The sequence below is a fragment of the Arachis ipaensis genome, chromosome B2 (assembly GCF_059453495.1).
Source record: "Arachis ipaensis isolate K30076 ecotype BB chromosome B2, ASM5945349v1, whole genome shotgun sequence".
In the NCBI taxonomy this organism is placed as follows: domain Eukaryota; kingdom Viridiplantae; phylum Streptophyta; class Magnoliopsida; order Fabales; family Fabaceae; genus Arachis; species Arachis ipaensis.
Window position 1 is genome coordinate 124,234,994 of NC_142437.1, and position 117,411 is coordinate 124,352,404.

At 29.3% G+C, this 117,411-nt stretch overlaps 8 protein-coding genes and 4 pseudogenes across 8 annotated transcripts in view; 8 read left to right on the plus strand and 4 right to left on the minus strand.

Annotated features, from left to right (window-relative positions):
* LOC107626403 (IQ calmodulin-binding motif family protein) overlaps positions 1 to 1,644 on the minus strand; it is a 4,185-nt gene extending 2,541 nt beyond the window's left edge. The window contains exons 1-4 of the mRNA XM_016329276.3: positions 1,346 to 1,644; positions 1,090 to 1,198; positions 490 to 555; positions 199 to 287 (exon numbers count right to left, since the gene is read on the minus strand). Of these exons, the coding sequence (XP_016184762.1) occupies positions 199 to 287; positions 490 to 555; positions 1,090 to 1,198; positions 1,346 to 1,548 (467 nt within the window). The 5' untranslated portion in view covers positions 1,549 to 1,644. The remainder of the gene's footprint in view (positions 1 to 198; positions 288 to 489; positions 556 to 1,089; positions 1,199 to 1,345) is intronic.
* Positions 1,645 to 10,706: 9,062 nt separating this feature from the next.
* LOC107628620 (large ribosomal subunit protein P2) lies at positions 10,707 to 17,963 on the plus strand. The gene is made up of 5 exons (XM_088504312.1): positions 10,707 to 10,903; positions 16,249 to 16,514; positions 16,696 to 16,787; positions 17,428 to 17,666; positions 17,761 to 17,963. Exons 3-5 carry the CDS (start codon positions 16,700 to 16,702, stop codon positions 17,785 to 17,787), a joined length of 354 nt encoding a protein of 117 aa, XP_088360438.1. The 5' UTR covers positions 10,707 to 10,903; positions 16,249 to 16,514; positions 16,696 to 16,699; the 3' UTR covers positions 17,788 to 17,963.
* A 632-nt stretch (positions 17,964 to 18,595) lies between these two features.
* Positions 18,596 to 22,176, minus strand: LOC107626404 (monodehydroascorbate reductase). Its single transcript, XM_016329279.3, has 10 exons — positions 21,869 to 22,176; positions 21,205 to 21,276; positions 20,711 to 20,762; positions 20,530 to 20,610; positions 20,269 to 20,387; positions 19,952 to 20,171; positions 19,738 to 19,856; positions 19,520 to 19,645; positions 19,248 to 19,388; positions 18,596 to 19,088 (listed from the first exon to the last, which is right to left on the minus strand). The coding sequence occupies exons 1-10, from the start codon at positions 21,914 to 21,916 to the stop codon at positions 18,765 to 18,767; spliced, it is 1,302 nt and encodes a 433-aa protein (XP_016184765.1). The 5' UTR covers positions 21,917 to 22,176; the 3' UTR covers positions 18,596 to 18,764.
* Positions 22,177 to 35,074: 12,898 nt separating this feature from the next.
* LOC107626405 (serine/threonine-protein kinase KIPK2-like) lies at positions 35,075 to 39,931 on the plus strand. Its single transcript, XM_016329280.3, has 3 exons — positions 35,075 to 35,316; positions 36,532 to 38,467; positions 38,897 to 39,931. Exons 2-3 carry the CDS (start codon positions 36,735 to 36,737, stop codon positions 39,747 to 39,749), a joined length of 2,586 nt encoding a protein of 861 aa, XP_016184766.1. The 5' UTR covers positions 35,075 to 35,316; positions 36,532 to 36,734; the 3' UTR covers positions 39,750 to 39,931.
* Positions 39,932 to 40,888: 957 nt separating this feature from the next.
* Positions 40,889 to 43,863, plus strand: LOC107626406 (tyrosine-protein phosphatase RLPH2). Its single transcript, XM_016329281.3, has 4 exons — positions 40,889 to 41,503; positions 42,622 to 42,689; positions 42,806 to 42,985; positions 43,528 to 43,863. Exons 1-4 carry the CDS (start codon positions 40,942 to 40,944, stop codon positions 43,693 to 43,695), a joined length of 978 nt encoding a protein of 325 aa, XP_016184767.1. The 5' UTR covers positions 40,889 to 40,941; the 3' UTR covers positions 43,696 to 43,863.
* A 6,522-nt stretch (positions 43,864 to 50,385) lies between these two features.
* On the plus strand, positions 50,386 to 55,991 carry LOC107641123 (uncharacterized). Its single transcript, XM_088504329.1, has 5 exons — positions 50,386 to 51,879; positions 52,203 to 53,707; positions 53,915 to 54,842; positions 54,922 to 55,008; positions 55,110 to 55,991. The coding sequence occupies exons 1-5, from the start codon at positions 50,386 to 50,388 to the stop codon at positions 55,968 to 55,970; spliced, it is 4,875 nt and encodes a 1,624-aa protein (XP_088360455.1). The 3' UTR covers positions 55,971 to 55,991.
* Positions 55,992 to 56,299: 308 nt separating this feature from the next.
* On the plus strand, positions 56,300 to 58,076 carry LOC148575499 (uncharacterized; annotated as a pseudogene).
* A 1,739-nt stretch (positions 58,077 to 59,815) lies between these two features.
* LOC107628056 (1,4-alpha-glucan-branching enzyme 1, chloroplastic/amyloplastic) lies at positions 59,816 to 65,729 on the plus strand. Its single transcript, XM_088504330.1, is given in 22 exon segments — positions 59,816 to 59,951; positions 60,341 to 60,617; positions 60,706 to 60,804; positions 60,892 to 60,934; positions 61,132 to 61,191; positions 61,280 to 61,360; positions 61,469 to 61,585; positions 61,754 to 61,837; positions 62,136 to 62,257; positions 62,701 to 62,820; positions 62,953 to 63,082; positions 63,176 to 63,286; positions 63,382 to 63,510; positions 63,591 to 63,694; positions 63,786 to 63,930; positions 64,027 to 64,174; positions 64,289 to 64,389; positions 64,476 to 64,553; positions 64,673 to 64,828; positions 64,917 to 64,991; positions 65,420 to 65,426; positions 65,429 to 65,729. Coding segments are annotated over 21 exon segments (2,100 nt in total). The 5' UTR covers positions 59,816 to 59,951; positions 60,341 to 60,504; the 3' UTR covers positions 65,506 to 65,729.
* A 21,413-nt stretch (positions 65,730 to 87,142) lies between these two features.
* On the plus strand, positions 87,143 to 91,750 carry LOC107626407 (uncharacterized). Its single transcript, XM_088504314.1, has 3 exons — positions 87,143 to 88,074; positions 89,513 to 89,717; positions 90,657 to 91,750. Exons 1-3 carry the CDS (start codon positions 87,262 to 87,264, stop codon positions 91,166 to 91,168), a joined length of 1,530 nt encoding a protein of 509 aa, XP_088360440.1. The 5' UTR covers positions 87,143 to 87,261; the 3' UTR covers positions 91,169 to 91,750.
* A 1,993-nt stretch (positions 91,751 to 93,743) lies between these two features.
* On the minus strand, positions 93,744 to 94,457 carry LOC148575500 (uncharacterized; annotated as a pseudogene).
* Positions 94,458 to 101,593: 7,136 nt separating this feature from the next.
* Positions 101,594 to 102,342, plus strand: LOC107626408 (dehydration-responsive element-binding protein 1B pseudogene; annotated as a pseudogene).
* A 5,451-nt stretch (positions 102,343 to 107,793) lies between these two features.
* On the minus strand, positions 107,794 to 108,377 carry LOC107628622 (ethylene-responsive transcription factor ERF024 pseudogene; annotated as a pseudogene).
* Between the last annotated feature and the right edge of the window lie 9,034 nt (positions 108,378 to 117,411).

Genomic DNA, 117,411 nt, shown 5'->3' on the forward strand with positions numbered 1-117,411 from the left:
TCACCCATTATGAACAGCATTAGCAATTAAATTTTTTTTTTTTAAATGTCATCTTCACACATTCCAAGTCAAAGTCACACACAAACCAACCCACTATGGTTTCAGCCAAATCTCAGAGAAAAAGTAAAGGGCTTTCCTTGAAGAGATAAAAATAAATTGGCAAAAAAAAAAAAGGTAAATTAAATAAATAAGTCTCACCAATAGAAGAATGGCTGACCAGAATCCGTTTTACACCATTCTTCATAATAGTAATGCAAGTTGTGTCCATAACGATGGCGTGGATCAATCTACAGTTCAAATAATTAACACTAGTTAATTAATTAATTAGAATTAAGAAATATACTAATAAGAGCATGTTGGTCAAACAAACTTAAGTAACACAGAATTATCAATTAAATAAATAAATAAATAACTACTACAACCACTACACCCTACTATAACAACAATAAAATAAAATAAAATAAATTGGGAGAGTATTGCATAACTCACAGCTTCAATCCAATGCTGAAAAGCCAACTTTTGAGCTTGGGCGTCTAAGGACAAACCTTTACCCACCTGTCAAAAGAAAACAAAGAAAAAAGGGTCCATATTTTTCTTCAGAATCAAGCTCAAAACTTGGTCCTTCAATTCATTTTTCCAAAACCATAATCAATAATCAATCATAAATATCCGTATAGCATGGTATATATACCGTACAACTCCAAGTATTCATATACACACATCTCATCACTATTGAGTACTATTGATCATGTTAGTGTTACATTATAGTATTGGAAAGTTTTCAAATGTACTGTCGTAGCGGTATTACAGTGATTTTTAACCGTTGATCTTAATTATATATATATTATATATATTTTTTATAATTAAGATCAACGTTTAAAAATCAGTGAAACACCGGTACGACTGTACACTTGAAAATTTTTCCTGTAGTATTATACACATATATACATATACATAAAACATAATCACGTAACAGAAACAAAACACAGTATGTTAAATACGGCAAAAAAATGAAACAAAACAAACACTTAATCAAAGGCTTCATTTTTCAGACTCAGTTTCAGAGAGAGAAGAGTGTTGAATGAAAACCTTGGAAGCGTTGAGACGAACACGGCTCCAGCGAGAAACAGCGCTTTCAGGCAAATTGAAGAACGAAATCGTGCTATGATTTAGCCGCACAAAATCTATCGCTTGCCACCTTTAAAAAGTTCAAACACAAATAATAATAATTAAAATAAAAAATTTGATTTTTTTTTTTCTTTTTTATAAGGTTTGAGAATGAGTTGCATGAAGGAATGAAAAAATTGAAAATTGATAGATTGAGGTTGAGGAGGCGCCAGCGCACCAGAGCTCTTCGGCGACGACGGCGGAATCGGCCAAGCGGCGGCGAGTACGGTAGCTGCGGTAAATCTTCTGGACTCTGAGAGCAGCGCGTGAAGGCGCGTGAGGATCGACATTGGGAGAGAGTTGCGAGTAATCGGAGGAGGACGTTAATCGAAAATCTCCGAAGGAGAATGGTTCAAAAGCAGAGAGCGTATCAACCTCCATTATTCTCTGAAATTATTATTACTATTATTATGAGTCTGTTTGAGAGAAAGAGAGAGAGTGTGATGTAGAAATGAAAATAAATGAATGAATGTGAAGAAGAAAAAGATTCACGTGGCAGTTATATATTATTTGCTGTTTGGGGGTTACACATTACTTAATTTTATCCATTTTCCTATTTTCTTTTTTTCTTACAACGCGCTTTTACCTTCTTACTATTATCTCTTCTTCCACCAGCCGCTTCTATCTTTCTTTAACTTTTTTTTTTTAAAGAAAAAATAAATTTGTCAAAGGATAACAGATAACAGTAAATATATTAGTTTTGCTAAAAAAAAAGAAATATTTCTTTACGTTAAACTATAAATTAAAAAAATCAATTAAACAAAATCTTAACAAGTAAAAAAATATATATAAAAAGCTATTGTTTTTAAATAGCATCACAAAATGTTACAATTTTTTTTTTCACTATATCTCTCAACTTGATAAATTAAGAACTAATTCATCGCACATCTGAATTTTAAGATAGTATTTGGTGGAGGGAGACTGAGAGACAGAGAAAGAGACATGAATTGAAATAAATCTCAGTATTCTATTTGGTACAAAATGGAAGACAGAAATTGAAACAAAAATAAAACTCTAATTTAATTTGCACAAAGGGTAAAATTGGAATTAATTAATTGAAATAAAAGTATTTTAGATATAAAATGTTATTAAAGTTTCATCTCCATCTCTAAAAATTTCAATCCCCTGTATCCCTACTTTTTGAAGGTACTGAAATACTGAAATTTTAGAGACAGAGACAGAAATTTTAGTACCAGTCTCTGAACTAACAAACACGATACTGAATCTCAGTCTCTCAGTCTCTATCTCAGTACCTCAAAACAAACGGCTACCTAAGAGTGTCAATGATTTGCTGCATGTAAAAGACAGAATTTGAGTTCTCAACACTTACTTAAACGAACCAATTAGCTGATTACTCGACCAACCTAAATTAGTTACAAAATGTTACAATTAGATTGGACGAATTACAGCTCAACAAATTATAATTAAAATCGTTATGTATCGTTTTCAAAAAGTTCAAAGAAGATTAGAAAAGTAGAAGATAAGAGAAATTCAAACATTTAGTTTATTTTGTATCATGATTAATTAGGAAAAGATTCTCCACATGCGTCCATACATGATGAGTAAATAGTAAATACATAACAAATGTTTTTTTTTTAAATTATTGGGCAGCCATATTTAATTTGTTACCATCAATTATAAACAATTGTTCAATTTTAATTGTATCCTTAGTTATCCATCACTTGGGGGTATATAATATGCACTAGTTTCAATTTTAATAATATGACTGCATCCTTGGTTTTTCTAAATTTTTATGTGATGTACTTAGCATTTAAATATACAAATACATCATTACCTTTATACTTGTATATAGTAGATTGAATTATTAAAATTTGAATAATTTTTGTTGAAAATTATTAGTGTTATTTCACAAATAGTAGCACTAAGACAAATACATGACACTAGCTAGTAGCATATTCTCACACCAGGAACTTGACGGTATTATTATATTATATGCTACTCCTCCAAATATGATAGTTGAATTTTAATGTATATCTAATATAATTATTACTAATTAATAATATAAACAAAAAAATAAATTAGTAAATACTTTGATAATAATAATAATAATAATAATAATAATAATAATAATAATAATAATAATAATAATAATAACGTTAGACAAAGACAAAAAGTACACAACTATCACTTTGTCCCATTTTCAACAACCATCTTTGAATTTTATGTTTATTTATAATTTACTACTTTTTTTGGGCATAATTATAAGTATCTTACTTTCATGCACCATATATAATTTGTGATGATAACACTATGAAAGGATGTTGACCTAATAATTAAACAAAAACCATCTCAATTAATTATTAAAACCGCCATACTAAATTCTTATGAGCCATAAGATATATATATATATATATATATATATATATATATATATATATATATATATATATATATATATATATATATATATATATATATATATAATGCATTTTAGTATATTTATATTATATATCTATTTTAGAAAATATTGATAAAATTAAAATAATTATTTTTATTATTTAATAATATTTAATAAAATATTATTAAATTAAGTATTATCAAAATATAAAAAAATATAACTTTAATTATAACAATATATATATATATATATATATAAACAAATAATATCATGTACAACAACAATATTTATTTCCAAAGATTATGGTTCAATGATAGAGGACAACTCACTGCCTTTGAAACCAATATTTGGCTGCCCTATTAATACTTTGGTCCGACTTTACTAAACATAAATCACCGTGAATGCAGATCGAATTGGATCAGATTGGATCGAATAGAATATGGTCAAAATTTTAATTTGATTTACACTAAAATTATTAGATTATATCAGATTTAATATCCGTAGTTTTTAAATTTGGATTTGATCCAATTTTCAAATGTATGAATTGAATTGGATATTAGATATATCCGTAAAAATATAAAAAAATTTAAAAATTTATTTTTATTAAAAAATATCAATAAATTTTATTTTTTCTATTTTTTTAATATATTTATTTTTAAAATAATATTAAATATATTTGTTTAAATAATAAATTAAAATAATACAACATATATGATAATTATTAGTTGAAATAAAACATAAAAAAATATTTATTTATTTATTTTTTTATTTTTTGAGATACGCGAATTATATACGAATACCTACACAAAATCTACAGTCTAATCGAATCCAATCCAATAATTTTACCGATCGAATTTATATCCACAATTTTCGAACTAAATTTAAATAAACACCACAAATATACGGATCAAATCCGATCCATAAACACCTAACATAAATACTATATACTTTCTTTCTTTTGTCATACACTAAATTGACTGAGAAATAATGTCTATTGAATGCGTCCCAACCTTATCCCCCACAGTGTTCCCATTATTTGTTTTCTGTCCATTTTATTGAGACAACTCACCATTAAAATTTAATTTTAACGAGTATGTCGGTTTGCTAAATATTTGTTTTTATACCATCATCTAGTCTTTTAATCAAGAAATTAGGAATTAAATTTATATTTTGAATATAAAGGTCAAGAATACCATGTGATCAGTTGTTTGTCCTTAAGTGAATAATTCATGGTAAAAAAATAAAAATCACTATATATATTTGACGATTAATATTTCACATTCGTTAACCTTTTTCCATAATAATAATAATAATAATAATAATAATAATAAATATCAAGAATCTTTAACATACATATTTAATATTTTAAAAATGTATTAAAATATCATAAATTTAAATTTTTAGTGAAATATTTCTTTGTTAACCAAAACCCTATTTGATCATAGACTATGGTATATGCCATATATAATTTCTATGTTAATTTAGTGGTATATCACAAGTTCCATACATTAGGAAGATTTTCAAGTGTATCGTCATATCGGTGTATCAATAATTTTTAACTGTTGATCTTAATTATATATATTATATACATTTTTTATAATTAATATCAACAGTAAAAAATAACTGAAATACGTACATTTAAAAATTTTCCCATACATTTACACTCAATATTAATATACGTACTATAAGGTACACTATACAATGTAACACGTGAATTCCGTGGTTATAGTCAAATTATTTGTGCTGCGTTTTTCTTACCATTAATTTCCCATTAATTACGTTGCACCTTCTTCGTTAGTTCTTCCTCAATTAAAAGACAAAAATAATAAAGGAAATTATATGGTACAGATCTAAATCTGTACAGATTTAAAGATTTATTTACTTAAACCACACTTTTTAAAGTCACACTTTTCACTTAAAACCGTAGCTCTTCACAAAGAAAAGCGTCACCTAATGGAAAAAAGTAAATTAGAAGATTTAAGAGAAGAAATAATTAAGTTATCAAAATTAATAGATCAAAAATTAATGATTTTAACTAATGTTAACTGTAATGACACCGAATTCTTAAAATCAATACAAAATGATTTTTCTCAAAATCTTTATTTTACTATAAGCTTTATTGAAGGACTTCAAAAACCTGAAAAAACTTATTTTTCACACGGAATTTCTAAGAAATGTTATCATGGAAATAATTCCCCACATCTTTATCATACTTTTAACCCACAATTAAATTCTATAGTAGATATGCTTGAAGAAATACTAGTATCCATAAAATTTCAAAGAAATAAGGAAAAAGAAAATCCAAAAGAAGAAAAATTTCAAAATATAATCAACATAACAGATTTAAAAGTAAAACCACCACTAAAATTATGAATATTGAAGAAAAATTAGAAGAAGTTACAATGCTTTTTAAACAATTAAAAATGACTCAAGAAAATAATATTATGGAACAGGGATTTCAGATAGAAGAAGAAATAGTAAATTCTGAAAATATAGAAAATGAAGAACACATCCTAGATTATTCAAGTGACGAAGAACCAGCAATTCCAATACAAGTAAAAAATGAAGCTGGAACATCTAGAGATAATCAATCTCAATTTAAATGGGAAACAGGTTTTGATAATTATGCTTTTAAAAAGGGGTTTATAAATAAAGATTCAAAATATACAAAAATACCATCAAAATACGTTCCTAAAATCCAGGAAATGGAAGGAGAAAGAATGCTCGATTTAGACTGTAAAACGAATGAAAAAGAAATTTTCGAAAACTGGTTGAATTCCTTCTTATTAGAAGCCTTTACTAATCCAAAACTTAATGAATTATCTGGAAGAGACATTTGGAATTACATAGGGTTTCATACTAAAGGAGCTATAAGAGATTATATGACATCAATAGAAAACCAAATAATAGAAGAATTAGCAACAAAAATAACAGCTTATGATAAGATATTATATATAATGATGATTCTATATAAAGAATTTTTTGGAAAAAATATTATAGATCATAAACAAGAAGTCTATAATAAAGAATATCAAGAAGCAAAAAACCATTTAGCTAACATTCACATATATGATCTATGTAATGTGGAGTCTTATATATGTGAATATAGAATACATTATTACAAATTAAAAGAAGAAGATAAAAATCATTATCTTAATATGTATATAACAAAACTTCCATATCCTGCTAACGAATTTATTATGGGAAGATTTATAAGAGAAATAAATAGAGGAACAATTGAAAATAATTTTGGTGGAGCAACCTCTGCAATAAGAGAGGAAATAAAAGAACGTTGTATGCAAGAAGCAACTCAAAAAAGATTTGCAAATATAATTAGAATTTGCTGTCAGGATAATGAAGAGATACCTCAAAAATATGGTCTTAATAAAAATTTTCAAAGAAAAAGAAAATATCAATTTAGAAAAAGAAAATACTATCCAAACTGGAGAAAAAAGAGGTATTTTAGAAAAAGAAATAACAATAAAAATAAGAGACAAAAAAGTGATTATTGCCCAAATAAAAAAGAAAATTGTAAGTGTTGGTATTGTCAAGAAGAAGGACACTATGCAAACGAATGTCCGAAAAAGAAGGATAAAAAGGATCTTACTAAACAAATAGAAATCGCTAAGTCTTGTTTCATGGAACCTTTAGAAGAATCTGATGATAACTTAGACTATATTTTTGAATATGTCTCGGAAACAGACTCAGAGACTGAGTAATAATGCTACATTTATTACTATAAAAATAACAGAAAAATTTATAAATGCTTTCATAGATTCTGGAGCAACACAATGCTTTGCTAGTTCAAATATAAAACTTGATTGGAAAAAATTAAAGAAACCATTAAGAGTTAGAATAGCTGAAAAATCAATACATAAAATTGACCAAAAAGCAGAGATGGTTGAAATTTTTATTCAAAATTATAGGTTCATTGTTCCATCTATATACATGTTAGATTCTGGAATGGATTTTATTATAGGAAATAACTTTTTAAAGCTATATCATCCATTCATTCAAGAACTAACATATATAGTTTTAAAAGCTCCACACGATTCTTCAATAAATCAAAAATCAAAACGTATAAAAATACCGACTACTACTATAGATAAGATCTTAAAATTTAAAATATTTTCTATATTGGAGACATGTTATTTAAATTTATACTTTCAAATAAATATCCCAAAAAATAATCTTGAAATAAAGATAGAAGAACTTTTGAATGAAATTTGTGCTGAAAATCCTTTAGATATTAAAAATACAAATAACGAATTAGTAAGCATTAAATTAAAAGATCCGACAAAAGAGATAAATGTTCCAAATAAAATCCCTTATTCCGCAAGAGATAGAGAAGAGTTTTCATTAGAATGTAGAGATCTTTTGAAAAAAGGAATTATAAGATTAAGTAAAAGTCCTCATGCGGCTCCAGCCTTTTATGTCGAAAACAATAATGAAATTAAAAGGGGAAAACGAAGAATGGTTATTAACTATAAGAAGATGAATGAAGTAACTATTGGTGATGCTCATAAACTTCCAAGAAAAGATTCAATTTTAGAAAAAATCAAAGGAGCCACTTGGTTTTCATCTCTTGATGCAAAATCAGGATATTGGCAACTTCGTTTAGACGAAGAAACAAAGAAATTAACTGCTTTTACTTGTCCAATAAAAGAATCAACAAGTGTGTTGCTCTATGAATGGAATGTATTGCCATTCGGATTAAAACAAGCTCCAGGTATTTATCAAAGATTTATGGAAGAAAATCTAAAAGAGTTAAATGAATTTGTTTTAGTGTACATTGATGATATACTAATTTTTACAAAACAGGATAGAGAAGATCATCTTCAAAAATTATTAATAGTTTTAGAAAGATGTAAAGAAAAAGGATTAATTCTTAGCAAAAAGAAAGCAAGAATAGCAAAACAAGAAATAGAGTTTCTTGGATTAATTCTATCCACTCAAGGAAAGCTAAAACTTCAGCCAAATGTCCTAGAAAAGGTAAATTTATTTCCTAATAAAATAGAAGATAGAAAACAATTACAAAGATTTTTAGGGTGTATAAATTATATTTCTGATCAAGGATTCTTAAAAAATATAACAGAATACACTAAAAGCTTATTTCCAAAAATAAGTACTAAAAAAGAATGGAAATGGGATGAAAAAGATAGTATGCAAATTCAAAAAATTAAAGAATTATGTGAAAAATTTCCAGAACTTTATATTCCAGAAGAAAATGACTACTTAATAGTAGAAACAGATGCTTCAGACATAACCTGGTCAGGATGTCTAAAAGCTAAGAAAGCTATAAAAAGTTTGGAGCAAGGAAAAGAATCACTAGATTCTAAAAATTCCCCAAAGGAATTACTTTGCAGGTATATTTCAGGGACTTTTACTCCAACAGAACAGAGATATACCACTCATGAAAAGGAAACTCTAGCAGCAATTAAATCTCTTAAGAAATGGAAAATTGATTTACTACCCAGAGAATTTACATTAAGGACAGATTCAAGCTACCTAACAGGTTTCATACGATATAATTTAAAAGTTGATTATAATCATGGACGATTGGTAAGATGGCAATTATTTTTGTTACAATATCCAATAAAAATTGAATATATTAAGGGTGACAAAAATGTTATTGCAGATACATTAACAAGAGAATGGAGTTCGTCTACAACGCATTAGATCAAGAAATTCAGAAATACGAACAAGAACTCGAAAAATGCAAACATTGTCAGCAAATAAGGACACAGATCCAATCCCTCAAGAAGGCCGTCGAAGCAATGAAATCAACACAACAACCAAAACCATCAGAGCTCAGCCAGCTAAGCGTGGTGGACAAATCAGGTGAAGAAACAATTCCAGAAAATAAAACAATTGCTGAAATTATCAAAAAATCTACCCAAGATAAAAAATATTATGTAATTTATAATGGCCCCATGAAAGGAGTATATGATGCCTGGGAAAAAGCAGCACCATTTACACATCAATCAAGGATAATTCATAAAGGAGGGTTTTTAACACTGGAAGAAGCAAAGGAATCTTTCAGGGAATATGAAGCTCTTCATCCAGAGCAGACCCTAAAAAGAGCAGATAAAGCTCCAATTCAAACCCAGAGAACAGGGATAATAAGAAACATTCCTACAAGGGCTGAAATCAAAGAAAAGAAAAGGGTCTGTAGATCAAATCTCAGAGAAACCCTTAATATAGTCCTGAACTGGACTGAAGAAAAAAGAGCAATTTTAGGATATTATCCTATTGCCAAAGAACAGCTAACAAAGCTGGTTATATTTCCAGATGCATCCCCATCGGACACCTATCAGTTTTTCCAGTATGGATTAATTGATACAATTTTAATTTTTAATGATCTAAAAATTATTAGTGAGTTTCCTGCAGGATTCGTTGATGCAGTGAAGAGATTTAAAAAATATGATTGACAACGTAAATCCAAGAGATATATCCCTAAAATTTACGAACAGTCAACCTATTTTTAATGAAGAAGAAGAATGCTTGGTTCCAGCACACCAAGTAATATTCATGTCCGTCTTCCCAGGAAATTTTCAACCAATTGATCAAGTTCAAGATTTAACAATCTACAGTCATGAAGGAAGGCTAGCTAGCACACTAGCAAGGGTCTTCGAAAGAACTCAAAAGATAACAAGGGAATCTCACACAAGAATTAATTATAAAAGCAGAAATACTTTGCTTGTGTCTAGTAAAAGGAATGAAATTGAAGAAAGAGAGATGAGACTCTTAGTGGAATTTGAATCAGCATTCTACAACTTGTCTGGACTCTTAGAAAAGCTCCCTGAAGGGATAAAGAGGAATCTCTGCTATCTGATAAAAGAGAGAGAAGACCACAAGTGCCAGCTATGCGTCTCAGAGTTATCTGAAGAAAGCAATAATAAAACGGAATCAACTCACATGATAAAGGAAGAAGACAACGCATCTGAAGGACACATAATGAAAGAGGAAGACAGCACATCTGAAGCATCTCTCAACATTATTGCATAGTGATGTAAGCGCTTAGGTCATAGAGCACCAACAATGTAGCTGGTGCAAGATAATAAACAATGACGTAAGCAATGACGTCATAAGAAGGGTAAGGATGGAAATTGTCCATCAGACCCAACCATTATAAATAGGTTGCTTAGGCAATTGTAGAAGGCATCAGAAAATAGAAAGCAGGAGGCAAAGAGTACTCAAATGCTAGGAGAGCAAGGAGGAAGCTGCCGAGGCGATTCTATAATCTGAAGAAGAATTCCCATTAGGGAAAAATAGTTCTAAAACTCCCCTCTGGAGTTAGTATTTACAATCTCCCCTCTGGAGATAAAAACACCTTATGTAAAATATATTAAATAAAGGAAGTTTTTCTCCAGAAAGGTATGTATTCATTCTAGTCTTTCAATTATGAATTATTTAGAAAGTTTAGAATTAACAGAAGAATCTGATTATTATAGATTAACTGCTTTATTAGATAATGAAAAACAGGCTGTTTTAAAAACAGAATTAAATCTCAAATCAAACGAAAATTTTAATAAACAAAACCTTTTAAAAGAAGTTTTTAATAGAAAAAATATAATATACTATGGAAAAATTCAACTTGAAGCCCCTATAAAGATAAAATCTGCCAATGGAGAACTTGAAATAGCTTTGATAAATGATGAAGAATTAAGTAAACAAATTGAGAAAATTAAGGATCAACAAAAAAGATCTAAAATTGGATGGATTCATATTAGTACTATACAAGTTTTAATCAAATCTACATATATGAAAGGAATTAATTCACCAATAAGCTTAGCAATCTGTGACAAAAGAATTACTGATGACCCAATAGATCAAATAATTGGAATTGTTCATGGAAACTTGGCAAACGTAAATGTTAAATTTAATGCCCATCTGGGATATGCTATACCTTTATCAACTGAAAATCTTGGAAGATCTATAAGTCTGGCTTATAAATTTCACAGAAAGAATCTAATGGAACAAGATGATGAACCATTTTCAATTACATATGCAATAAATTATGCTTTAACAAATAGCCATCATAGTATAATATTTAAAAACAGAGAAAGAATTTATGTCGATGAATTATTTCAGAAAATTGTAAAAACAGAAATACCAAAATATAAAGCTATTGAAAACCCAGTTCTATTATTAAAAGAACCGTCAGGAAAATTAGTTTCATCGAATTTTCAAATTAGAGAATCTAAAATTAATAGCCCTTTAAGTCTATCTAAGTTGAAGATTAAAGAAGAAAATTCTGAAATAAAAGAATTAACAAAAAAGGTCGAAAAATTAAATGAAACCCTAAACACTAAATTATGACAATAAATAAAGAAGAAATATATGTAACTTATCAAGACAAGAAACAAGAGCTCTTTGAAAGAGAAAATCGTTTGAATTATTTACAGTTTTCTGAAATAAATCAAAGAGCATTTGAAGCTCTAAAAATAATCTATGACAAGTTAAAAAGAGAAGTTGAAGAGCTAGAAAAATTAATAGAATCTCTAGAAAATAATGATGAATCAATGATAGAGTTTGCAGAAATTTTAAAATAAATAATGAAGCATAAAAAGATTGAAAAACCAGAAAATAAAATAAAAAGAAAAAGGGCAGAAAAATTAAAAAGTAAAATAAAAGAGTATAAAAGGGAATTAAATAACCTTCAGATCGAAATTGATGACCTTATAATAAAAAGGATAGAAGTAAGAATAAATATAAACAAGTTGGAATTAAACTTAAAAAATTTATAAATGCCTGGAAAATCATATTATGACTTAAAAGAATTAAAACTGTTAAAAGAAAAAATGGAAAATGAAGTTGAAAAATTAAGAAGGTATTTAGAAACAACAGAAAGTGTAGAAATAAAAGAAGTTTTTGAGGATTTAAGAAATTATATTAAAGAAAAAGACAAACAGATAAAAGATTTTATATACAATAATCCATGCAAAAAAGAATATTATAAACTAAAACAAGATTGAAAACTATAAAAATGAAATTACAATATACAAAGACTAGTAAAAAGGATTGCAAAATTGCAAATTGCAAAATTGGTATCAGAGCCTAGTTAACGATTAAGGGTAACACTTTCTCTTTAAGCAACACTTTTAGTGATACACTTTTAAACCAAATAAAAACAAAAATCTGTAAATCTGTACCAAAGTGCATCTGTATACTAGATGGACCCAAATAATAATATTGCAGTAATACTCTAGCATTCTAATCATTTTCTTAAACATCTTTTAAAAAATTATTACAAAAAGAGAAAAGAAATAAAAAGCATCTTTGTAAATATAAGTAACATATAAATATTTGTTTCTCAATTTATTTTTTATATAAAATCATTTTAAATATTTTATAAATATTAGAAAATCATATATATCATTTTTCTAGAAAGAATTAAACAAGTGGCCACGTGAAATTTATTTATTTCAATGGTTATTTGTTTGGACTTAGGGAGTGTTGTTTGCTTTTCAAGTCTTCAATTTCATGGTCAAAAACGTGTAACAATTTTTGGTACACTAAAATCGTTAATTTGATATTTTTTATAAAAATTATATAAAACTTAAGATTTAATATACTTATTATATAATTATTAAATATAAAAATTTAAAATTTTTATTAATAATAATTTTAATATATATCATAATTAAATCCTTTTTTATTTTCATAATTGGAATATTATTGTTTTTATTTTCAATCATCTATCCTGATCCATTATATTTTCTGGCCACACATTTGGTCATTAAGAAAGGAGAGTAGGTTTGTTTATTCATAGCTTTCGTTGACCAAGAAAAACAATAATAATGACCGGATTATTAGAGGGAGTAATAGTAAATTTCTTTTAAATTTCTCCAATTGAGAGCAACCTAAGTCATGTTGTGAATAAAACAAAAAAATAAAGTATATGTGTCCTTTAATTTTTAGATGTCTATGTCATTACAGCACATCAAACACAATATTTAATTAAGGCCCCACAATGTTAATTTTAATTTCCAGCAAAAAATTATTTATCATACCTACTGCTGGATAAGTCCTGTGAATTCTGAGATCTTTTTATTCAACTTTTTTAAATTTTTAATGGATAAAAATTTAAATATATATTTTATTTTTAAAATGTCAAAAAAATAAAACATTTAAAATTTAATTTATTTAAAAAATAATAAGAATATAATTAATTAAAAGAATAATTTAGAATCACTAATTATTTCTCTCTTTTTTTTTGGTAATCAAACGTCTGAAAAATCTAATAAGATTTAAGGTTGTAATTACTTTTGGAATTGAAATTGAGATTGAATATTATAATTAAATTTTCAGTTTTGGATTACAAAATTTTAATTTTTTAAATATTTCCAAAAAAATAAAAATATATAAAACTAAAATTTTTAAAAATAAAAATTAAAATTTTAATAATATATTTTTTTAAATATTTTTATTTAATTATTCAAATTCTAAATTTATTCTTTCATCTTTATATTTTTCTTAAATCAGACGTATACTAAAATATAACTTAATATAATATATTTTACATTAAATATAATATAAAATTTATTTTAATCTCTGTGTTTCATCAATCTCGATTTTTTAATCACTATGTCTCAGAGTAACAAGATGCCCTTGCAATAAAACAAAAAAAGAAAAAAACAAGATAAATAATTCACTAAGTCATATCACATCTTCAAAACAAAAGCAATTTCACAAAAATAATGGGGACTCTTTGGTTAGTGATGTGATGATCAATTGTAACTTAACTGAATTATATATCTATAATCAATAATCAATAATATTAGAAATTTGAATAATATCGTTGCTAATTTAAGACTTTTTTTACTAAATGTATATGAATTATACAATTTTATTTTTGAAAACATTAATTTAGAAATAATAATGCATTAAAAAATGTTCAATGATCAATGATAGATACATAAATAAAATAAATAAACAACTAAGAACGAAAAAGTATATGCTAAAGTTATGCAAATTGAGAGATCAGAAATTCAGAATATAGCCCAAATTTATGAATTTAACAAAGATAGTGTATTAATGTATAATTATTAATTAATAAAAATGCATAGAAAAAATGGGCTTAAGTAAGACAAGGACGTGGCTATAACAGACAAATAAGAGAAAGAAAAGAGCCCTAAAAAATTAAAGACTTCAAATTTTTTTTAAATATATATTATAATAATGATGTGCATTACATGTTAGATAGTGACCTTAAGCAAAATCAGAAACCACTAATGTCTACTATCAGCTTTCAATTCAATCAAATTAGTTTTGTGATCTGAACGTTTCTAATAATAATCCATCACAACATCGTTAGATTACCGTTTCTTCATGCAATCTAGCAGTTTAAAGTGCCACAATAATATATATTAATCAATCAATGTATAAAAAGAAAATAATTACCAAATCAATTATTTATATATAATGTATTTAAATATAATTATATAAATAATATATATAATAATTAATTTGATGATTGATTTTTAATATAAATATAATATTTAATTTTGACACATATATAATTCAGTGCTTATTACATTCTTTTCTAAAAATATATCAGCTTCCTAATCGTAAGATTTTTATCCCAATTTATATATTAAAAAATATTAAATATACACAAAAATCAATCATTATATATATATGTAATTTAATTCATTTTAATGTATAATTTATTTTTCAGTACAAATTTTAATATATATATCTAATTTAGTTGTAAAAATTAAAGAATCAGTATTTTCTCATTTGCAATCATGTACTAAATAAGTTAGGTAGTAAATTTCAAAAGTAACTCCGAATTCATTTCATATTATTATATATTTTATTATTTCAAACTATTTCATCAACACAACTATTTTTTTATTATTTTTCACAGTATTTTTCTATCTGACAAGATACTAATAACTAATTATTCACAAATCTGAGTTTCACTAAAAATTTATTGCTAACTAATAGATTTGTTGCATTAATTTTAATTAGTTACCCAATTGTAGTGCCATTCCTAGTTTTGTTCTAAATATAAGAAGGGAGATAGGTCAAAATCAGAGTTGTTGCAATCAATTAATTAATTAGTGCAACTTGCAAGAGTAGTAAACCAGTAATAATAAGTCAACATACCAAAGGACTTAAACTTTATTGGGTAATATATTTAGATACACACTTAAAATTTAAAAAGCTTATCATTATTGTTATTCCGTACAAGGACATTAGATATATATTTATTAAAATATCAACACTCGTGTTTTGAATTTTGAGTATTTGACATGGCCAACACACTAGTCGTGTGAATGTGTAAATTATCAAAAACATTAGTAGATTAGTGATAGATTTGGAGATTAATCACTTGTTAGTAACATTTTAATACGAATATAAGAGGGTGCATGTGATCACTTGTATACTTTTCTACCATGTAAGAATTCATGATAATTATTAGAAAATAAAGAAAAAATTAAGAAAATGAAAAACCTTAATTAATAAAATGGCATAAAAGACAGTATTAATTAGCAAGTAATTAGTTTCATTCTAACTATATTTATTAACTAATATACTAATTTTAGATTTTAATATTTTATTCCTAATTAAAATACCAACTCAAAATTTATGGTTTAGGAACCAACGTAATATTTATTATTTTAACTAATCTTAATTGGTTACTAATTAGTAATTACATCTCTATTTTCTTTTTCTTTTTTTTTTTTGGTTTTTTGGTCAACAATATCTAGGAATTATCCTGAGGATTTGAAGAAGGCCCGTTCAGAATACAAGAGATATCATAATGGGCCCAGACTTGGTCAAATTGGCCCAATAAGAAGCCCATGAATAACTTCTAAATTCATTTTAATTATCTTTTCTGTTCCTAATAAAACGAACCCTAGTGCAACTACCAAAAACTATTGCTACGTAGAGTGACGTAAGAGAAACAGGAACAGAATCTGTGTTACATTGAGTTTCAAGTTTGAACTCGTCATTAGAATCTTCGCCATCGCAGGTTCTTATTCTTCTTTTCCCTTCTCCGTGGTTAATTTTGGCCATTGCTGAAATATTGTTACACTAAATAAATTAAATAGAAGTTGTATAGTAGTTATAGTGTTTGAGCTAGGTAATGTTATATAATTGTTGTTAACGATTTTTTGTTTAATTTAATTTGATGTGGGATTTTTGACTGACAGGAAAATGAAGGTGATTGCTGCATATTTGCTTGCTGTTCTTGGAGGCAACAAAAACCCTTCTGCTAAAGACATCAAGGGCATCCTTGGCTCTGGTTCCATTCTCCTATCTCTATCACTATAAATTCATAATATTACTTCCATTAAAAAAAAAAAAATCATCCCTATTGTTAAAGTTTTTTCATTTCAATGGATTGATTGCAATATAAGCTGTTTTGTGATTTCATTTCATTTGATTCATGTAGCTTACTCTGTCATATTCATTGTTGTTGTTTAATGGTTTAATTACTCTATTGGTCCTTGTAGTTTCACTAAATTTTTAATTAGGTTCTTATATATATATATTTTTTCAGTTGAATCCCAATATCATATTAGATTTTGTAACTAAGTTCTTATTGTGATAAAAAATATTCAAATTAACGGAATATTCTGTTAAACTATACAGAATATTCTAGGCATACTCGTATTGCAGGTATTTAATTACAAAATCTGATATAGTTAATTAATGTTAATGTTTAATGGAATATGCATTGTTGTTTAATTAATGTTAATAGTTATTGCATGCAATATGGGGTGAAATAGTAGGCTAGTAGTCAATTGTCATTAAAAAAAATTAATTTGTCACTTGAATTTAATTTACATGCAGGATTTAACTATTTCACATAGATATCTGATCATATATTATCATTTCATCAAAATTTAACTTTCATTTTTCATAATTTTGGTAATATGCAGTTGGAGCAGAAGCAGAGGATAATATGATTGAATTGTTGATGTCTCAGCTGAAGGGGAAGGATATAACTGAGGTTATTGCTGCCGGCAGGGAACAGTTAGCCTCTGTGCCTTCCGGTGGTGGTGGTGGTGTCGCTGTTGCCGCTGCTCCCACCGGAGGAGGAGGTGCTGCTGCTGCTGCTCCGGCAGCTGCTCCAGCTAAGAAAGAAGAAAAGGTGGAGGAAAAAGAGGAATCCGATGATGTAAGTTTCTAGTTTCCAACAGCTACATCTCTGTTGTTTCATTCTATATTATAGTCTCTGATCCTTCATCTTAATTTCTTTTTTAATAATGCAGGATATGGGTTTCAGTCTCTTCGATTAATGGCATTTTTCCAGAACATATATTCTCAATTTACTCTAGAGCTGCTGCTTAGTTTATCATAGTTCTATTCTAAATAAGTAATGTAGATTGTAGTGCGTACTAATTCCAATCTTGTCTTAATTTAGTTTCTTCATGCTATGGAGTTACGTTTTGATAATTGAGAAAGGAGTTTATTGGTTATTACCTTTTTTGCCATAGATATGTCTTGTGTGTTTTTGGGTAGGAGAGACACAAAAAAAAAAGTAAAAAGAAAACGATGCTCCATGACAATCTTAAAAAGCAATAAGAACCTAAGATGGCACTAACTAATAAGGTTTAATTATTCTGTCGATTCCTATAATTTTTATTGAATTTTTAATTAAGTCTTCGTACTTTTTTTCCTTTTCAATTGAGTCTTTATACCATATTAGAATTAACAAAATATTTTGTTAAACAAAATAAATATGTCTAACACTAAACTGAATATTCTGTATAATTTAACAAAATATTCTATTAATTTTATATTTTTTTATGATAGAGTTTCAGTTACAAAATTTGATATGATATAAGGTCTTAATTGAAAATCTGGTGGAATTATAGAACCGAATAGAATAAGTAAACCAACTAATAATTCAGGGGAATGTTTCACATGCAGATGCTCTTTGATACCTAGTTTTAAACATAGGAACCAAAATCCCCATGCAAACATTCTCAAGAATGGCCCCACAATCAGCAAACAGCACGTTCTTAAAACTAAATTCGTTTTCAGTTTTGTTTTAGAGGGGGATAATTCTAACATAGATGTACATATCAAGTACTGTAAACATAAATAATAACACAGAAACAAGGGATATCCATTACAATCTCATAAGAAATCAAATAAAAACATAAAAAGGTTCCTCTATGACACAATCGCATAAACCCAAAGTAAAATGAAGTCAATACAGAAACTTATTCTATGCAATCACCCTTGAGTTGTATCATTCGAAACAAAAGCTCTATATTTTACTAGCAAAGGAAAGACCTTCACTTGCAAGTTGGTCCACATCCTGAACTGGAGGTTGGACCCTTGCTACTTTGGCAATAGCCTGGTTCTCCTCAGGGGTTCCACTTTCCAAAAAGGCGCCGACGACTTTCCCATCTTTAATCCAGTATGACCCAAACTTGGGCTTAGATGATTCCGGGCTGCTGTCTCCAAATAGCACGGTGTCACCTACGTTGTCACCATAGAATTGCCAAGACAGTTCAAACGAGCGCGAATAGAAGTATGGAAGGTAATCATACTCCTCAATCGTTTTTCCTTCCTCGGCAGCTTTGATGGCCTACATGTTACTCAAAATGAGACAGTATAGGCAAGAATAGTTCATGAAAAAAACAAATGTCCATTTGGGTACTGATCTACTGAGTAGCTTTGGAAACCAACACATGTTTTAAAAATTGATGCCACAGTGATCAAACCTTTTTGGGAAGAAGTTTCTCACCTTCACAGCTTGTTCAGCTGATTTGCGAGAATGATCGACATGTTCAACTCTTCTCAGCTCATTGTATAATTTCAAGGGGAAAGTAGCAACATCACCAACAGCGTATACATTAGGAACACTGGTCTTGAAGAAGGCATCCGTCTGTAGCGACAATAAAAAAAAGACATTATCACCAACAATGAAAGATTCATCCGTCATTTTTTATACTACAATCATTTCTCAAATGATATTTTATTCAATATCAATTAAGAAATTGATTTGGTATGACTAACCTTGATTCCACCTTTTTCTTCTTCAACCTGTCCCTTGAATAAGGTTGTCTGTGGCCTTCCTCCAACGCCAACAACAACTATATCAGCTTCTAGGACCCTGCCATCCTTTAGTTTGACTTCTTTCACCTGAATGGTGGATTGAAATCATGTCAAGCTTGATTTGAAATTTAAAAGGAAATCCCATCAGTAACATATTGAGATTAAGAGTTCAATCATACCTCTCCATCAGAATTGGCAGTGAATCCAACAGCAACTGTTCCTTTAACAATATTCACCCCCTTCTTTGCATAGTATCCCTCGTAGAAAGCAGCTATGCCAGATGTAAAAAGTCTTGGCACTGCAACATCGGATTATAAAACCCTTCTTTAAAAACATATAAAGAAAAATAAAACGGGATGGCGTGAAAAGAAAAAGTTATAACTATCCACTTACTACACCAAGGTTCTGGGTAGACCATAGTAACATCAAGATTGTTGAGTTTCAACACTGCACTAAGCTCCAGACCAATGTATCCACCTCCAACAACCACAGCTTTGCCATTCTTCTTTGCTTTAATTGCTTCGTATAGTTTATCAGCATCATCAACTTCTCTCAAGTAGAAGATATTTTTGGCATCAGCTCCTTGAACACCAAAATCACTCAACCTTATAACCTGCAAACAAATACGAAGTATTAGTAAGACAAACAAAAAAAATGAAAAAATGAGTACAATGCATGACATATCCTTTAATATCCTTGAGGATCCTTACAGTTGAGCCAGTTGCAATCAACAAAATCTGGTAACTGAATGTTTCTCCTCCTGCACTTGTCAGAGATTTTGCAGCAAGGTCTGCTTTCACTATTTCTGTGCTAAGAATCAACTCTATACCTGCAATCAAACATTTAAATTTGCATCGGAAAATCATTGTTAAGGACCATTTTTCTAGTTTACTCTTGTTTTCACTTAGCATGAGAGTCCAGCTATCCTTAAAACTATCCAATAATTGTGCTGAACCAAACGTAAGAATCACCTTTCTCATTGTACCACTCAGGAAGCAATCTTTCTCCTCCACTTCCAACACAAACATGGAAACCAGGGAGTCTAGCAGGGGCTGCAAAATCCAATTGTCACATCAAGATAATTATAGCATATCAAGCAACGAGGGAGGGAGGGAGAGAGAATATGAACATATAAAAAGCATCACAACTTACACTCAGGAAAAAGGTAAGCCTTGCTTAGTGCAGGACGTTCATAAGGTGCTACCTACAAAAAGAAAAATAAGGGAACATGTATTAGAAATAACTGCATTCGGTTCAAGTGACAAACTCAATACAAAATTTGAAGACAAAATGTGTAGAAAGCACTTAAGGAAGGATATACTAGAAAATAATATGTATATTGCTTCCTTCAGCATTTGTCATAATTCAAAAGAAAAATTGCAACTTCTAGTAAATTTGTTTTGTAAGTTAAAAGGAAAATCATTTCTATTAGAACATATAAAACCACAAGGAATAGGTAATATTTAACTCCTGACTTAGAGATCCATGATGTATCAATTTACAAAATGTCTAACGAAAAAAGAAATATGTATATATTCCACAAACATTTCATACATCTAAAAAAAAAAAAAATCGCAAATGAGAAAATCACACTATTCTAAACATCGATGTATGATATGCAATGTGCAGTTGAAAACATAAGATACCGCTTCTTTGGATATGATTGCCAGCTCCCCAGGCTTAAGTCCCTGTTTAGCAAATTCCCTTGCTGCATAACCCTGCAATTACGAAATGATATCAACTCCACAACCCAAAAACCGAAAATAAAACGGAATTCAATTGAAAATAAATTATCTAGCACTTTTTTCTTTTTCTCTTTTTGCGTTTTACCAAATTTCTCAGGGGAAAGTAGTGAAATAATAGTGCTGAACTACTCGCACTAAGTTTTGATAGCCATGCCTAAATTTCGAGCTGATGCAGCTAACAATTCCATAACAAAATTATCTCACTTAGTAGATTAAAACAACAGACATAAGAAGAATCTTTTTCAGAAAAAAGATCCACACTGATTTCAAAAGTTTCATCACATCACATCATATCACATCTCATCCAATCTCAACAGTTCTAATGAGCAAAAACATCTAATAAAGCATAAAGTGAATTCACTACTTCGCTATATCCGTAATCACTAAGCACTGCATATAGATATTAAGTTCATCGTAATTCTAGAATCTTCTTCTTCCGATTCAAATCAGTAAAAGTGTAAAACTCAGATTCAAGCTCAAATTACACAGATCAGCTAAAATTCCAACACGAGTCGACAACTACAATTAAGAACCAAGAATAGTAGATTGAAGAAATGGAACTTACAGCAGCAACACCTCCACCGAGGATAACGTACTTGAAGGTCTTCGCCATTGTGGATCTCTACAGTTTCAGATTTTCTGTTCGTTTTTTTCTTTCTTTCTTTTTCGCCTTCTCAGCGATGATAAGCGGAAATGTGATTGGTCATTCGTATTATATATTGGGTTCGGAGGAGGGTAGTTTGGGAATTCACAGAGTGTGAAAAGAATCGAGCTGACGTGGCACCATTCGTTGGCCGTTGGTATTAACCACCACGGGGAACCGCAGGGGAGGCCTTCACCGTGGCACTATCCAATTCAATAAATAAATAAATTAATTAATTAATTTAATTCTCTATTCATATAGAATCCTTTCCTTTCCATATTGGTCTAGAATTTTGGGGAAATTAGATATAATTTTATAATTATTTTAAATAATGAATATCAAAAGTTATTATTAATAACAATGAATAAGCTAGTGCAGGGAACAGCTTTCCGCATGTCATAACGTCCAGGTTCATTCACTCACACTAAAACAAATATTATTAACAATAAAAAAAAAAGAGAGAGAGAGAAAGAAAAAATGGTTTATGAATGGGTCCATTATTATTGTCATTTTGTGTCGTAAGCTGCATTAATATTTTGATTTAACATGGTGACTTGGTTATATAAGAAATTTTGTATCCTCATTGTATTCCATTGAGCCATGTTAAATGGAAAATGGTCAAGGGAATGTGTATTAGACTGAAACTTCTACAAGGTCAGAAAAGTTGACTTTCTTGACGTGTCATCCGTGATCACAATGCTTTCTTCTCCTCCTTTTAATAATATTCAATCATTATACATACAAAAAATCAGTAACTAATTAATCATCATATAAAAAACATATATTTGATATTTCATGAACAAATTTATTATATTATTATAATAAATTTGATTATTAGCATGTTATTGGTTATATTATTTTATTATATATGATAAGTTTGATTGTTTTAGTAAAAATAGATAAATTAATGTGTAATTATTTTTGAAGTGATGATAATAATTTACAAATATTTGGAAATTTTTTTTTTTTTGTAATACAAATATTTGGATTTAATATACTATTCAGGTCAACCTTTTTTCGGTTTCAGTTTTTGGGCCCTTTTTGGAAATTGGGCCCCTTTCAATAGTTAAGATAGTCTTTCGCCGTTTTTTGGACCAAGAATCTTATTGGGCCAGCACAGGCTATCGGAGTCCACAAATAAGTAATCTATTTCAATTTGTCCAAAAACTCAAGCCCATAAAATTATTTCCAAAAACTATCAACTTAAAAAATATTATCAATCAAAGATGTGGCTAGTTGCCATAAAGAACAAAAATCAACGGATTAATTGATTACCGGCCAAAAAATTAATAATAAAAAAAACTCATGATTCATTTCATGTCTCTTCATCGGATACAATATGTCAATTCAACACACAATGTACACTAATGTCTAATCTAAACGAACCATGGAAAAAGAATATGATTAGATTGAAGAACTAATCCATCTTACTCCATAACAGTTTTTTAACTGTTTCTCTTTTGATTTTTCTGAACAGGAGAAATAAAGCAGGAGAAGTTTAAGAATAAACGAAAGTGCTCCAATGATACTAAAAAGTAAAAACATACTAATTAAAAACCTTATCATTTCATATATGCTTGGTAGCAGTCTCTTGCCTCTTCTCAATATATCTTTTTTGATAAATTAGATTTTTTTTAGACAATGAAAATAATACTAAACTAAAATAAATTAGTAGAATCTAATCAATAAAGTAGAGACATTAACCAATTTGAGTTGTTGTAATGGTTAACTCATTAGTTCATTTAAGTAAATATCAAGAGTTCGAATTTCGCTTTGTACATGTAACAGCTCATTGACAATTTTATTTAAATCCTTAAACGGAGATATCGTGAAAAACCAAAATAAAAAACCAACATTTTTTAAGCAACTTCATTTAACTTCCATAAGTTTCTTGATAAATTAGATTGTATTATGCAGAATAATTCGACTAATTTGGCTTAAAAGTTTATAAATAATCAATAATAATTTTTTGGATAAATTATAATTTTTTGTCCTTAATATTTATAATTTTTTTTAAAATTAAATAGTTCTAACGTTTAATTTCATTCAATTTTAATTTGTCTCTAGCATTTCTGATTAATTCAATTTTATCCTTAACGTTTTCTATTTGTTTCAAAATTATCCTAAAATGTTTTTAATTTTGTTCTTAACATTTTAGATTGAATTAACGTTGAGAGATAATTTTAATGCAAATTAAAAATGTTTAGAACAAAATTAAATACAATTAAATGTTAAAAATATTTTTAAAAAAAATTACAAACGTTAGGAATAAAAAAAGTATATTTTACTCTAATTATTTTTCTATTTTAAAAATTTAAATTTAAGATCATGGAGAAAAAAAAGTCTTAAGTTTATATCTTTTTAAGATTTTAAATATTTTTATTTTTAATTTCAGTAGAATACCTATATAATAACCGCCGCAAATATTGAAAGTATATGTAAGATTAATTATTATTGACTTTGTCGGTGGCTCCATCCTCCATGGCATGCAGTCCATGCTTAGGCATCACTCGAAAGAATGGTAGCTTTCTTAAACTAAACACCAAAAATTGTTGTGCACACTTGTCTTCACCTTATTTTTCTTTTATGTTACTATCTTCTTTTTTTAAGAGATTCATTAATTGTTTATAAATCAAGGTTATTGATATACTCATATCTAACATTATTATTCTCTTAGTGTGACACACGCCATTTTTTTTAAGAAAAGAAATCCACTCATTATTCTTTCATCATTAAACAATGTTTCATATGATATCTATGTATATGTACATCCAATATTTGGAGGACATTTTCTTTTCTTTCATTAGAATATGTGTTTGGCTTCTTTACAATACACATACATACACACGCTTCATCATCATAACTTTATTAATTATGTTGGAATCATATCAAATTTCTGGTGCTCAAAGTAAATTATATATAATTTTAGAAAGAGTAACATTATTTGTGATAAAGGTTGACTTGCCATTATTATTTTCATCCTTTCTGAAAATGTGAATAGTAAGAAAATATTAGGTTTAATTATTTTGTTAGTTTTTATTTTTTTAATTATATTTTTATATTATTTTTAATTTTGTAATTAAGTTTTTTTTATATTAAAAATGTTAAAATTAATATAATATTTCTTCTAAAATATATGCGGTCAAATATTTAATTAGATTTTTAATTATTTTTAATTTATAAAAAAATATTCAGTTAATTCTAATATTTTTTATACTAGAAAAAATCTAATTATAAAATTAAAAACAGATTCGGAACCCAATTGAAAAAAAAATATAAAGACTTAATTATAAATTTAGTAAACTTATAAGGACCAACATAATAATTTGAGAGTTAATTTTTTCGGTTAATATCAATTAATTTTTAAAAATTTTTAATTTTACATTTTAAATCCTAATCCTAAAATTTTCAAAAAAAAAAGATTAAAAATAATTTTATAATAAAAATGGCTAATATATATTAGCTATTAAAAGGTATTTTCCTATACTAATTCTAATTATTAGAGGATATAACAATGTAAAATAAAATAATTGTCCTATGATCAATGACATAACAATATTTCATATAAAATTATAAATAAAATTAAAAAATATCACCCTATTCTTATATAGAAGATTTTTATTTTGGGTTGCCCACGGTATCCCCCAACCCGACAGGCCAAGGACTAATCTGTCGCGGATTGGAACTCAATTTAAGGGTCTGCCGCTGACCAATGGGTTGCTGCATGCACAAAGCGGGATTCGAAGCCCCGACACTTGCTTAAGCGGACGAGTGAGCTGACCACTCGACCAACCCAAGTTGGTTATTCTTATATAGAAGATAATTCACTTAAATGTTCTATATATATATAGAATGGCCTAACTAAAATCATAATAATTATGTTTGGCAGCATAATTTATGTTTGTGTGACAATGAATGAGACATGCACTCATAGATGTAGAATGGAGGACCACAAACCCTAGTTACATTTTCAATTGGGTCAGATATGTGGTCACACTGTGACCAGGAGAACTAAAAGCTTCATAGCTAAAAAGAGTGGCAAATGGTCACAAAGTTAGGCATAGTTGCTTTCCAAAGTTGAACAAGTTATAGTCCTTGTTTTTTTTTTGGAGGGGGTTGAAGAAGCATATATATATATGGTTGCTTTCTAATTTCTAAGTGTTTATTTGTACCTTCTTCTTTCCTTGGCTTTAAAGAGAAGCCCCCCATACACATCCTTTTCCAAAAAAGTTAGGTTCACACCCATGTGAACTTCCATTGTGGACATCCTTTACTAGAAATCCATGATGTTTTTTTTTTTAATATTAGGTTGTTTGATTTGATTTGATTTCACCATTCTTCTCAATTTTTTACATTGGTTAGTTGATCCCTTTTTGTTCAAGGAAATTTGTCTCATTTGATTATATTATTATCTCTCTAATAACCATTGAGATTTTATTCAATTTATGATGGTCTAGAATTGTTCATGTCAATCAATATGTAAATAAGTGTAAAATAAATTGGTAAATTGTACATTGTTATTTTAATGTATTTTAATTTGGTTTCTAGTGTGATACACTATATGCTCATTGAATTTCATGAAGCTGTATTTGGTTTTGAGAACAGATAAAATAAGACATTATGAATAAGATATAAACGATAAAGATACAAAAATTAGTGTTCTTATATTTTGTTTGGTGATAAATTAGAATAAATTATGAATATGTAATTTATTTTATTTTTTATTTAAAAATTAAAAAATATATAATAATAATAAAAAATGAACAAAAAATAAATAAAAAATAAATTATGTCTTGTATACTATTTTTATTTTTTTCTATAAATATAAAATATACTAATTTAATATCTGTAGACATAATATTGTTATTTATATCTCATCTGCGTAAATACGATTTTAAATTTTTGTATTCTTATTTCAAAATTCAGTATCTATAAATAAATGCAGTCTCACCAACTTAAAAAAAAAATCATAAAAAAGATTAATCATACTAGCTAGTTAGTTATGTTAAATGGAATAAGTATTATATATAACAAAAGATATAAGCATAAGTTTAGTACGGCCAACATGAAAATGTTTCGATTGATAAGTAATTATATGTTAATTGATCGAATAAGAAATGATAAGATGAAAGAAAAAGGATAAAAATGACGTTTATATATTGTTAAAAAGATTTTGATGAGATTGTGCTAAGTGATTGACAAATCAAGAGAAAATCAGAAGAACATTATTTGGTCAAGTGGGTAAATCACATAGGAGATATATATAGTCCAATAATTAGATATAAGAGAAAACTTAAGAAGATTCTAAATGATTCCACAAGGAAAAATCTAGGCGTAAATGACCTAACTTGCAACATGATTGGCATGGTGGATGAGATATTTCATTCTACAACTATATTAAGTTTATATTAAAATTAATTATTAAAATATATATTAAAATAAAAAAAATTATTATACATAATTTTATATAAAAATATATAATAATTAATTTGGCGATTAATTTTTTAGCGTATACATAATATTTAGGTTTATTCATATATTATCATAAATTTAGGGTAAATGATATGCTTAGTCACATCTACTTTTTATGTTTTATTTTTTAATTATTTAATCTAAATTCAAATCTAAAAAAAATCATTTCTTAGTGTGTAATGCATAAATAATATTTAATGTACTTTAAAGCTATACAATCTTAATTAAAAATCTTGATATTTTTACTTTATTTACTAATTAATAACAAATAATGGGTAGCTAGCTAGCTCGGTTGAGAAGTTGATATAGAGGATCTAACTTATTTAATAAAATATTAATTTTTCTTTAGAAAGGAAAAGGCTTAGTCAAACTCTTACAAAGACAAACAAGAAAAAATTTTCATTCCAATAAATTGGCGACGGAAAAACTGCCACTATATATTAAAGGTTCACCAATATTCATTTACTATTTTGAATTTTGACCACCTACATGTGCCAACTTCTTTAATCTTTATTTCTCAAATATTGTATATGTAATTAAATAAGAATTCTCTATCGTTTAGTAGAAATTATATACAAAATTAAAAGTTGTACTATTAATTAAGTTTTAGAATTTGTTAAAAAGAATTAAGAGATCAGAACTTTATTCTCTATGGTAACATTTATTTTGAGGTACTGAAATAGAGACCGAGAGATTGAGACTCAATATCATGTTTGTTGGTTCAGAGACTGGTACTAAAATTTCTATCTATGTCTCCAAAATTTCAGTATTTCAATATCTCCAAAAAATGGGGACACAGGGGACTAAAATTTTTAGAAATAGAGACAGAAATTTTAATAACATTTTATATCTAAAATACCTTCATTTCAATTAGTTCATTCCAATTTTATTCTTTGTACAAAATAAATTAGAATTTCATTCTTATTTCAATTTCTGTCTCCTACTTTGCACCAAACAGAATACTAAGATTTATTTCAATATTTGTCTCTTAGTCTCTGTCTCTTAATCTCAATCTTTCCGTCTCTATCTCTCCACCAAACGCTACATATAAGTTAGTTAGTAATGTGAACCTTACTATTCTATTCATATATAAATATATAAGAAGGTGGCTATTTTTTATTTTTTCTTAAAATGATTTTTTTTTTCATTTTTTAGTGTAAAACTAATTAACTTCACACTTAATTAATTTCACACTTTATAATTATGTCAACATTGAACTTTAAGAGTGATTAAAAGATTAATAAATGATTCACACATAAAGGATTTGAAATCTCTACATATAGGGACTATTGTATTCTTCTAAAATGGTAAAGTGAGAATCCTCCCTCCTACCTTTGAATTATTTTCCCTCTAAATAAATGAAATTAATTTATTACATGCCCTCATTGTCTTGTTTTGGGTCCATTTATCTATCAATATCTACCATCCGGTACCAAAAAAATTGTTATTACCTACTCTCACCACACATGTGTATGCATAAATTGTGGAGATTTATGGTTTGTGGTACAAAATAAATGGCAAAATAAAAAATAAAAAATGGAAAATAAAATAGATTCATTACCGACACAATATGATTACAGTCACAATTATTTTTATTAAATTGTCTTCTTCCGGGGAGTTTCTTCCTTCCATCTTTTAGATCTAATTAGTGCATCAAAAAAAATGATGGTTTCTTTTAATAATTTTGTGATACTTTAAAATAAATGTATACTACTTAAAATTTACTAATAGCAGTTTTTATTGTGACAGTAATAATAAGAAATGAACTTACATTCTATAGAATATAAATGAGCCTATGTAAATGAGCCTATATCAATAATAAAAAAAAAATACAAAACAGTTTTTAATATTTATTCTTAAAATTAAATATTTTAATTTTTAGATTTTAAAACATACAAACAGTTTTTAATATTTATTTTTGTTGAACAATACAGTTTTTTCTAATTTAATTCGAAGAATGAAATACAGAATATTTTCCAAAAAAAATAAAAAATATCAAAATAATATTTAAAATTTTTTAAAATTTTAAAATAATTATTTTAACTAAACAAATCAAATTGATAAAAAAACTGTATTGTCTATAAAAATAAATATTAAAAATTATTTTATGTATTTTAAAAGTAAAAAAAAAACTAAAATATTTCATATATAAAAAATGTCAGAGATTGATTTAAGCAATTGTTCCAAAAAAATAAATAAATATTATATATATATATATATATATATATATATATATAAACCCAGCTGTTAATTAGAATAATGTGGTGAAAGAGATTTATCATACTCATATGAACTGTGAACAAGTTGAAAAAGCATGGGACCAACATCAATAAAGTGTCGCTGTTCAAATTTTATGATATCTGACATATTCGCATAAACAATAATAATAAACAGTAAATCATACACATCCACTTTATTATATATATTTTTCAAATATAATAAAATTGGAAAAGATTTAAGTAAAAGAATTGAAATTGAAATTTAAAAAAAAATTAGAAAAATACTTGTCTAATATTATCAAACTTAAAAAGTGTGAAAGTTACCATGTTCAATAATCCAAATTGGATTTCGCTTTCATAATTCGTTGATGAAAACTCATATTATAGGAGCCATACGAGTACTCCTTTTTGTGGGGTCACTAACTATCACCCTGCAATAATGTGCCAATTCAACAAAAATACAAAAACCATAAATCCAGTGATAAATTCTGGTCACTGCAATTTCAACTTTCAAATGAATTTCAAGATCAATAACTATTTCGGTAAATTATAATTTTATAATATTTATAAACTAATTTAATGGTTTTTTTTTTACAAAATATAGAAAATATATATTAATGTTGTATAACTTAGATAATAATGAAAATATTATAGAAGTATATCTTTGGTGATAGGGAGATTTAAATTTGCGATTTGTTAGGTGAGTATGGAGAGACTATATCATTTGAGTTATAATTTATTGTCTATAGAAATATATGCTTTATTTCATCATAACAGAGAACTTTAATAAACTTACATCTTTACCGTATAATTCACACTCTACTATACAGATTGAAGTGGTATAGAGAGAAAAAATAAATTTTTTTTATAGTTATTTTTAATTATTTTATTGTTATTCAAAATGTGAGTCCTACTTTTTTCAATATCTCTTTCATCCCATAAAAAAAAAGATTTATAAACTTACATCTTTACCTTATAATTCCCCTTATTTTATTAATGAATACAAAGTTACTAAAAGTATAGCTCAAATCTTCCTATTATTTTGTACAAACATGTTTAATAATTGTTCAAAATGTTTTTTTATATATTATAATTTACTTGTTAGGTCAACTTGGCACATCATCAGGTGAGAATTAATTAAGATTGCCACTAATATAATATTATTAAAAGAATTTTAAGTGTACCTGCTAAAACACTAATATTTTAATAGTTTTAATTATTGATTTCAATTATAATATATATTATATTAGTTAAAATTAACAGTTAAAATTATTAAAATATTAGTATTACTAGTATATTTAAAATTTTCCAATATTATAATTCCATATTAACACATCAATTTTACTTCAATATATGTTTAGTATATAAGAGTTATTTTTTCTTAGTTCAGACTGTTTTAATTTGGTCCGTCTATATATATTTCACACCTTTTTATATTCATGTAAAATCTCAAAGCAATAAGTATAATTTTATAATAATAATTTTTGAACTTACAGGTGCTACAAGATAAGATTAATTAATTTATTTATTAATTGACAAACTACCTCGTAAATCATCAATAAATATGAGCATTTGTGTTTCTTTCTTGTCGTCAAATTATAAGTATTAATAATTAATAGAATAAAATAATAAAAATTTACATTTTAAATTAGTCTTTAAAAAAATATTAATAAAGTCTTCTACAAAATTAAACATAAATAAATTACGTTTAAATTAAGATTTTTTATTTTAATTATACGAATTAATCTAAAAGTAAAGTGTTTATGTTTATTATTTTTAAAAATTTTATTAATATTTTTTTAGAGACTAATTTATTCAAAATATAAATTTTTAAAAATTTATTTATTATTTTATTCTAATTAATAATAGCGTTACTCAAATAATGAACTAATTCTCTCGGCTCCACTAGACAATTTTTTTTTCTTATAAATATTAATTTAATTAGGAGTATTTATTTGAAGATTATAATGTTGCAATTATCATCATAGGTTGAACCTGTTTTATTTGCTCACGAGTTTAATTCAGAATAAAATAATTAATTTATCATCATCATATATATATATATATATGAAATGCAAAATAAAAAAGGTACGTACACCATATTAATTTTCTTCAGGACAATAATTGAATGAGTGAATTTGTAAGTTAGATATTCTTAAATGTTGTCCAATGAATAGGGGGAAAAAAGGGGTGTTTATATAATTTATTTATCATTCAAATATTTATCTTATTAATATTATTTTATTGATATAGAAATTGGAAATATACTTATACTCTACACGTACACAATCATATACAAATTCAAGTTATTTACAGTTTGTCCCCAATTAATAAGCTATATTATTATTAAATATGATTTTTTATTATATAATAATTTTTTTGTAATTTTTTTGTTTCACTTATAAAAAATATATTAACAATTTAAAAAATAATTTCCATAATCTAGGTATCTCTCTCAGCTGAAATTCAACATTTAGTTAAATCAAGCCAGCACAAATTAAAGTTACAAATTTGTATTCAATAAATAATTTATATATGTTTTTTTTTTTTTGAAATTTATTTTAGGGCTGTGCATGATTGAGTACAAAAAATATATGTAAATTATTTATTAATGGAGGAAGTGATTGGTTGGTGGACATTGAAGTTGTCTCTTATTTGGGATTCATTGTTTCAATCAATGATCATGGCCATTATTATACCAACGCAAGTTTCAGAAATTTATTAGGTATACATCACATGATGACCATAGTACTTTCACTCAATTTCAAAAAAATAATTATACTCCCATCTTCCGAGTTCCTATATTCAAAATTGAAATAATATATATTCTTAATTTCTTTTTCCTTTTTCTTATTTTTTAAATGTATATAACTATATATACTACTTATTGGAAAAATTTTAAGTGTATCGAAAATACCGGTGTTTCAATTATTTTAATCGTTGATTTCAATTAATATATATTATATATTTTTTATAATTCAGATCAACAGTTAAAACAACTAGAATATCGGTATTTTCGGTACACTTAAAACTCTTCCCTACTTATTAACTTCTACTATCATTTTGATAAAAATATTAAATAATTAACTAATTATAAATTAGGCATGTATTATTTTTAAAATATAATGATAATATATAATTTTTTTTGAAAATAAAATAAGCCAAATAATATTATTTAAACATTTTTGGAATATAATTATATATTTGCAAATTCAACTATCAAGAAATCAAAATTTGCCTATAGAAAATCAGATATGCTATCTAACCTCATAAGTGAGCTAATCCTGTTTGGTAATTAATTTAAAGTCTTGCTAATAAATATGATAAGAAACTTTGAAAAGATTTTAAGAAAAATGTTTTTATTCATACACTTCAAAGAAAATTTTGTAGACAATGTATAAAAAACTAATATAACAAATCAATTTCAAATTTTATAAAAATGATATAATTAATATATACATATATATATATATATATATATATATATATATATATATATATATATATCAAAATATCCTAATTAATTCATCTATTCGATGAAAAAAAAATTCAAAATTTATATAAAATATTATTCAATAATATAAGGCTAACATGATTTACATCTAACATCAACAAAGTCCTATCTTTTAAAAAATAACATTTAATATTACAAGACATAATGGATGGTGAAATTTTAGATCATACCAACAACTATAAATAAATAAACCTTCTTGGCTCTTTTCATTTATCAGAATGCATAAAATGATATTATATATTTATATCACATCTAACATACTTAAATAAATAAATAAATAATAGAGCATTGGATGCTATATGATATGATGAGACGAAATACATTTTAATATTTTCAACTATATATATATATATAGTTGTTATTTAAAATAGGAATGCAAATCTTAGATCGCCAATTTTTTCAAGCTAAGGTTAAATTATTTATTGCAAAGCGACAAAAGTCGACCAAGAACACTAAAATTATTGTAAGTACTATTTAACCAGCCAAAACATATCATGTCATGAATTTTTTTTTTAAAAATTTATTTTCATACATGAAAATGAAAATTTCAAATAAAAATCAAAACCTTTTTTTTTTATATATATTATTATATTATATTTTGTCTTTAATCACAACACATTCACATGAGAGTGCAGATAATGTTTATTAATATATAGTTTTTGTTTTGTTTATTTTTCATGTTCCACCAAAAATATCACATTCACATGGAGGGTGTACCAAAAAATTTCTACTACACTTTTTCCTTCATATATTGTGGTTATAATTGGGTTTTATTTATGAGTATGTTTGGTTTATACTTGCTAAATTATTAGTTAGTTTAATGGTGAAAATATATATTTTTTAATTTATGGTTTGAATTTAAAAATGATGTAAAAATACAACTTAAGATTATTATTTTATTAAATATAGTAAACGAATTATATTCAATTTAATTTACATTATTTGAATCATGATTTGCCTCATGAACTCTTAAATGATCATACACTAAAGTTTTGATCTTATTATTAGTAGATTATTCACTATTTTTTTAAAAATCTTTAATAGTAATTAATCTTCTTAACTCTTAAATATTTGATGAGTTTGAAAATATTTATTTACTATAACTGGGATAAATTTTTTGGAATAAACTTGTATATTAATCACTAACATAGTAACATATCGGAACTCTTCATTATTATTTATTTTTGGTTTAATTACTCTATTGGTCCTATAGTTTCGTAAAATTTTCAATTAGGTCTTTATATTTTTTTTTTCTTTTAATTGAGTCCTTGCACTAAATTTTTTTTTAATTGGGTCCTTACACTTTTTTTTCCTTTTATTTAGGTCCTTATACCAATTCATTTTTTTTAGTTGGGTCCCTATAAAATTAAGCCAATTACTATTAAGAGAGACTTAATTGAAAAAAAAAATAGTGCAGGAACTCAATTAAAAAGAAAAAAAGTATAGGGACCTAAATGAAATTTTACGAAACTATAGGGACCAACAGAGTAATTAAACCTTTATTTTTTTCTAAAAAAAATTGAATACTATTAATAGTTTGTCAAAGAAAGTCCAACAAGAATACATGGATTAAATACATTTGTTGAAGTTACCTAAAGTAATAATTTATTCAATAAATATACGACAAAGTATTAAAAACTTCAAAATCAAAATCTTGCATATTTAACACTTTCTATTTTTATAATTCAAATATAACAGTGCAAGTAAGGTAAATATAAATTTCTATTTTTTCAAATTTGCAGTAAAAATTTTGAAATAAAAATTTGGTGGGTCCCAATTTGTACAAAATAATCAGTGCCAGTGCTGAAAGCCTGAAAGCCAAGCAGAGAAGCCAGAGGGAAAAAAAATCATAAAAATAAAAAATAAAATATAATAATAATACAATTTTTTTATTAATTTTTCAAAAGACAAAAAATAAAAAATGAATAATGCATCTTCTCTTCTGCATCTTCTTCTTCCTCTTCTCTCTCTCTCTCTCTCGCTCTAAATCCGAGCTTCCTCCACGTTAGGGTTTTCTTCTCATCTCTCTTATCCTCACTTCCTTCTTCTTCTTCTTCTTCAACTTTGGTTCCGTCATTTTCAACTTTCCAGAACCTTCGTTTTCAAACGAGCTTCCGTTTTCAGCTTCAGCTTCCACCACGTTCCGCATCGCGTTTTGAAAAACGGTTCGTTTTATTCCTGCTAGATCCTTAAACGACGCCGTTTTGTTGTTTAGTTTTTGTATTTGCTGTGTGCTTCGTTAGTTGTAGTTTTGGATCTTCTCCTTCTTTGTGATGCAGTTTTGGATTCCGTACGCTGCAACGAAGACACTGCATTTTTGTTGTTGTTGTTGTTCATGCTTTGATCTTTTATCGAAAATGTGATTTTTGGATATAGTTGAACAATGGATTCGTTTACCAATATTAGAAGAAAAAAAAAGTTTTTGAGTTTTAATTTTAAATCACTTTGTTATATATCATTATTTTTCTTTCTATTTTTTTTTTCGACTTTGATAATGAAAGTTTGGATGTTATAGTTTCTTTTTTTTTTTTTTTTATCGTGAGCGTGTGGATGCCAATCCAGTTTATGAAGATTGGTGCAACATTCTTAAACTAATTTTAAAGCTTGATTTTTTTTAAAAAAAATTAAAAATAAAATGTAACTATTTCTTTGATTTTATTTTTGAAAAATAGGCATAGACTTATCGAATCGTTTTAAAAATTTTATTTTTCAAATTATTAAAAAAGAGTTAGATCGCTTTTTTTTTCTTCCTTAATTTGAAATATTTACAGTTTGCTTCTTGTTATTGTTTCTATTTTTTTTCTCAAAAAAAAAAAAAATCAATTTTGATGAGAATATGGCGCTTAGTTATGCCTTTCCATCCTTTTTTTTCTCCGTAGCATAAAAAGTGTTGTGTAATGTGTTAGTTAAACTGCAAGTTGCTTCCTGCTTTGCTTTACTTTTCATCTGATCTATTGATTTGACATATTATTGAATGGCCCCGAAAGCAAAAGATGATTCCTACTTCATAAATCATAGTACTTTTTTTTTTTCTGTTTAGATATGCTGGTCATATTCTAATAGAATTAGATGGTAAATTAAACTAGATCCTATGCATAAATGGATGTCAAAATTGCATTGTGTATTGTACACTATCCACACATACCTGCGTTTATGTCCTTATGACTGTAGTTTTCTCTTCTTTGAGTTTTATCATATAAGTGGATGTTTAACTCTGGAGAAGACAATAAATTTAATTGGTTCAATAAATCTTCCTGTTCCTATTAGTTTCTCTTGCAGTTCTGATGATGTCAATTTTTGTTTTCTTTTGATTGCTGTCTTCTTTTGTTCTTAACTTTTACTGGTTTTCTGATTTATTCAAATGTTTCTGATTGCTTTAGGGATTTAACCTCACATAGCTGGTGAAGAAGTGAATGTATCATTTGGAGTTCAAGTTTGATTTGACCAAAACAATGGTCCTGATTCTAAAAGGTCACTGTCCTTGAATGGTAAGTGTATGGTGTCTGGAGCCACAGTGAAATGAATTAGAATAAACATTCTTCACACCAAAGCTAAGCTAGTGGAGCCAACTTATCTTTAGTTAATGGGTTCATACAGTGGCACTTGTGAAATAGTTGAAGCAGGGGAAGACATAGATAAAGAGAAAGCTGCAGAGATATATCGATCTAATTCTGGATATAATGCAGCTGAGAAAAACCAGAAGCTTCCTGTGCTGAAACTACAGCATAAGGATCATCTAGATGATGAAATTAATAAGCTGTTTGAGTCAATTACTCTTAAATCTTCATCAAGGGATTGGAGCCTTATACAAGATGGTACCAGCCCTAAGATGAAAAGTACATTAAAAAAGCCAATGACAATGGGTGTTCCTCGGTCGCCACGAGTTGGAGCTTCTGAGCCAGTGACTTTAAAGCAAGCATTAAGGGACATGTGTATATCTAAGGCATCTGAAATGGCTGCTATGAGAAGATTATCAAAGTCATCAGCTTCTCCAAGAATATCTGAGGCTGGAAAGATACATACACTGTACAATTCTGTTGTAGTTGAAGCTAGACGATCAGGGCCTTCTTATGTTGGTAGTAAAGGTAGTAGTACAATGGAGATATCTCTAGAGACAGATGAAAGTAAGTCACTTTCATTGGATACAACTTCCCAGTCTCATTCAAATGCTACAAGCACATCATTGAGCCAAAATGTTCATACTTCTGAAACTGCTGGAACAACTGAACACAATGATACCAGGGATTCATCATCAATGCAAAGTGATTCTGCATCTTCATCATGTAAAGTAGTTGTTCAATCACAGCGTTTGGAACCTGCTCAAGTAGAAAAACAAATATCTGAATCTTCTCCTTCTGGTGATAGCAGTAAGGGAAGTAAATTAGACTTGTGTGAAAACGAGTCATCCCCTAAAAAACTAGGAAACAAAGCATCTGTACCAAAGAAAGGTAAGCTACACTCAGGATCTTCCTCTTCTACCTCAGTAAATGGCAACAGAGTGTGCAAAAAGTCGCGATCCCCTCGAACAGTCAAAATGGTCATCAAGAACAAGGGTTTGGTAAAGAAGAAACTAAAGCAGGGTTCAGGTTCTGCATTATGTGATCCTAGATCCAATGATGCAAATAATAAGCCAGCTCCACTGGTATGTGAAAGATGTTTGTGTGCTATAGAAAACAAAGGTAAAGGAGACAACCAAGACATGGGGTCTATCAGGCCTGGAGAAGGAGTAAACTCAAGTGAGGCGCGGTCAGGCTTGGTTTCGACCAGCTGCAATAGTGGCAGAGAAATTACAGAGGTGAAAAAGAATACCAGATTGAAAGAGCAACTTGAATTTTCACAAAGTTCAAAGAGTAGTCAAGGTGATTATAGCAGTAGTACCAGTACCAGTGATGAGAGCAATGTCAGTGGCTCTACTTGTGGCAATAGGCCTCACATGTCAAAGGATGTTAGGTGGGAAGCCATTCGACATGGTCAAATGCGTCATGGAGTCTTGGGATTGAGACATTTTAATCTTTTGAAGAAACTTGGCTGTGGAGACATTGGGACTGTTTATCTTGCTGAACTGATTGGCACAAATTGCTTGTTTGCTATTAAGGTTATGGACAATGAATTTTTGGCAAGAAGGAAGAAGATGCCTCGGGCTCAAACAGAAAGAGAAATATTAAGGATACTGGATCATCCTTTTCTTCCAACAATGTATGCACAGTTTACATCAGATAATCTGGCATGTCTGGTCATGGAGTACTGTCCTGGTGGAGATCTTCATGTTCTACGTCAGAAACAGCTTGGTAGAAGTTTTTCAGAGCCAGCAGCAAGGTATGATACTAAGCATTTCATTTTCTGTTTGGTTAAAAGTATATGCAAATTCCACCTACTAAAACTTAGGTTAGATACATTAGTTTGCATAGTTGATGAAATATGCTAGTTGGCTTGTGATCCTTCTCATCAATCATCACTTTCCCTAGTATATTCAAATAGGATTTGCTAAATTCTCATGAACGTCACTTTCATGTTGTGTTGTACAAACATGATTTGCACTGTTGCAGATTGTGTAACTTGAAAGAGTATGTTTGTTACCTTGTAAATTCTTGTGTTATGTAATAGGGTCATACACTCATTCCTTCTGGATAGACATAGGCTACCTTGTTCACAGCATATTGGAAATTGGATTATGAATATAATATGATGTTTAATTAAACAAAACTTTTATTATACACTGATGATTATGATTTGTTATGTGTGCAGGTTTTATGTTGCTGAAGTCCTTCTTGCTTTGGAATACTTGCACATGCTTGGAATTGTTTACCGTGATTTGAAACCTGAAAACATTCTAGTTAGAGAAGACGGGCACATTATGCTGACAGATTTTGACCTCTCACTGAGGTGTGATGTTAGCCCAACGCTTCTAAAACAATCTTCAGACATGGATCCTGCCAAGGTTTCCGGTCCATGTGTACAATCAAACTGCATCGAGCCATTCTGCATTGAACCGGTGTGTCAAGTTCCATGCTTCAGCCCAAGATTCTTACCTCCTGCTGCAAAGGCAAGGAAACAGAAAGCTGAACTTGCTGCCCATATCAGATCACTACCACAGCTCGTGGCCGAGCCGACAGACGCAAGATCGAATTCATTTGTAGGCACTCATGAATACTTAGCACCAGAGATCATCAAAGGGGAAGGGCATGGAGCTGCAGTTGATTGGTGGACATTTGGTGTTTTTCTTTATGAGCTTTTATATGGAAGAACACCCTTTAAAGGCTCCAACAATGAAGAAACCTTAGCCAATGTGGTTCTGCAGAGTTTAAGGTTCCCTGATACCCCTTTTGTTAGTTTCCAAGCAAGGGACCTTATAAGAGGCTTGTTGGTTAAGGAACCTGAGAATCGTTTGGGTACTGAGAAAGGTGCTGCTGAGATTAAGCAGCATCCCTTCTTTGAAGGTCTTAATTGGGCCTTAATACGCTGTGCTACACCACCAGAAGTACCAGATTTATGTGAGTTTGAGTTCTCAGAGATTACATCACAATCACATGGTAATAAGGGTGGGAAGTATTTAGAGTGTAAAACAACAGGGGAGCAAGTGGAATTTGAATTGTTTTGAGTTTTGAGACCAACACCCTCTTTTTGGCATGAATGGCATTCTTGTTATTGTTAGGATTCTTGTCTATGGCTCTAATGCACCATGTGCCAAATTGTAACAATCATCAAAGCCTATGTTGTAAATTAGTTTTGAATTTAATGCCTTTTTTGAGGTGTAGTAGGTTTAGGATACACTACAATACACTGCATCATAAACCCCCTCCCCCCCCCCCCCTCTCTTCCCTCCCTCCCTCCCTCTTCACCCAAAACCCAAAAAAAAAGTGTCCACTAATTCTGTTCTTAAGTTGGATTAAGTTACATTATAGAAAAGTGTATCAACAAGTAGTAAGATATTACTGTATAGTATTAACAAAAATAATGTAATCCCAAAAGTCTAGTATTATTTAGATTAGAAAAGGAAAAAAAAAAGGTTCTATTATTTTAATATAGGGGATTTAACTTAACAATCAAAAGTATTCATGGCTAAGATCAAAGGCTTTTAATTTACATACATTCACTCATGTATGGCCAACTATTTGATTCAACTACTTGCTATGTAAGACTAATTTAAATTAAAAATATTAGTGGATATAGATAACAATTAAACTCTTTTTAGTGTCAATAAAAAAAAATTTCTAACAACCAATTTATCATGTATATTAATATTTGTTTTTTGGTTCTTACAGTATCTCTAAAAGTATAATCCATTACGATTCAAGAACTCTATTTAAGAGTTTGTTATTAATCAATGATTTACTGCATGAGTATATACACAAGATAATATTCGAATCCTCGAGACTATATATATGTTGATTTGTTTCTCATAATGTATATATGTTGATCTTTAAACTTTCATTTGTTAAAAAATAAAATTCTAACAACTAATTTATCATATGTGTTGAATTTTTTTTGTTTCCCAAGGAATCCTACAGGCTTGTAGGCGTGGATTGAAGCTCCATTTAAAGACTTGCCGCTAATTAATGTCTTAATGAGTTACAATTTACTACATGCGAAATTTGAACTACCGAAAATGTATATGTTGATTTTTTGTCGGTATTGTATAAATGTTGATCTGTAAGCTTTCGTTTGTTAAGAAAAAAAACATTGAAGCCCAACCCAACCCACATCAGATAAAAAAAAACAATTTTTTTTATCTTCCTAAATGTCACACATGAACTTGGAGCTGCAATGCAAAGTAGTAGCCACCGATAACTATGTCTTCATCTTCAGACACAACAACCACCTCAACCACCTTAACATCCACGACCAACAAGAACAAGAAGCTCGTAATCTGCATAGGTGACATCCATGGCTACATAACCAAGCTCCAAAACGTATGGTCCAACCTCGAAACCGCCACGGACCCACACGACTTCAAAACCGCCACAATCATCTTCCTCGGCGATTACTGCGACAGAGGCCCCAACACCCGTGACGTCATCGATTTCCTCATCTCCCTTCCATCTCGATACCCAAACCAAACCCATATCTTCCTCGCCGGAAACCACGATTTCGCGTTTGCGGCGTTCGTGGGAGTGCTTCCACCGGCGGCGGGTGGAGAAGGGTTTCGCGGCGGTTGGAGGGAGTATGAGGAGAGTGAAGAGAGGGAAGGGTGGTTTAAGGGAGAAGGATATGAAGAGATGCATTTGCAAGGAAGAAGGTGGGCTGGGAACATCACTGTTAAGGTTAATACCGTTAAAGGAACCGAGTATCAGGGTTCAATTTATGATGCAGCACCCACCTTTGAGTCCTACGGTGTTCCTCATGGTTCTGCAGGTAACTGCTAGTTCTAAACTATCAAAGTTTAAAGTAACTCATATTCATTGAAACTAAGTTTAATTTTGATGCTGCAAGCATTTTACACAAACGTGCAATCACATTAGTTGTTTGACGTTACGTAATTGGATGCACGTTGTATAATGTTTTATGAGGAATGCTAGGGGACCAGCAATTTTGGTGTTTTGTAACTATCAATTGGTCATCAATAGTGCTTTTAATGGTGTGAGATTACATTTAATGATAGAAAATCACTCACTTTTGTTTTGATGTTTAAGTGCTGGCCAAAAAACACAAAAGTTGCTCGCCTCCTAGACTTTTCCATGTTTTATATAATCGTCCAATCACATTAGTAGTATTTTGCTGATGTGCTTTAGAGTAACTTTTCATCGGAATTAAATTCAAACTATCCAACAAACTAGTTACAATTGTGTGTCGAGTTAGTTTATATATGTCATAGTCATAGTTTATATGGTACTATGGTAGGATTGATAGTATTAGGTATTTTATATTTGATCGCATGAATGATCATCCAAAAGAACTTATATGATTGGATCTCTGTAAAACGTTTTAAGCTGTCCGTGCTTCAAAGTTAAACTGTTATTTATACAACATGCTTTTTCAATTATGTATATTTCATGTAGGTTATGAGGAAATTAGGAAGAGATAGAGAAAAGTGAGCAAGAATAACACAAATTGAGGGAAAATGTTTGGTGCAAGGTTAATTAATAGTAATAATGAATGTATTAGAGAAAGACCTCTAGAAATCATGGTATAAGAAGAATAGATTATGGAGGGTAGTGATAGTCTTTTGGGATAGAAGAAAATGAAGAAAATTTCATAGGTGAAAGAAACCATTAAGATAGGTGTAGATTTCTGTGGATTTACTTTACTATGATCATGATTTATACATGGGGTTGTTTGATTTATGCAACTAATCCCAAATAGTGAGACAAACCTTGCTTGTTGAGAGTTTTCTTTTCTTAGCATAAGGATTATTTTCAGTGCTATGAATGAATACTACTCTGTACCAGTTTGGATTGTATATATAGCCCTTTCTTGAAAATTTGAGAGTTATTATCTTTATCTCTACTTGAGGGGCAATGATTTTGGTTCAGATTTGATCAAGGCTGTTCCTGATTCGCACAAGAAATTTCTTGCCGATTTGATTTGGGTCCATGAAGAGGTGCGGCTTAACTTTCTTTGTCAGCATTTTGAACATCAAATCATTATTTCCTTTCCAAATAATCGTCGATGGAAGGAATAATTTGCTGCTGAAATTACTGTTTCGTACTTGACTAGGACGATGTCTTCGTGAACACTGAAGATGGAGTTGAATGCTGCAAGTTGATTGCTGTTCATGCCGGTTTAGAGAAAGGAGTGGATGTGAAACAGCAGTTGCAAATGTTGAAATCTCGCGATACTCGAGTGCCTAAGGTACCACAGCTTAGTGGAAGAATGAATGTATGGGAGATTCCAGAGGTAATAGCATGCTGTTTCTTTAATCAAAGAATAATACACTTGCTGAGGATTTAGGCTGTGTTTGTTTCAACTTTTGAAAAAAGTTATTTGCATACCTCAAATCTGAGAAATGTTACGGATTTGGTATTATGGGGTGACCAAAGTCCTGTATCGGATAGTATGAGATGCTTAATGTTCGTATTTAAGAAGAGTTGTTCTTCCTTACAGTTATCGACTTTCCTTAGATACTTAACAAGACGCTATTAAAGTAAGCTGAAAGGAACATACCTAATTGATGCTATTTTTTATATGCATATGTATATAGTTGAAATTCAATCATGCTACGTATACATAAAAAATCAGCCATCAAATCAACTATTCATATAGAATACATGTTAAAATACAAAATATACATTGAAGATAAATTAAACAACACATTTATTTATACACAAATATATGGTGGCTGATTCTTGATATATATGTAGCATTTTTCTTTGAAATTAACCTTTTCTTTTTGAATTGCTTTTGTAACTTCTGATTTGCACCTTTGATTCTTTTGGTAGGAACTAAGAACGAGTCCAACCATCATTGTTAGTGGTCACCATGGAAAACTCCATGTAGAAGGCTTAAGATTGATCATAGATGAAGGTGGTGGATATGCACATAAACCAGTAGCTGCAATTGTTCTTCCTTCAATGAAGATTATTCGTGATACAGATGTTTTGGCTTAAGTAGTTTCCTACTTATGATCATTTTTTTCCATCATAATACAATCTTAATCAAAATATTAAGGTTTAATCAAAATTATTACATTCCTCCTTGATTTTGCATATATTAAATTTAGTTGTCTTCTTAGATTGTCAATAAAGCATTATTATTTCACTGTTTAGTTCATCAAAGCCTTGGATCTGAATCCCTTGGCCTTGAAATTGCAAAGTAAAAGCTTTACATACGATTTCTTTGGTTGACCAAATTTGGAGGGGAATAATGCTATTTTATTTTATTTTAAATAACATTTTTAACACTATTTTTTCTTCCTATGTTTGGCTAGAAAGTAGCAAAACAGTTTTCAACCTGAGTAATGTTAAGAAATCAACACTATAATAAATTGCTAAACAAACCCATTATGAAGTTCATTAAAAATGAGTTTTTGTTGAGTTTAAATTTTGAATATTTTTTCTAATTGAGTTTTGGATGTTCTTGTTTTTAAGAGTTTTAGATAATTTTTTTCTTGTGTTGAATGTTAATTGTGCAATATTGGCTCCAAAATTTTCTCTTGAAGAAAATAAAGGTTTACAACTTGTTTATAATTTTGTGTATGTTTTGGCTGGATTTTGGTTTTTTGACCTCGACAAGAGGTGTCGACCAAATTTGTATCAATGATTTTAATTCGAGTAGTAGATACGATTCTTTTTTGTGGATTGTTTTTAGGATTGCGGATTGCTCTTAAGATTTACAAATCATGCCTAATAGAAGTATTAAAAATAATAATTAATTAATTATAGAATACTAGAAGTAAGAAAGAACATGTGCAAAAAATAAAAAACTATAAATTGTAAAAACATGTATTAAAATAAGAGTAAATATCCAAAATGGCCCCTGAATTTCACACTGCTACTCTAGTCTTTGATTTTTAAAAATGACCAATTAAATCCCTGAAATTCGAAAACGTATATTTCCGTTAGTCCCTTACAGAAGTGCCGTCTAAACGATGATATAGAGTGTGAACCGCGACATTTCTTAATCTAAATTCAAAATCTTTATCTTTATCTTTATAGTAATACAAATGGAGAGTTCATATTAGTAATTAATAATTAGTAATTAGTAATAGTAATACAAACGGAAAGCTCATATGCTGATGTGGAGCTCATACGTCTGAGAGTTTATTTGCTTAGGTGTCATCACTAGAAATTTTTAGAGTTATATTTATAAATTATAAATTATTTTTTTGTTTAAGACTTTAAGTTGTTATTTTTTAATTTTAAATTGTTTTACTTAAATTTATATTTTTTAAATTTAAACACTATTTTTTAAAAATTTATTGATTCTTTTAGTATTTTTTTTTAAATTTTGTTAATTTTTTTAAAAAATAGCAGCTACATACGTAGAAATACATATGCTTATGTTAGTTTAGAATTTTAAAAATTGTTAATATATTTATTTACATTATCTGCAAATTTAATTTAAATTTAAATTAAACTCAATCAAATTTATTTTTCTCTCTTTTAAACTGTGATTGTAGCTTTATTCTTTGTATTTATTTGCCAGAAAATTTGAGTGATGAACCAACAGAACCAGTCAATCAGCCAAAGATTTCTCCAAGAATAATGTTTCGTAATTGACAAACAAATTTTTTTTCCAGGATTGTACGGATAATTTATAGTACTTGTTTGAGTGTTATTATCTTAATAAAAAATGAGTCACCAAAAAATTTTAATAAAAGATAATTTTTTTAATAAATTTTTTTTTATATTTTTAATATATTTAATAAATTTTTAGTAGTAAAAATAAAAATATTTAAAAAATATACTTTTTTAATAGTAAAAAAATATTTTTTTATTCTTTTAATACTTTTACTTTTACTATTAGAAATTTGTCAAATACACTAAAAAATAAAAAAAATATTTTTCATTAAATTTTTTTTTATCAATTTAATAGAGTTTAAACAAAGACTAATTTATATCTTTTTTTTTAAATTTTTTAAAAAGAAATATTTTTTATGTAATAAATAAACAAAAAAATATTTTTATATTATTATACCTAAACATAATAGATAAATAATTTTTTTTTACATTAGATATCTAAACATAAAATTATTTTTAATTTTTTATAAGATATTTCAATAAAAAATAACTCAAAAAAATTATTTTTAAAAAGTCACCCAAACAACCCCTATAATATATTCAAATACTATTGTCTTACTCTTACCTATAAATTCATTCACCTTCCTGGCTTTCTACACATATTTAGGGTTTGGTTGTATTAGGTTAACAAAAAATGGTGGAACGTTATCTTTGCTTGATGCTGAGTGGAAAGATTCATGGCATTGACCTGAGCAAATTGGTATCGTCGTGGAAGATCTCTACTCCTCGGAGGAGGAGGAGTATTGGGAAGTGTGTAGACCGCCGCCTCCGCCACTACCACCACCTTCTTCCTTCGATTTCACAATAGATCTTTCAGCTTGGGACATGCACATGTTCTCTATGGATTCTAAGATTTTTCTAGTTGGAGGCATCGACGACGACAACCAACCATGCTATCAAATCTACGAATTTCAATGCCACTTAGCTGCCGGCGATGACGACGACGACGGGAATAAAACGGCAGAGTTAAATCCGTGCGAGTCAATTTCGAAGGTGCCGGCATCCATTGACTTTTATAATTCCCATATTGCTTGCATTTCCGGCGAAGCTTACTTTCTTACATTCAACGACGAAGAATGGTGTTTTTGGGTTCTCCGGGGTTGCGGCGGCGAGTGGGAACGCTTGCCGCTTAATACTCTCCTGGAGACTCAAGATTCCTTGAGTGTTTACCATCCTTATCAGATTCAAAAGTCACAATGGTTCTATTCCGACAAGAAGCTATTTCTTCCTTCCTCGGTTCAATATAATAAGTCCGAACATGTTTTGTGTTGTTTCGACCCACAAACTCGGCAATGGACAATGGAAGAACTTGACCGCTTCACATCTTTCCGTTTATGTTTATACGATGAAGATGAACTGCGGCCGTTTCTACCCCGTCTATTAGTATCCAATGTTATAGGTAATACTCTATTAGAAAAAGTTTAAAAAACCAGCACTTTTATTATAATTTAGTTAGTGAGTAATTTTACATTATTAAATATAATTTTACACTATTAAAAATATTAATAATAACTAATTAATGGTTACAAATAATAAAATTTACTAACTCTTTAGCACTCTTCTATTTAATTATTCGTCTATAACAAATTTTTGCACTAATGAGCTGGCAAAGCGAGTGAAAAAAATTTAAAATGCTAGTTTGTTTCTTTTAAAATATTAAAAGATAATTAAATTACAACTACTTTTTATTATTTTCTAAATATTATACTTTAATAAAATTATTCATAATAATATATTATTTTTATTTTAAGAAGCAAGTCATATACCTTATAACCTGTACAAGTGAATATATATATATATATATATATATATATATAAGTACAAAATAAAATAAACAAAGTTAATAATAAAAAAATATGTTTGAAAAATATATATTTGGTTTGGCCGACCTGTGTGTCCGTCCTAGTAATACTAATATCTATGAATTTGACGATGTAGATTTGAGGAATTTTTTTCTAATTTTAAGAATCTAGTCCAATTCGTCTTTTTGGTAAATTTGACAAGCCAGGTACAACAAATTTTGGTAATGTTAGAGAAATAATAAAAAATCAAAATTTATTTTATTTAATATTTATTAATTATTACAATAATTAATGAATGCTAAAAAAAATAAATTCGGGCTAATTTTAGTTAATTTTTCTTTTATTACCAATTTACCAAATATTTTCGAACAGATTCAATCTATTTTGCTATTTCTAACAAATTTGATTATTGTTATGCATTTATAGGTCTTGAAGACTTCACTAACTACAGTGTGATGCTTTCATACTCATTCTCAGAATTGAAAAGAGGAGAACATTTCATTGAAAATTATCCATCACGAATACTCGCAATAACAAAGATATATGCTATGTTGGTAAATCAAAATGGAATCCTTGTCTATCAAAGAATCAATAGTTGTTTTTTATTTAAGGGAATCAAACCCTATTTTACGAGTGTAAAAGAAATTTTCTTTGTTGATCTTGGCGAAGGCAAAACATGTGCCATGCTCTTTGGCTTTGCAATTCAAGATGGAACCAAGAAAATCAAAAACATCGTCCTTTGCATTTCTATCTTTACTCTTACCTTAAAGGATGAGTTCGACATCACTACTGCTAATCATGTTGATTCCTGGGTTGAGGAGGAAAGATTCTTATCTGTTAGTGTTTTGAGCAGTCATGTCTACACCATTGAAGAGAACTTGGAGGCCATGGATTATGATGTTGACATTCAACAAGTCTTTGTTTGTCCTCCACCATGAAGAACCATGCATGCACAAATATAATTTTGTTTTGAATTTTTAAATGATAAAATTTATTTTATAATAATATTATTATTTTTTTTAGTGAATTCTATCCAACTCTTTCTTAAATAATAGGTAAATTATTCTCTATAAACGTGGCACATTTTAATTAAATGTTTACTTTTAACTTGAGTTGATTTAACCTAATGAGAATTAATATCTTAACTAAAATAGGACTATTTTGTAATTAAATAATTTGACTCTGGTTTGAGAGGATTGGGTTCTGCAACGTGGTTTGCAAGATATTCTCATTGCCCAATCCTTTAATAGGCATGCTACCTTCTTTGGAAAGAGGCATGGACAGCATCCCTCTACTTTAGAGTATCTTGGACAAGGATATCTCGCTCTAGTTCTTGTACCAGTATTGTGTCGACGCAGTGTAGGGAATGGCGAAAATGGTGCAGGAAACTAATAAATTTATTGTTTGGAGCTAAGATGGCTGAGAATTTCAATTCCAAAATTGAACTAACTAACGTACCTCTGGAAATTTTGATTTTTTGAAAAAGATTTGATTTTGAAATTTGAAATTGAAATAAGATAAGATTAGATTTTGAAAATTAAATTTTAAAATTTTGAATTTTAAAATTGAAACGAGATAAGATAAAGATTTTAAAAAATATATGATTTTAAAATTTAAATTTTGATTTGACTAACAAGAAAATACCAAATTTAAAAATTTTGAATTTAAAAAGTAAGAATTTCGAAATTTAATGCAAAGATAAAAAAAATATTTATTTTGATTTTTTGAATTTAATAAAAAAAGAGAAAAACATACCAAAGACACCAAATTTAAAAATTTTAAGATAAAAAAAAAGAACACTTTGAAGATCAAGAAGAACACTAAGAACAAAACTCAAAGAATTCAAAGAAAACAAGAACATGCAAAGGACACCAAATTTAAAAATTTTGAAAACCAAAGACACAATTTTCAAAAATTATAAAGAAAATGACTCAAGAAGACACCAAACTTAAAGATTGAAATCTATATTGAAGCAGTGATTTTGGGCTTCTTTTGGGTGGAGGATTGGGAGTGAACGATGACGAATAAGGAATGGAGGAGAAACGATAGCCATTAGAAAGAGTTAGGGTGCATTTTCTGGTAGATTAATTTGATATAAAAAAAACTAGAATTCAATTTTTAGTCACCATGGAAAACTCCATGTAGAAGGCTTAAGAGTGATCATAGATGAAGGTGTTGGATATGCACATAAACCAGTAGCTGCAATTGTTCTTCCTTCAATGAAGATTATTCGTGATACAGATGTTTTGGCTTAAGTAGTTTCTTACCTATGATATTTTTTTTTCCATCATAATACAATCTTAATCAAAATATTAAGCTTTAATCAAAATTATTCCTCCTTGGTTTTACATATACTACATTTAGTTGTCTTCTTAGATTGTCAAAAAAGCATGATTGCACTGTTTAGTTCATCAAAGCCCTGGATCTGAATCCCTTAGCCTTGAAATTGCAAAGTAAAAGCTTTACATACGATTTATTTGGATGACCAAGTTTGGAGGGCAATGCTATTTTATTTTATTTTAAATAACATTTTTAACATTATTTTTTCTTCCTATGTTTGGCTAGAAAGTAACAATAGTTTTCAACCTGAGCAATGTTAAGAAATTAACACTACAATAAATTGCTAAACAAACCCATTTTAAAGTTCATTAAAAATGAGTATTTGTTGAGTTTAAATTTCGAATATTGTTTCTAATTGAATTTCGGATGTTTTTGTTTTTAAGAGTTTCAGATATTTTTTTCCTTGTGTTGAATGTTATTTTTTTTTCTCTGAATGTTGATTGTGCAATATTTTGGCTCCAAGATTTTTTCTTGAAGAAAATAAAGGTTTACAACTTGTTTATAATTTTATATGTTTTGCCTGGATTTTAGATTTTCAACCTCAACACTTCAACCAGATTTGTATCAATGATTTGATTTCAATTAGAGAAGTAGATACGATTTTTTTCTTTTGTGAATTGCTCTTAGATTTATGGATCATGCCTGATAGAAGTGTAAAAATTAATAATTATAGAAAGTTAGAAGTAAGAAAGAATTAAGTATAAAAAAAATTTAAAAATTGTAAAAATATGTGTTAAAATTTGTAGAATGCATGAACATTCTCATAGTTTATTAAAACTTATCTTATTTACATTAAAAAAATATTAAACTAATTGATATAACTTTGGACTTCAAGTAAATTTGTATTTTAAGTAGTTTTGAATTTTAAGCAAATTTGGACTCTAAGTAAAGAGTACGTACTCCGTACTCAAAGAGAATGAGAGAAGGAGAAAGCGGGGGCGAGCGGTTGAGGGTGAAACACGGTGAGGAAGATGGCCATGCCATCGGAAGAGATAAGGGGGAGAGCGTGGGTGGGTATGTATCCGGTGTTAAGGAGGGTTCTTCTCGAGAGGGGTTAGGAAAGCCATCCAAGGTCTCTTTTAGAGATAAAGTTATTGGTGCAGAAAAGTCTAAGGCCTTTGCATTAGTAGGGTCTTTATCTGGGGATGGTATCGCGACGGTGACAGGTAAGCAAGGTGATTCTCGTCCACCAAGTGTCAGTTTTACCAAGGAGGCAAAGAGCTGTCTAGCTGAACCTTATAAGGAAGCCATCGTGATCAAGGTGCTGGATAAGTATTATGGCTACACGGCTCTCATGCATAAGCTCCGGATAGTATGGCGCATCAAAGGAGGGTTTGATTTGTTGGATGTGGGATTTGGATATTTTTTGGTTAAATTTGATATTGCTGGGGATCGTGAGAAAGTCATTCTTGGTGGCCCGTGGTTGATAGACGGTCACTATGTTGCAGTAAAGCCATGGGATGTGGATTTTAGGCCATGCGAAAAATCCTTTGGATCAACGCTGGTATGGATTCGAGTCTCGGGACTTCCAATTTGGTGCTACCAGGAACAAGCAATGCTGCGAATTGCTTCTGCAATTGGGATTCCGGTGAAAGTAGATTTGGCTACTAAGCTCGCAGAAAGAGGAAAATATGCCCGAGCTTGTGTTCAAATTAATCTTGAGTTGCCTGTAATCAAACATATTATAGTGGAGGGTGTGACTTATGAAGTGGAGTACGAGAGTTTACAGTTGATTTGTGCTACTTGTGCACGGTATGGGCATGATAAATCGTTGTGCATGGAGAAGGAGTCTTTGGAAGGAAACATAAATTCCTTTGGTGATGGAAAAAATAATGAAGCCCCAACACTAGTGCCACACAACAATCACGAGATTCAAAAAGAGGCTGAATCAGAAGCTCGTGATTTGGGTGAGAAATTAGGAGTTGTTAAAGGGAAGGATGTGGTTACGGAATCATTGGCTCCTCACGTGCCTGATGGTCTTGTTAATGAGGCATGCATGGATGATGGAGAGGGCTGGCAACAAGTGCTGCGTAAGAAAAAATTTACAATGGGCCAGTCATCAGGTTTGAAGGACCAAGATGGAAAGCAGCACAAGTTTGGTTCGAGAAGGGTTCCAAGGCCCAATTTGCATGGTGATGGAGGCAAATCAACTGGCATTAGGATGGGGAAGCAAGAAAAACATGAAATTGCGCCATCTCCATCGCGCAGAACTCCTGCACGTCGTGGAATTTCTCTACGGAAGCGTCCTCGGCCTTCCTCCTTGCAGAACTCGCCAGTTGATAAAAATGGTGGCACAACGGAGGAAACCTTAGTAGATGGAAGCATGGCAAGTGCAGTGTCAGGGGGTCCAAAGGTGGCAATTATTGAGGATCAGAGTGTGCCAGTACCGCAGGACAAACCACCTATTGAGGTTGGTGATTCTGTTTAGAGTTTATGTTCTTATTTATTCTGTCCCTATTATTTATGGATAGTTTAAATATGATTGTTTGGAATATTAGGGGTGCTTCTAATAAGTTAGCCCGGGTGCATTGTAAGGAACTTGTTAGGAAATTTAGACCTGTTTTCTTTATTGTGGTTGAAACTCACTCCCCTTTTCAGCATTTAAAATTATTTTGGGAAAGGTTGGGGTATCACTCTGTTGGTATAGTAGAGGCACAGGGGCATAAGGGAGGTATTTGGTTTCTATCCTCTATGAAGGGTGTTTGTTGTAAGTTCATTGATGCTTTTGATCAGGGTGTTACTGTTGAGGTTCACTTTGATAATTTAATTTGGAGGTGTAGTGGTATTTATGGCAGTCCTCAATTTAATAAAAGGGTTCTCCTTTGGGATTATCTTGTTGCACAATCCATGGTTTTTCAAGGACCTTGGATTGTTCTTGGTGATTTTAATGAAGTCAAATTTTCTCATGAATCTAAGGGCTGTCAATTTTCTCATCAAAGAGCAGACATGTTTGCTACTTCATTAGGGGATAGTGGTTTGTTTGATCTGAAGACTATCGGGAGGCAGTTTTCTTGGTACAGGAGGGTGAAAAATTATGTTGATGTGGCAAAAAAGCTTGATCGAGTCTGTATAAATAGTAGTTGGTTATCTATCTTTCCAGAGGCTTATGCAGAAGTTTTAAATAGGCTTCAGTCTGATCATTGCCCTATTCTGGTGCGTTGTAAAGGTCGTCCTCAGCCTAAAGGGAATCGACCTTTCCGATTTGTTGCTGCTTGGGCTACTCATCCTGGGTATAAAGATATTGTGAACCAGTCATGGTGGTCTGGTAATAGAGGAATTCATGGCAAGCTTTCAGAAGTACAGAAGAATTCACTAGAGTTTAACTCGAAGGTATTTGGTAACATTTTTGTTAAGAAATGTGAATTAGAGCAGCAGATTAATTATTTACAAAAGCGTTTGGAAGTGGTGGATAGTATTTATTTGCGTCAGAAAGAGCAACAGTTGCTTGATGATTATAATAATACTCTAGTGCAAGAAGAGCTCCTATGGTTCCAAAAGTCCAGAGAGCAGTGGGTAAGGTTCGGGGATAGGAATACAAGATTCTTTCATATTCAAACTCTTGCGCGAAGGAAGCATAATAAGATTCATGGCCTTTTTCTCAAGGATGGAGTGTGGGAAACTGATCCAGAGGTTCTGAGTCAAGAAGCAGAGTCTTTCTATAAAAGCTTATTCTGTCATTTGGATGATGTTGATTTGGGTTGCCTTGGTGATGTGCCTCTTCCTTCTCTGAATGAGGAAGCTTGCAATAATCTTACGGCACCAGTTACTATGGAGGAAGTCAAAACAGCTGTTTTTCACATGAACTCTTTTAAAGCTCCAGGTCCGGATGGGTTTCAAGCTTTCTTCTTCAAAGAATATTGGGAGATCATTGGTCTTGATGTTTGGAAGATGGTTAAGCAGGCATTCTCCGGTGTTACTCTTGATCCGAGAATGTTGGAGACTTTACTGGTTCTCATTCCAAAGGTTGAATCACCGGTATCTATGAAAGATTTCAGGTCGATTAGTCTCTGCAATGTAGTTTACAAGATCATCACGAAGGTCCTTGTTAATAGGCTTCGTCCTCATCTTGCGGAGATTGTTGGCCCGCTTCAAGGAGGATTTATTCCGGGACGAGGAACTCCTGACAACATCATTATTGCTCAAGAAGTCCTCCACTTTATGAAGAAGACTAAATCAAAGAAAGGCACACTGGCCTTTAAGATTGATCTGGAGAAAGCTTATGACAGAGTTGACTGGAGGTTTTTAGCTCATACCCTTAAGAGCTTTGGTTTTCCTATTCCTACACTTAATTTGATTATGAATTGTGTCACTGCTTCTTCCTTATCTATTCTTTGGAATGGGAGTCGTCTAAATGGCTTTACTCCTAGCCGAGGTCTTAGACAAGGAGACCCTATGTCACCCTATCTTTTTGTGTTGTGTATGGAGCGACTGGCATGCTTTATTAGTCATCAGGTTGATTTGGGCTTGTGGGAGCCGGTTGCTATTTCTAGAGGGGGACCAAGAATATCTCATTTAATGTTTGCGGATGACTTGCTTCTATTCTGTAAAGCTACAAAAAGACAAGTGCAAAATGTGATGTTGGTTTTAGAGACTTTTTGCAAAGCATCTGGGATGAAGATTAATGTGGAGAAGTCTAAAGCGCTTTGCTCCAAGAATGTCTCTGCAACAAGGAAAGAGGTTTTCACTGGGGTATCCTCTATCAGATTTGTCCAGGATTTGGGCAAGTATCTTGGAGTTACCCTTAGCCATTCTAGAGTGACTCGTTCAGCTTTCAATGGTGTCCTGGATAAGATTCGGAGTAGGCTAGCAAGCTGGAAAGGGAGTTTACTCAATCGGGCTGGTAGACTCTGCTTGGTTAATTCTGTTGCCGCTGCTATTCCCACGTACCAGATGCAGGTCTCTATTTTTCCCAAAGGAATCATTAGTAAATTGGAGTCTATGATGAGGAATTTTCTTTGGAAAGGACAAGTTGATGGAAGAGGATTGAATCTTGTTAGTTGGAAGGTACTGGTTACTCCAAAAAAATATGGAGGTTTGGGGATTAGAGATCCTTATTGTGTAAATATTGCTCTTCTTGGGAAGCTAGTTTGTACTTTTTTCCAGCAGCCAAACAAGCTATGGGTCCAATTATTGGATGCCAAATACCGATCATCTCTATATGACTGTTTTAGTTATCCTAAGAACAAGGACTCTCCCATTTGGAGGTGTCTTTGCAAGGCTTGGAAAGTGTTGAAGGATGGGTTTGCTTGGTGTATTGGAGATTTGAACCAGAATTTTTGGTTTTCTAGCTGGAGGAGAGAAGGACGGTTATCTAATGAGATGGATTATGTCCACATTTCTGATTCGAATCTCCGGATACAGGATATTTGGTCGGTTGGTAGGTGGCATTTGGATACTCTTTATTCTCCTTTATCTCAAAATCTGAAAGATAATATTCTCTCTTACAATCCAGATGAACAAGCAGGTCCGGAAGTGGGTTGGTATTGGAGTGGGTCTGCTGCCAAAGTCTATGACTCACGCAATGGTTACTTGTGGTTGTGTAAGCAGCTGTTTGGTTGGGAGGAGAGGGAGAATTGGCTTTGGCTTTGGCGTCAGCTTGTTCCGGAAAAGCATAAGTTTTTGGCTTGGTTGTGTCTTAAGGAGGCTCTTCCTACTGCAAGTTTTCGCTTTAGAAGAGGGATGTCGTCATCGGATAGGTGTCCAAGATGTCTTTCTAGCCAGGAATCGGTTATACATTGTATTCGGGATTGTCCAAAAGCTCAGCTTGTCTGGCAAAGGTTGGATATTCCTTGTCATCCTTTGGATTTAAAGAACTGGTTCTTGTATCATAGCAGAGAGCACCCGTTCAAGTTCTTTTCGGGACTTTGGTGGATATGGCGAGCAAGGAATAACGACATCTTTAATCCCCATGAAACTTGGCCTCCGGAAAAAGTCATTTGTCTGGCATTAACTTCAGAAAAGGAGCTTAGAAATATTTTTGAATTACAACGTATGTCCCTTCCCTCTACTCTAAATGGTTTTTGGAATCCCCCATCCATTGGTACTTTTAAGATTAATTGTGATGCTAGTTATTTTGGTTCGGGTGATAGTGTTGGTTTTGCTTGTGTTATTAGAGATTGTAATGGGAGCTGGCAAAGGGGGTGTTTGGGAATGATTGAGAGTAATAGTATTCTTCAAGGAGAATTGTTTGCTATTTGGAGAGGATATCTCTTAGCTTGGGATGTGGGTCAACGAGATGTTATTTGTGAGACGGATTGTGTGGAAGCATTTAATCTTGTTACTCAAGATGGTTTTGGGTTTATTGATCCACTGGTGCTCAAAATAAGAGATATCATGCATTGGAATTGGCGTGTTGACTTTCGTTTGATTATGAGAGATGCAAACACGGTGGCAGATACTATGGCAAAGATGGCGATGAAGTTACAACTTTCGCATGTAGAGCTTCTTTCACCTTGGGAGGAGTTTAAGAGTAGTCTTAAACGGGACTGTCCCTCTATTTAAGCAGTTCCTTGTTTTGTTTCTTTTGTTTTTCTTTGTTTAATTTATTTCAGTCACCAAAAAAAATTTGGACTCTAAGTAGTTTTAGATTTACACTTTAAATAGTTTTAGATTTAAACAAATTGGGATCCCAAGTAATTATGAATTTTAGGCAAACTTGGACAGCAAGCATAATGTAACTTGATCACCAAGTCTAACATATCATTTGTGCCATATTTTTTGCGCATGTAACTCGTAATCTATTCAAATACTATTAATAGTCTTACTCTTACCTATAAATTCATTCACCTTTCTACACATATTTAGGGTTTGGTTGTGTTCGGTTAAAAAAAATGGTGGAACGTTATCTTTGTTTGAGGCTGAGTGGAAAGATTCATGGCATTGACCTGAGCAAATTGGTACCCATAGAGGAAGAGGTCGAGGTCGAGGTCGTGGAATATAACTACTACTCGGAGGAGTATTGGGAATGGAGCAGACCGCCGCCTCCTCCACTACCACCACCTTCGTCCTTCGATTTCACAATAGATCTTCCAGTTTGGGACATGCAATTATTCTCTTTGGATTCTAAGATTTTTCTAGTTGGAGGCTCCGACGACGACAACCAACCTTGCTACCAAATCTACGAATTTCAACGCTATGTTGCTGCCGCCGCCGTCGACGACGGGAATAAAAAGGCAGAGTTAAATCCGTGCGAGTCAATTTCGAAGGTGCCGGCATACCTTGACTTTTATAATTCCCATATTGCTTGCGTTTCCGGGGAAGCTTACTTTCTTACATTCAACGACGAAGAATGGTGTTTTTGGGTTCTCCGGGGTTGTGGCGGTGAGTGGGAACGCTTGCCGCTTAATACTCTCCTGGAGACTCAAGATTCCTTGCGTGTTTATAATGCTTATCGGATGCCTCTCTTTTGGACTCGAGCTCCCTTGGGTATTTACAATATTTATGATATTCAAAGGTCACAATGGTTCTATTCCGACAAGAGGCTATTTCTTCCTTCCAAGGTCCAAGATGATAAGTTAGATCATGTTTTGTGTTGTTTCGACCTACAAACTCGCCAATGGACAATGGAAGAATTTGACTGCTTGATATCTTTTCATTTATGTTCAAACGATGAAGATACACTGCCATTGCTGCCCCGTCTAGTAGTGTCGACCGTTACAGGTAATGCTTGATATAATTATATAATTGTGTTTTTTTTTTTTTTAAATTTAGTTGTTAATTTCAACTTTACGTGTTGTTGACTGCAACTGAATTTTCACCTTTTATCATATATATGTTTATAACATTAATCATTTTTTTATGTAAAAGAATTTTGTTCTACCAAAACCTGCGAGTTTTTTTTTTTTTACCAAAGATAGGAGACTCGAACCCACAACCTCTTAATTGAGTATGAAGAGACTATGCCATTTGAGTTATTACTAATTGGCACCAAAACCTACGAGTTTAACGGTGTAGACTCGACGAATTTGTACTAATTTTACGGATCTAGTCCAAACTGTATTTTGGCGGATTTGACAAGTCAGTACAACAAATTCAATCTATTTTGCCACTTCTAACAAATTTGATTATTGTTATGCACTTACAGGTTTGGAAAACTACCCAAACTATAGTGTGATGCTTTCATACTGACAGGTACAGATGAAAAGAGGGATAAGATGCGTAGATTACGGAATTGATAATTATCCATCACGATTCCTCGGGATAACAAGGATATATGCTATGTTGATGAACCAAAATGGAATCTGTGTCTATCAAGAAATTCCTAGCAGGCTTTTATTTAAGACACTCAAACCCTACTTTAGGAGCCTAAAAAAAACTGTCTTTGTTGATCTTGGCGAAGGCAAAACATGTGTCATACTCTTTGGCTTTGCACTTCAAGATCGAACCAGAAAAATCGAAAGCATTGTCCTTTGCATTTCAATCTTTACTCTTACTTTAAGAGATGAGTTCGACGTCACTGCTAATTATTATGTTCAATCCGAGAATAAGCAACGAAGATTCTTATCTGTTCATGTTCTGAACAGGCATGTCTACACCCTTAAGGAGAACTTAGAGGGCATGGATTATGATTTTGACATTCAACAAGTCTTTCTTTGTCCTCCACCATGAAGAAGCATGCATATACACAAATGTAATTTTGTTTTGTATTCTTAAATGATAAAATTTATTTTATGATGATATTATTATTTATTTTTTTTAATTACGACAGATATATATGAAAATTTATCACTAAAATTAGTTACTAGTATTAAATATATATTGATATACAAAATAAATAGTAAAAATGAATTAAATAAGACATATATTTATACATAAATATATGGTGGTTAGTTTTGATAACTAATTTTAGTATATAAATAATATTTTTATTTTTTTTAATAAACTAATTAGTTCTATAAATTTTATCTAACATGTAAGTTTACCATAAGATAATCTTCTAGGATTTTTAGTTGACAAATTTACCTAATTAATTATTTAAATTTTAATTATATTACATGCATGTTGTATTATATGATATATAATAATTTTAATATTTTAAATTAAATAAATTATATTAATACCAAATATAAAAAGGCCTTGCTGAAACCCTAGTATTTAATAATATTAGTCCTAATTAACTTTAATAATTTCATGCTCTTACCATGGAGAACCTTCACATGAACAAGGATTTGCAATTTGAAAATTTTGCTTCTAAAAGTATCTATTCTCAGATATGTCTTTTATATTCAGCAAAAATAAAATTAAAAAAAAAAAAGCATCTCTACGTTATTTGTTTGGATTGTTAATTAAGATAATGCATGTAGTTGTTTTTAATTTATTTTCTATTTCAACTTTTTATCCCCTGTAATGATTCTTAGGTTTAATTTTCTTTGCCCTGCTTAAACGATATTTTACACTTAAATTATGAACCATGAACAACAATTTTTCACACTAAAATAATTAACAGAACTTATAAATCAATTAGCTAGGGAGGAATTACATCTACCTTTTTCATGTGTTAAATCGATGCTAAACACCACATTAATTTATCAATAAATTAAACAACGATAATACAATTAGATAATTGAGAAATTATTATGAAAAAAAAAATACCGAGCCCTTGAAGAAAATAATAGGATAACCAAGTCTTTAATTATTATTACATTTTAGTCTTCTTTAGTGTAATTTACTTTGTAATTATTTATAGGATACACTTTAATTATTTTAATATATAAAATTATATAAGATATATAAAATATCAATTAATTTATTATATGTACACTAAATTTTTTTTAGGGAGAATGTTTTTTTTGTTGTCCACGTATTTTATAACCCGATAGATTAAAAACTAATTCGTCGCAGATCTGAACTTACGTTAAAGATTTGCAGCTGACCAATTAGTTGTGCATGCATAATTCGAATCTCCAACATTTGTTTAAGTAAATTAATGAACTCACAACTTAACAAATTCAAATTGAGCAAGAGAACTCTAATATCATATCATATTTATCATGAAAATTGCTGTTGCACGCAATTTATTAATACCTAATTATTTCAAACACAATTAACTCATTTATCTCAACCATATGAAAAAAAAAACTGATTTCTTTGTTTAATACTTTATCAAGATATTAAAGTAAATACTTCTATTTATATATAACATATAAATGGATAGACTTTATTTTTATTATACTATTAGCATGTATTATAGTATATTATATAAAATTTATTATAATATAATTCTTTGTTTTAAAAGTTATATAATATAGTGTATTTTAACTAAGTACATAACCAAAAATTCTTTATAATCATTTTAGTTATCTAAAAAATTATATACCAAATATTTATAAAAATCAGTATTTAATTTTCCCAAATTTAACACAATTTTGTGGGGGGAGAGAGAGAGAAGTTCATTGAAGTGAAGGTGGCAGGTTTCTGATAGCTTCCACTCTTTTTTGTACTTTCAGAATCCAAAATCTCCATTTCATTTCATCTTCCTCTCAGGTACACTTTTGATTCTGAATCTCTTTAGTTAGTTTTTTCTGTTATGTGTCCACCAAATCTGAATCTCATATTTTGTGGGGTTTCATAATCACCAGTGTTCTACTTCATAAACCGATTTTGGGTATGTTGTTCCAATCCTCTCTGTAGTTATTCCTGGAGATTAAGAATATGCTTCTTCCTTAACAGAAGAACTTGAAATTCCTAATTTAATAATAAAAAATGTGCTTTTGTGATTGGGGATTTCAATGTCATGTGCATATGAAGAATCAAGAATGTATTATATTTTTGTGGCACTTTTGTGAATAGAAAATTAGAAATCATAGTTAGCTTAGATAAGATTGCTAATCACATATTTCTTCAAATGTTGTTTTGCTGAATTCATATTTTAGGGTCTTCAATTCTTCATAGTGTTTGTGATTTAATCAAGAAAGTAGCTTAGAAATTTCAGAGAGATTGAAGATGAGAAAGGTTCTGTTTTTCGGCATCTCTTGTAGAATATAGTGCTAGAACTCATGCTGAGAAGACATTGGTATCCAAAGACAAGAAACTGAAAATGGAAAGAGATGAAGTAGTTAAAATTAAGATCATCCCTCCACCTGGATGTGGGAAGAAAATCTATGAAATTGATTCACTTTTGCTCGCTCACCGCGACCATCTTGATTTCCGGTAACCTCACTTTTAAGCTTCATTTCCTTAAAGTATTTGTGGAACAACTATCTGAGTTGCTAGATCATGTAAATTTATCAAATTACAGTTTCGGACGATACTTGAGATTGCGAGAGGATATCGACAAGCACGAAGGTGGCCTAGATCCATTTTCTCGCGGCCATGAAAAGTTTGGCTTTAGGCAGAGGTAACTTCTTGCTCAGAAAGCTGCTATGAACTTATCGACTTTTATTAATACCAACTTATTTATCAATATTACTACTATTTTTTGCAGTGTCACAGGAATTACTTATAGAGAATGGGCACCAGGAGCTAAGGTATATATGCTTTCATATTATATTCTTAACTCTTATTATTAAAATTGGTTTCTTTTCTTATGCTCAAATTCAATTTAAGGGGTTGTATTATTAAAAAATCTGTTTTGAATGTTCATCTAAAGTTCAACAAAAATCTTGTTTTCGATGTAGAAATGTAGCTTGATATGTGTCTTAAAAATGATTGGATATTTTCTCAGTCAGCAGCATTAATTGGAGACTTCAACAATTGGAATCCAAATTCTGCTGTAATGACTCGGGTATGTTTCGGTTAATATATGCAAATGATTGTGCTAGTTGGAGCATGTAATCATCTTCTGGATTGATCTTGTGTTTTTATCCAAACAGAATGAATTTGGTGTGTGGGAGATCTTCTTGCCAAACAATGCAGATGGTTCGCCACCAATTCCTCATGGATCTCGAGTCAAGGTATGCTTATGCTTGTAAGTGTTTTCTAAATTGAGACAGGTTGCTGTGATTTTCTGTTATAGACTGGTTTTCCTCGCGAACTAATAGCTTTCGAAAGTATATGTGTAGATTCGCATGAATACTCAATTCGGCATGAAGGACTCTATTCCTGCTTGGATAAAGTATTGTGTACAAGCCAAAGGTGAAATTCCATATAATGGTATATACTATGATCCACCAGATGAGGTAAGGGTCTTCCATTCTTCCATGAAAAATCAGAAATATTCTTTTTCTCTGAACATTCGTTGTATACGAATGTCGAATGTATGTATTTGTTTGATCTAATTATGTTTGCTTTTTTCTATTGCCCCTCTTATGTTGTATACTTTTCTTATTCTTTTGTTTGTTAAACAGGAAAGATATGTCTTCAAGCATCCACAGCCAAAGAAACCGAAATCACTTAGGATTTACGAGTCACACGTTGGAATGAGTAGTCCGGTGAGCACTTTCTACCTTAAAACGTTAAGGGGACTAAATTGTATTATTTTGAATTCTCTAAAATGGGACTATTCGATTCATCAGAAGCTTTGATGACAGTACAACTCTAACATGATGCTGAAACTATAAGGTTTATGTAGGAAAGAAGGAAAAGAGAATAAGAATAGAGATACCCTTAACATGATGAGATTAGATTCTTCATTGTTAAAAGGTGTTACAACTTACAAGTGTTAAGTGTTGTCAATGTGAAGTTTATTATTAATTTTTTCTTAAAATTTTTATCAACCCTGCGGTTCAGGAGCCTAAAATCAACACATATGCCAATTTTAGAGACGATGTACTACCTCGGATTAAAAGGCTGGGTTATAATGCTGTCCAGATTATGGCTATCCAAGAACATTCTTATTATTCTAGTTTCGGGTAACCTTTCTCTACCTGCCATTTGATGAATTAATTTACAATGCCTCCTCTATCCAATTTTAAGAACAGCTATAACCATTCATCTGGTTTCATGACATAGTATTAGAGCTTCTATGACAAAAAAGTCTAGAATTCGATTTGTTAGAGTATAATTAGGATTAGTTATACTCTAACACGATTCTTGTTAACTCCCAAAAAGAAATTTTCAGCATAAGGCAAATGAAAGAAAAAGAAAGCCTATGCAAATTTCGCACAAACCCAAAAAAGACTCTTGCGTGTGGAAGCCATGTTAGAGATATAACCATTCATTTGCCTCCTCCTATCAATTTAAGAGAAGTGATTTCATGACATTTACAATACTTTGTTTTCTTATTGCATTGGTTTTTTTTTTGCCAAAATTGGCGTTCGAATTCTAAAAATATTTTCCTTTTTGCATGATGCAGCTATCATGTTACAAATTTCTTTGCACCTAGCAGCCGTTTTGGAACTCCTGAAGAACTCAAGTCTTTGATAGACAGAGCACATGAGCTAGGCCTGCTTGTTCTAATGGATATTGTACATAGGTAATGAATCTAATGATTTTATTACTATTCTTCTTCTTTTTTATTTCCCTTTTTGTTGATCATTGTCTTCAAGCTACTAATTCATAGTTAACTCCAACTTAGACCTGATTTTTCAATCTCTGGTGAATTTAGCCATGCATCAAACAACACATTGGATGGACTGAACAAGTTTGATGGAACTGACAGTCATTACTTTCATCCCGGGTCACAAGGTCATCATCCGATATGGGATTCTCGCCTTTTTAACTATGGAAGCTGGGAAGTAAGTCCCATCTTTGCAGAATTCATAAACATAGTTCTCATTGATGGGGAGGTATATTTTATTTTATTTATTTATTTTCTTTCACTTGTGAAGGTGCTAAGGTTTCTACTCTCAAATGCACGATGGTGGCTAGAAGAATACAAGTTTGATGGGTTTCGATTCGATGGTGTCACATCAATGATGTACACTCATCATGGATTGCAGGTTCAAGGCTATGAACAAGTTATCCAACTTCTAAAATTTGATGGTTCCGAATGAACTATTTGCACAATTGTTCAATACTTTTTCGCTCGCTGCAGGCGTCTTTTACAGGAAATTACAGTGAGTATTTCGGATATTCAACTGATGTTGATGCTGTAGTTTACTTGATGCTGGTTAATGATATTATCCATGGACTCTTCCCTGAGGCCGTTACGATTGGCGAAGATGTATGTCATCCTTTCTAAAGTCTTCAGTTATGACTTATGACTATAAGAATTGAATAGTGGTTAGAATTTCTCTTTTACAGGTAAGTGGAATGCCAACACTCTGCATTCCTACTCAAGATGGAGGAGTTGGATTCGATTATCGGCTACACATGGCGATTGCTGACAAATGGATTGAGCTTCTCAAGTGAATATCCTTTCTCATAAGTGCAAACACAGCATATTAAGTTCCTTTATGGCTTACACATTCAAGTTCAACCATGTCCTTTATCATGTAGGAAGAAAGATGAAGATTGGAAAATGGGTGATATCATTCACACACTCACAAACAGAAGGTGGTCCGAAAAATGTGTAGCTTATGCAGAGAGTCATGACCAAGCCTTGGTTGGAGACAAGACGATCGCTTTTTGGTTGATGGACAAGGTTAGGTTGTGTTATTTATGTGCTTAAAGTTCATTTGAAATTATTAAACTTCTAATTTTAATTTGAAATTATGTATTTGTTCATCTTGTGATTAAGGATATGTATGACTTTATGGCTTTGGAGGGACCATCTACGCCAGTTATAGATCGCGGCATTGCGTTACATAAAATGATTAGGCTTATTACAATGAGCCTTGGTGGTGAAGGATACTTGAACTTTATGGGGAATGAATTTGGCCACCCTGGTAATTAATAAGCATATCCTAATTTTGTTTTTATCATACTTAATTTCAAGAACATGTTATGGTTATTCTGTTCATTCATTCATTCATTTATTCATTGTTCTGTTTCTTTATCAGAGTGGATTGATTTTCCGAGGGAAGCTCAACATCGTCCCGATGGAACCGTAATTCCTGGGAACAACAACAGTTTTGATAAATGCAGGCGAAGATTTGACTTGGTAAGTTACTTCAACCGCAAGTTATGCAGTGAATTTCTAGAATCTTTTAAGTTACAAATTCTTCTTCTTGTGCTTTGTTTAACCAGGGGGATGCAGAATATCTAAGATACCGGGGGATGCAAGAATTTGACAAGGCCATGCAGCATCTTGAAGAAAGATTTGAGGCGAGTCGTCGCAATCTTCTTCAAGATCATGATGAATATACTTTTCAAAAATCATAGCTAGAACAAACACTACACTTTTGGTTTATGTAATTCTGCTTAGTATTGAACTATTGATGCAGTTCATGACATCGAAGCACCAATATATATCGCGAAAAAATGAAGGGGACAAGATCATAGTATTCGAAAAGGGTAACCTTGTCTTTGTCTTCAATTTTCATTGGACCAACAGCTATTCAGATTATAGAGTTGGATGCTCAAAGGCAGGGAAATACAAGGTATGATTGGATTTATAGTCTTCAAGATTCGACCATGTTATCGATTTCGATAGCTTATGATTGATAGATATGCTTGTAACTTTTCCAGATTGTGTTGGATTCAGATGATCCCTTGTTTGGTGGATTCAATAGGCTCAATCACACTGCTGAATATTTTGCTTCTGTATGTGGTTTCTCAACACTCTTATGGAATTTGTAATCATTGTTTTATCACCATATTTTCATATTGTATCATTTCTGTTCCGTGTCCGTGTTCGTGTTTCATAACTAATGACTTAATCAAGAGTAATACGCAAATAAGTCCCTGATCTTTTAGCTCAAAGACAAATAAGTTATTGACTAATTAAAAATACAAAAACATTTTTCACTTTCTAAAACACAAGACATCTAAGTCTTTCCAGGGAACCTTGGTGTCCTCGTATATATTGCACAGAGGAATTTAGATGTCGCGCGTTTTAGAATGTGATCAACGTTTTTATATTTTCAATTAGTTAGGAACCTATTTGTCTTCGAATTAAAAAATCAAGGATTTATTTGTCTTTTTCTCGTTAATCAAAGATAAACGATCTGTGTTATCTGATAATTTTACAGGAAGGATGGTAGACGACCGACCTAGTTCCTATCTAGTGTATACACCTTCTAGAACAGGAGTAGTGTATGCTTTTGCAGATGAATAACCAGATCAAATAGCACAAAGAGAATTGAGCTAAAGAGGAATTTTAATCTATGTACAAATTTCCCAGAATTTTTGTACATGTCTTTCAACTTTCTAGTCATATTTATATATAGAACACCTTTTATTTTTTATTTTTGTTAGGATTTGATGACCTTTGTAAATTGTATTGCATTAGAAAAGTTTTGTAGCAATGGAAGCATTTTTATATTGTTACCGAGTTAATTAGTTTGTTTAGCTAGAAAATTATACCATTTTACCATCTTTCATGCCCTGATTCTTTATATTATTGGCTTAGGTTATGATTAATACTCGGATAAAATATATTTTTGGGTAAAGTATTATTTTGATCCTCAATATTTATGTTTAGGTCGAATCTTAATAATTTAGTTTCTAATGTTTCAAAACATTTTATTTAGTCCAAAAAATTTTCAAACGTCCTATTTTATTTCCGAAATTTTTTTAAGCAAATTCAATGTTGTCCCACCATTAAATTTGACACAAACAATTCACATATTAAAGAGTTAATAGCATTTGATTTCAGTATATAAGTAAAATTGATCTACCAACAATCACTAATATAAAAGTTTTTCCTTTGATTTTGAAACGTTGATTGATTTTTAGGATTTTGAATTTTGTATAAAAAAGAAATTGAGAAAAAGAAGTGTTATAATAATGTTTTGGTTATGTTTTTTTAATACATAATAAAAGATACGACTTAATTAATAACATTATTAACGTACAGGTCACTTTCATTCTGTAAACTATTAGTGTCAAATTTAATAATAACACGTTTGAAACTTTATGGATCAAATTAACATTTAACCCAACCGTTTGAGAACTAAAATAATACTTTATCCATATATTTTGTCACTGAAATTTTTAAAAGGTTTTAATAATCAAAACATGAAAAAATAATTTGCCACCTATTGATATGCCAACAAACCATTAACGGATTAGTTACCGAACTTCACAATATATAATTGAGTCGTGGACAAAAATTGATAACTTTTTAATCACAAGGTTTCCAACAAACTAGACAAATTAACCTTCGTTGACACCAAAAATAAAATAAAATAAAATAAATTCTACCCTTAATAAGTGTATGTTTGGATGAATTGGAGGGTTAATAATATTGCTTAAAACACGATAAAATCACGCTATCTAAGACAAATATTAATCAATAATATTATTTATACATTAAATACTTTTAATATTTTATAAAATTATGATTATTCTTAATTAATTATATATTAAAAAAATTTAAATTACAAAAAAAAAAATACGTAATTAACTATTAGAAAAATATTAATATCAAATAGTGTCTATTATAAAAAAAATGGTATGCGTAAGGACATTAAATACGGAAAAACTTTGCATTCATGTATTTTTTACATGGTTGTTAACCAAGTAATAATTCCTTCCACACGCGCGTCCTCCACTCCCCTCGTTTGTCATACACGCGCTACATATAACGCGCTGCAACCTAAAACTTTGCTCAATGTAAACCTTCTGTTACAATGTAAACCTTTTCCTCTGCTTGCGTTCTTCCTTATTGATGTGCATTGCCTTCGTCGTTCTCTTCTGGTCGCGTTCATCTTCTCGTTTTCTTATTTCGATCTGGTTACGTTGCATTTATCTTCTTCCTATTATTCTTCGTTTTCTTTTTCGATCTGCACTTCTGAATCGAAACAATAAATGACTCAACTTCAAATTAGTTGAATGGAGAGCAATTTGGATTACTCTTCTGAAACGAATCAAACTGACAAAGTTTGGATTATTCAATTTGAATCGAATTGAATGAAATGCAATTGCTAATTTGAATTGAATTAAATGGACAGAGGTGTACTGAATTGAATTGAATTGAATTGAATTGATAATATGTAAATTGTAGGCAGAGTTATTTGAATTTGATTTTATATAATGGATTATGTTTCGTTCACTCAGTACTATGCAATTGTTTCACCATGAGTACTGTGTTTGGTTCATTCTGCAAAAAACTACTGTTTGAATTTGATTTTATATAATGGATTATGTTTCGTTCACTTAGTACTATACAATTGTTTCACCATGAGTATTGTGTTCGGTTCACCATGAGTACTGTGTTTGGATCATTATGCAGAAAGCTGTTTGAATTTGATTTTATATAATGGATTATGTTTCGTTCACTCAATACTATACAATTGTTCACCATGAGTACTGTGTTCGGTTTACCATGACTCCATGAGTACTGTGTTCGGTTTATTCTTCATTATTCAAAACTTTTCTTCCTCACCTTCTACTTCTTCACCATAGAGAGAATGAGGAAAAGACAAAAAAATATAGCAGCAACAATAATAAAAGAATGACGATAAGGAGAAAACACGTGAAGAATAAGGAGCGTTAAAAAGGAAGAGAAGAAGAAGAAGAAGAAGCGTCGGACAAGAGCGATTTTGTGTGTGTTGGGCGCGTGTATTTCATGGTATTGAATTTTTTTAGTGTTGGACTAACTTGGTTACATGATTATATGAATGTGTAGTATCCTGTATTAAATATGAATTATAGAATTTTTCCAATAATATCAAGTTGATGAGTGTTACTTGCCACTTGTGAATAATGAAGGATCTTGTCGTGTAATTAGGATCCAAAAATAACCCTCCACGACGCATCTACTTCTATATATAAATAGATTCGTTTATAAACATCGGATTCTAGTATACAACTATTTATATATTCATATTTTCGTAGAAAAACCACGAGGTAATCCGTAATCGCTACATGAAGCCAATAACACGTTTATTATACTAATTATTAGTTATATAAAAATATTATTTACATATCAAAATCAATTATTAAAATTAATTATTATATATTTATATATAAATATATATAATTTAATTTATTTTTAATATTATTTTATATTTTAATATAAATTTTATTTTGATAAATAATTTTAGTGTATATTTAATATAGTTGTTAATTATATTAATTATTAGGCCTACCTGTCACGGAAAATTTTAGAAGGTTAGATTTAACAGTGTTTGAATAGTTTTCTGGAGTGTTTGAGAATACTCTAGATGGTTCCGGAACGTTCTAGAATGTCCTAGAAGGTCCCGGAATATCCTAGAAGGTTCTAGAAGACTCTGGAAGGTCATAGAGTATTCTAGAAGAGTGTAGATGTATATAGAAGTATAAAGAGTGATATGGAATAATCTAGAAACATTTAGAGAGTTGTGGTAGGATAGATATTTGTAAAGAAGGTTCTGGATGATTAATCTGGACCGTTGATTAGATTTAATCCTAACCATCCATTGAGGAGGTGGATGGCTATAAATAGGGATGAGAGTTAGAGTTTGGGTGTGTGAATCATTTGTAACCAACACTTGAGTAATAAAGTGTTCTTTCCACCAAAGCTTCCTTTCTCTTGTGTTCTCTTGTGTTCTTAGCTTTCTTGCTAAGTATTGAGGGTTAGGCTGACTTGGTCTTAGCTCAAGAGGTTGAGTAAGTCCGAGTGCCGGCACGGTAGCGTTGGAGTGTGTCCAAGGCCGTGACAATTTGGTATCCGAGCAAGGTTCGAGAGGGAGCACAAGTCGCTTGTGGGAATGGCTTCTAGTATCACCATGGAGCATGTTGAGTCTCAAAGGGGAAGGGATACTATTCTTTCTCAATGGGGAGGCAAGAAGGTCCGTTCTTCAAGTGAGCCTAGAGGTAAGGACTCTAACTTCTTAGAAGAAAGAGTTTCTATGTTGAAAAATGTTCTATCCTCTATGGATGAGCGCTTCCAAAGGATAGAACATGACAAGGAGACCCTCGAGGCTCACGTGTTAGGAGAACTAGATGCTTTCAAAGAAAGCATGCTCCAAATTGAAGAGAAGCTTGAGAATTCCTTAAAGCTATTTGAGGAAGTTCGAGTTTGGTTCGAGGAGGCGAAATCTCGACCAACCATTATAAGGGAGACGACAAAGATTGATCTCCCCAAGCCAAAGGAGTTCAAGGGCGTAAGGGACGCTCGCGAGGTGGAGAACTTCCTATGGCAAATGGAGAGGTACTTCGAAGGCCAAGGGGTGGTCGAAGAAGCAATAAAGGTACGCACTGCAGCTCTCTACCTTTCTGATAATGCTACTTTGTGGTGGAGGAGAAAGTGCGTAGATATGGAAAAGGGCACTTGCAACATAGCCACATGGGAAGATTTCAAAAGGGAATTGAAAAGACAATTCTTCCCTGAGAATGTGGTTTATGAAGCAAGGAAGAAGTTGAGGGAGTTGAAGCACAAGAGTACGATTAGCGACTACGTAAAGGACTTTACTACTCTCACGCTTCAAATCCCCAACTTAGCATCAGAGGATGCATTGTTCTTCTTCATTGATGGACTCCAACCTTGGGCAAAGCAAGAACTACAAAGAAGGAATGTTAAGGATGTCGATGAGGCCATCGTGGTGGCCGAATCACTCACTGAGTATCATAGGGGAGACTCTAAACCCAAGTCTTCCTCCAAGCCTAGTTCTGCTAAAGGTGGGGGAGACAAGGGGAAGAGCTTCTCAACCAAGAAGGAAGGAAAATACTCTTCAAAGAAAGAGTACGAAGAAAAGAAGAAGGCTTTCGTGCCCAAAGGAGGATGCTTCGTGTGCAAGGGACCGCACCAAATGAAGGATTGTCCCAAGCTAGGGACTTTGGCATCTATCGCTGAGGAACGAGAAGCTCAAACTCAAGTAACTGAGTGTGTTGGATCTATCCAACACATAAATGCTGTGAAGACCAAAGAGGCAAGTACTGCAGAAAAGAAAGGCTTGATGTATGTCAAAGCCTTTATCAATGAAAAACCTGTCATGGCTATGATCGACACTGGTGCTACACACAACTTCATCACGCCTGATGAAGCAAGGAGGCTTGGGTTGAAGATCACCGAAAAGAATGGTTGGTTCAAACCCGTGAATACCAAGGGTGAACCCCTTAAGGGAGTAGCAAAAGGGGTTGAGATGACTCTTGGTTCTTGGAAGGGCCTTGTAGATTTCTCAGTAGCACCCATGGATGATTTTAAAATAGTCATCGGGCTCGATTTGCAAAGGAAGGCAAATATAATACCTATGCCATACTACGACGTAATATGTGTCATGGAGAAAGGGTCTCCATGCATGGTCCCTACAGTCTCTAAAGTTGGCGGACCACCGATACTGTCTGTCGTGCAACTCAAGAAAGGGTTCAAGAAGGGAGAGATTACATATTTGGCCCTACTACAAGAGGAGTCAACACTTGAAAGAGAAGACGTTCCTCCCGAAATCAAGGAAGTCCTTGAAGAAAATAAGGATGTGATGCCTCTCGAGTTGCCAAAACAACTACCACCTAGGAGGAAGGTGGACCACAAGATTGAATTGGAGTTAGGAGCAAAGCCGCCCGCCTCAACACCGTATAGAATGGCACCGCCAGAACTCGAGGAGTTGAAGAAGCAACTCAAGGATTTGCTAGATGCTGGGTTCATCCGTCCATCGAAGGCACCTTATGGCGCACCAGTCTTATTCCAAAAGAAGCATGATGGTTCATTGAGGTTATGCATCGACTATCGAGCACTTAACAAGGTAACCATCAAGAACAAATACCCCATTCCTTTGATAGCCGATTTGTTTGATCAACTTGGTAGAGCCAAGTGGTTCTCAAAGCTAGATTTGAGGTCAGGATATCACCAAGTGAGAATTGCCGATGGTGATGAGCCTAAGACCACGTGTGTCACGAGGTATGGATCGTATGAATGGTTGGTGATGCCTTTTGGCTTGACCAATGCTCCTGCGACCTTCTGTACCTTGATGAACGAGATCTTTCGACCTTATCTTGATCGGTTTGTAGTGGTCTACTTGGATGATATTGTTGTCTATAGCAATACCTTGGAGGAACATGTAGAACACTTACGAACCGTGTTCAAGATCTTGCGAGAGAATAACCTATATGTGAAGAAGGAAAAGTGTTCCTTTGCAAGGGACGAAGTCCACTTCTTGGGACACATCATTAAAGGTGGAACTCTCTGCATGGATCAAGGAAAGGTGAAGGCTATCAAAGAGTGGGAGCCGCCAAACAAGGTATCTGAATTGTGGTCATTCCTTGGGTTGGCTAATTACTATCGGAGGTTTATCAAGGGATACTCCGCTAAGGCTGCACCATTAACTGATCTTCTCAAGAAGAATCACTCTTGGGAATGGTCAAAGGAGTGTCAAAAGGCCTTTGATGAGTTGAAGGCTGCTATCACAGAAGGACCAGTACTAGCACTACCCGACTACTCAAAGGTATTTGAAGTCCACACTGATGCTTCTGACTACGCTATTGGAGGAGTTCTGATGCAAGAAGGACATCCTATTGCCTTTGAGAGTCGCAAGTTGAATGATACAGAGAGGCGATACACTGTCCAAGAGAAGGAGATGACCGCGGTGGTGCATTGTCTGAGAACTTGGTGTCACTACTTGCTTGGTTCACACTTCATCGTCAAGACAGACAATGTGGCTACAAGCTACTTCCAAACTCAAAAGAAGTTAAGCCCCAAACAAGCTAGGTGGCAAGACTTCTTGGCTGAGTTTGATTTCGAATTCGAATACAAGTCAGGCAAGACTAATGTCGTAGCAGATGCGCTGAGTCGCAAGGCTGAGTTAGCGGCCATTTCTATGGTGGAAGGAGATATTATGCATATCATCAAGGAAGGGTTGCATCACGATCCATTAGCCAAGAAGTTGGTGGAGTTGGCTAGAGAAGGTAAGACCAAAAGATTTTGGTTAGAAAACGACCTTCTCTACACAAAAGGGAGAAGACTATACGTTCCTAAATGGGACAATCTGAGAAGGAAGTTGGTAAGAGAATGCCACGACACCAAGTGGGCTGGTCACCAAGGTCAGCGAAGGACCTTAGCACTCATTGAATCTTCTTATTATTGGCCTCAAATGAGAGCTGAAGTGGAGAGCTATGTGAAGACTTGTCTTGTGTGCCAACAAGATAAGATTGAAAACAAGACACCAAGTGGGTTGTTGGAACCTCTGCCTCCATCAGAGCGACCGTGGGAAAGTGTCTCTCTAGATTTCATCTCTGCCTTACCGAAGTCCGAGGGGTTTGGATCTATTCTCGTGGTAGTGGATCGATTTTCGAAGTATGCTACCTTTATACCTGCCCCTACTGACTGCACTGCAGAGGAAGCAGCACGACTATTCTTCAAGAATGTGGTGAAGTACTGGGGATTGCCTAAGAGTATCATTAGTGATCGAGATCCACGCTTCACAGGACGACTATGGACAGAGTTGTTCAAACTCCTTGGGTCGGAGCTTCATTTCTCAACAAGCTTCCATCCTCAAACCGATGGGCAGACTGAGAGAGTGAATGCCTTACTCGAGTGTTACTTAAGGCATTTTGTGAGCGCTAATCAGAAGGATTGGACAAAACTCCTCGACATTGCTCAGTTCTCATACAATTTGCAAAGGAGTGAGTCTACAGGGAAGAGTCCGTTCGAGATTGTGACTGGACAACAGCCGCTTACGCCTCACTCTCTTTCTTCCTCTTACTCAGGGAAGAGCCCTGGAGCTTATCATATGATTAAGTCATGGGAAGAACAAGAAGATGTCACTCGTTCTTACCTCGACAAAGCTGCCAAGAGGATGAAGAAATGGGCAGATAAGAAGAGGAGGCATGCAAGCTATCAAGTGGGAGACAAGGTAATGATCAAACTTCTTCCACAACAATTCAAAGCCTTTCGCAAGGTTCATAAGGGTTTAATCCGCAAATACGAAGGACCATTTGAGATCATTGGACGTGTTGGGGAGGTTGCTTATAAAGTACAACTCCCTCCCTCTATGAAGATCCACCCGGTCTTCCATGTGAGTATGCTTAAACCATATCATGCGGACCAAGACGAACCGAGTAGAGGTAACTCGAGTCGTGCTCCGCCTGTGGTGATTAGATCTTTTGACAAAGAAATCGAAGAGATCCTAGCTAATCGCGTCGTGCGACAAAGAGGAGTACCACCAAGTATCAAATACTTGATCAAGTGGAAAGGGCTCCCGATAACTGAAGCTAGCTGGGAAACTCGCGAAGATCTGTGGCAATTTCAAGAACACCTAGAGCGCTATCATGAACAGAACGCGACGAGGACGTCTACGCATTAGGTGTGGGAGAATGTCACGGAAAATTTTAGAAGGTTAGATTTAACAGTGTTTGAATAGTTTTCTGGAGTGTTTGAGAATACTCTAGATGGTTCCGGAACGTTCTAGAATGTCCTAGAAGGTCCCGGAATACCCTAGAAGGTTCTAGAAGACTCTGGAAGGTCATAGAGTATTCTAGAAGAGTGTAGATGTATATAGAAGTATAAAGAGTGATATGGAATAATCTAGAAACATTTAGAGAGTTGTGGTAGGATAGATATTTGTAAAGAAGGTTCTGGATGATTAATCTGGACCGTTGATTAGATTTAATCCTAACCATCCATTGAGGAGGTGGATGGCTATAAATAGGGATGAGAGTTAGAGTTTGGGTGTGTGAATCATTTGTAACCAACACTTGAGTAATAAAGTGTTCTTTCCACCAAAGCTTCCTTTCTCTTGTGTTCTCTTGTGTTCTTAGCTTTCTTGCTAAGTATTGAGGGTTAGGCTGACTTGGTCTTAGCTCAAGAGGTTGAGTAAGTCCGAGTGCCGGCACGGTAGCGTTGGAGTGTGTCCAAGGCCGTGACATACCGTACCATACATATAAACGGTGTTGCCATAATAATAATAATAAAAATAATGCATGCAGGTGCAATTTCAGTATGGTGGAACATGCTGAGGTACCATGACTATCTTGTCATTATTATTAATATTAATTGGTTCATTTTCTCAACCTATATAGCTAATATATATGATCCCATTCAATGCACACATTTTATGTTTTCAACGAAGCTTCTTTCTTTCAAGAATGTACGTCTATTATTTATCATCATTAGTATACATATTAATCATCACTAAAATACATAATCATATATAAGAGAAGGTAAATACACATATTATTCGTTTTTCAAAATCATGAAGTTGTGTAATTAATGAGTGTATTCTGAAATTATACTAAAAATTTAAGTTAACATATATACACAAGTATATAAATAATTATATCTTTTTAAGTAGAATTCCATTTTGAAATTCAAAGCATGAATAATTAATATAAGTTTTTTTTTTGTTTGCCTTTTAGTTAATAATTTTTTTGATAAAAAAAATTGAATTTTAGATTTTTCAATTATAGAAACTCATACATTGTCAAAAAAAAAAATCAGTTATTGTGTAGATGGATCGATATAGATAGAAGTATATAACAAATATCAAACATGATGCTATATTTTCTTATTTAATTTTCCAATCGTATATAATTTCCTTCTTTGTTATTAGGGAATGAGTCAATGAGATTAGTTCCATTTCTAGCATATAATAATATAGTTAAGTTTGTTCCCTCAATTTTTTGTAAGATAACCAAAGAAAATCAGGCAAAAACAGTCATAACTTGTCTTATTTAGCATTAATTCATTATCGCAACAATTAATGAATGCTAAATAAGACAAGTTATAGCTATTTTTAACTGATTTTCTTTGGTTACCAAACATTTCCGTTTTAGAATATAGAACTTATCACCTTGTTGGATGTTGTTAAACAAGTAATAAACATGGTGCTATAATAATAATATATTTTGAAATAACAAAGACAATATATTTTTGTTTACAATATATTTTTGTTGTATTTTATTCGACTAATTCTCCAAAATAATCTTTTAGATTTATGGTTCTCGCTATTTATTTTAATCTCTCAAATTTAAAATTTTACTATGTTAGTCTTTTAAGATCCAATTTCGAGCATTATATATATTAGTTTCAGAACTCTTTTTAGCACTAAATCAACAAATGAAGTGCTAAGTTGGCTCTGACTTATCACGTTAGACATAGGATCAAGCGACGTCATTTTATTGACGTTTAAATAAGACAAAAACAAAAATACAAAAAAGAATTTATATGATATACAAACTGTTTTATATTTTCTTATTCTCCAAAATATCTCATTTTTTTTTATTTAAGTGTTAAAAAAATAATATTATTTAGTTATGTGTCTAATGTGACAAGTTAAAGTTAACGCAAAAAAATTTATTTGCTAACTTAACATCGAAAAAAAATCAAAAGATCAATATAATACCTATAACTAAATCTTAAAAACTAATATAATAACTTTAAATGTAGAAAACTAAAATTGTAAAAGTCGTAAATGTCAGATACTACTATAAAAATTTATTCATTTTATTCCTTAAGTACTCTCCAAAATTGTTTATCCTAATTATATTTCTATAAAAAATAATAAATTCAATCGGAAAACAGAAAGAAAGGGTTGCACGAACTTGAACACAATCATGTAATAGAGAATCGACAAAAAAAGAAAAAAAAAATCTTTTGCATATATATATATAAAAAACATTTTTACGGCTGCATATAGAGAGAACCGATGAAAATAGTTTTGAATAGAAGAAAGAGATTATTGATGAATACATATACATGTCGTTTCTTGGTATTAAAATATGTAATGTTTTTTATGTGCATCTTTGCTTCTGTAAAAGCTTATGATATAAAAAAGTAGAAAGATTTTCATGTCTCCTATAAGAGTGACCTATTTCAATATATTATTATATACGATCTGTCGTATTCGTATATTGTATCCATTTGATTTGTATGCCTCCAAGCCAAGTATGGTTGAATCATGAATAACATGTTTGACCATCTCTTTTTTTTTTATATAATAATGTAACATCAACACAACAATACATACATACAATAATAATTACAAAACCTATATGCTTTTTTCTATGCGACGACGCGTGGTGTCATTTGGTGCGTAAAAAAAAATATCTTTTTTAATATTTAAAAATGGTAAAAATTCAGGTGCAGTCGGGAAATTGATAGCTGACAGCCGTTAGATGAAAATTTAGTCAAATCAATTAAATCATCTAACGACACTCAACTATCAACTTTACGTGAAGTCGATTGCACTTGAATCTCCACTTTTAAAAATAATTTTTAATTAAAAGTTTTAAAAACCATAAAAATTGTAATTTTCATTTAGTAATATCTTTTAAGTATTATTAAAATTATATAACTACGGTAAAAATTATAATAATAGCTATCATAAATTTCACACATATATATAATATAATATAAAAATTATGAAAAATCAAATGTAAATCCATTTGAAAAATTAGGGATAAAAGTTTTTTTTTTTTTTGGTGTGTGTCTTCTCTCCTTTTTTTTTCTCTTTGTATTCTTTGTATTTTTTTTTTTTTGTCTTTTTAGGGAATATTCAAGCTAAGATCTGATTAATCTTTTGTGTTAATAGCAAAAAATGTAGAAATTTTTTTATTTGATGAATATTTGATATTTGTGTTTGTGCCTGACTGCATGCATTGCATTCTAAGGACATAGAATAAGGAATCCTATGCAGTGATCAGAAAGTGCCACGTCGCATGTTTTTTTGGGGCATAAGACAATGTCTGCCACGTGGACGTAGTACCACTCCTTAAAACACACGTGGGAAAATTACTTCTCTCTCTAAATGGTGCCTTCTTTTATTATTAGCAAAAATAAAATAAAATAAAATAATTATTAAAAATATAATTATTTATATATAATTTTTATTAATTTAAATTTTAAAAAAATAATATCATAATATGGGATTAAAATTTGTATAATATAAAAATTTAAATTTCGATTCTTGTTGTTTTAAAATAAAAAGATTTACATAAATTTAAAAAAAAAGGTTTTTGTATAATAAAATATATTAAAAATATTATTATTTATATATTTTTAAGAACTTAAAATTTTTGAAAAAATAGTATTACCGTACTCATAAAATGTGTAAATTTATAAAAATGAGGAAAATAACGATGATTAATTGTTCTTAAATCATTTAGTATGTTCTACGTATTCATTTAAGGGCTTTTATATTTTTTATTTTGGCATATTTTATTAGTTTTATTTAAAAAGTTAAACCATATGCAAATTATTTTATATTATTTACTTTCTCATTCTTGATTTTATATATAGATTATTCTTCACACTATAAATAGAAAAATGATGATATAACACCCAAAAAAATTGTAAATATTTGGTAAAAAGTAAGAAAATATTCCTAATTGCTTTTTAATACCTTAAAGAAATCACAAAAACAATTTTTCGTTTAATAAAATTTCACAATAAAAAATAATTTTAAAATATATTAATATAATTAAAAATATAATTATTTATGTTGTTCTCTTTTATTATTATTAGCTTAAATTTTTTAGAGAATTGATATTATAATATATCATAATATTAGAATCTTATATATAAAAAGTTTAGAATTTAATTCTTAAATTTTAACCTTTTAAAAGTAGTTGTATCATGTTAATGAGTTATAGCTCAAATGGTATAGTCTCTCCATACTCAATTAAGAGGTTGCGGGTTCGAGTTTCCTATCTTTGATAAAAAAAAAAAAAAGTAGTTGTATCGAAAAATAAATTATCTCTAAAAAATAAAAAATAAAAATAAAAACTAAAAGTATTCTCGGATATATTACCACCATACTTATTATAGTTATATTTCGAATACAGTGTCATAAAATTCTTTAAAGCTTTATTCTAAGTATATTACACCTGATTTATACACGTATTTTAATATTATTTGTATTTTAAATATAGAATATCTAAATTATTTTTTAGAAATTTTGATATCTCTATACCTAAGATATATAAAATTAACGTAAATATGTAAATACGTTATAGATTATATATTTATATTTAAATAATTTAAATAAAAAAATCCAAGAAATCCCTCTCATTAATAAATGACTATAAGGAGTAGTAGCACCGAAAAATGACGGTGCATTCATTACAGAAAAAAACATATATCTGCTTTGTCGTTTATGAAAATCTTGGTGCAATGAATTCTGAATAGATGGGAGCTTCTTTCCACAAACAAATTGGATTTGCGGTCTTTTTCATTTTCCTTTTTTATGAATCAAATAATTAAATTAGTGTAGACAATATTTTTGTAAAGATTTTCGTGTTTGTTTTTATTCAATCATCAATTATCACAATTATACATTACATATATGAAATGAAACTTTAATGAATGAAGTGGGTAACGGGTTATTAATATAATAAATTATGTTATCTTTACACTAAAATTAATTATTAAAATTAATTATTAATATAAAATATTTTTTAAATATAAAATATATATTAAATATAAATTAAATTACACATATATTTAAATAAAGATATATGCATAATAATTAATTTTAATAGTCAATTTTAATGTACAAATATTTTTATAATAGAATTACCTTATCTATATATGTTCCTCTTTTGCTTTAATTTTACTTGTCACATTTTTCCATTATACCTTCTTATTATTACTATTATTATTATTATTATTATTATTATTTGTCAACAATCATAGCCGGAAGGTTTTGCATGGATGCATGTACTATTTAATTGATAGAAATGACGTCACGTTTGAAATGGAAATATGTATTTATTATATGTTTAAGATATTATGCTTTTTTAATAAAATAAAAAAAATTAATGTTCAAGATATCATTCTCACCATGCCGAATCATTATGGCTGATAAGTGATAATATAACATATTTAGTTAAATGTTGGCTTATTAGCTTGTGGTAAGTTTAATGAATGATGGATATGATGGGAATCTTACTTTATTTTTTTAATATTTAAATAGGCAAAACTTTGAATATATATGTTATTTATGGAAAACATTAAAAAAGTAAAAAAAAAATTAAAAAATTGTTATTTAAAAATTAAGAAGATAATAAAAAAGATAGTTAGAACTCTTAATATTTTTCAAGTTTTTATAGAAATCTAGCCTAACTGATCATATGAGATTAAATTAAATTAAATTAAATCAATAAATTATTACTAAAAGTTACATAATAATAGTGATACATTAACTAATTATTATATTTTGAAATTGAGGCGCAAACTTTTATTCTAAAATTCTTTTTGTTTTTAGAAATAATAAGCTAAGGATTGAATTTTATATTTTTTTTAAATATAAAATTCGTTATTTTAAAAATTGAAGTTAATATAGTAAAATATATAAATAATTATATTTTTAACCGTGACAGATAAAAGTTAAAGACGGCTAAGTAAAGTTGCCATCATGAATAATTGTCTTTTATTATAACGGAAAAAAAAAAAAAATTCATGCTTGTTTTGTTGTGTAAGAAAATAGGATGGATTATATTAAGAAATAAAATGTGTCAAATATAAGTACTCACCAGAAAGTTAAAAAGTGAGTTATGTGATAAGATTTCTAGTTTAATGATAATTATTGAAGCAAATATATTATAAAAAAAATTATTGTTGAGCCAAATATTGTTAAATTTCGGTTTGTACGTCATTTGTTGTTTTGTAATTGTTTGCCTTTGTTATTTAACGAAAAAAATTATAATATTCCATTTTAAAAAAATAATAATAAACACTATGTCTCTACTTCGTTTGTAAAAGAGTTTTCAAAATTCAAATTCCAATCAGTTAATTTTTTAAAATTATTTTTATCTTAAATTTTAAAATTAACTTTATAATAAATATTTAATTAATTTAATTTTGATGCACTGTCAGTATAAAGTAGTTTTATACGTGTATCTAATTATTACGTAACGGCACATCAGTAAAAATAATTGGAATTTGGATTCTCGAAATTTTGAATTTTTACTTTAGAGTGTAAAGTATGATCTCTTACCCTTAAATAGTTTCTCTCACATATTTTCTCTTGGTCCTACCTATAAAATAAATTGCGAGAGATCACATTTTATCTTTTAAAGTGAAATTCAAAATTTAGAGAATCTAAATCCAAATAATTGTTTTTCATATTGACGGTATGAATGGTCATCCAAAAGAACATATAATTACACGTTACACTTTTAGTGCATCAAAATTAAATTCATATTATTTAATTAAAAATAATTTTTTATACTTATTAATATATTTATATACTAATTAACTTTCCTTGATTAGTTTTGAATCATGAACTCTAAACAAAAACTTTTTGCTTAGTTTTTTTTTCTTTAAATATATGTTTGAAAACCAAACTCTATGGTGTGTAAAAGATATATAGATAGAATTCTACAAAATATCATCACCACCCTATTCTAAATTCAATCTTAAATAATTGATAATATTCTTCCACTTTCCACAAAGATGAGCATGCATAAAAGTGGTTCCTCACTTTTTACTCCATAGAATGTGCGAGAAATACGAATAAAAAGATATGAGAATAATATAAAGGAAAAAAGAAAAAGAAAAGAATTAAAGTCTTCTTCCCAATGATTATATCTATTTTGTAAAGTAATATACATCAATCACTTTACTTGGGTTTAAAAGTGGATACATTATAGTCATTATAGTACCAAGTGATTGTCTAATTAAAAAAGTGGCATGAAGATTCTGTCTACTAGTTTTTTTTTTTTTTTTTTTTTAAATATTTAACGTCTATCGTTGGACATGGAATAATATTTTTCATGTTTAAAGTGAAAGTCAAATTTTTTATTTTAAATATAACATTACATGGAATGGAATTGAAGTGAGTGTAAGAGTAATATATATTATAACAATAATATTATTTAATATTTTTTAATTATTATTAGAATAATTAAATAATTTAAATATAATAAATATATAATTATAAATATCATATTAAATAAAATAGCTTTAATTATTATGTCTCTAAGGTAGCGTTTGGTGGAGAGACAGAGACAGAAAGACTGAGACTGAGAGACAGAGATTGAAATAAATCTTGGTATTTTGTTTGGTGCAAAATGAGAGACAGAAATTGAAACAAGAATGAAACTCTAATTTAATTTGCACAAAGGATAAAATTAGAATTAATTAATTAAAATGAGGGTATTTTAGGTATAAAATGTCATTAAAGTTTCAGTCTCCATCTTTAAAGATTTTAGTCCTCTGTGTCCCTACTTTTTGGAAGTACTGAAATATTGAAATTTTAGAGACACAAACAGAAATGTTAGTACCAGTCTCTGAACCAACAAACATAATACTGAATCTTAATCTCTTTAATCTCTCAATCTCTGTCTCAGTACCTCAAAACAAACGCTACCTAATATTACCGTATCATAAATATGTACTCCATATATACGGCATGACAAGATCTTGAAGTGGTTAGATTTAATTAATATATATATATATATATAATAACACGAGCGTGCAAAAATTTGTTATTATTAATTTCTTGCTATATATAATAATTAATACAATCCATACGTTCTTTTACCTGTATTATTACCATATATAATATAAACTCTTCAAGCAGTTAATTAAAATGTGCATGCTTAGCTCGTGTATAATTTATTTGATAAAAGTTAAAAAGCAGCTTTCACAGAAGAAATTAAAACAGTGTTGGACTTCTCAATCGCTCATATTTGGATTTTAACTCTAATTATAGAAGGTAGATGATTATTAATTTCATGGATTTTGGTTCTTCTTTAATTTTATACTTCAATATAGAGAGAGACAATGAAAACGGTACGGTATAAGAGATAAAATGGTTTCTTTTCTATTTATATAAATCAAATGTTAATATATATAATATATAATACTAGTCTCTCAATAGATCGATAATAATAATAATAATAATAATAGTAATAATAATAATAATAATGATGATGATGATGATAAATAAAATATATTTTTTATTTTTAAAATTTGTCAAAAATTTAAGAAATATTTTTAAGTTATATTTTATTTTAATTTTGTCTTAAAAATTTATTTATATTAAATGTATTTCTAACTAGTAATTTTTTAAGAAACTTATGATTAATTTAGCAACAATTTTATAAGCATAACTTTTATCACACATAAGTTAAACATAAAATTTCATCATTAATTTCTAATTGTCAAGTATTGTTGCTAAATTACTGGTTTTAAACTTCTTGAAGATACATTTGATATAAATAATTTTTTTTAGGACAAATTAAATAAAATTAAAACAAAATAAGAGAAGTGTTCTTAAAAAATTTGACAAACTGTTAGGAAAAAAAATTTATCCTAATAATAATAATAATAATAAGCGAGTGTACTACCTTGCAGTAAATTATATCTTAATTGATGTGATATATGTTTTGGAATCATTTGTAAAAGAAATTCAATCAAGGGCCACATATATTTAATTTGTACTATTTTTGCCTTTAATTTGAATGTGAGTGTCACGGGGGAGGTGCCATTTGTTTCCCTATTGGACCAACCATTCCCATTTTTTCATATAAACATAAACAAATTATTTTTTATATATAATTATATAAAATATTTTATTATATTATCGAAATATTAAAATTAAATTTTAAAATAAAAAAATTATAGCAAGAATGTAAAATAAAATTCATGAAGAGACAGCAGCAACAAAGTTACATATGAAATCTGAAATCTGAAATATGTTTTAATTTGTAGAAGGATAAATTGACTTTGTCTACATTTTAATGCAAGCTTGAAGTGACACCCACCGACCCATATACAGTAACTTTATTTGTTTATTAATTAAAGATTTAACATTTTTAGGGTTAGTGCATGCATGGCAATTTAATCTATTGTCTCTTTTTCTACTACTCCTTTGTATGTAATTTAGTTTTTGAGTTTTTTAAATAGTATAAATTAATCCCAATTTTTTTAATACACAAAATTATTTTTAAAATATTTTACAATATAATAAAAATATTAAATGTTAATATATTTTTTTTAGAAGTAATTTTTAAGATGTGCACCAAAATTACTAAACATAAAATTTGAGTGCATAATACAAAAATTTTGCAATAATCAACACAAAAGCTTTTAAAAAATTACGTGTCTAAGATATTGATTCACTCAACTAACAAAATATATTTAAAGTATCAAATATCATGAGAATTCAACACAAAATTATCAGATAAAAAACAAAAAGTTAATATAGAATAGGACAAAAAAAGCAATAAAAAATTTTATGAATTGTATAGCAAAAATTTATGTGATATATACAAAAAATTTATGTTTATATCAAAAAAGTTTTGTGCTATATCAATAATTTTATGGATTTTTTAGTAAAAATTTGTGTTATATTAATAAGAAGTAATACGAAGAGAAAAAAAAAATGCATGCACATATTGTGTGAGCAATTTTTTTTTGTTACCAAAGATGCACATATGTATAGTATCACTTGTCAAAAAATGCTTTAGACATTAAATATTGATGCAATTTTTTTTTATAAATATGGTTAAAAAAATAAGACATCATTATCCTTAAAATTTAAAAATTTTAAGTAAAGTAAATTTTTATTTGTAATTTTTCTTGTTAATCATCAATAATACTTAAAAAAAAAATCTTAAGTCAAATTCTAGTCCAATTTTATGTATATATTTTCTGAAAAAAAATGTTAAAGGGTCACATTTTTTTAATATTAGTTAATATTTTGAGATAATATCTTATTTTTATATTATTAAAATTTATAATTTATAATTTAGTATTTAAAATTTAAAATATTAAAAAAATAAATTTATTTTATATAACATTGTTCTTTTCTAAATGTATCTTTATTCAAGTATATGCAAATTTTCATCTAGCTTTCTCCGTTTATATATGCTATTTGATTAAAAAAAAAAAACAACAACAAAAGATTCAATATATAAATAACATTAATTATTCAACAGTTATATTACATATATGCTAAAATTAATGACTAAAGTTAGTCACCAGTATAAAATAAATATTAAAATTTAAATATATATTATATATAAATAAATTAAACTATATACATTGCATGTATTTATATATAAATATATTAGTGACTAATTTTAATAATTGATTTTAGTGTACGAATAACATTTTTAATTATTCAATTGATAAATCTTAAACACATTATTGACCGCTATTTCTTCATTACTCTAGACAAAAAGAAAGTAATAGATAACTAAATAAATAAAAATATAAATTGATAAAGTTTTGAAGTTGAAAGAGTTCAAAGTTTAAAAAACTTTAAACTCATAGATCTTGACAGTTCACAGTTTACATAGTCTATGAGATCGAGTAGTAAAAAACAAATTGAAACTGTTAAATCAAGTGGGTCATGGTCCATATTGGTCCATTATCACTCCTCCCCAGACCAAAATAATTTGTTTTTACAGCACAATATGAACTAAATAAATAAGTAAATAATTTACACTAATAGTAATAAAACATAAGGATTATTGATAGGCACATCTCCACTACACATACATGAGAAAATGCATTATAACTCGTGAGTATTTTTTGTTTGAATTATTCATCAAAGCACGATATAATTAATTTTTACTTGGAAGCAAATAAATTAACTACCATAATACTATTTTTTTTAAATTTAAATTAATAAAAAATTAAAGATATATAAATAATTATATCTTTAATATTTTTTAATTTATTTAAATTTTTGTATAATTTTTTTCTTCTTTTATTTATTTTATACTATTTTTTTATTTAACAAAAATCGAATTCTAAATTTTTTAATCATACAAGTTCTAAAATACATATTATGATATATCTTTGGTAGAAACTCGAATATAGTTAACGTTATATGAAGTTGATAGCTAAAAATAATTGATAAATTTGACTAAATTATCTTCTAACAATTCTTAATTATCAATTTCACATAAAATCAATATCGAAATTTTTAAGATACATCTTTTCTTAAAAATTTAGACTAATAAAAAGTGACACATTAACGATTATTTCTTTAACATGAACATTATGATCTAATCAAAGTCAACTAGTAGGGGGGATATATATATATATAGGGTTTGGAAAATGGTGAAGATCCGGTTCTCCGCTGTTTCCAACTGTGAACTGTGACACTGAGTAGTGTTTTTGAATGTTGTCGTTTAGTGCCTCCTTAAAGAGACTATATCTTCACTATCAACATCGATTCAAATAACATCTAGTGTCTTTGATTTTCACCACAACACAAATAACATATATTATTATTATTATTATTATTATTGGAAATTAATTAATATAGAAATATAGAAATCAAAAGCATAAATGTGAGAGTTACGTGGAAAGTGAAAAATCAAATTAAAGCTTGGGTGCTGAGACATATATATATGACAGCATTCAGAATTCAGGATTCAGGATTCTGGACCAGAAACCAGGTTTTTTCACTCACAACTCATAATTCATCACTGCCTTCATTACCTGTGTCTTGTTCCCCACTACATCAACCACATTTAGTAACAAATGATAATTAAAAAGTCACAAGTATTTTAAAATTCAGTAATTATATATTTGTATATAAATTATATATTTAATTTATTTTTAAACATATTATTTTAATTTTTAACATTTGATCTAAATTATAAATTAATTTTTAATATTTTAAACGTGTTATTTTATTCTATAAAAATTTAAAACAGATTTAATGTTGTTCCATTATTAAATTTGACACGAATTATTAACATATTAAAAAAACAATAACATTCGATTTCAATACATAAATAAAATCGACCATCTAACCATCACTAATACAAATGATTTTTTTTAGATTTTGGAGCAGTGATAATTGATTGATAAAGTTCTAAGTTTATACAAAAAAAAAAATTAAAAAAAAGTGTTACAAGATGGTTTTGGTTATGTATATTTTTCTAATAATATGCGAATATAAAAAAAAATATGACTTAACTAAAAATTTTGTTAATGTTTATAATATTCATATCAAATTTAAGATATGTCTAAAATAAAATGTTTAAAATATTAAAAACTAAATTTGAATTTAGTTTAAATATTAAAAATTAAAATAATAGTTTATTCTTTATATAAATAATTGATTTAATAATTAATTTTTTTATATCTAATATTCAGTTATCTTTTATTAAGTTAATTAACACTGTACGTATAGCTGTAACAAAAATAAAAACCAGCAACACTATATAATTAGTCAAAGCCTTTCTCATACTTTGTGTCACAATCTCTGACAAGGACACATGCCTATCCTTAATTAATTACCATGGTACGTAGTTTTTATTAATTTTCACAATTTTTACGGGGTAATTAAGCTAGTCAAAGTGTAATTCAATATATATTATTCTATTTACACCGTTATATAAAAATGACATTTTTACTCTACTATTGTCTCTAACATCTAAGTTATTACCAAAAGCAATGAATAGATTGGAAGTATATCAAATGTTAAGATACATACTTTATTGAATCACACAGTCATACATGCGGACAAAATATATCTGTGAGATTAGAAGCAACCCACTAATGATGCATGATAATTAAGTTTAATTTATTTATATTTAAAATTATTTTTATAAAATTATTATTGAATTATTTTTAAATTTTAAAAAAAATTAACCATAAAAAATATATTTAATACAATTTAAAAAGTTTTAGTATAAATTACAATAAAATAAAATTTATAAATATTTTTAAAATTTTTAATAAAAAAATATATTTTATTTTTTATAAATTTTAAGTGAATATAAAGAGTTTATGTCATTTTTTTTTTATAAAAAATAAGGAGACTCGAATCCGCAATTTTTTAGATGAGTATGAAAAGATGATGTTATTTGAACTATATTTAATTATTATATGAGGAGGTTATTATATAGTAGTAGTTAGTTGGCTCGTTAATTTAGTCATCTCTATTCTATTTCTCAACCTTAGATTTGAATCACGGAACTCTTGTGTTCTCTCTCTTGTTATTTGTACCCAAAATAAGAGCTTTCATTCTCTCCCATTTCAACATCAATGGCTCAGAAGAAGAACAAGCACTTCTTACACGAGCTTCTAAGCGAAGATCAAGAGCCATTCCTCCTCAACAATTACATCTCAGACAAGCAAAACCAGCTCACAATTCATTTTTCTAAGCAAAAACCAGGAACCCTAAAAACCTCAACTTTATTCCCAATTCATCACCTCTGCAAGAACGCTCTCTGCTTCAATTACTCTTCCACAGCACCACCAACAACCACACCTGATATCACCAAATCCCCGCTATTCAGAATCTCGCAACGGAGTAGTACTAAGAGTCCGTGCAGTGCACGTGCTTCTTCCCCCAACGCAATGTTCCTTCATGTTCCTGCAAGAACAGCTTCCATTCTTCTAGAAGCTGCGCTTCGGATTCAGAAGCACTCCAATTCCAGAAACACCAATGGATTTGGCTTCTTCGGTTCCTTCTTTAGGAGATTCACGCACAGGGGAAGAAGGAACAAGAGGCAAATTCAGAGTAATGATAACAATGTGAAGAGGAAGAAGAAGGTGAAGGATATCTTGAAATTCGAGCTAGATTTGGGAAGAAGAACAACAACAAAGGAAGAAGAAGAGAACAAGAAGAAGGAGAATGTTATGGTGGACGCTAGTGGTGTGGGGTTCAGGTGTTCCTGCAGTGAAGAAGGGGTGTGTTCTTCGAGTAGTGTTCATGATGATGATGATAATGACTTATTCTGTGAAAGCCCTTTCCGTTTTGTTCTTCAACGGAGTCCTTCCGCCACCTCCTCCTCCGGCCGCCGTACGCCGGAGTTCTCCTCGCCGGCATCGTCTCCAAATCGCCACAGAACAGAGGTTCGTCGTTTTCATACATTCTGCCAAAATATCATTTAACTCTTAAAATCTTTTATCAAACAATTTTATGAATTAAAATTTTGTTATGATTTTATATTTTAGTTATTTAATTTATTTTTTAATAAAAAATTTCAATTTTTACAAAAAAAAAAAAAATAGTTAACAAGTGCTGTTAAAACTTAAAACACATAATAAAATTATTAGTAGTATAAAATTTATTTTTTTTAAATACAAAATAGATATATTAAAAAAATAAAATTTTTTATATTTTTAATAAAAAATTAATTTGTAATTTTAACGTATACTTTTAAAAGTTAGATAAATTCTAAATTAAAATAGTAATTATTAGTTTAATTTGCAATTAAATTTATACTTTTTTTTTACTAAAAAGAAGAGACTCTTATTTGAGCTATTACTCATTAGCCAATTAAATCTATACTTTATTTAGTGATAAGTCTCTTATATATTTCATTTAATTTAAATTATCTAATTTATACCTTTACTAATTTTGCTTTAAAAGGATAGGCCAATTTAATTCAAACTACATTATTAGTTAGGAAATAATATAATATAAATATCATGAATGAAGGAACAAAATTAATTACCAAGCGAAAATTCAATTTCTTAATGAAAGCCATTTTAAAAAAAGCTATATCACTAATATTATTACTTACTACTTAATTTCTTAATGAAAGCCATTAATTATGTGAATTGTTGAATTAGTTAGATTAAAGAAAATAACAGAGATCCGGTGATTTTGATTGAAGAAAAAAAGTCAGAACTCGCTGGTCTGACTCGGTACTATTAAGTACTGAGTTGGGGAACCGAGTTCAGCTCGTGAGTTGACATTTGCTCAGTGGTTTATATTTTTGTTGTCGGCAAATGGGATCTGGGTTTGCAGATTTTGCCGGAGACTCTGCTTACAATGACTGTAATGCCCCTATGATTTTTATGCAAAATTGTTTGAAAGATTAAATCTAAGCTGGGGTCAAATATGTCAATTCAGTTTCATATTAGTGAACAGTTTCATGGATTTCCAAAATTGTATTTTTCGATCATGTGTCTGCCATGCAAATCTTTTTTCCTTTTTATTTATTTTTTTTAAATTTGTTTTGTTTTACACTTCTAATTGGTTATTCTGGTAAGTATAAATTTTCTGCAAAACAAGACAAAAGATTTTTATTTGTTTTTTCTTTTTTTTTGTTTTATTGTTGTTATTATTATAGACCCCGACATTCGACTTTAGATAATAGTTTCTAGTTTGTATTTTTGTTCTAATTACGCGTAGGGTCCTATATGGCAAGTAAGTAACCAAATATTAAAACAAAATAGAAGTCAATAACAAACTCAATTATTATATATTAAGGAATTATGTTATAACAACCCAATTAGGAGAATATTCTAACTAATGTTGTTTGTTGTGTATTTTTCATATTAGGACAAAGAACATAATAATAATAATGGAGATGATAGCATCAACAAATTCCAATCAGGGAAGCAAGAAGAAGAAGAAGAAGAAAAAGAACAATGTAGTCCTGTATCAGTTTTAGACCCACCATTTGAGGATGATGATGATGTTCATGAAAGCAATGATGATGATGAGGAAGGTTTTGATTTGGATTGTAGCTACGCCAATGTACAGAGTATGCTATTTTCCTTCCCTTTTTTATTTTTTAATTATTTTATTTTATTTATGAAAACTTACAATAGTAATTTTTTACTATTTAAAAAAATTTCATTTTTTTTCCCTTGTTGTATGGTCGTTTTCCATAAACATTTAACATCGTACACGGTTCTTCAAAGTTGATTGTCTGTTGCAAAATGGCACAAGAGGGGGTCTCTAATTGAATAAGATGATATCCCAACCATCAATCATATCTCTCTATCTTGGTAGGGTTCCATTTTGAAAGATAGTTGTTTTCGCATTCAATGTGGACTTGGCCTACTACTACTCTGTTTATTACTAGACACAACCAATACATTGCAAATTTGATCATGTCCCACATTTTACTTTCTTGGGGAAATATATATTCACTATTATTTGCAGCAATATGTGTAACTGTTTTCATTGTTTTATCAAGTTTTCTTGGTGGTACTTTTTAAACTCTTAAAGATTAGTTGTTGAGAATTTTTATTATTCCTTATCTTTTCCAACTTCGTTGAAAGTGGTCCATCTCCATGTGGTGAGTGAGCCATTGCTAAACATAGATACGTTGCATTTTAACTTTATTACTGTATCTTCAACTCCCAACCACTTCAAACACTAGCTTCTACATTCTAATAAACCTTTAATTTAATGCATCATCACGTTTCTAATTTGTTGCTGTTTTCCATAGGGTCTAAAATAGCATATCAATTATTCAAGTTTTTAAACATGTTGTATTTGCATTTGTGTGTTAGGTATAAATATGTCATGCCTTTTATGGTCTGAGTTTAGATCATCACATGTTACTGAATCCTTTTTGATTGAGTACTTCAGACTGGCTTAAACTTTTGAAAGAAGTTATTCATTATATGATAAATAATTTTTAGAACTAATTTGACATTTATAATTGATCATCTTTTGTGTTTAAATTTCACAGGAACAAAGCAACAACTATTATACCGGCTAAGTAGATTTGAGAAATTGGCTGAGTTAGATCCATTGGAACTTGAGCAAAGAATGTTAGATCAAGAAAACAACCAGTATGGAACATATATCAACGAGGATAGTTGCGGAGACGGCGATAGCGAATTGTCACATGAAGAAAAGGAATTGAGAGAAATAGTGTATGCAATCGTCAACCAATCAAGCAGATGGCGAGTTCCGGAGGATCTCAAGAGACTAGTTTATGATCTCATTATGGAGGAAGAGATTGCGGAATTTGATTGCCCAAGAGATAAGGAGATGGTGATAGAAAGGGTTTGTAAGAGGTTGGAACTATGGAAGGAAGTGGAGTCCAACACCATTGATATGATGATAGATGAGGACTTCTCAAGAGAGGAAAGTGGGTGGAAGAAAAATTCACAACAGGTAAGAGACTTGGCTGGAGAACTTGAGCTTGCTATCTTTGCCCTTTTAATGGAGGAATTTTCAGAGGAACTAGTGTATTAAAAGGGAAGTGCAAGTCTTTTCACCTAGTGTGATTTCAAGATCGGCTAACATTACTTACCCTTAATCTGTTGTTTTCACGATTTGAATCCGTGACCTTGTATGTTAAAAAGGATTGTTGAGTGTGCCGGAATTTCGTTTGGCGGGGTTTGAAAAGAAATATATGACTCCTAACATTACCCCTGTTCTAAGAAAAACCCCAAGATTTGAATCCATGACCTTCAGATCACAAGATATAACATCAGGGTAGACACACTTGATCTTTTGGATGTTCATATGGGCAAATTTTAAAGCTGTTGATGACAGGATTGTAGTATGAATAATTATGTTTATTCTTTATTAGAAGAGTACAGTCTCACATGCAACTTATTAGGATAGGCTAATTAGATAAAAACAGTCCTAAATAGATTATGTGAGTTTAAGGGGAAACATAAGAAATGTGTACATGACTTATGTAGTACTTGGCTGAGGATGTTGTAAATTATTTACCTTCGTTTCTTATACACTATCATTTCTATTTTCAGTTTTTCACTAATCATGTTATGTTCAAAATTTATTTGAAAATTTTAGATTCCAATTTGGTTATTCATTGTTCAAGATAGTGTGTGTTTGCTTATACTTCTTATAAACCAAAATAAAATTGCAAAACATGCGTACTCAACTTTCACTATAAAAAGACAGTTCAGTGCACAAATATTCGAAGTTAGCATAGGATTTAGAAAAGGGTCTCATCAAGAAAGCAATTTAACATGATAATTACATTTCACTGCTTGAATTATATGTCTCCTCCAACAAACTTCATCATGAAAAAGGAGGAATATGAGAGAGTCTAGGCCAGTGTAGTGTAGACAGAATAATGTAATTTTGAGAAGCTGAAGCAAGAAAGGAACAATTTGACAATGACTAATCAATCTTTTTTCATTCTTGCTTTGTAATTTGTTTCTCCTTTTTTTCTTTTTCTTTTCCAAAATTGATTCATTGTGTATTTTATTCATGGCTACTTAGCTTCTCTGTAGCTGGTTATGCCTTTCAACTATCAGTAGTGATCAATCAATATCGTTTGGTACCCTTATGGATAAGGAATTTATTCAAAAAGTAAAAAGGAGGGTGCTGTTAATTAGTTCATTTAAAAAAGTGACCTGCTAGTTTGGTTTATTTAATAACCTCTCTTTTTTTTTCCTCTTGTTTTTGTTAATGGGTCTATTTTACTTAATGAGTTAATTATAAATTTTTATGTAGGCCCATCACAGATGACCTGCCAAGGACATTCTATTGTAAGCCCATTAAGGTGTGGTTGCCATCCTAGTGGGCTTTGAACATCTTGAACAGAGCCCATTATGCTAACAGGTTACGGTCCAAAAAGATAAATACTCTATATAATTATTTTTATGTAAAGTAAAAAGTTAAAAATTATTATATAATAATTTAGTCAAATATATTAAATTATGTAAGAGCAACGCATTCGGATTTTTAAGAAGATCGAAGATTTACTCAACATGAATTAGGAAGTACAAATTAAGCACATCGGTTAAAATAAAAGATCCTAAATGCTGAGCCAAGTTACCATTTTGTATACAAGACCTGATCTAGTAGTCTATAATTCTATATATATATTTTGCAACAGGTGTATTTGGATTTGGAATTTGTCTAGGTCAAATAATAGATAAAATCCTTAAATATTATGTGTAAATATGATGTGGGTGAGTTTGTAATACCGAATATTAGAGACTGTTTAATCTATTTAACCATAAAAAAAAAAAAAAAAAAAAAAAAACTTACCATTATGTGAACTAGCCTCCAAGTGATATTAGACTCATTCTAAAAGATTATTGTAAATTAAAGGAGCTACTACTCCGTTTAAATTCTGTATTTTTATTTTTCTAATCATGTGTATTTTTGTTACGAAAATTTTAATTAAATCATTTTTCTTAATTAAGCTTATCCGAAAGCAACGGTAATACAAGAAAGGGCTTGATAAAAGATAAACAGGCCAAATAAAGGATAACATATGTACGTGTACACCCTCATCAACAAAACTTTATAAAACTATATATAATAACAAAGAGTAATGTTATGGTGTAGGTGTGGTAATTAGAAATTGGGAGGGGATAGTTATGGCTACTGCCACGTTGGAGACTCATTACTTATTTTCAGTTATGAAAATATTTATGGGTTTGAATATAGTAGTCTAAGGATATTTTTTTGATTTGAAAATAGAAAGTGATAACATTGGAGTTGTAGAGATTTTAGTCTCAACACATAAATCTATTGGTCTTTTTGGCACCATCATAGTAAACTATAAAGCTCTTTTAAATAGGTTTAGGCTTTACAAATTTTTATATGTGAAAAGAGGAGATAATTTAGTAGCGCATTCTCTAACTAATTTGGTACTTATCAGACCAAATTTAATATGGCTGAAAAAAACTCCTTTAGAGATTTGTAATTTGGTCCATTTAGATATTTTAGCATTGCTGTTTAATATAAAGTTTTCTTTAAAAAAATGTTATATGACCATATAAAATTTAGGAAAAAAGATAGATAGATCTCTGCAGTACTTGGGGGATTAGTCATTGGGTTTTCAGTCTGATGAATATCCTAGTGCGAACAAAAAAAAAGCATTTAAATACAAAAAAAAATTCTGATTTTAACAAACAGAGGACAACTTAATCCTTCCATCCATTTGCTTCTCATACACCAAACAAAACTGGATGACGTGGTTGAAACAGTGTTCAGGTGTCTATTACGGTGCCACGCTGGAAGGGGAATAAAGTTCGAAGTATTGCTGATAAAAACGATGTCGTTTTGCAAAGGTAGCCCATTCTTCCTTGGTGCATCCTTCCTCTTTAGTGAATCCTTCTTGTTCTCTTTCATTTTTCTCTTTGGTACAGCCACTTTTTTTCCCTTGTAAGTCATACTTCTCTTATTTTTGGTACGCTTCTCTTCTCCACTGCTCTCCTCATCATTACTGTCATCATTATACCCCGGAAGTGGAGGCTTGTAAGGTTCATCCTTCGTGCTCTTGTAGCCGTCATCAAAGGATGATGTCATCAGATTATCATAGATGTCATCTAGTTCTATGCACTCAACATTCCCACTTACTATCAAACCAGTATATTGCCTTGTAGTCAGGATATCCTAAACCTTCGTACAACTTCACCAAATCACCAAAGTTGATAAAATCTATGTCCATCTCTGAAAATTTTTCTATTTTTCCATTCACATAAACAAGTTCCCCGTCACCATTCCTCACAAACTTTTCTCCATGGTAAAAAATTACATATCTATCAGTCATCTGTAATTTTTAAACAAAAACAAAATCAACCCACAATGCATAGAACCCTAAGAAACTTTAAAAAGAGGACACAATAATTTTTTTCAAATAAACTGAAACACAAAGCAACCATGGCAGAATGCATTTACATGCATCGCACTCTACACTAAATGGAACCCTAATGCGAAACGTTGTGGATTTGCTTACCTTGATTGATGGCTAAACTTCTTCAGCATACGAACTTCGTTTCTCCTACTCCACCTTCTTCGATGACGCTTTAGTTTCGTTTCAGAGGGAAGAGAGTTCTGGCTTGATGAAGGGGTTAGGGTAGTATATGGTAATTTCTGTCTTGCTAAAGGGTTTTTAATAAGAATAGTGTAACACCCTAATACTTTTAAATTGAGTTAAGCTTTATTTAGATTATATTTAGTAGCTGATATTCAAAACCTTGCGGAATTCTTCTTTTAAAATAAATGTGAAATATTTATATAAAATAATTTATAGATAAAAATATTGAATAATTAGTTTTTGTTAGAATAGTTACTAGTTGAAAAATATAAGTGAATTTGAAAATACTAACATAAAAAACCGGTGTGCTAAACTATGAAGGTACAATAATGACAAGCTTTACTCATACCAAATAAAAAAGGAAATATAATAGTTACAATTGCAATCAGTCAATAAGGATAAAACAAGACATATAAAAAATCCTAATTCTCTTAATTTGTTTAACTATGGCTAAAACAATCGCATATTCTTTCTTCTTAAGGTAAACGTTTAATGTTTTGTATCTACGTCCTCGATAGCTTGCTCCCACTAGTGCACCTATCTTTTCACCTCAACTGTATTGCTTCGTACTGCATCGTTCCTGAAGATGGTACGGAGAGAGGGGTGAGAAACAAAAGTTTCTCAGTAGTTTATCTATATGGTGTCATCGTATCCATTCCCAACCACTCCGAGTTTTAAAATAAAAACAGTGATGATGCAATGTTGTTCAATTATTATTTTCAAAAGTCTTGATTAGTCGGAGTAGTGTGACTTTTAAATGCTTCTTATTTACTTATGTTATGACATGTGTAATGCATACAAAATGCCTATAGCATTAAAACATATAAAGGTAACTCATAAACCTTGGTATGATGTTCTCATAGGCCATAAAGCAAGACGAAATAAATAATAAATAAGAGATGAATAGTAACATTGCCATAGGTAGATCAAACAGAATAGATCTGAATAAAATAAAGATCTTAAACAATATCATACATCATACAAAAAGGAACTTTGAAAAAAAGAAGGATATTTGAATGCAATAATAAACGTAATCATAAATAAAAAAAAAAAGATAAAATAAGAATAATCATGATCACACTTTTCATTGCACTTTTCATTACTTTTTCTCGTAGCTTTTATGGAAGGTATTGAGCTCAAGCCGGTATAAAAGGTGGGAGTCCCCTTCCCTTACCGAAGGTTCTTATCCCAAACGTTTTGGCGATCACCTTCCCTTACCGAAGGATCATCTCGATCGATCACCTTCCCTTACCGAAGGATCATATCGATATCTTGTCTTTAGGGGTCACCTTCCCTTACCGAATGATTATTTCCCTCAGTTCAATTTACAATCAAGGTTATTTAGACATACACAAGAAAATAGTTATATCAACAAAGATATCTTATTATATAAAATTGATGGGAGTCTCCTTCCCTTACCGAAGGTTCCCAAAAGTTTGCCGATCACCTTCCCTTACCGAAGGATCATCTCGATTATCTTGTCTTTGGGGGTCACCTTCCCTTACCGAAGGATCGTTCCTTCAGTTCTTTATGCACATAAGATTTTTATTATAATGCATAATGCGTATGAAGGGAAGAGACATTATATCATGACATGTAATGCTAACATCTATATATGACATAAAAATTATCATAAAACCCCTACCTCGAGTGAAGTTCCGCTAGGTATTCCGATGCAAATAGATGCGGTTTGTTAGTAAATAGAGACTTGTTTCATGGCTAGACTTTGTGTATACTAGAATGTTTTGTATAGAAAAAGGGAATAGAATGAGAAAGGAAGGATCAAATAGCTCTCAGGTATGTGCAGATTATGTTAGGAGGCATTTAGGTGAAATCTTCAATCTGGATCGTCACTTTGTGAGCCCTATAACTTTTTTTTACGTTTGTAATTTGGAATTAGCTATTAGAGACAAATTTATAGAGAATTGAATTAGCTTTAAAACGAATCTTAAATTAAGTCAATCGGATAACCACAGCTTGAGATATTTTTAAAATACTATTAGTATATCAGGTTGGCTGATAAGAGCGCGATTTTCTACTCTGAACTTGTAACCGATTTATCTACCTAATTTAATTTTATACTGAACTTAAGGAATAGAGCTAGTATTCATATCTTTTCATATAACAAAATATCATTTAAATCTAATAAATGTAGAATTAGTTATGACTATGTTTTAAAAGGTTGTTTACTGTCAGTTAGAGATTTACTACCACTAGTGCTTTCATATGTTTAAATTTTAAATTCAAATCTTAAATCGTTACCATTTTAATTAATTAATTAGTTATTAAAAAAAATAACTTGATTCAAAAAGTTGGATGTTACAAATGGGCTATCTTTGCAAAACGACGTCGTTTTCATCAGTAAGGACCTATTTGTCCTTCGAACTTTATTCTCCTTTCAGCGTGGCACCATAACAGACACCTAGACACCGTTTCAACCACGTCAATCAATTCTGTTTGGTGTATGAGAGACAAATAGACGGAAAAATTAAATTATCTCCCGTTTGTTAAAGTCAAAAATTTTTTTGTATTTAAATTTTGTCAGATATGTATTTGTCAAAAATTTAAAAAGTTAGGAACCTATCTATTAATTTGTTTAAAATTTATTATTTTTGAATAATTCTTAACTAACATTTTAAATCTTAAATACTAACTTTTAACTCTAAATTTTAATAGTATAAAAATAAAGTGTTAGCCAAGTATCAATTAATATTGACAAAAAGTTTTGGTCCTAACATTTATCAATAACAAATTGTTAGTTACATCTTATTCACAAACTTAGTTTCACTGTTAGAAAAATTATTTTCAACAATAATTTATTTTATTTTTAACGGTAATAAAAATAATTGTTACTATATTTATCGACAATGAAACATTAACCGTCTTATATTTTGTCGATAAAAAATTTTAACGACAATTATATATATGTCAGTAATAAAAACTTTTTAAATAATCACAAAAAATATATAATTGTTATTATAACATATAATAATTATGATAAATATATAATTTTTGTAAAAATATAATTTAAATAAAACATATAGTAACCATTATGTTATGTCGCTACAATTTTACTGCTAAAAAGTAATTTTTGTGATAGTATTTATAAACACTTTATATTAATATATCATGTAAACATCACTTTGTCAATTCTTATTTAATAATGTGAAACTTTAGCATTCACACTCGTCTCCATTTAAGTTAGGTTGTGAACCCTTTTTTCCTCATCATGTTACAAACATGGAGTACATATTGAAATTGGGGAACATATATATATGTTTAAGCACAATAATTAGAATGGCATGATATTGACAAAACAATGCTAGTTCATGCCCGGGACATGGAAACCCATTATTTTCTCTTCACTTTCTTTTAGAGAAAGTGGCAATTTATTCAAAAAGAAAAAAAAATAAATTAAAATTAAAGAAGAAAAAGGAGAAAAAGACAGTGGGAACGTGAAGCACAAGCCCTTATAAGTTGAAAAGGAAAAGCATAGTGGATAACAATTATGATTGATGCATGATAAGAACATTTGAAGAATCCATGAGGAACACGACCTAGAAAAACAAATTAAAGGAAGAAGAAGAATCCATAATGCATGATGAGGATTGAGGAATATCACTACTTATTAGAGGTGTTTAAGATCCATCTCGTCTAAATTTCGGTTCGGATTCGAGAGATATTTTGTTGGATTTGAATTTTTTTATTTTCTATTCGATATTGTTTTCGGGTCAGATTCAAATTTTGTTTCGGGTCATCTTTTTCGACCCGAAGTCATTTTTTACAATAAAAAATTATATATATATTTGAGTTAATTAGTAATACTATAATATATTTTTATAATTTAATTAATAATTTTTATATTATACAGTATTATTTTTATTTTAAAATAATTTATTTTGATATAAATATAATATAACATTTGTTAAATTTATTTTTCAAAAGTAAAATTTTATTATTTTAATATATAAAATTTACAAATACAAATTTGTATATACTAATGTTTCATTGGGTCGATCCGATTTTTTTCAGATCGTATCAAAGTGAATCCGTTATCTTTTTAGGTCGGATTTAGGTCTACTTAAATCCGGTCTGGCCCAGCCCATGATATTTAATCCTGTTATCGTTATCTTTAGTTACATGTCACTCACAATTCAATTAAGGACAAAATGCACCTATGATACTAATAAACATGATTAACTTTTTAATTTCAAGTTTGTATATGATGACACATTTTATCACTAATATATCATGAACGATATTTAAAAATATCTAATAACAAAAAAAATAGTAAAAAACAGTTAATATTTATTAATTATTATTATTATAATTAATAAATATTAAATAAGATAAATTTAAATTATTTTTGTCTCTCTAATATTATCAAATAATACTATATATAATATAATTATTACTTAATATATAATTGATGAAAATAGCATACGGTTAACTAACTTGTTAGGTGATCATATTGGAATTTAGGGTTTTTTTAACATTTAAAAAATGGATTATTTACTGTTAGATATATACATTACATCATACATGAGTGTGTCATCAAATAATTTTATACACGATAATGTTAAGAAGATAAAAAAAAAAGTTAGAATTTATTTTATTTAATATTTATTAATTATAATAATTAATAAATACTAAATAAAATAAGTGTTGATTATTTTTTAATTAATTTTTTTTATAAATGGATACAATATTTTATTTGTTTGATACTGAAAGGATACATATTATTATCATTAATATGCTGTTTTTTTTAGGTATTAGTATGGTGATGTTGAATGTTTGATTTTGGGAGAAGATGAATTAAAGAAGGTGACAAGTTGTAAACTATAACAGAAAGCGAAAGGTGAAAATATCAAAAGATCGATTATTCACTTTGTAATCATAATATTATTAAAAGAATAAAATATTATATAAACTTGACCATAATGTAAATAACTATATATATAGTCCTAAAATATAAAAAAAGCTTCCAAATAATTATTTAATTTCACTAACCGACCTCTAGTGGGCCTTCTTGTTCTTAGTTCCTATCATCATGTCTAAACCATACACTATGCTTCACTTTTTGATTAAGTTTTTTAATTTTAATTTGACTCCACATTAATTAAGAAATATATATCTTCAACTTCTTGACTTCTTTTCTCACTTTAATTTCTTCGTCCTCCATTATTGAATTAATTAATTTTATCTCGCACTACACGTGCAATTTTTCATAGTGTTGTTTATATATATAAATTAATAATAATGATCCCAAACCTACCGATCTTCAATACTTAAATCACTTTTAAACAACAACAAAAATACTAAAATAGGATCAACAATTAATTAGCATTATCTTGGTGACTAAAATAGCATATGAACCCATTTTTCCCTCGTATATTTATTTATTTATTAACTACGTATACGTGTATAAAAACACGAATGCCTTCATTATTCCCTTTTCCAACACGTGACTTTAATATGTGAAGGAGGCTTCACGCTCTTCCACGTGGAGCTTAAAATATGTGGCTTCAAACATTTAAGCACGTTTCTCACACCATCTTAATCAGTCATACTACCACAAATATCTTAAATAGCTTCAAAGACACTAATTAATGTTTTTATTAATATTAGGAGTTTTTAACGTATATATTTAATTGACATTAAAGTTTTTTAACTAACAAATATATTGGGACGGAGACAGGGAGATTGAAATTTAATATTATGTTTGTTGATTCAGAGATTGGTATTAAAATTTTTATTATTGTTTCTAAAATTTCAGTATTTTAGTACTTCTACAAAATAGTAACACAAAAAATTGAATTTTTTGAGACAAAAATTAAAATTTTAATAATATTTTATTCTTAAAATACTCTCATTTCAATTAATTAATTCCAACTGTACTCTTTATATAAATTAAAGGTTTAATTATTCTGTTGGTCCTTATAGTTTCGCAAAATTTTTAATTAGGTCCTTATACTTTTTTTTCTTTTAATTGAGTCCTTGCACCAAAATTTTTTTTAATTGGGTTCCTACACTTTTTTTAAGTTAGGTCCCTATAAAATTAAGTTAATTACTACTAAGAGGGACTTAATTGAAAAAAAAATCGGTACAAGGACCCAATTAAAAAGAAAAAAAGTATAGGAACCTAATTGAAATTTCACAAAACTATAGGACCAACAGAGTAATTAAACCTAAATTAAATTAGAGTTTCATTCTTATTTCAATTTTTGTCTTTCACTTTATACCAAACACAATATTAAAACTTATTTCAGTTTCAGTCTCTTAATCTTTGTTTCTCAATCTCAGACTCTCAATTTTAATCTTTCTTTCAAAAATTAGGTAATATTTTTCAATCAACTGTGTTAATTATATATTAAAATTAGTTACTAAAACAAAATATATATTAAAAATAAACAAGTTAAACAATACATAAATATATATGATAACTGATTTTGGTATATGCAACAAAGAGTGAACTAGCTAGAGTAAATTAAACAAGATTAATGAAATGTTTCTAGAACACGTGATGAAAATAAATCTCTCTTATTATGTCATACATCACACAAGTCAAGCATGTCACTCTCTATTCTCATCTACTATATGTATAGTTGTTGTCACCCAAATCATATAAAAGAGAATCAATAAATACAAAATATAAAATTGCATGCTGCATGAGCTCCAATTTATTTATTTATTTATTTTATTGTAGTATCCAAAATCAACAACACCACTCATTTTTATCCTATTTTCCCTCGTGCTATATTATGTGATTGAATGTGTGTCACATTAAATTTTGTTGCACCCTATAACGTTTTAAAAGGCACATTATATATTGTTCCTTAATCCTTATACATTGAAACACAACACAAAATAGAAAATTAAACATGCAAAAAAGAAAGGCAGGGAGGAAGAAATTCCAAGAGACAAGGCACCCTATTTACAAAGGTGTGAGGCAAAGGAATGGAAAATGGGTATGTGAGCTTAGACAACCAAACAACAAAACTAGGGTTTGGCTTGGAACTTTTTCTCATCCTCAAATGGCGGCTATAGCCCATGATGTCGCCGCTTTGGCCTTCCGGGGCGAAAATGCTTCCCTAAACTTTCCTCAGTCGGCCGCCTCGCTGCCTAGACTGAATGCTGAAACCACTCCTCTCAAAAGCATCCAGATAACTGCGACGCAGGTCGCGAACAATCACTTTGTTGAAGGCAGAGAAGAGATCATGAGTATCCTTGGAAGTAATGATGCTTCTTCTCATGAGGAGGAGTTGTCTTCGGATTGTAGTTTTGGAGAAGATTCTAGAAGCTTCTATTGGGATGAAGAGGAAGTGTTTAACATGCCAGGGTTGATGAATAGCTTGGCTGAAGCCTTGATTATAACTCCACCGGCTTTGGAAAGAGGCTTCAATTGGGTTGGTGTAGAAACTACCATGGATTTGACTCTATGGGGCGATTAATAATCATAACATGGAAACTCAGGTACAGTCGACTTCACATAAAGTTGATAGTTCAAAGCCGTTAGATGAAAATTTAGTCAAATCAGTCAAATAATCTAACAGCTCTCAGTTATCAACTTCACGTAAAATTGACTGCATCTGAATTTTCACCTAATCATAAACCCTAAAATATTAGGCAAAAAAAAAAGTTAGAACTTATTTTATTTAGTATTTATTAATTTTAAAATTAATAAATACTAAATAAAATAAGTTCTGACGGTTTTTGTTTATTTATTTTTATTATCAAACATTTTCGATTAGTTTGTAATCAATAATTATACGTTAAGCACACACCATACTCTGTATATCTCTTATAAAATCAGAGAAAAGTGATGAAATCATACATGGTTGCTGCTTGTATAATTATTAAGTTTCTGTCATTATTATAATTGAACATAAAACTTTATTTATTACTTGAACTAATTTTTTTTTTTTTACTTTTTCATTTATATATATTATGTGTTCATAATTTATGTGAAGGTCAGAAATTTTTTTTATGTCAATTCTTTTAACTTGTAATGACATATTTTGTCAAATTATATAAAGTTTGACCCATTTTTAATATAAATAATGCTTAGAAAAATTAAGGTGTATGTAAAAGACAATACATCTTAATGTCCACTATTACTCTTGGGGTTTTGATTTTTGAAGTTTGACTTCTGGTCAGTCTCTCAAGAAATATTAACTCGTCTACCAATAATTTCTTTTTATATGAATTTGAGTGGTTGAATTTTTTTAAAATTTTAAATAAGACATGATGGAAAAAATTGCAACTGGATTTTTCCCCCAAGACATTACGATTTTTTTTTCTTCCCTTTTATTATAAGTGTTTTTTTTTTGTCAAAATAAGTGGTTTGAAAATTGCGGCAAATGTTTGTAGGGGGGAGGTTGGGAAGATGTTGGACCATATAAGGATTGATTATGGGCCCAACAATACTCGGCCCAACTAAAAACATTAATCAACATTATATTCCTCAAGCTTGATTAATTAAGTTTAGACCAAAATGAGAGAAGATTGATGAATCAAGTCTATCAGACAAAAGACAAAATCCATTTTCACATTTTGGGATAAATGAGTTGGCCTACCTTTTTTTTTTGGGCTTAGGTCCCCTTGTCAAACCAAAACAAATAGAAAAGAAATTATTAAATCAACTATGCTTAGCTACCTCGTTTGCTTAAATAAATGTCAGAGTTTTGAATTCTGCCTCGTGCATGTAGTAATTCATTAGTCAACAACAGACCCTTAAACAGAGTTCAGATTTACGACAGATTAGTTTTTAACCTGTCGAATTGGAGAATACCGTAGGAAAAAAAAAGAACTTCTTAAACTTTAGACAGTCTAGTGAAAAGATATAATGAAAAAAATATATTAGAATATAAAAAAAAATTAGTAGCATTATTAACAGTAGTAACAGGAACTTGGCAAATCAACCAAATGCTCTTAGACCATCTCCAGTAAAGAACTCATCTCAGTTTCTGTTTATGATCCACCTATCATAAAAAGTAACTCCACATCAGCTTTTGCGTCATAAACAATAAATAAGAACTCAAAACATCTCTCTCTTCTCCATTAGGAGGAACTAATTGTAGTCCCTATTGTAGTCCCACTTAATTAATTAATTAAAATTCTTAAAAATTAATATAATTAATTTTTTACAATAATATTATTTAAATTTATAAATTTAAAAATAATTCACTATTAAAAGATATTAATATTAAATAAATTTATATATAACAATAATACATAATATATAATTCGAGATTACACTAATTAAAGTTTTCAACGACTAATTTTGTAACGGCTAGTTTTTACAACTGCTAATTTTAATAATGTAGTTAGCATTTTAAATTTTAAAAATAAAAATAACCAACCCAACTAAAATTTATTTTGTAAGGTGTAAAAATTAAATGTAATTTTTAATGTAAGTAAATTTAATTAATTATAATTTAATATAATAATATAAATAATATTTAATATTAATTATGATATAAATAATTAATATAAATCATTAATTAAATAAAAATTTAATTATTTAATCTAATTAATTATTATAATTATTAATAAATTAATTATAATTTAATTACTTAATTAATTATTATTTAAATAATTAATATAAATTATTAATTAAATAAAAATATAATTATTTATTATAATTATTTAATTAATTAAAATTTTATATAATTATTTATTTTATATAATTATTGAACAATGGGAATCCCATTCAGAGAAATTTCCCTTTCTTGATCCAAGAGAAAGTATTTTTTCTCAACTCACTCCAATAGTTAGTTCCTATTTTTACTGACGTGAACAGTAATAAGAACTCCAAAAAAACAACTATTGGAGTTTCTCTTATTAGAAGTATTTTATAACTTGATGAGGTCAAAGAACTAAGAGATTATTTTTGTACATACTTATAAAGAAGACAATAAATATACAGATTGCTCATTATAAAAGAACTTAGATTTAGAAATTGGTCTCTATTTTTGGAACACTCCTCCTAAAGTGGTAATGAACATTTAAACTAATGATGAAAAAAAAATCTCTTTACCCCGTTTAATTTATTTTTAGATCTTTCTTTTGGGCTTATATCCCATCTTAATACCAAAAAAAACGGTGTCATAATAATAATAGTGGTTGAGGCTTGGAGACTAGTGGCAAAGTTAGTTGCCTCCTACATAGCCACACAAGATTTAAACCCTAACAATAACTAGGATGAGTTGAAGAGTCCTCTAATGTGTCTAAGTGTGTGTATGACAAAAAAAAAGTACAATAATAATCTAACATAATGTAATAATTAAATATACCAAAAAATAATTAAAAAAAAGGGTAAAGTATACTTTTTGTCCCTGAAGTTTGACAAAAATTTTAAAAATACCCCTAAGTTTTATTTTGTTTTAATTTTATCCCAAAAGTTTTCGATTTGCATCAAATATACTCCTAACGGCTAATTTTTCAAAAAAGTTAAGACCAATTTAACAACAATTTCAAAAGAACAACTCTCAACACAAGCAAATCAAACATAATTTTCATACATTATTGTTAGATTGTTCTTAAAATTTCTGAAAATTTAGTCGTCAAGGGTATATTTTATTAAAATAAAAAACTTATGAGACAAAATTGAAACAAAATAAAATTTAGGAATATTTTTGAAATTTTTGCCAAACTTTAGAGAAAAAAATAGACATACTGGCCCTAATATAATAATAATTTAGGATTAAACTTTTTATAACAAAATACTCATTGAGAAATAAACTCTCGGACTCTACTAGGGTTTTACTTCCCCTTTAGGGGACTTGATGATTTCTCCCAATTTGGAGAGCTTGTTCTTCAGCCAATAAAATTGTGATTTAAGTTTTAATACAAAATTCATTGCATCTAAATATGTTAAGCACTACTTAGTTAGTGGTTTTTGTTATGAGACAGTCGTATATATGTTAGTATATGGGTTGTACAAAATCTTTGTTGTGTTTGAAGAAACCGCAATGGATAATCTAAAACACTATTATGCTAAGATTAGATAAGGTGCATGTGTCATTTGTGATCATGAACAGAATTAAAAGGTACAATCATAATCATAACAACAGTGAATAAATGGAAAGGGTGCTAATAATTAAGCTTTTTCTTGGTGCTTAAACCATTGCTTTTTAACCTAATTATCACTACTATTGACTCAGCCCATTTTTACTATCCTTTTGGTTGATGCGATTATAAAAAATTACTATTTGTACGTAAAAAATCAAATATTAATCAAATCAGTCATTATGTATTTATATATTTAATAAAATTATAAAAATTAATAAAAATAATGATTATGCCTATCTTAGTATTCCATAAACACAATATTTCTCCTCATCAATAACTTCTATTTTCAATTGAAATAAGTATAAAAAAATTATTTTTAATTAGTTAATATTAATTAATTTTTTATTATAAAATTTTTTTTAACTCTTATTTTTTTAAAAAATTAATATTTAGGATTAGAATTTAAAATTTAAAATAAAAAATAATTTTAAAAAATTAGTTGATATTAACTGAAAGTTAGTTTTTTTATAGTTTAATTATTCTGTTGGTTCCTATAGTTTTGCGAAATTTTCAATTAGGTCTCTATACTTTTTTTCTTTTTAATTGAGTCCTTGCACCAAAATTTTTTTTCAATTGGATACCTACACTTTTTTTTCTTTTATTTAGGTCCCTATACCAATTCTTTTTTTTAGTTGGGTCCCTATAAAATTAAGCCAATTACTATTAAGAGGGACTTAATTGAAAAAAAAAATTTAGTGCAGGGACCCAATTAAAAAGAAAAAAAGTATAGGGACCTAATTGAAAATTTTACAAAATTATAGAGACTAATAGAATAATTAAACTTTTTTTTATTTTTTTAACTGTTGGCAAATGCCACATGTAAAATTTCCAAGTTGTTGTGAGATTGAGTCGTCAAGGAAGGGTAATTGTTGGAGCATACATGCATGTTGTGATATTTATGGTAAACTCATTCTTGTAATTTAGGGAGACAAATAGTTTGGGACATAAAGTAATAATAGATTAGGACATGAAGAACATTCATTCAACAAAGTAATAATAGATTCTCTAAGACTAAACTCTATCTCCCACTCTTTCTTCTTTACCTACCAAACTAATTAAGATGGTTATCTTATCCTCTCTCTCACCCATTGAATTATGCTATTAGGAAAATTAAACTCTTAGGAGTAGTAATTTTTAGTATTTTTAATCATCATTTTACTCGTATAAATACTAAGTTGTCTTTAACAAATAAATTTTTATTAATTTATATGTACAAATTTTAAAAAAATATGAATACAAATTATATTAATTTATGTGTGCAAATTTTTTATAAATACGAGTATAAATTATTATTGACTAAATACTGATTAAAAATGATAATATTTATTAGTTATGTAGCATTTTTTTTTAAATTAGATTTTTAAATTCACTAATTTAATTTTGATATATTTATTTGCATGTGGTGTGTGTCTCTCTAGGATAGAATATCAAGTACAGAAGCTTGAAGAAGAGGCAGCAATAATGTATGAATCAATTCATTAAAGGAATGAAAGAAAGCATAAAAAGAATGAGTAATAGCACACTAAAACAGAAGAGAATTATACTAAACAACATTATTTAAGATAATATTAAGAAAAAGAATTAAAGAAGAGAAGAAAAATAAATAAAGAAGAAGATAATATTAATAAACGATAGATAACATAAAGTTTACACACACTAAATACATATATATATATATATGACATTTAATAAACTGAGAGAACATTACAAAATTAAAATTAAGGTGCAACAAATGCAAACTAATTAAACCTCAATGCTAGAAATAAAGTAGTAATATAATACATGCATACAATGGAACAGTACTCTCTAAATAAACATTACAATAATTTCTTATTGGCCAAGCAAACTACTCTTGATGTGAGGGTTCGCCCATAATTTATATTACATGACACCTTTTTCTTGGTTTTATTTATTTATTTATTTTAGTTTTCATTATTGTTATCATTATTCATCATGCAATAATAATTAATAATAAAAAAAACCAAGGGTTTATCACTTAAGGGAAATTCCACAGGCTTGGCTCATCATCCATGTTTTCTGGTTCATCTTCACCACCACCAATGTCAAAAGGAGGAGGACTAAGAAGCATTCCTTCTGCCATGTTCACAAGAACATTAGGCATGTCAAAGATCAAATCCTCATCCACAAAATCATGTGCCATTGATGATGAAGGAACATTATTATTATTATTATTATTATTTTCATTGCTTTTATTAATATTCCCTTGGCTTGAACTTGATCCTTCAGCATTTAGGGCATCTTTTGCTGCTCCGGCCGCCGCGGCAGCACTAGCCGCGGCCATTTGAATGTCACGTGGGGATAAGGTAGCCGGAACCGGGAGCGAAGAAGCCGAGTTAGGGAAGTTTAACTCGGCGTCTTTGCCTTTTAGGGCAAGGACGGCGACATCATATGCAACCGCAGCCATTTCTGGAGTAGGGTATGTCCCTAACCAAATCCTATTAGGCTTCTTCGGCTCCCGAATTTCCGACACCCATTTGCCACTACTTCTACGCCTCACTCCGCGATACACGGGGTGACGGCCAGTAGAAGTAGAAGCAGAAGTAGAATGCATGACGATTTGTGTTTGTTGTTGTTTGATGAGGGTTGGAAATTGGTGAAGGGATCCATTTAATTTATGGTGGGTTGAGAATTGAAGGGAAAATTGGAGGTTGGAGAAGAAGATTAAGGGATATGAATTAGATTAGTGCAAACCAGTTGTTGATGAATGAATCTTGCGGCGTATTAAGGGTTTCCAGCTACTTGCATGAAGATATCTGGGTTGGAGGGCGTGTTTTAATTTGGTTTTTAAAAATAAAAATAAAAGTTAAATGAATATTCTTCTTTTAGAAAAGAAGGTAAATCGTTTCCATTTAAACAAAGTCAAATTTGTGAATAGTAGTAGTAGTGAGCAATTCACACATCACTATATATATATATATACATAGATTTGATTGTTATATGGAGGTAGAAGTGGAAAGCAGCAGTAGTGTTATCTTAGTAATAAGTTCCTTAATATATATATTAGATTAAACTAATAGGGGTAAGCACGGGTAGCGGGTACCCGATTATCCATCCGAATCCGAACCGAACCAATTAAATTAGTTCTAAAATTAATGGGTATTCGGGTCCAATCCGAACCAAACCGATAGCCTTTGTTAGTAATTGGTTCAGGTATCGATTCTGAAGGTGCGGAACCCGAACCAACCCGCAAATCCGATCATATATTAATTAAATATATATATATATATATATATATGGCTTTTCTATTAGACAATGATTATTCACTATTAATATGTTTGGATTTTAATGAGTTTAGTTTTTAATATATTTGGTGTTTAACATGTTTGGATTATTTCTATTGATGTTACATGTTTATTGTACTTGTTGAATTTTTAAGATAAAAATTTGTTTTTTTTTTATGAATTTCAAAGTCATCGGGTACTCAATTACCCGAACCGAACCAATCCATTCTTAATCGATTTGGTTTGGTTCGATTACATGTACAAAAAATCGCAAATCTAATAAACCAAACCGAACTAATTATATTTTGATTAGTTCAGTTCTAATTTTATCATAAACCCGAACCAAACCGACCCGTGCTCACCCCTATAAACTAATTTAATGTATATTATAGTAGCTTGTGTTAGGATGAAATTTCTTCTATATATATATTGTTGAGAAAATACTTTATATATTATTAGAATATACAGAACTCATCTGATGACTTTAAAAATGATTTGGTTTATTTATTAGTATCATTTTTCGTTGTTTCTCTCTTATAATAAATTAACAATGCTTTTTTTTTTCTTTTTTTTTTATTAGAATTTTTTTTTAAGAATTTTATAAATAATAATTGAACTAATGCCCTTATTTAAAGGGGAAAAAAAGGATCATATATAAATAAGAATAAGATAAGCACAAATTTATTAGTGACAGATTTAAGGTTCTACTTTTTACTGTCAAAGTTGATTCTTTTATATTTTTTTTTTCGTTTTCTTATAATGAGAATTAATTAAAAGAGCAATTGAAAATGAAAATTAGCTTTTCTCTTTTATGTGTGATATGAGTTCATCGTCAAAGACTTTTGTTCATAATATAGTTTGGAAATATGCAAACAAAATCCTTACAAGCCACTCTTTTTTTTGGGTGCTACCTTTTCCATTAGCTAGTTTCATATATATGTCTATAGAGTGAAAAATAACAAATAATTTAACTATTTAAGGAATAAATATAGGGGTTAATTAGTTAAATTAATAATTGTATATCTAACGCAAATAAAAAAATGGAACTCAGCCTAACATATAAGCTTCTTTATTTATTCAATTATTTGCATTATCTAAGTTTTGTAAGAATAATATTCTCTTTTCAACTCTAATAAATCAATTCATTACAGTCTTTGTTTTGGATTTAGGTCATATTATTATATCAAAATTTCTTTAGTAAAAAATAAAATTGAGTAAAGAGAAAAAAATTTACTAAATTTATAAAATATATATATATATATATATATATATATATATATATATATATTTGTGAAATTTTTTACTAAAAAAATAATTTATTTTTTACCAAAACTTTATTCTTTACTGTGACATTACCCTTATTTTATATATATTGTAATTCATTTGGCTGAGACTGATGATGTGCATGCACTTAAAAAACAATTAAAATGGTTTGCATCATTACTTCTTGACTAATCATATATGGGGGAACGAAAGTACCAACTTGCAACGAATTAAACAGTTGTGTATATTCAAAATAATTACTTTAACCATCGTGAACGTTTAATTCACTTTCAATATATATATATATGATATTATAATAATTTGGATATTTGGGAGTGTGGAATAGAATAATTAAGAAAGAATGACTTTAATTATTAGGCTTTCTAATTTTGGAAAGAGAGTGCGAGATTGTTGGTAGGTAAAATTTCAATAGATATAATGTGTAGTTAATTAAGTAGCTCTTCTTTTTTACCATATATAACTTTTAGTGTTGTGAAAATTACATAAATATGTAGTAACAAAATTTTTTTTAAGTGTAGTGAAAATTACAGAAATATGTAGTAAGAAAAAAATATTAGTTAAAAATTACTAAAATTTATTATTTTTTTGTTCTCACGGTATCCTCCAACTCGACAAGTCAAGAACTAATTCGTCGTGGATCTAACTGGCCAATGGGTTGTTGCATGCACAAGACAGGATTCGAACCCCCGACACTTGCTTAAGTAGACGAGTGAACTGACCACTCGACCAACCCAAATTGATTAAAATTTATTACTTTTAACTTTATTTAATATATTTTGTAATAAATAAATATTAAATATTATAAATTTAATATGTTTTTTTGATCTACCTAATATTACCGTATTATATAATTACCATATTATTATTATAACTGTAAGAAGATATAAAAGTTTCTCATATAATAATAAGTATAGAAGATATAGCAATTTTTATAGGGCTTATTAATGAGACACCCCACCAGCCCAACCAATTTTTCTAAATTCATTGCCACACTGATCTGATGTTGAAATTAAGGGAAATAATTGAAGAAATTAGAAGATTTTATTTCTAATTAGCCGCTTTTGAAGCAGTAATTAACTTAATAATTTGATGTTAGGGTTATGCCGCATTGCCGCTAGCTGACTGCACCTGAATTTCTACCTTATTCAATGGTGGGAACTTAAGTGCAGTCGACTTCACGTAAAGTTGATAGATGAGAGCCGTTAGATGGTTTGACTAATTTGACTAAATTTTCATCTAACGGCTCTCAAATATCAACTTCACATGAAGTCGACTACACCTGAATTTCTACCTTATTCAATTCTTTGCTTCTTTTACTTTTATGTTAAATTAATTTTAAAATACTATCAGTAAAAAATAATTTTATATATTTATTTAATTATATAATATTATATCACTAAAAATAATTATTTATTTCTATATTTATTTTATAAATAATTATTTAAAAAAATAAATATAAACAAAAATATAAAATATTTTATATTATTAATATATCAAAATTAAACTCTTTTATACATATACATAGCTATGTGCTATATTATTAATTCCTTTGAATGAAATATATCTTTTTGTCCTCCTGGTGTTTATTAATTAATCATTATGTTCAATCTATTATTATTACAATTGTTATTATTAAAAAGAAATAGTAGTCAAACAAACTCAAATTTTTATTTTTACACTTTTTTAAACAAAAATACTTTATTTGGAAATATCAAATCAGATCTTAAATTTTTAATTGATTTCAAACTCGATCGGGTCATAATCTTGTTAACTACTACCCACTTAGCAACCTCATATTTGAATTTCAATTTTTCAATATTAAATCAGCTATATGATTTTTTTTTTATCTGGACCTACTTATATGATTTTAATTTGAAAATATATCTACCCACCTACGGGATTTTTATTCCACACATTGCTGTTATAATTAGTGCAAATATATACTACACTAACTATTATTATTATTAATTTATTATTAGATGTTTTAATTTCTCAGTCGACAAGCCTCTTTTTTGTTTTCCTACGTACGAATTTCAAAATGTACATTCACAAATTAAAATTGCAGCTTTATTAAAACAGTTTATTCAATTTGCTAAAGAAGTTCATTAAAAAAAAAAACAATTACATTATTATTACGCGTTTTTGCATAAACACTGAAAAGGCCTTTTATTTGTGTGGGTTGATGCACTGAATTTTTGTGAAAAGCCTTGAATAGACAAGACACTGATTCAGTGGATTACAGAACATTAAAAACTCTGAACTAAATTCTTAGATTGAATATTTATGAAATCTTTTTTAAATAATAAGAGCAAATCTACCATTTCAATTGGCCGTACATTTTTGGTCATGAATGGGCCATATATTTTTTGTCAGGCCCATATATTAATTATAGGTTCCTTGAGGTTTTTTTCTTTCGTGAGGTTATTGGACTATGGCCCAATCTCAAACACTCAAGTTAACCTCAAACATAATCCCCTTCCCACTGGGCCCAAAAATAAAAAAAAGATTTAGAGCCATTTTTTATTGCATATGATGATCTCTTCATTTTAGCCAATGGCAAACTTATCTAACTTTTTTTTTTATTATTATTAAAAAAAAAAAACACAAACCTAGTCATATGTAGGAAAAAAAATCAAATGATGTTAAATCAAACAAAGATAATGACAACTTAAGCAAGTGATATTCTACGTGTGTGTGTCTATATATATATATATATTAAGATTGGGATAAAAATATACCAAAAAATACACTAACATTAAAAAGATAATTTCTCATCTAATGATGCAAGGATAATATTGTCCAATATATATCATATGACTACAAGAGAAGTTTCTCTAACAAAAATGTTATTCAAATTAAATATCCAAATGAGCCACTAAACCCATTTTCTATTCTTCCCACTAATCTCACATACCAAGAGAAACTTATATGTAAATTCATGATGGCTAAATTGAAGCTATAATTTGAACAAACTAAGGGATTTCATTTTCATGGATTTTGGGTCCCGAAGGCATCATGTGACAAAGGCTTCAACATTGATTTCAATGAAGCACTATCTCTATATATGAATATGAAATACAATATTTTTTTGGCGACGGTTTAAATGAAATTTATCGACAGTTTAAAAGCGTCACTAAATCATACCAAAACTAACCTAATAATATATTTATTTTCAACACTGTCCAATAATGGATTGTATATTATTGTTAGAAATTTGTATGTCAACACCCTTCCTCTCTCTAAATGGTTATATAATAAAGAAATTTGGACCCCCTTTTTTAGTAATTTTGAATTTGACAATTAAGAATAAAACTAAATTCTAAACTGAATATATCGTGAATTATATATAGGCACGCATGTGAGTTACTTACTCCTCGTGATTATTGGTGTTATAAATGATTAAGTTTCAATTATTTATGCATGGATTTAACGTTCTACTGCAACTTCTGCTATATTATATATATACACACTCTTGAAAAGTAACGCATCAATTCTGCCAAACTGAGAGTAGATAGTACTTGAGATTCTTTGCACCATTACGTGCCCCTGTCTGCTCTTCCATTATTTCCTTCTTTAACTCCCACCTTCTTCTTTTATTATTATTATTGTTATTGTTGTTGTTTTTTTTTTATATGTTTAAATGTAAGAGTCCTTTTTTTATATCAATTTTATTTATCTCAAAAGATTGAATTCACAACAATCGGTCTTCAAATAGTGGTAGTTTTATAAGAATTTTGCAGCGGTTATAAAACGCCATTAAATGGTTCTATGGCGCTTAATTGATGGAGCACATTGTTTTACACTGTTTGGTTTAGGGAAAAATTGGAGGAAAGAAAAATGAGTAGAAAATTTTATTTTATTTTTTATTTGGATGTCAAAAAAAATAGAAAGGAAAGAAAATTTTGGTGTGGGTCTTATCAAAAATTTTTTTCATTCATTACAAGCAAGAAAATAAGAAGGAAAATATTATTTTTGATGTATTTATAATATTACTCCTAATTCTATTATTATTAATAATTATCAATATAAATTTAGTTTTAATATTTTTAGTACATTATTATAATAAAGATTTACATTTAAATATTATATATGTATTAGATAAATAATTTATAAAATTATAATATTTTATAATATTTATAAAATACAATAAAACATAAATAAATAAAAATATTTATACTTTATTTTATTATAAGAGTATTAATGTAATTTTTTACTATTATAATTTTCTTTCTTCTCACTTCTCTTTTCATCTAAACAAGAGAAAATTTTTTCTCTATTTTCTTTCCATTCATTTTCTCTTCATCCAAACAACACACAAATAACTTTACTTTTCTTTCTATTTTCTCTCCTCTTATTTTCTTTCTTCTTATTTTCTTTTCTTCTATTTTTTTTCCTATATCCAAACAAAGCCTTAAGGTGCTGAAAACTGACGATATCCAACAATTACTAGTGATATAACCGCCGTTAAATAATCGTTACAACTCATAATTTGCTGCCGTAGATATTGATAAGTAAATATGTAAATAATTATACGATCCTGTTATGTTACCAACAGCACTTTTGTCAATTTCTGCCAACTCTTGTTTATAACTCTATTTAATAGAAGTGTCTTTGTGGATGTGTCTAAAAAAATATATTTTTTATAGCTGTATTTAATGGAAGTGTCTTTATAGATTTATTTTTTAAATGTGTCTCTTTATACATGTATTTAAAATATAATAATTAATTATTGTTGGCAATAAGTTGGCACATAGTATATTGATGATACCCTATACTTTTCCATAATTATATATCTAACCAATTAAATAATATTTAAAACATAAAAGTAATGAAAAAGAACTTATGAAAGAATATTTATTTCAAACATCATTTATCAATTAAATAATTATAAAGAAGAGGCAAGTTAATACGCTACCATAATAATTAAAGGCTCAACAGGTTGAGAAAAAGTGACGAAAAGAATAGAAAAATTATTGTTGTATGCAGTAGCTTACATTTATTATATTCGCTTAACTGATAATAAAAGTATAGGTAAACAATGAAAATATTAAACAATATAAACAATAGATATATCGGATGTTCATTTTACTAGTGTACGGATGATTATTTTAATATTAAAATTTAGAGAGTTAAATTAGAGGTGTAGTGTGTTTTGATTTGATTGGTGGTTGTTCATATTGTTCAATAAAATCATTGTCCCCCTAGCATTCCCCTAATTTATATTAGTTGAAATAATCAACTTGCCAAAGTATTCTTAGCTGAAATTTTCAGCTAACTATCTCAATTAGTAAAAAATCTTAATACTATTACTATCATCAAGTATAGATAAATTCTGGAGTATAGGATTATTTTCATGAACTCAAATTATTTTTGGTGTGCCAATAATGATTTCAAACCCATCAATTCTCATCCGATCCTTGTAAAAAAATAATGATTTGATTATCTTTATCTTGGAGGTCTAAATAAATATCTAAAGTACTTAGCATGTAACTAAATTATAAGAGAAAATATATAAATCATTATATATATAACTCTAAAAAAAAACTTGAAATGTGATACAGTAAAAGTTCTGCCTTCCATCATCCTACACAGTATCATATCATAGCCTTTTGATACGCTGAAGGTGTCATATTATAAACTAATGTTAATTTTCCTAACAACCCTTGATTTTTCTCACATTAAATATATTGTTAATTAATTAAGCTTAGTTTACAATAAAAAAATAAACAGGACATAAAGAAAAGTATCATGAATGACTCAAGTAGCAAGTAGGTTTTGTATTATTCATCTGTTGCACACTATGATATATGAATACTGATATAAATACGGGAGATGATATAATACAAGATATACTGATATATAAATTTTAAAATTTTATAAGATACCAAAATATATATATATATATATATATATATATATATATATATAATATAAAGTATTTTTAATTAAATGAATTATAATGATATTTTAATATTTTATTAATATTAAAATTTAAATAATTTTTAATATTTTATTTTAATTATATAAAATATTTAAAATATTTTTTATTTTAATAAATAATAATATATACCATTTTTAAATTTATTTCAAAAATATATGTTCAAAATAAGAATTGATACGTCGTGATGATATTTAAGTGTGTCAAAGTATATTTGAAAAAAATTATTTTTTATTAAGACAAAATTAAATATAACAGACATACATATCAAATACATATCATACTCAAAATTCAAAATATATTTGACACACGAATATAACAATTTAGTGGAGTATCATATTTTATAAGTTGCACACGTTTTGTAATAGTTTTCTGTGTTTTTTATAGTTAGGAGAAATTCTAATTAAATAATTACACTTAATATTTTTAAGAATTAATTGTGTGTGAGAGAGAAAAGGCATAACAAAAAGATTTCTCGTCATAGTATTTTCCAGTTATATAGTTTCAATATTCTAAGAAACTTGGGTAGAAATTTGGAACATTATGAAAAGTTAAAAGGTGCAGCATCCAATGGCACTCACTATACACGCGTCAGCATTGCAAACTTGCTGTCTTCCATTCATATTAACACATGCTTCCATTAACCCTAATAAATTTATTAAATATATTTTGTTAATATATTCCACAGTAATATACTAGTAAATTAATTATTAGAGTAATATATATTTTTGGTACCTAACGTTTATTATTTTTTTAAATATCTCTAATATTTAGTTATATTTAATTTTATTCTTATTAATGTTTTTGATTTGTAACAAAATTATCATTTTATGTAAAATATTAAAGATAAAATTAAAAAATTTTAGAGATAATTTTGACGCAAATTAAAAATATTGAAAACAAAATTGAATAAATCGAAACGTTAAAAATAAAATTGAATAAAATTAAAAGTTAGGAGTATTTCTTTTTTAAAATTACAAACATTAAGAACAATAATAATAATAATAATAATAATTTATTATTATTATTATTATTATTATTATTATTTTAGGGCCTTACTTATTCTTTCAGTCTTTCTTATACTGTACCTGAACAATGACACAGAACGAAGCAACGTTATTTTGATGTTCTTCAAAAAGCCAAAATAGTA

Bases quoted from the DNA above. Each gene is read 5' to 3' on its own strand.
- LOC107628620 (XM_088504312.1), top strand. From the start codon at position 16,700: ATGAAGGTGATTGCTGCATATTTGCTTGCTGTTCTTGGAGGCAACAAA. The intron at 16,788-17,427 runs GTTCCATTCTCC...GGTAATATGCAG, and splicing joins CAAGGGCATCCTTGGCTCTG to TTGGAGCAGAAGCAGAGGAT. The intron at 17,667-17,760 runs GTAAGTTTCTAG...TTAATAATGCAG, and splicing joins AAAAAGAGGAATCCGATGAT to GATATGGGTTTCAGTCTCTT.
- LOC107626404 (XM_016329279.3), bottom strand. From the start codon at position 21,916: ATGGCGAAGACCTTCAAGTACGTTATCCTCGGTGGAGGTGTTGCTGCT. The intron at 20,611-20,710 runs GTAAGTTGTGAT...TGGATTTTGCAG, and splicing joins GGCTTACCTTTTTCCTGAGT to CCCCTGCTAGACTCCCTGGT. The intron at 19,857-19,951 runs GTAAGTGGATAG...CCGATGTTGCAG, and splicing joins CTACCCAGAACCTTGGTGTA to TGCCAAGACTTTTTACATCT.
- LOC107626405 (XM_016329280.3), top strand. From the start codon at position 36,735: ATGGGTTCATACAGTGGCACTTGTGAAATAGTTGAAGCAGGGGAAGAC. The intron at 38,468-38,896 runs GTATGATACTAA...TTATGTGTGCAG, and splicing joins TTTTCAGAGCCAGCAGCAAG to GTTTTATGTTGCTGAAGTCC.
- LOC107626406 (XM_016329281.3), top strand. From the start codon at position 40,942: ATGTCTTCATCTTCAGACACAACAACCACCTCAACCACCTTAACATCC. The intron at 41,504-42,621 runs GTAACTGCTAGT...ATTTTGGTTCAG, and splicing joins TGTTCCTCATGGTTCTGCAG to ATTTGATCAAGGCTGTTCCT. The intron at 42,690-42,805 runs GTGCGGCTTAAC...GTACTTGACTAG, and splicing joins TGATTTGGGTCCATGAAGAG to GACGATGTCTTCGTGAACAC.
- LOC107641123 (XM_088504329.1), top strand. From the start codon at position 50,386: ATGAGAGAAGGAGAAAGCGGGGGCGAGCGGTTGAGGGTGAAACACGGT. The intron at 51,880-52,202 runs GTTGGTGATTCT...GCTTTTGATCAG, and splicing joins AGGACAAACCACCTATTGAG to GGTGTTACTGTTGAGGTTCA. The intron at 55,009-55,109 runs GTAAGCAGCTGT...TTGTGTCTTAAG, and splicing joins CAATGGTTACTTGTGGTTGT to GAGGCTCTTCCTACTGCAAG.
- LOC107626407 (XM_088504314.1), top strand. From the start codon at position 87,262: ATGGCTCAGAAGAAGAACAAGCACTTCTTACACGAGCTTCTAAGCGAA. The intron at 88,075-89,512 runs GTTCGTCGTTTT...TTTTCATATTAG, and splicing joins CAAATCGCCACAGAACAGAG to GACAAAGAACATAATAATAA. The intron at 89,718-90,656 runs GTATGCTATTTT...TAAATTTCACAG, and splicing joins TAGCTACGCCAATGTACAGA to GAACAAAGCAACAACTATTA.